Source organism: Notolepis coatsorum (genome assembly GCF_963971535.1).
Source record: "Notolepis coatsorum genome assembly, chromosome: 12".
Classification (NCBI taxonomy): Eukaryota; Metazoa; Chordata; class Actinopteri; order Aulopiformes; family Paralepididae; genus Notolepis; species Notolepis coatsorum.
The window spans coordinates 107448681-107592859 of record NC_140176.1 but is presented as its reverse complement, the minus strand read 5'-3'; the positions used below and the strand labels follow the sequence as shown (position 1 = coordinate 107592859).

Below are 144179 nucleotides of genomic sequence, written 5' to 3'. Positions count from 1 at the left end.
TAATTTAATGCCTCGTTCCAATACCCTCTTATATTTAAAATAAAAAAATCGGGCGACGTCACAAACCAATGCATTGCGCAGCCGAGCAATAGTATCCATCTGCAGGACCACAGCACCGACACATTCAGGTCCGCGACACTTTGCGGACCCACACTCTCCAGACCCTCGCTCCCATTGGCTGATTTGGGTCACGTGACCGTCCCACCCAATGGCTGAATTGGAGTGGGACGGTCACGTGACCCAAATCAGCCAATGGGAGCGAGGGTCTGGAGAGTTTTGGTCCGCAAAGTGTCACGGTCCTGAGAGTGTCGGTGCTGTGGTCCTGCAGCAGGATGCATCTCCAGCCGAGGCTGCTGAGCAGCTCACTCGAGTCGCGCTGCCTGTCACCATCGGCGTATTTAGACCACTATCAGTAGGGCACGTGCCCTACTGATGATCATCTGTGCCCCAGTGATAAAAAAAAAATAAATAAATTTAACAAATGTTTTTTATTTTCCCTTTTTTAACATGATCAAATGATCATTTAACATGATCAAATAATTATTATAATATTTTTTACTTCGCTTTGAAATATTATAGTGAAATATTTTACACTGCATTTATCTTGTTGAAATCCTCCAACAGGCTCTTTTTTGTAAGTTGACTGGTTTGCACCAGGGGCGGAGCTAGGGGGTGGCTACCTGGGCTCAAGCCCCGGATGTATTCTGAAAAGCCCTGAATCTATTTAAAAAAAAATAAAAAAAAATAATTTTTTTTTTTTTTTCTTTTTTTTTACAATTCATCATTGTTACATGAAAATATGTTTGCACCAGATTTAGCAGAAGCTAATTTCCATCTGTGGTCTATCCAGCTGCTAACTGTATTTGAGTGAGTTAAGTCTTGGTGTTATGGTAGACTCAGACCTAAGCTTTTTAATCACAATCAACAAGTTGACAAAAACTTAATTCTTCCACCTTAGAAACATAGCTAAAGTACGGCCATTTATAAATCAAAAGGACGCTGAAAACCAGATCCATGCCTTTATCTCAAGCCAACTCGACTACTGTAATGCACTCCTTACCGGCCTCCCGAAAAAATACGATGATAACTATTTTATTGCAATGCACTATTGCATTATTTTATTCTATTTGACTAACTATTTTATTGCACTGCACTATTTTACTTTGTATCAGTGAATCATAGACGCCTGGCCATAAGAGCATTCGGAGCATCTCTGCTCTCCCACTATTGAACTTGGGGGAGCAAAGGTATGATCTTGCTCCACCACTTTTTGATTATATGAAAAATATGATATATCCCCCCCCAATATATAAATCTAACCATAACTACGTTATGGTTAACTGAGTTTTATAGTGAAAAGAGCAGCTTTATTGGTCAAGATTGAAGGCTCTATATTGCAGGAAATTGCACGTACAGGTTCATTAAATTAAAAAAAAATCTGTCGTGGGCCGGCACCCACCCCGGCCCAAAAAAAAAAAAAAAAAAAAAAAAAAAAAAAGGGGGGGGGCCCATCTGGGCTAAGCCCCGGATCTCCTACAATCCTAAATCCGCCCCTGGTTTGCACACCAATAATACAGTGCAATAGTAGAATAGATAGTAAAATTATGCAATAGAATGGCCAGAGTAAAATAGTGCTACAGTACAATCAACAGCGGGGTGTATTAGAAGGCTATGGTGAAGAGGTACGTTTTTAGCTTATTTCTGAAAATATTAAGAGATCTAGCTTCCCTAATGTCCATAGGTAGTGTGTTCCATAACTTTGGTGCATAGTTAGCAAAGGCTGCATCCCTGATTTTCTTTAGACTGTGGCTTGGAACCTTCAATAGACCAGTAGTAGATGATCGCAATGTTTATACTTTGTATATAAGGAGGAGGACCTTGAAATCAATTCTAAATGTTACCAGAAGCCAGTGTAGGTTACTTACTTGTAACTTCGGGTTTGATCCAAGGAGTAAGTTGCCCCATATTGCTCTGTAACATTTCTCTTTTTGTTATAGGACCGACTAGTAGGATTTCAGTTTTGCCCTCATTTAATTTTAGGAAGTTGTTCGTCATCCATTTGTTTATTGCTAAGAGACAGGCGGAAATGGAGTTTATAGCTGTGTGATCATTTGGTTCAGCGGAGATGTACAATTGTGTGTCATCTGCATAACTATGGAAACATACATTGTGCTTTCTAATGATGTCTCCTCAATGTTCAATGTTCAATGCAATGTTCAATGCAAGTAAAGCACTTTAAACTTTAAGTATGACTAAATGCTTTCTTGACTATATATATAGTAACTGTTCCAAAATGCATAGATTTCTATGTATTTTAGGGGTTTGGGTGGCTAGCTCTTTTTAATAAATGTCAGATTGTTTTATTTATTTCATAGATTTCTATGCATTTCAGGAGTTTGGGGGGCTGGCTCCCCAAAATAATTAAATAACATAACCCTAACCTAACCCTAAAACCGAAATAAAGTTAAAAAAAAAATAGTTACAAAATCCACCCATTTTCGCCCACAAACCGGCCAAAACCGGCCAAATTTTTTGCCCTACTGAAGTGCTGGGTCTAGATACGCCCCTGCCTGTCACCTGTCCGAGCCGGTGTTCTGCGAAATTCTACTACTCTGCTGAGAACTGCTGCCGTAGCGTGAATCGCCTATATGTTTGGACAGCTGGGTGACGTCACCCTATAGTTCACTCCGAATTCCAACAGGTGTACCGACATTTTATCATCTACAAATACATTCGGCTGCAAAGCCAATTACATGCAAATATTTACATGCATATACAGTTCAAAAGGTGCAATGAAAAACATATGTTTAAGATATTGTTTAAGATATATCAACAACAAGACTCAACAAGACGTTCGTCAGCAAGGTGGCATGATATTGTAGTGTGAACGATTGTGGGTCATGCGCATGCGTGCGCCATGCGTGCCAGCAGCCAGCAGGTAGTAGAATTTCGCAGAACACCGTTTCAGATGATCCCCAAAAGGTAGAATGCAGGATCTGCCACTGACAGGAGCTTCACCATCACACATGGAGGAGAGGGGGACGTCACATATAGTTGTTCAGCAAGTCTGGCCTGACTATTATTGAGAACTGAATCAATCAGAGGGTCGGTTTGTTATAATAACAGAATACACGGGGAGTATCACCGGGACACTGTCCAGAGGGAAGGGGGCAATAGAATCCGGAGGCTAATATCCCCAAAACCGGAGGTGAGTTTAATAAGATTAATAACAAAATGAGCTATATATAGCCTACCGTCTGCGTCGAATATGATATATAGGCATTTAAATAATAAATACATTTATTTAATTTTAATTAGCAATAAAAAAAAATTTAAATACTTCCCCCCCCCCCCCCCCCCCCTACGTGTCCCGCATTGTCCCGCAAAAGCAGTGCTGCTGTCCTGCGACTGAACCATTTTGACCTGGTCACCCTAATCATGAATGCATGAAAGGGGGGGGGGGGGGGGGGGGGGGGGCGTTTCTGATTAATTGATTGTCAATAACGGCATTCGGTAGTACAACAACATACGCTGATCAGGGCGATGGCTATGAAAACAAGGCACAATCAAGCTGAAATTTACGTTAACTTGCTCTTACCTGTGGCCGGTGGGATTCCAAAAAGAATATTCCAATTATTTGATTGCCATCTGGTAGTTTCTTTATTAGTTGTCATACATAAATACAGAATACTTTGCATGAAATGCTTCTTTCTGTTTTGCTCCTGAGAGTGTGCTAGATAATAACAAGATAGTATAAAATAAGTATAATATAAGTATAAAATAGAAAGCATGTAAACAAGTGTAAACAACAAACATTTTCAACATACCTATATACAGTATGTACAGTATATACAGTGCAGGTACAGTACAGTGTATAAATGGTGAGGTATAGCTTAGCTTGTGATGCCACCTTGTGGTGGTGAGGTGCAATGAGGTGCAATAAGGAATGAGATTGATGTGCAAATTTCCTTACCAATAAATATAAATATAAAGTGTGTTAGTGTCTAAAGTGGTAAAGTGGGTGCTACAGTGTGTTGTTTATTAGATGATGGTCGATTAGATGATTAGATGGTAGATCGTATGTCCATTTGGCCCACGACATAACCCACCACAGCATAATGAATCGGGGATCCTGAAAACTATTCAATGTGATCGAGTGAAGCCCTAGGTTCAGGTTACTAGAAAATTCCGCCTGGACCAATATAATCGACGCACAGCCCAATACACAGAGTTTCAAAGGATGTGCAATACCGGCCGCATCCTACCAGGCGGCAGTATTGGACTTTTGCGATCTCAGACTCATTCCCTATGGTAACACCAAGGTCCCTGGATGAATAATGAATAAGAATATTGAAAAAAAGGAAAAACGATCAAATAACGTATATACGTGGTTGGCGTTCAAAGGATGGCGCCCAATAACGTATATAATCGTTGTTGGCAGAGAAAGAGTTAACCGTCTGTAGTGTGGTAGTGAAAGGTTAACCGTCTGTAGTGTGGTAGTGAAAGGGTTAACCTTCTGCCGTGTGGTAGTGAAAGGGTTAACCTTATGTATTGTCGCAGTGAAAGGGTTAACCCTTTGGTAGTGTGGTAGTGAAAGGGTTAAGTTTATGTATTGTGACAGATCTCCTCCCTCCTCCTTTGGATATGTGCAGGATGGGAGATACGTCCGTCACGGAAGGAGTATAGAGTCAATTAGGTCGCTGATTAGTAATAGAACACACCTGCACATCATTAGTCCAGACACATCTCACATGCACACACCCAGTCCCACACACTACATTAACACTAGGTTAGAGAGGAGTAAGTTGAGCGGAGTAGGAGTTGGAGTTGTGGTATATAGAGAGAGAGATTGTTATTCAGAAAAACTGAGCGCCCTCCAACCTAACAAGGACACTGGCCATGACAACATCCCCTCCAAATTCCTCAGAGACTCAGCAGCCGCCATCACCCCAGTCATCACACACATAATAAACCTCTCCATAAAACAGGGACACGTCCCCAAGGACTTCAAAATAGCGAGAGTGACCACTCTGCACAAAAAGGGCAGCAAATTAGACCCAGGCAACTACCGCCCTGTTTCTATTCTTACCTACATCTCGAATCATGGAAAAAAATTTCTACGAACAGGTCGAAAAGTACCTAGCGGAAAAAAATCTAATCTACGAATTCCAATCTGGCTTCAGAACATCCCACTCCACTGACACATGCCTTCTCTATTTGAACGACCACATCAAACAGGAGTTGGACGCGGGCAAATACTGCGGCATGGTCATGCTGGACCTACAAAAGGCCTCGACACTGTCAATCACTAGATTCTGATTGACAAGCTAAAAGCTATTGGTTTTGATAGTTTATCAGTGAGCTGGATGCAATCCTACCTTGAGGGGAGAGAACAGATGGTGGAGGTAAACGGTACTCTATCCCCCCACCTCACAGTGAGCTGTGGTGTTCCACAAGGAAGCATACTAGGACCGCTAATGTTCCTAATTTATGCAAATGCCATGTCGTCAGCTTGTGACTGCAACTTGTTCTTGTTCGCGGACGCCTCAGCCATGCTGGTCTCTGACAAGAACAAGTTACAGGTTGAAAAAACCCTCAGCTCAGAACTTTGCAGAATCTGCACCTGGCTTGCTGATAACAAACTATCATTACACCTGGGTAAAACAGAGTCCATTCTCTTCGGATCAAATAACAAACAAGACCGACGGCTTCTCAGGCGGCGGTTACACCTTTCGTTTCATTTTCGTTTCATTGTCATATGCGTTTCGCCACGACGTGGCAGCCTCGAGTCACACTTTCGTTTTTGTCACCTGAGCACACTGATGTAGTACACTGCCAAAGCAGTAGGTGGCAGTAGGTGGCAAACATGAAGGCAATTTCAACCAATCAGAACTTGAATGTGCCAATACACTTCCTGGAAGCTCCAGCAAAGAAAATGTCAACAAGGCAGGCGCCTATGCCGCGCCACCATCTTGCCTATTTACTCAATGCAGCAATTATTTTTCAGCAAAGCCTAATAAAAGTGCAATAAACAAAACGGATACATTCACTGTGTGTTCTGCCTGTCATTTGTTGATGAAACAAAACTAACATCAACACAAGTGACCACCAAGAGCGGATAGTTTAGTCAAAAAAAAAAAAGAAGATCGGTAGCATTGTTAGCTGCATGCTAACGTCAATGGAGTATGCCATTATAACAGTATAGCATTGTGGCTAGAAGCTAACGTTAGCTCACGCTAGTTAGCCAGCACCAAACTGATGATATCGGGAGCTATCAGTAGTTAGATAACATTAGAGACAACGCTGTGTGTATTAAACAAAGGTGAATAGATGAGTGGGCCATTTTGTTTAATGCTTGTTAAGTTGAAAGAGGAGCTCTGAGCTAACAGGGTCTGAATCCTGATAGCTAATGTTAGCCAGCTGCTCATGCAATCGGTAATGCTAGCAGAATGAATGGATGTAAACTTTATTTAACATATTGCATAATGGGTACAATACAATACGGCTCAATACAAACAATTGTTAAGGGAATGCAGACTGTTGTAGCTTGGACTGGGGTCCTTATAACAATAAATTGACAACACATGGTAGCTGCAGCTATTTGGGACATAGCTCCGTGTCCCAAACACACACACACACACTGTTGTCACCGGAAGGGCACGCAGATGATATCTACTGCGCATGGGCGTTTTCGCAACAACGGATCTGTGCAGTATCCGCCAAAAAACGCCAAAAAAAGCATTTCTGTGTAATAGGGACATCAAACGTATTCAAAAACGTATAAAAACTAGCACAAAAACACTGTGTCTAACCCCTGCCTCAGTTACAGTGAGTGACAATATTGTCACAAGGAAAGATGAAATTACATACCTAGGGTCCATCCTAGAGGAAAATCTTTCCTGTGACAAAAGGTAATAAAAAAAGTCAACCAACGAACTAGATTCTTGTACCGGATCTCCTCTCTGGTAACCAAGAATACCCTGAAGACTCTGGCAGGAGCACTCATTCAAGGGTACTACGACTATGCTTGCACCTCATGGTACCAAAGCACCTCAAAGGCGCTAAAAACAAGATTACAAACATCACAAAACAAACTGGTCAGACTACTACTTGACCTTACTCCTAGAACCCACATCACCCCTGCCCACTTTGACAACCTAGGATGGCTTAGAGTAGACGACAGAGTACAGCAACTTGCAATGGGCCTGGTCTACAAGATACACTACACGACCAAGGTACCCATGTACATGTCAAAATACTTCCCAAAGGTCAGTGAATACCACGACCACAACAAATCATGTTAAACCCAGATTTGGCTCAAACAAGGGACTAAACACGTTTCGCAATTATGCCACATCAATGTGGAACGCCCTACCCAAAGCTGTAAAGGAATGTGAATCCCTACCCACTTTCAAAACCGCTCCTACGGAAGGCTGCAATTCGAAACTGGCCACCGTAAATGTCCAAACCCCCCACCCCCTCATAATACACCCCCTCCTAATAGACAGTCTCCTCCCCCCTGTATGTATATATATATATATATATATATTTTTTTTTTTCTTCTTTTTTTTTTTACCTTTATTTTACCAGGTAGTCACTTGAGATCAAAGATCTCTTTTTCGAGCATATATATATTATATATATATTTATATTCTCTCCCCACCGTATGTATATTTCTCTCCCACCCTCCCACCCGCTCCTAATGTACAGTCTCCTCACCTATCTATCCCCAGGCCATCAGGATGCTTAAATGTGGACTCAATGTAACATAATTCATCCATTTTACATTCATTGAACACAACATGCACACACTCACTTTAAACACTTTTAAACAATACTGTCGTGGTTTTCTATTTCCTCTTCCTGTGAGGGACGGTCAATCACTGGCCTCTGTGGTTAACCCTTTCACTGCCACACGACAGCCGGTTAACCCTTTCACTGTGACAATACAGAAGGTTGGTAGGGCAGGTTGTGGGCTTTGGAACTGTCATTTGTTTTATATATAAACTCTGTTATTAGGAGGTGTGTCAGGAGTGGAGGTAGGTGAGTTCCAATGGGTGAAGGCAATCACAGAGACGGAGAGTGTTTACTCTTGAACAGGTTCGACTTTAATAGTAAGAACACAAGAGTAATTTCTGTCATATACGGAAGTATATAAGAGATGCAGGGGTAGTTCTAAGGCATGCGCATTGATCTGGAGTTATATATATTGTTACACGGAACGTGAAGGAGTCTGTCTGTTACTACATACTGAAGTTGTCAATAAACGAGCTTGCACCAAGTCATAGCCTCCAGACGATCATTCTACATGGTGTCAGAAGCAAAGTAGACAAAAGATGGCAAAATTTCAACCGCCGGCGAGTTTTCCTTTCGACAAACCAGGAGAATGGCCCGAATGGAAGCAGCGTTTTGTGAGATTCAGAACGGCTACCAAGTTGGATAAGGAAGAGGGTGCCGTGCAGGTTAGCAGTCTGATATACGCTATGGGAAACGAGTCGGAGAATATATTCCGTTCGTTTGAATTTGAAGAAGTAGCACATCAAAATGACTTTGGAAGAGTGCTAGTGAAGTTCGATGACTACTTTGTACCGCGACGGAACGTCATACACGAACGGGCATGTTTCCATCAACGGGTACAGAGAGCAGGAGCAAAAGCAGATACTTTTATTAGGGCTTTGTATGAACTGGCTGTGCATTGTGATTTCGGCGCAAGCAAGGATGAGAACATCCGTGACAGAATCGTCGTTGGAGTCCTCGACAAAGAAGTCTCCCGTAAGTTGCAGATGACGAGAGATCTGACACTCGCGCTGACCATAGAGACTGTCAGGCAGTCTGAAGAGGTTGCCGCGCAGATCAGCATGCAAGGAGAGACAGCCGGAGGCGGGGCGATACACGAGGTGACTCACAACAAGCGCTACAAAGGAAATGGCCGCCAGGGTAAGCCACAAGGGGGCGACAGAGGACAATGTAGACAATGTGGGAGAGCGTGGCACAGTAGAGATGAGAACTGTCCAGCTAAAAAGTCCACATGTAATACCTGCGACAAAGTAGGGCACTGGAGTAAAGTGTGTAGAAATAGGAAAGCAGTACGTGAGGTCAGAGAACAAAAAGAAGTGCAGCAACAACAGCAGGACTCTGGGTCAGAAGATGGGTACTACATGGGGGAAGTGAGTAAAGCAGGTGGGTCGCCAAAGAGGTGGGCCGTCAAGGTGTTGATGGGCTCCACACCGGTCGAGTTTAAAATCGACACAGGGGCGGATGTGAGCATCATTCGTGAGGAGACCTACCACTCACTCATGCCAAACAGACCGCTGGAGCCTGCGGAAATACCACTGGACAGCCCAGGTGGCGAGCTGCATTGCATAGGACAGATCCAGAGCACTGTGACCTACAAGGGTAAGACACACCCACTCACAGCTTATGTCATCCGGGGGCCTACAGTAAACAACCTACTCAGCAGGCCAATGTCAGTGAAAATGAATTTAGTGAGAAGAGTGGAGGAAACGGTGAGCAGCAGCGGGAAAAATGAACATTTGCAGGCATACGGGGAGCATGGGACATTACAAACTGAACCAGTAAGAATACTGCTGAAAGATGGCGCCCAGCCGTACGCTGTATACACAGCGCGACGTGTACCTCTCCCTATGCTGCAGAAGGTCAAGGAGGAGCTCCAAAGGATGGAGAGGAATGGCATCATTGAGAAGGTGACACAGCCTACCGATTGGTGTGCACCCATGGTGCCGGTCCTGAAGAGCACAGGCAAAGCCCGCATCTGTGTGGATCTTAAGAGGCTGAACGAGGCTGTTAAAAGAGAACAGTACACCCTGCCCACTACCGACGAGATCACAGGAAAGCTAAGCGGGGCCACAGTCTTCACGTCACTCGATGCCGCCAGTGGATTCTTCCAAATCCCGTTGCACCCAGACAGCTGTAAGCTCACCACCTTCATCACGCCGTTTGGCAGGTTCAACTTCAAGCGACTGCCATTCGGGATCACAAGCGCGCCGGAAATCTTCCAGAGGAAGATGATGGAGACCCTGGACAGGTTAGAGGGCGTCGAGATCTTCATGGACGACATTCTCGTCTATGGGGCCACAGAAAAAGAGCATGACAGTCGCCTGGAGAAGGTGATGCAGCGCATAGAGACGGCTGGCCTGAAGCTGAATAGAGAAAAGTGCTCCATCAAGCAAAGTCAGCTACGGTTTCTCGGGCACATCATCGACCAGTCCGGGATCCGGCCTGACCCAGCAAAAGTGGAGGCTATCCGGCAGCTGGCACCGCCAACAGATGTGCAGGAGCTGAGAAGGGTGCTGGGAATGGTGAATTATCTCGGCAGGTACGTCCCAGACCTCTCAACAGTAGGACAACCGCTGTATGAGCTCCTGAAGCACAAGAATGCATGGACATGGAACCATGCCCAGCAAACAGCTTTTCAGAGGATCAAAGAGCTGTTGACCACAGCACCAGTACTCGCCTTCTACGACGTGAGCAAGCCCACCGCTGTGTCTGCCGACGCAAGCAGTTACGGGTTAGGGGGCGTGCTACTTCAACTTCATGGCGAGCAGTGGAAACCTGTGGCGTACTGCTCAAGACGCCTCACCGAAGCAGAAACGCGCTACGCCCAGATTGAAAAAGAAGGTCTGGCGGGCGTGTGGGCGTGCGAGAGGTTCGACCGGTACCTCAGTGGACTGGGCCAGTTCAAGCTAATAACTGACCACAAGCCCCTTGTACCTCTCATTAATACTTGCAGCCTGGACAATGTGCCTCTCCGATGCCAGCGACTCCTCATGAGGCTCATGAGGTTCAACGCAGTGGCAGAGTATGCTCCTGGAAAGACTCTGGTTGTCGCAGATACTCTGTCACGCAGCCCAATGGCCAACACAGATGCAGACTTGGACACACAGCGTGAGGTGGCATGCTATGTGGCTAGTGTAATGGAGGGGATCCCAGCGTCCACAAGCAAGATGGACGAGATCAGAGCGGCCACAGCAGCTGACGCCGAACTGTTGTCAGTCGCCAGACTCATAAAAAAGGGATGGCCTGAACACCTGGCCGAGGTGCCTATCGAGGCGAGACCCTATGGCCCAGTGAAATCAGAGCTGTCAGAGCTAAATGGACTTGTCCTAAGAGGGAACAGGATTGTCATGCCGAGACAGATGAGAGTAGAGATCCTTCAGAGAATCCATGAAGGGCACCAGGGCCTAGTGAAATGTAGGGAGAGAGCGAGTTCCTCAGTATGGTGGCCTGGTCTCTCCACAGAGTTAAGCCAGCTCGTGGCGTCGTGCCAGGTGTGCTGTGAACTGAAAAGAACTCAACAAAAAGAGCCTCTCCTCTCCACGCCACTCCCAGAGCGACCCTGGAAGAGGATCGCCATGGACCTCTGTGAGTACAAGCACAACAACTACCTAGTAATATCAGATTATTACTCTAGGTTCATCGAGATACTCCACCTGTCTTCCACAACCAGTACACAAGTCATTCAGAGGCTGAAGGCCGTGTTCGCGAGATTCGGAATTCCTGAGGAAGCAGTGAGCGACAATGGACCCCAGTTTGCAAGTATGGAGTTCAAGGAGCTGGCTAGGCAACTGGACTTCAAACACTACACGTCCAGCCCTCATCACCCGCAAGGCAACGGGCACGCAGAGAGAGCCGTGCAGACGGCAAAGAAAATCCTCAAGCAAGATGACCCAGCTATGGCTCTACTGAGTTACAGGTCTACTCCGTGCTCCTCCACAGGCTACAGCCCAGCGGAGCTCTTGATGGGGAGGAAACTCAGAACCACCCTCCCCACTCTTGAGAAAAACCTCACCCCAAAAGGAAAAAGCTAAACAGGCCTTCTACTTCAACCGCCGTCATGGGGCCAGGGCCCTACCCGCCCTGCGACCAGGAGACGTTGTACTCTCCAAGCTGGACCATGACAAGAAGTGGTCCTTGCCAGCAGTGATCTCCAGCGAGAGCAGCACCCCAAGATCCTTCGTCATCCAGACACAGCAAGGAACAGAGCTGCGGCGTAACCGCCGCCACCTCCAACCAGTCCCTGCGATGCAGCCAACCCCAGCAACGCCTGGTGAGTGCGCAGGGACAGACTCCCACTCTGACAGACACACCTTGTTAGAGACTGTTCCTGCCAGTCAGAGTGTGGCTACAGCTACACCTACAACCCCGTTGTCTGGTCAAACGGTGACCCGATCGGGACGACTGAGTAAGCCAGTCAAGAGACTTGACCTGTAGATCGGTCGGGTAAAATGGACTGTGCAGAGTTTTGGGTACAATGTTAAAAAAAAAAGGAATGTTGTATTGGATGTTGAAATGTTGGTTGGTGATTTAATAATAATAATAACACTTGAAAGCTTAAACAGTTCATTGTTTTAGACAGAGACCAGAATGTGTGATGATGTCTCAGATTTAAGTTAAAAAGGTATGTTCAGCCTATAGTACTTTTCATTTGGAATGTTCCTGTGATGTTAGAGATAACATGCTGAAAAGGGGAGATGTCATATACGGAAGTATATAAGAGATGCAGGGGTAGTTCTAAGGCATGCGCATTGATCTGGAGTTATATATATTGTTACACGGAACGTGAAGGAGTCTGTCTGTTACTACATACTGAAGTTGTCAATAAACGAGCTTGCACCAAGTCATAGCCTCCAGACGATCATTCTACAATTTCTAAAAGAGATAAATGCTAAATAGCACAGGCAGGAAATAAGGTAAATAGGAGCTTATTGGAGGTCCAGAGTTGAACCGTCCGCGTTTTCCCCGAACGCAATTAGTGAAGACCTGACAATGAACAAGCAGAAGACAGGTAGGTTACATAGACACCAAATCCCAACATTCCACACACACCCCCGTGACAGCCAATCAGGAACCACCCCTAAGTGACAGCACTAATTGACAGGGAAAGGACAGGTGACAAGCCCAGTGACATATGCCAGGAATGTGGGTGGTCACCGACCTCAGTCGGTGTCCAGAACGTAACAGTACCCTCCCCCGACGAACGGCACCAGACGTTCACCTAGGGGCCTCGGGATTCAGCCGCCAGAAATCAACGATCAGGCTGGGATCTAAAATATCCCTTTGAGGCACCCAAGAACGCTCTTCTATCCCGTACCCCTCCCAATCCACCAAGAACTGAAACCCCCTACCCCTCCGCCTACAACCCAGTATCCTCCGCACCGTGTAAATGGGTTGACCGCCAATAAACCGGGGCGGAGGAACCACAGGCAGTGGCGGGGCCAAGGGCGATGAGAGGAATGGCTTCAACAGGGACACATGAAACGTCGGATGAACCCTCATAGAGCTCGGAAGTCGTAGCTTGTAAGCCACTGGATTAACCCGATGAATCACTTTAAATGGTCCTATAAAGCGAGGAGCCAGCTTCTTGGATTCCACCCGGAGAGGGAGATCCCGGGTGGAAAGCCAAACCCGCTGCCCTGGACGGTAAACTGGAGCCGGACGATGCTTACGGTTAGCTTGCCGTTGGGTACTAACCGAAACCTTCTGTAGCGCCTTCCGAACCCGTTTCCACATCCTGCGACAGCGAGCCACATGTGCCTTCGCCGAGGGCACCTCCGCCTCCTGCTCCTGATCCTGCTCGGGAAACAGAGGAGGTTGAAAACCATACTGGCACTGAAAGGGAGACATACCGGTAGAAGAGGAGAGAAGGGTATTATGCGCGTACTCAGCCCAAGCCAACCTCCTACTCCAGTCCGGCAACGTAACATCTCAAGACCCCCTCCAAATCCTGGTTGACCCGCTCCGTCTGCCCGTTCGACTGCGGATGGAACCCAGACGACAGACTGACAGAGGCGCCGAGGCCGGCGGCAAACGCCTTCCAGAACCTGGAGGCGAACTGAGGACCCCGGTCCGACACGATATCCACTGGCAGCCCGTGGACCCGAAAGACATGCTGTATAACTAAATCAGCAGTCTCCCGGGCCGATGGAAGCTTGGGGAGAGGGACAAAGTGAGCCGCCTTAGAGAACCGATCCACCACCACCAAAATGGTGGTGAACCCGTCCGAAAGGGGAAGACCAGAAATAAAGTCCAGAGATATGTGTGACCAGGGTAGTTTAGGAATAGGAAGTGGTCGGAGGAGACCCGCCGGTGCCCGTCGAGAGGTCTTACTACGTGCGCACACCGGACAGGCTGCCACAAAGGAACGCGTATCCCCCTCCACTGTCGGCCACCAGAACCTCCTACGGATAAATTCCAGGGTCCTGGTTGCCCCTGGGTGGCTGGTGAGGGATGACGCATGTGCCCACTGTAGCAAGCGTGAGCGCGCCGCCTTGGGAACATACGACCGTCCCGGAGGACCCCCACCCGGATCGGGCTCCCGCGTTAGCGCCGACCTTACCACCCTCTCTATGCCCCAAGACACGGGTGCCAAAATCAAGGCCGGTGGAATAATGGGATGGGGATGCTCCTCCCGACCAGGAAGATCAAACTGGCGCGACAAAGCATCAGGTTTGATATTCTTGGAGCCGGGTCTATAGGAGATGGTAAATCGAAATCGTGTGAAGAACAACGTCCACCTGGCCTGGCGAGCGTTAAGGCGTTTAGCCCTTTGGATGTAAGCCAAGTTCTTATGATCAGTCCAAACAATGAAAGGATGTGTCGCCCCCTCTAACCAATGTCTCCACTCCTCCAGTGCCAATTTGATCGCCAATAACTCCCGATTACCCACGTCGTAATTACGCTCGGCTGGTGACAGACGGCGAGAGAAAAAAGCACACGGGTGCACTTTCCCATCCTTTAAGCATCTCTGAGAGAGCACCCCCCCACCGCGATGTCAGAGGCATCCACCTCCACAATGAACGGAACCTCTGCGTCATGGCGGATCAATACAGGAGCGGATGTAAATCGACGTTTAAGATCGCAGAAGGCCGACTCTGCCCTAGGCGACCATTCAAAGCCAGGGAGAGAGGACTTAGTGAGAGCTGTTAATGGATTGGCTAAGGCGCTAAAGTTGCGAATAAAGCGCCTGTAAAAATTTGCAAAGCCCAAAAACCGTTGTAACCCCTTGAGCGACGAAGGCCGTGGCCAGTCCAAAACTGCACTCACCTTGGCTGGATCCATGCGCAGATCGCCCTTTGTCAACACAAAGCCCAGGAAGGACACGGTGTCAGTGTGAAACACACACTTCTCAGCCTTAACGAATAGTTGATGCTTGAGGAGACGGTCTAGCACCTCCCGAACGTGCAGTTGGTGTTGCACCATATCGCGAGAAAAAATCAGAATATCATCTAAGTAAACAAACACCGACACCCCAATCAAGTCTCGCAGCACGTCGTTAACTAGGGCTTGGAAGACTGCCGGAGCATTAGCCAAACCAAAGGGCATGACCAAATACTCATAGTGCCCATTGGGTGTGTTAAATGCAATCTTCCACTCGTCTCCTTCTCTAATCCTGACCAGATTGTATGCATTACGTAAGTCAAGTTTAGAAAAGACCTGTGCCCCCTGTAAGCACTCAAAGGCCGTGTCCATGAGAGGTAAAGGATATCGGTTCTTGATGGAAACGTCATTCAATCCCCTATAATCAATGCACGGACGCTGATCCCCATCTTTCTTATCAACAAAGAAGAAGCCAGCGCCGGCAGGGGAAGTGGACGGGCGTATGTGCCCCGCAAGCAATGCCTCCTCTATGTAGGTGTTCATGGCCAAGGTTTCGGGGCGTGAGAGAGAGAACATTCGCCCGCGAGGCGGGGAGGTACCGGGTAGAAGATTAATGGGACAGTCGTATGATCTATGAGGCGGAAGTGCTTTAGCACGCGTTTTGCTAAAAACGTCCGCCAGGTCCCAATAGATCTCAGGCACCCCTATCAAATCGGGATTAGAGGGTAGATCAGAATCTGCCACGCTCCCCACTATCCTGGAGAAAGAGGGAGGAGACAAAAGGGAAGAGGGGGGGAAGACAACACTGTAAAAAGTAACCAGCATTTCACAACATTTAACAGTATTATCTTACAGTAACATATTGTAATTAAGGCCTCCTGTAATATCCCAACAAATACATGTAAAAAAGACAGTATCTTTTGATTTCACATTATATTATTCTTATTTCACAATAAAATACCGCAATCAAAATCCTCTGTAATATCACATCAGATGTTGTAATCTCACAATAGCATACCAACATATCACATTATATTATTCTTATTTCACAATAAGATACCGCAATCAAAATCCTCTGTAATATCACATCAGATGTTGTAATCTCACAGTAGCATATGAATATTTCACATAATTTATTTATTATTTCACAATAAAATATTGCAATCAAAATCCTCTGTAATATCACATCAGATGTTGTAATCTCACAGTAGCATATCAACATATCACATTATATTATTCTTATTTCACAATAAGATATTGCAATTTTATACAAAACAAGATGAAAGTGTTTCTCTGTAATATCACATCAGATGTTGTAATCTCACAATAGCATATCAATTTATCACATTATATTATTCTTATTTCACAATCAAATATTGTAATTTTACACAAAACAAGACGAAAGTCTTTCTCTGTAATATCACATCAGATGTTGTAATCTCACAATAGCATACCAACATATCACATTATATTATTCTTATTTCACAATAAGATACCGCAATCAAAATCCTCTGTAATATCACATCAGATGTTGTAATCTCACAGTAGCATATGAATATTTCACATAATTTATTTATTATTTCACAATAAAATATTGCAATCAAAATCCTCTGTAATATCACATCAGATGTTGTAATCTCACAGTAGCATATCAACATATCACATTATATTATTCTTATTTCACAATCAAATATTGTAATTTTATACAAAACAAGACGAAAGTCTTTCTCTGTAATATCACATCAGATGTTGTAATCTCACAATAGCATATCAACATATCACATTATATTATTCTTATTTCACAATAAGATACCGCAATCAAAATCCTCTGTAATATCACATCAGATGTTGTAATCTCACAGTAGCATATGAATATTTCACGTAATTTATTTATTATTTCACAATAAAATATTGCAATCAAAATCCACTGTAATATCACATCAGATGTTGTAATCTCACAGTAGCATATCAACATATCACATTATATTATTCTTATTTCACAATAAGATATTGCAATTTTATACAAAACAAGACGAAAGTGTTTCTCTGTAATATCACATCAGATGTTGTAATCTCACAATAGCATATCAATTTATCACATTATATTATTCTTATTTCACAATCAAATATTGTAATTTTATACAAAACAAGACGAAAGTCTTTCTCTGTAATATCACATCAGATGTTGTAATCTCACAATAGCATATCAACATATCACATTATATTATTCTTATTTCACAATAAGATACCGCAATCAAAATCCTCTGTAATATCACATCAGATGTTGTAATCTCACAGTAGCATATGAATATTTCACGTAATTTATTTATTATTTCACAATAAAATATTGCAATCAAAATCCACTGTAATATCACATCAGATGTTGTAATCTCACAGTAGCATATCAACATATCACATTATATTATTCTTATTTCACAATCAAATATTGTAATTTTATACAAAACAAGACGAAAGTCTTTCTCTGTAATATCACATCAGATGTTGTAATCTCACAATAGCATATCAACATATCACATTATATTATTCTTATTTCACAATAAGATACCGCAATCAAAATCCTCTGTAATATCACATCAGATGTTGTAATCTCACAGTAGCATATGAATATTTCACGTAATTTATTTATTATTTCACAATAAAATATTGCAATCAAAATCCACTGTAATATCACGTCAGATGTTGTAATCTCACAGTAGCATATCAACATATCACATTATATTATTCTTATTTCACAATAAGATATTGCAATTTTATACAAAACAAGACGAAAGTGTTTCTCTGTAATATCACATCAGATGTTGTAATCTCACAATAGCATATCAATTTATCACATTATATTATTCTTATTTCACAATCAAATATTGTAATTTTATACAAAACAAGACGAAAGTCTTTCTCTGTAATATCACATCAGATGTTGTAATCTCACAATAGCATATCAACATATCACATTATATTATTCTTATTTCACAATAAGATACCGCAATCAAAATCCTCTGTAATATCACATCAGATGTTGTAATCTCACAGTAGCATATGAATATTTCACGTAATTTATTTATTATTTCACAATAAAATATTGCAATCAAAATCCACTGTAATATCACATCAGATGTTGTAATCTCACAGTAGCATATCAACATATCACATTATATTATTCTTATTTCACAATCAAATATTGTAATTTTATACAAAACAAGACGAAAGTCTTTCTCTGTAATATCACATCAGATGTTGTAATCTCACAATAGCATATCAACATATCACATTATATTATTCTTATTTCACAATAAGATACCGCAATCAAAATCCTCTGTAATATCACATCAGATGTTGTAATCTCACAGTAGCATATGAATATTTCACGTAATTTATTTATTATTTCACAATAAAATATTGCAATCAAAATCCACTGTAATATCACATCAGATGTTGTAATCTCACAGTAGCATATCAACATATCACATTATATTATTCTTATTTCACAATAAAATATTGTAATTTTATACAAAACAAGACGAAAGTCTTTCTCTGTAATATCACATCAGATGTTGTAATCTCACAATAGCATATCAACATATCACATTATATTATTCTTATTTCACAATAAGATACCGCAATCAAAATCCTCTGTAATATCACATCAGATGTTGTAATCTCACAGTAGCATATGAATATTTCACATAATTTATTTATTATTTCACAATAAAATATTGCAATCAAAATCCTCTGTAATATCACATCACATTTTGTAATCTCACAGTAGCATATGAATATTTCACATAATTTATTTATTATTTCACAATAATATAATGTAATTTTATTAAAAAAAACAAGACAAAAGTCTTTCTCTGTCATATCACATCAGATGTTGTAATCTCACAATAGCATATCAACATATCACATTATATTATTCTTATTTCACAATAAGGTGTTATATATGGTTGCTAGGGTGTTTCTAGGTGGTTGCTAGGGTGTTATAAGTGGTTGCTAGGGTGTTTCTAGGTGGTTGCTAGGGTGTTATAAGTGGTTGCTAGGGTGTTTCTAGGTGGTTGCTAGGGTGTTATATATGGTTGCTAGGTTGTTTCTAGGTGGTTGCTAGGGTGTTATAAGTGGTTGCTAGGGTGTTTCTATGGTTGCTAGGTTGTTATAAGTGGTTGCTAGGGTGTTTCTAGGTGGTTGCTAGGGTGTTATAGCTGGTTGCTAGGGTGTTTCTAGGTGGTTGCTAGGGTGTTATAAGTGGTTGCTAGGGTGTTTCTAGGTGGTTGCTAGGGTGTTTCTAGGTGGTTGCTAGGGTGTTATGGGTGGTTGCTAGAGTGTTTCTAGGTGGTTGCTAGGGTGTTATAAGTGGTTGCTAGGGTGTTTCTAGGTGGTTGCTAGGGTGTTATAAGTGGTTGCTAGGGTGTTTCTAGGTGGTTGCTAGGGTGTTATATATGGTTGCTAGGGTGTTTCTAGGTGGTTGCTAGGGTGTTATAAGTGGTTGCTAGGGTGTTTCTAGGTGGTTGCTAGGGTGTTATAAGTGGTTGCTAGGGTGTCTAGGTGGTTGCTAGGGTGTTATATATGGTTGCTAGGTTGTTTCTAGGTGGTTGCTAGGGTGTTATATGTGGTTGCTAGGGTGTTTCTAGGTGGTTGCTAGGGTGTTATAAGTGGTTGCTAGGGTGTTTCTAGGTGGTTGCTAGGGTGTTATATGTGGTTGCTAGGGTGTTTCTAGGTGGTTGCTAGGGTGAAAAGCATGGTGAAGAGGTCGTGACCCGGGTGGGCGGGGTCTGCCATGATATTCCTCGCCCTCCTCAAGGCCCTGGAGGAATGTAGGGACTCGAGGGAGGGAAGGGGGCAGCCGATCACACTCTCCGCTGATCGTATCACCCGCTGCAGCCTTGTCCCTGACCGTGGCTGCAGGGAACCAGGTGATGATGGAGAGGGTGAGGATGGACTGGATGATGGCAGTGTAGAACTGGACCATCATAGTCCTCTGCAGCCTAAACTTCCCTAACAGGGGAGCCTATATCATTGGGACAGGTCTCTGCTCATCAGCAAGGAAAGGTACTGCTTTGGGGAGAAAGTATATCATCTATCACTACTGCCACCAGGTGTGGGAGGGTGCGTGTAGTATTAGGAGAAGTGTGGGTGTGTGGGGAATTACTGCGAGTCGCCCTGGAGGGCAAGAAGGACCAGCTCACTACCCCTAGGTTAGTAAATCCTATAGGCCCCATCCACCACTCTGCTAAAGCTCCACTCTACTCCTGCACTAAAGTCAGGGATTCAGTTGGACTCAGATCTGCATGCTAGCTGCGTTCCCCCTACCTGGTGAAAGTTCATAGGGATAATCCACCCTGCTACACAAACATCTCAAAACAAACTGGTCAGACTACATGCTTGACCTTACTCCTAGAACCCACCTCACCCCTGCCCACTTTGACAACCTAGGATGGCTTAGAGACGACAGAGTACAGCAACATGCAATGGGCCTGGTACCCAGATTCGGCTCAATCAGGGACTAAACATGTTTCGCAATTATGCCACATCAATGTGGAACGCCCTACCCAAAGCTGTAAAGGAATGTGAATCACTACCCACTTTCAAAACCACTCTCAAAGAACACCTATACGGGAGACTGCAATTCGAAACTGGCCCCTGTAAATGTCCTAACCCAACCCCCTCCAATGTACAGTAAATTACCAAACATGGTTTTGTCAATATTCCAATGTGCTTGTATACAGTTGTACAGTGTCCACCCACCCCTCCTATACCCAACCTACCCAACCCCCCCACCCCACCCACCCAACCACCTCCAATGTACAGCCCCCCCCACCCCACCCCACCTAATGTACGGTTTCATAAATGTATAGATGTAGCAGTACTGTCTGTATGTCATGTATGTGTGTGTGTGTGTGTGTGTGTAAATGAATGAACCGAAATATGTAGTTTGCTGATAGATACACAAAATGGGTTTATTTATGTTGATTTAATTTGGTTGTGTTGATGTTTCCATTTTTGCAAAATGCATATTCTGTTTGTTTTACACAATAAGTCTATTGGTGTGTTGTGTGTGTGTAGGGGCAGGTGTAGAAGATTTTTTCTTCTTCCTGTTCCTTTCGGCCATGGTATTTGGTGAATTATATGTACTGTTGGACTGTGGTAATTCCATGTACGAATAAATAAATGATGATGACGATGTATGTCCTGATGAATTGAAAATGGGGGACCCTGATGTAAACAAGACAAAAGTCTTTCTCTGGTCTGCATCCCCTTAACAATTGTGTGTATTGAGCTGTACTGTATTGTACCCATTCTGCAATCTGTTAATAAAGTTTTCAATCAATCAATCAATCAATCAGTACCCGTTCTGCACCTGCGTATTGGGGGCCACTATATAATGCATGATTAGGAGACATGTTGAGACTTGTCTAGGCTGCCTGCACACACACCAGCTTCCTGGGCGGGCGCCTCCCAGAATGCACTACACCTGTACCTCGCCTCCCAGAATACCTGCAACCTTCCTCCATTGTTGTATCAGCGTGTGCTGTGTCTCTGCATCGTTAATCGACAATAAAACGTGAGTATATAGTGCATGATAAAGTCGATGGTGGATATTATTCTGTATCTATGATTTCGATTGCAAACGCCAGCGGAGTAGTGCTGTGTTCGTTTTTTACATGGTTATGCGTTTTTACACGTTATGCGTGCCTGCTGCTAATGTTAGCTGTTAGCTATGTCTGACCTCTGTTGGGTAATGCAACGTTGCCTACCAAACAACGGGACCACTGTGTTTTTTTTTTATATTGCTCCTGGCTGTTCAAACTAATTTTACCGTGTGAAAGAGAGGAAAGTTGGTTCATTTCCACAAACTACCAGTGAAAAAGTGTTGTTCTGAACTGGAGCTATAGTATAGCCAGCCATTTAGCTACCTGGCTACCTATATAGCTTCAGTTCAGCTAACTAGCTACATGCAGCATTTAGCCAGTGATGGGCAAGCTACTTGGAAAATGTAGTAAGCTACACTAGTTACACTCGATTAAATATAGCTCAACTACAATGGAAGCTATCCCCAGATAAATGTAGCAAGCTACACTACAAAAATAGCACACTACTTTTTTTTTTTTTTTTACTTTACTTTATGATCAGGTTTCCACCAAACAAATACAGTATAGGCAGGCAAAAGAAAGTTCAGTTTGTTTATGAAACAAGCCCTCGGTCTGGCTTTTTGTGTCATCATTTTAACATGAACTTGTATTATGTACAAAATGTTAATAAAGTATGAGGAAATAACTGTGGAAACGTAATAAATAAAAGGCCAAATCAATCAAATAAACACTAAAATATATACTCTCTCTATTGGAATGGAAACTTTTCAGCACAGGATAAACTGCCCACTTTATCAACCAAAACTTCTTCAATATCAGAATTTTAACTAATAATAACTGTCTTACTGAATTTTACTATTATGCTACCATGTCTATACTACCACCAACTATGCTGTCTATACTACAGTATGTACTCGGAGTATAACACTCAAGCTGCTAGACAAACAATACTAATTTATAGACTATTTGTTTCCTGTGCAGTACACCTGAGATTAATCACCTCATCCAGTACTGTTTGACATGAATTTATGCGTCGTTCCCTGTGTTTTTTTTCTTTCCTCTTGCCTCCCTCCCTTGTCCTAGGGCCTGCCAACTGATTGCCTGCCTGAATCTTTCCGGCCGACAAGGCGTACAGGACAGTAATCTGCACTGACGTCTCCCCAGATCCATGCACGGATTGCTTCCTGGTTGTATAGGTAGGCCTATATGCAACACAGATCGTAGTTTATAGACTATATTTGTTTCCTGTGCAGTACACCTGAGATTAATCACCTCATCCAGTACTGTTTGACATGAATTTATGCGTCGTTCCCTGTGTTTTTTTTCTTTCCTCTTGCCTCCCTCCCTTGTTCTAGGGCCTGCCTACTGATTGCCTATGCCTGAATCTTTCCGGCCGACAAGGCGTACAGGACAGTAATCTGCACTGACGTCTCCCCAGATCCATGCACGGATTGCTTCCTGGTTGTATAGGTAGGCCTATATGCAACACAGATCGTAGTTTATAGACTATTTGTTTCCTGTGCAGTACACCTGAGATTAGCCTATAGTATACGTTCATAATCTGCATGCAAACTGTAATCTCTCCTTTCTCTGGTTTCCTTTTTTCTAGGTCATCAGAGAGGTCTTTAACATACAGTATCCTGTTCAGTGGCATCTTGTTCAGTGAGGCAGCCAGGCTAACCAGTGTTCAGTGTGAGGCAGATGTAATGATTGGGTAGGTAACTATAGCACGCACAACAATGTTCCACTGTAAATATATTCGATGTCAGCATGTGTCTGAGAGTGTGCATACCTTTGTCCAGCACGTGCAGCTCCACAGTAACGCCCCCAATTATCGTTATCAGTGCGGGATACCTGACTGCTCACAGAGGTTCAGAAAACACGCAGCACTGAGATCTCATATATATAGGCTGCATAGGTGCTACCTGCAAGCTGGTCAGCCGCCTAGACCTAGATCAGCTCTACCACCTGACACATCCTTGAAATGTGTGCTTGAGGCTTGTGCATTTAAGTGTGACACTTTAGCCTCTCTTATCAAGCATTTGAAGACACACATAAAGGGAGGAATGGAATCGCCATGTCCATTTAGAGGTTGTGATTGCAGGTTCACAAACGTAATGACTTTTGCTTCACATATTTCCAGGAAACACAAGGATTCAGTTTTAGATGACTTGGTACTAGACAAGTCTACAGAGTCATTGCCAGAACCCAGTCAGACGTATTCAGAAGCTGCTGGTGAACATGATGAACCAGAAGTGCCATTAGCTGTGGACGAAACCCTTTTTTTACATAACCTTACACTTTTCTATTTGAAATTGCAATCTAAGCTACTCTTACCGGCAAGCACCATACAAACCATTATTGAGGACTTTCAAATTGCTCATGAACTTGGCCTGTCTCATACACTTAACGTTCTGAGTGAGAAATTGAAGAAACTTGGAATCCCTCAGGCCACTATAAGCAGCATGGTTGATGAAGTGAACAGAGATGATCTACTCACACTTTTTAACAAGGGAAGACTCAGTACAGATACAAAGAGGAAGTCTGCTTTTAAAGAGTGTTTCAACCATGTTCATCCCGTGCCTTTGCTCTTGGGCAATGATGAAAATGACAAAGAATGCTTTGCTCAGTATGTACCTATACATGAGACATTGGTGACACTGTTCAAAAACGAGTCTCTACGAGAACAGTATAACATGACACGTTTGCAGCAATCTACTGATGCTGTCTATCAGGATGTCAAGGATGGAGAAGGATTTCAAAGTAATCCAATGTTGAAAGCTGACCCTTCCTCACTTGGTTTGATACTGTACCAAGATGCCTTCGAGGTTGTTAATCCACTGGGCTCAGGGAAGAAAAAGCACAAGGTCTTAGCTGTTTACCTAACCCTGACTGACATCTTGCCTCACAATAGATCTTCTATAGATCAAATGCAACTTGTTCTCTTATGTAGGGAGCAGGACTTTAAGTATTTTGGGCTAAAAAAGGTTTTTGCACATCTGATTGAGGACCTCAAAATCCTGGAGGAGAGAGGTGTAGTCATATCTGATGGCACTGTACTAAAGGGCTCTTTGGTTGCCATTGCAGGAGACAACTTAGGATCCCATTCTATTGGGGGATTTTTAGAAAACTTCAGTCGATCTAAATATTTTTGTCGCTACTGTCAGGTACAGAGAGAGGATTTTGTGAAGAATCCAGTGTTGTGTGGTGCCACAAGAACGGTCCAATCATACACAAGTAATTTGCAAGACCTGGAAACTAGTACCACAGACTCTGTATGCGGTATCAAGTTTGACTCTCCTTTCAACCAGCTTTCTCATTTCCATGTTTGCCAGCCTGGCCTCCCACCATGTCTAGGCCATGATTTATTTGAGGGAGTCATGGCTTATGACCTTCCTTTATATATTCGCCATTTAGTCCAGGAGAATCATTTTACTTACCTGCAGTTAAATCGGTGCAAAAACAAGTTCCGATATGAAGGGAACGATGGTAGGGACAAACCAGCAGACCTCTCTCCCAGCAGTGACAAACTAAGTGGGCATGCAGTTCAAAACTGGTGTTTCCTTAGATTACTCCCTCTCTTGGTGGGTGGCAGGATTAAAGATCCCTGTGACAATGAGGTGTGGCAGCTCATTTTGCAGCTGAGAGAGATGGTTGAGCTTATCTGTGCACCTGTCATTACAGAAGGCCAGGTAGCATATCTGAAAGTCATCACAGAGGAGTACATATGCAACAGGAAAAGGCTCTTCCCCAATGCCCCCCTGAGGCCAAAGCATCACTATATTGGCCATTATCCAGATCTAATCATCCACTTTGGCCCACTTATTCGCCTGTGGACTCTGCGGTTTGAAAGCAAACACACTTTTTTCAAACAGTGTGCCAGAAAATTGCACAATTTCAAAAATCTGTGCAAAACACTAGCAGAGAGACACCAACTCCTCCAGGCCTACCTGAGTGCGGGAAACTTGTTTCCTCCTGTTATACAGGTAGAGAAGGGGACTGCCTTTTATTTGGATGATTACAACAACAAGATCAGGGCATCTGTAGCCAGTTGTCAATTTGAGTCTCAGTCTGCAGTGGCTTGTAACAATGTTACAGTCAAAGGCACAGACTACAGAAAGGGGATGTTCATCTTGTTTGGGAACAGTGATGAAGGACTTCACATGGGGAAGATTATGCTGGTCATTGTTGCCCAAAACTCTGTCCACTTTGTCTCAGAGAAACACATTTGTGTGAAGTTGATTGACATGGGTGTGTACTGTGACTTAGGAGTGGCCCAAGAGGATTACGTGTGCATTAAGCACAAAGATGTACTGGACTACTATCCTCTTCCAGCATACAACGTGCACGATCAGATGCTTATTGCGCTCCACCATTCTTTTCCAGGAGCAGTTTAAACAGGAAAGGGAGGATATGACAGACGTGAGGACAGACGTAAGTGGAGCAGGATATCAAGTAACCTTAAGATAGTTGATTTTGTATTGTTGATTGTATAGCGAGCACATGTTGGCAGTTAACTGCATATAGTGCACTGCAAACAGACAAGTAGGGAATATGCACAAACTGATTCATGATTGACCCTAATCAATGAGACTAGGTAATGGAAGCTATAAAGGAAGCAGTTTGGTCATATTTACCGGGCCTCCCTGATGACTTACTGACCACCCTACTTGAGGATCTTGGAGTGGAGAGTGTCAAAGATCTGGCCTTAATGGAGAGGGTGGATCTGGTCCGACACCTCAAACCAATCCAGTGTCGGAAGCTGATGGATGGTCTTAAGAAAGGTAAATTCATATTTAGACTTGCGTGACACTTGGAACTATGCCCTTGGAACATTGGCATAACTGTTTTTGTCCCTTCTAGGGTTAGTAACCCTTAATATGGAGGTGCTCCCTCCCCATCCAATTGCTTCAAGTTCCCCAACACATCCAATTGCTTCAAGTTCCCCAACAACGAGCTCTGTGAACACTCTGTCCTCTCCGAACACCTCTATGCAATCATTCACGCACTCTCTGTTGTGCAGCCCCCCAAGCACTTCAAACTCTTCACAGCCTGGCAGCGCATGGCATGTAGACTTTTGTGTCAACTGGAACCGGATGTCAACAGCCATTCAACGTGCAGTGGAAAAAGAACAGAGACCAAAGCCAGATGAGAGAAGGGCCTTTGTGAACGCTTTGGTGGATCAGATGATGGAGCACGAGCACAACCCAACCAGAACCACGTGCCTCAGTATCGTCCGAACAATTGTCAGGAGCCATCCTGACACCTTTGCTGACATTAGCAGGCGAGGTGAAATAGTTGGAGACGGATGCCACTCTCTTCTCCAACAAGTAAAAACAAGAGTGGAGTATAAAAGCAGGAACAACACTCTGGCTAGACGCCGCAGAGGCAGAGAGGAAAGACGGCCCACTGGCGTGGCAGGAGAGTCCAGGCTGACGAGAGGTCCTGTTGACCAATACGGGTAGGGGTGGCAAAACAAACGGCGCCAGTGTCCTCTCCATTCACGCTCGCAGCAATTAGGGGTTAAAGTGGCACTGCCAATGCTAGACTAACTTAGGTTATTTGGATTGAATGTTTAAATTATGTGTAGATTTTTTTTTAATATAATTTCTAGGGCTGTCCATGACTAAGGATTTGGATAGTCGACTATGATTGGCCAAAATGTGCAGTTAGTCGACAAAAATAAAATAAAAAGTAGAATATATATATTTATATATCGTTTTTTTTTATCATTCCATTTGGGCTGTGGGGGGTGCTTAATGTCTGAAGGCTTCTTGTCCTCTGCAAAAGCATGCAATTGGTCCACTGATGGATACATCTTGATATTTGTCTAGTCTAGTGTGTTCATTAGATGGGTGAAATCCTCTTTCAGTGCTTCTGTGCCTGTTTTCGTAGGCAGTTAGCCTCTGGTATGCATGCCATTAGCGTTAGAGGCCTTTTTTCTTTTGGAAAGAATGATAAAAAAATATATATATTATAATTTTTTTTTTTTTATGTATTCCACTAAGAGGTTGCCTATGATTCCTTCCTATCCCTAGGTGTGTGAGGTGGGGCCCAGCAAGCTTACCGGACGGGGAGACAGAGGAAACCATGGCGGCTTTGAAAAGGGATCTGCGGAACATCTACTCAGGCATGCAATCTACTTTACTTTTGGTGAATTGACACCATGAATAAATATCCCACATTAAGCAAAAAGGCCACCTTAATATTCAGAATGAGTAATACAATTAAAGGTTTGCCACTCAATTTCCCAGATGTGGCAACATCAAATCTAATTGTTGTTACTTGGTTTGTATGTCTGTACACAGAGGAAGGGATGGGTGGGACAGCGAGAGCAGAACTTCTGATGGAGAGGACCTACGTCATCCTGCGGCGTTACTTGAATAAAATGCCTGCACCAACGATGGTGGCGGTCAAAGAAGAATGGCCTTTTCTCTTCTCTCAGACGGGGCTTTTCTCCCACTTTGGCCTCCTGACAGACACCGATGTCCTTCAAAAGATCAAAGATGCCCTGTGTCATCGAGGACGGACCATCCTGCAGTTCTGCCAGAAACTGGACAACACGAAGATCAGGGATGTTCTGGCCAGATATCATCCAGAGGTTTCGGAGATCAGTGCCTGCATCGTCCTGCTCCTTATGGTGTACTTCAAGGAGCCTACAGAGAAACTACTGCTCGAAGTTGATGTACGTTTATTTAAATATTTAAATATTTAAAATGCGAGTGATTACATTAGGGGCGACTGAAGCTCAGTTGGTAGAGATGGTCGTTCATCGACCGTAGGGTTGGTGGTTCGAATCCTGGCTCTGACTGTCCGCATGTCGGAAGTGTCCTTGAGCAAGACACTTAACCCCCAAGTTGCTCCAAATGGGCCGAGCTGATGTGTGGTGAGCTGTAGTGCGTGGATTAGCTTATCTTCATCCTTTCATAATGTTAAATCTGCTATTGTGTGTTACTTTGTTGCAGACCTGTGCCACTGTTGCTGATGTGAATACTGCAGCACTCCCAAGCACCCCCTGTTTGATAATTCAAGGTAATAATGTTCAGGGATGAGCTTGTGTTCCTTTGCATCGAGGGGGAAAATCTGACAGAAGGCAGTTTGTGATACGGCACACATATGACGCTTATAAATAATATCCTGAGCTGGCATGTCTCATGTTCAACTTTGTCAGTGCTGTAAAGTTGAAACCTTTTTAAATCTTAGACAAACAAAACACTTTGCTTTCATGAAATATTGTAAGCCGTCATTTGAGGCTTTATAAAAGCAGCACAATGAACACAAATCTGTCAGTGCGACCTCATCTTAAATAAGAGACAGCATTGCTTGTTGTAAGAGAGGCAGAGTTGATTTGGCAAAAATATATATATATATATGCATTTTTCTTTTTCTTTTTAATAATCGAATTTTATTTTCATATTCGAATCCCATGCCCATCGAACAAAGCTTTGAAGTATTTAAGACAGCCTTAGTTCTGTGTCATGTCCTTGCAGGAATGTATACCTATCCACAACAACGCATGACGGGGTATCTGTTCATTTCAGGTGACGCAATGCAGCCTTCTGGATGGATGCTATCCATCGAGGGAGAAGTTGTGATGGGCCCACACCCATTATTTTTGCATGGGGTAGCTGCTTTATTCACCAGCTACTATGTCTTCAACCTGGAGTATCCTTCCGTTGGATCATCCACACTTGAGTTCATCCAAAGGTATTTTAACACTCTGAACACATGATCAATGTCATCAGTAAGACTTATCATGCAAAGACTATCGGGCTATTAAGTCCATGCCTTTCTACAGAGGCCATAAAGTAGATTAAATGCTTTGAGTATGAAGCCTGGAACCAACTATGTGAATTGGGACCACACCATCACTTGATGTTGCTGCTATCTTGTTAAGAAATTGACATAATGGTTTAATTCACATTATAGTATGGCTTCAAAATTCGGATGAGTAAACATTATGTTAGAGGTACCATGAAAAAACACAGGTGAGCACCTTGATAAATGCTGAGTCTATTTAAAACTGAAACGTATCTTTGCTTATTAACAGGTTCTTCTTGGGCATCAACCCGGAGAAAGGCTCCAGGGCAAAGAAGCGAAGCGCCATCAACCCTCAAGTGACCACCCTTTTTCGTAAGCTCATAGACTTTGAATGGTCTGCATCTGCATAGACAATCGTCCTTCTCCTGTCGTCCCCTGACGTGAACACCCTTCTTCGTAAGTAAGCTCATAAACTTTGGTCTGCAAAGACAATTGTCCTTCTCCTGTCGTCCCCTGACGTGAACACCCTTCTTCGGAAGCTCATAGACTTTGAATGGTTTGCAAAGACAATTGTCCTTCTCCTGTCGTCCCCTGACGTGAACACCCTTCTTCGGAAGCTCATAGACTTTGAATGGTCTGCATCTGTATAGACAATCGTCCTTCTCCTGTCGTCCCCTGACGTGAACACCCTTCTTCGGAATCTCATAGACTTTGAATGGTTTGCAAAGACAATTGTCATGCTCCTGTCGTCCCTGCGCCTCTTTTGTTATTTTGAGTGCCTCTTTTGTTCTTTTGAGTGAGTGCATAAAGTGTATTCATTAGTTCCATTTTCGGGTAAGACCTGGAAGTACTAGTTTCATGGCGACAGTGGCTCGGGAGGTAGAGCAGTCGTCTGGCAATCCGGAGATTCCCGCTCCTCCCCGGGCAGCGTGTCGATGTGTCCTTGAGCAAGACACTTAACCCCTACATGCTCCCGTCGGTGTGTGAATGGGTAAAATGTGCACAAATTGTAAAAAAAAAAAAAAAACAGCCATTTACCATTTTACTTACGAATATTATTACTTTGTCTTAGTTTTGCCGTTTTGAGCAGTGTTGACCAGCAGTTTATAAAATAATATTTAAAATGTTTATTAGCAACGCCGAGCTTTCAAACCATTGCGTTTCTCTGTACGAAACTCTCGTGCAACTGTGTACCTTTGAATTTTCTCTGTGATACTTGTACAACGAGCGTTTCGCAGAGGACCAGTTCTTCAGAGTTAATATGGGATTTTCCTATGGGTCAAATGTGCACAAATTGTAAAAAAGAAAACAGCATTTACCATTTCAAGAATAAGAATATAATTCTTTGTAATATAATTCTTTGTAATAATTCTGTCTTTTGACAATAAAATCCCATAATTAACTCTGAAGAACTGGCGAAACGCTCGTCATACAAGGTGCATCAGTCAGCTAAAGCCGTTTTGAGCAGTGTTGACCAGAAGTTTATAAAATAATATTTAAAATGTTTATTAGCAATGCCGAGCTTTCAAACCATTGCGTTTCTCTGTCTGAAACCCTCATGCAACTGTGAGTACCTTTGAATTTTCTCTGCGATACTTGTACAACGAGCGGGATTTTCCTATGGGTAAAATGTGCACAAATTGTAAAAAAGAAAACAGCCATTTACCATTTCAAGAATAAGAATATAATTCTTTGTAATAATTCTGTCTTTTGACAATAAAATCCCATAATTAACTCTGAAGAACTGGCGAAACGCTCGTCATACAAGGTGCATCAGTCAGCTAAAGCCGTTTTGAGCAGTGTTGACCAGAAGTTTATAAAATAATATTTAAAATGTTTATTAGCAATGCCGAGCTTTCAAACCATTGCGTTTCTCTGTCTGAAACCCTCATGCAACTGTGAGTACCTTTGAATTTTCTCTGCAATACTTGTACAACGAGCGGGATTTTCCTATGGGTAAAATGTGCACAAATTGTAAAAAAGAAAACAGCCATTTAACATTTCAAGAATACGAATATAATTCTTTGTAATATAATTCTGTCTTTTGACAATAAAATCCCATAATTAACTCTGAAGAACTGGCGAAACGCTCGATGTGCAAGGCGCATCAGTCAGCTAAAGCCGTTTTGAGCAGTGTTGACCAGCAGTTTATAAAATAATATTTAAAATGTTTATTAGCAACGCCGAGCTTTCAAACCATTGCGTTTCTCTGTCCGAAACTCTTGTGCAACTGAGTACCTTTGAATTTTCTCTGCGATACTTGTACAACGAGCAGGATTTTCCTATGGGTAAAATGTGCACAAATTGTAAAAAAGAAAACAGCCATTTACCATTTCAAGAATAAGAATATAATTCTTTGTATATAATTATTTGTAATAATTCTGTCTTTTGACAATAAATGCCGGCTTACCTCGTGTAATTATTTGTAATAATTCTGTCTTTTGACAATAAATGCTGGCTTACCTCATTTGTGCGTTTGGACTGTTGTTTTTAATGTACAATAGCCTACGTGCATTTTTGAAGTCCAGCGCAGTATACTTCCTGGCAGAAGCTCACACTTTGGTTTTCTGTCATGATTAATCACGTCATCCAATAGTATTTGACAGGAAACTATTGTATGAGCTTCCTCCAGAAGTATACTGGAGCTGGGGACTATACAGTTATGCATACCATTGTAAATTGACTGTTATTTTGCCAAATTATATAATATAATAATTATTATTATTCAATTATTTTGTTGGCAAGTCTGAAAAGTAATGCAAAAGACTTGCCAACAAAATAATTGAAAAATTATAATTATTATATTATATAATTTGGCAAAATAACAGTCAATTTACAATGATAGACATGCATAACTCTATAGTCCCCAGCTCCAGTATACTTCTGGAGGAAGCTCATACAATAGTTTCATGTCAAGATACAATAGGATGACGTGATTAAACACGACAGGAAACCAAAGTGTGACCTTCAGGAAGTGTACTGGAGCTGGACTACAAAAATACATGTAGGCTATTGTAAATACACAATACATTGTTGTAATATATATACAACAAAATAATGTGATATTACAGTAATTTCTTACAATTTGATGTTGTGAAGTCACAATACATTGTTGTAATATATATACAACAACATAATGTGATATTACAGTAATTTCTTACAATTTGATGTTGTGAAGTCACAATACATTGTTGTAATATATATACAACAAAATAATGTGATATTACAGTAATTTCTTACAATTTGATGTTGTGAAGTCACAATACATTGCTGTAATATATATACAACAAAATAATGTGATATTACAGTAAATGTCTTACAATTTGATGTTGTGAAGTCACAATATATTGTTGTAATATATATACAACAGAATAATGTGATATCACAGTAATTTCTTACTGTTAGAAGTTGTGAAATTACAACAATGTATTGTACTACCATTACTGTGAAATTACAACACATTGCTGTGAAGCCATTCACAGTAAATTATTGTGAATCTTACTGTAAAAGTCATGCAAAATATTGCCAGTAATTTATTGTAATATCACAGTAATTTCTTACAGTATGAAGTTGTGAAATTACAACAATGTATTGTACTACCATTACTGTGAAATTACAACACATTGCTGTGAAGCCATTCACAGTAAATTATTGTGAATCTTACTGTAAAAGTCATGCAAAATATTGCCAGTAATTTATTGTAATATCACAGTAATTTCTTACAGTATGAAGTTGTGAAATTACAACAATGTATTGTACTACCATTACTGTGAAATTACAACACATTGCTGTGAAGCCATTCACAGTAAATTATTGTGAATCTTACTGTAAAAGTCATGCAAAATATTGCCAGTAATTTATTGTAATATCACAGTAATTTCTTACAGTATGAAGTTGTGAAATTACAACAATGTATTGTACTACCATTACTGTGAAATTACAACACATTGCTGTGAAGCCATTCACAGTAAATTATTGTGAATCTTACTGTAAAAGTTATGCAAAATATTGGCAGTAATTTATTGTAACTTTAGGGTGAACAATTTTACAGTGAAGGGTTTGGGCAAACTCCCGCTGACGATCGACTTGACGTCGGCCGCCGTTGAGAGTTCGCCCGTGCTCCAATTAATAATATGAACACGTGACGACAACCAGGGATGACCCAACACCATGACAGAATAGGGGGAAAAGATGACAAAAAATTGAACCCATTCCCACTCCCCACCCGCCACCCGGATGTGTAATGGAACCGTGCACTGGGTGACGCTCCCACTGCCCAGGGGCCGACCGTCCAGGGCGTAAACCGGTAAGGGAACCCCTAAATCCTCCACTGGGGTTCCCCACTCCTTCACCAATCCCACGTGAATAAAATTGCCCACCGCCCCTGAGTCAATGAGAGCCTTAGTTCCCCTAATGTCACCCCCACAGTTGATCGCCACCTCAACAAATGTACGTGAATCAGTGGGCTTGGCAGGAATGAGCCCACCTGCTGGCGCTTTCTCGAAGCCTGACGGTGCACCTTCTATTCCCGACTGGCGCCGAGCTGATACAGCCTGGACCCGACAGCTGCCGAAGCGGTGACCGGTGCGACCGCACCGGAAACAGCGTCGCTCTTTGATGAAGTCCGAGAGCGACAGCACTCCAAGCTGCATGGATTCATCACCCAGTGGCCCACTCGTATAATGCATGGAAGTATCAACACCAGGAGAAGAAGGAAAACATACCTGGGTGTTGTTGACACGCTCCTTCTCCCTCTCCTGGTGCCGATTGTCCATCTTGATGGCGGTGTTGATCAGCACTTCCAGCTGCTCGGGGATCTCACGCACGGAGAGCGCATCTCGCATCCGCGCTGAGAGTCCCCTGACGAACAGAACCACGCAGACGTTCTCCGACCAAGCTGTCTCCCGAGCCAAGATCCGAAAATTGATAGCGTAAGCTGCGACCGTAAGCTGCGACCGAGGCCCTGCCGGCAGTCGAGAAGACGACCGCCAGCCTCGAAGATCGAGAGTACCCGGTAAGTATCGAATACTCTTCTCAACTCCCGGGTAAAGGCGTCCAGACTGTCGCAGATTATCGCTCCCGCCTCTAATTCCGCCGTAGCCCAGGAGAGAGCTTGACCGGTGAGTAGCGTGATAATATACGCTACCTGTGCTATCTCCGATGGAAATGATCGTGGTTGCAGCCGGAAAACGAGTAGACACTGGGTGATGAATTCCCGACATCCATCCGGTGATCCATCATAGCGAGCAGGCGCCTGCAGTCGTGGCTCGTGGGACCGTTCCTGGACCCCGAACACCCCCCGACTCTCCTCTGCGTGGACCGCTGCTTCTCCCGTCGCCGACTGAACTCCAGCCACTCCTTCTTGGGCTTGTCGGGCTGTGGCCAACGCCGACTGCGCCACCGCTTGGGATGAGCCGACGATCCTGTTGGGTCGGACTAACTCGGCGCTGACCAGCTGTTGATGTTCTTCCATCCGCTCCTGGGCCGCCCTCTGCACCTGGAGCATCTCCATGATTGCCTCCATGGAACTCTGATGGTCAGGTCTTCTGTCAGGAGTGGAGGTAGGTGAGTTCCAATGGGTGAAGGCAATCACAGAGACGGAGAGTGTTTACTCTTGAACAGGTTCGACTTTAATAGTAAGAACACAAGAGTAATTTCTAAGAGAGATAAATGCTAAATAGCACAGGCAGGAAATAAGGTAAATAGGAGCTTATTGGAGGTCCAGAGTTGAACCGTCCGCGTTTTCCCCGAACGCAATTAGTGAAGACCTGACAATGAACAAGCAGAAGACAGGTAGGTTACATAGACACCAAATACCAACATTCCACACACACCCCCGTGACAGCCAATCAGGAACCACCCCTAAGTGACAGCACTAATTGACAGGGAAAGGACAGGTGACAAGCCCAGTGACATATGCCAGGAATGTGGGTGGTCACCGACCTCAGTCGGTGTCCAGAACGTAACAGAGGTGCCTTTGTGGCTTATTTAGATTTTTCCACAATACCTCTTTATTGAGCGTTGTCCTGTTTTTTGGACTTGATTTATTTTCTTAAATACTCACTTTGAGGCTTCCACCTGTAAAGGTTGTTTTTTGTTGTTTATTTTCCCCCTTCTCCTTAATGTCTGCTTAACCAGTTTAGTGGTCGTTGTTATACAAATAACTTAAAGAGTCCCTATTATTTGCTAGTGGCCCAAACACCCGCAGCCCTCACAATTACACAGCACTTTATCTATTTATTCTTACACATTTGCACTACCTCTTCTATCCATTTTTGCATATTGTACGTATTACTTTTGTATATATTGTATATGTTGTATAGCAGGGGTGGCCAACCCGCGGCTCGCGATCCGCATGTGGCCCTTTGCCCGTCAATGTGTGGCTCTTCCATCCATAAAAAAATATATAATAATTATAATCTTTTTTTTATGTCACTCATTCCATAAGGACGTAGAATAAACATTTACAGATTTAAATGACCATTTGCATGTTCTTGGTATCTGAATCTAGGGACATCTATGGATCTCAGGGAATGTATTCCCAGTGTCAGAAATAGTGTGTCTGTTACTAGGCTTGAGTAAATTGTAATGAACCAAATGAGAATATCAATTATATATATAAAAAAAAAAAAATCTGACTGTGAATAACACCATGCTAAAATTGACCAGACATGAAAAATCTAAGCAAATGAATAAAGGGAAGATAATTAAACAGAATGTTTTGTAGATACAGTACTGAATTCTGCCATATTTTTTATAATGTACATTTCTCCAACATTTTTTATCATATTGCAACACTGTTTTTTGCTAGATGTTCACAGAAAGGTAGAGAAACTAACTGTTCTGTTTTATGGCAATAAAGTTCAGGTTTGTGGGAGATAATCCCAAAAAATAAGAGAAATAAAAAAGTTAATCCAGAAGTCAGATGATTGACAGGGGCTGGCGTGAGCTGGGTAGGGTCGAAATTCGAAATTCGAAAGCCCTGGGTCTCTTCCTTCAAAAGACTACACTCACTTTTGGATGTGCCACTTCCTCCTGTCAATATGCGCCAAGTTTCCGACTCAATGCCCTGAGATTTCTATAATCTTATATTTCACTAATAACAGTTAAAAAATCATTGGTAAACAAACGTAAAGCTGAAAATATACACTTTTACTGTATATCTCGGGCTTAAGAGGTTAACCCTGTGAGGCCCAAATAAAAAATACATTAGCAACTTCAGAGGCCAGAGGGTGAGACCTATAAACACATGAAGGGTGCCGTGACTGAAAAAAAGGTTGAGAAACGCTGGTATATGGTGTGGCTCTTTGTGGTACCACAGTAATTTTTGTGGCTCTTAGTCTCTGACTGGTTGGCCACCCCTGTTGTATAGTGTTTGGTCTTTTACTGTGTACTGTATGAGGCACAATCTCAGGAGGCTCATACAGAATCAAGCATTTCACTGTAATGTGACAAATAAAACAAAACTTGAACTTGAATTTGCAGTCATTAACCTTGCCCAAGACTTTAAGCGCCATTGTCGATCCACCTAAGTGGCTTTCCAATGAATAGCCTAAATAATTTATGGAGATTTTTGGTATCAAATAAGTCCCATAGGAGCTGCAAGTGGTATTTCTTTGTTAAAATAAGTATTAAATAGCTCTACATTCTGACAGCCATCACAGATCTATAGTGTTTGGTCAGTAACATGGTCTCCCCTCCACTGCAGTAAACACAAAACACAGTTCCTGGTATCCTGTTCCCACTTCATCCACTCAGGTGAGAGCACCCTAGATATTTGACTTGTTTCAAGCTCATTATTTGCTTAAAACTAGTATTTCCGTTTTTGCAGTGTGGACTAAGTTCTCTCTCCTCTCAGATTATTTCATAGTTTCATAGTTTCCTCATTCATTCATTCATTCATTCATTCATTCATTCATTCATTCATTCATTCATTCATTCATTCCTTGTAGTCGCCCAGGGAGTCTCTGGTTTAACCACGAAAACTACGATTCCCACAATGCCTGGTGTCCTGCGACCTGCTGACGTCACCGATCAGGAAGTAGCGTGTTACGCGTCCAAAGGACAAAACATAAACAGACCGTGCTCGTCTTCTTTGATGTATCTCACCTAAAGTATAATTAAGGTAAGCATGTTGTTGTGCACATGATCTATTCCGTTACACATGTTGTCTTTGCGTTGATGTGTCTGTCACTGGTCGTCATCTTGCTTAGCCTACTCCTGCCTCTGTAGCTCAAATGAACTATAGCCCAGATAACGTAACGTTAAGTTACATACTCCCAATGTAATGTAACGTTAGTAGCCTACATTGTTTTGTGAAAGATCGAACATTCTCAAAATGTCCTGGTCATCCTTATTATAGTAGCTAGGTAAGTTAAGTCAGAGGTAGGTACGTTACAGTTGGTAAACATTGCAAACTTTGTCTATATAATCTTTATTTGACTTTGTTTAGAAGCCAACACAAGATGCAGACAACAAGTATTACAGAAATCAATCAATATGCTGCCTTGTGAAAATGTGTAGGTTCATTGGCCAACAAAAAACTCACCTTTGTCGACATTACAAGTTTTCATTACATGAATGTATTTACATTACCTTTATAATATAACTGTGATAGGGCACACAGACCCTCACCTGCACCTTTTGATGACACTGTCTGCTTGCTCATAATATACATATTATGCTTGATTGATTGTACATTTTATTAACAGATTGCAGAATGGGTACAATACAGGGCTCAATACACACACATATTCAGAGTTAGTTATTTGTATAATCGTATTGCCTATGTAGACTGTCTTCTGCTACTACCCTGCCCATACCTGTACCCCCCCCCCCCCATGCTGCTATGACATCCGCATTTTCACCATCATTAATTATTATTCAACTGTTTAAACAGTCATTCAGAACTGCACTGTTGCATTATTTTACTCTGTCTATTCTATATACTAGCTATTTTATTACACTGCACTCACTATTGCACTATTTTACTCTGTCTGGTGTCTACTCTATTTTGCTCTTTTAATACGTAAACAAAGAGGCCTATTGGGATGGTGGATCTATTTTGTCTATTTGGATTACTTTTATGTCAGCACTTTATGCGTTGTTCTTGATCTGACCATCTTTTACTGCTGTGAAGCACTTTGAGCTGCAATTCTTGTATGAAAGGTGCTATACTAATAATGTTTATCATTATTATTATCTTATCTTATTTGTGGCTTCTCTACAAACTTTAATTTAATAATTTATTATTATTATAAAAAAAAAAAAAGTATTGAAAAAACAACAAACGTTTCCTCCACAGGTCTGTCTGTCCCTCTGTCTTCCTGTCGGTCTTCCCTCTGTCCCCTCATCATGGCACTGGCGGGCGTGAGAGTCATCGAGCTGGCGGGCCTGGCGCCGGCCCCCTTCTGCGGCATGATCCTGGCGGACTTCGGCGCCAAGGTGATCCGCGTGGACCGGACCCGGGTTGCCATGGCGATGGACACGCAGGCCCGGGGCAAGCGCTCGGTGGCGCTCAACCTCAAGACCCCCGAGGGCGTCGCCGTGCTCAGGAAGCTCTGCGTCCAATCGGACGTCGTGCTGGAGCCCTACCGCAAAGGTCAGAGGTCGACGATTTCTTACCCGATAGTCTTCTCCGTTGAAAATATATGTATAACACAGAGTCTAAACTATGCTGGTGTTTTAGGGCGCCCTCGATGCCAAAAAAACAATCTTTTATCAAAGCCTTGGTGTCACTTTTGATAGTGATTTTAAATTTGACAGACAAATTGGGTCTGTGGTTAAAGGCTCCTATTTTCAGTTGAGGCTCCTGACCAAAGTGAAGCCCTACCTCTCTCCCAATGACCTGGAGAGGGTCATCCATGCGTTCATATCGTCCAGGCTGGACTACTGTAATGCCCTGTATGTGGGTCTAGACCAGCTCTCCCTGCGACGCCTGCAGCTATAGTGCAGAACGCTGCTGCACGCCTCTCGACCGGCACAAATAAGCGTGAACACATCAAATCATAGCTGGCTTCCCTGCACTGGCTCCCCGTTCGTTTCAGGATTGATTTTTAAATTGCAATGTTTGTGTTTAAGGCATTAAATGGTCTGGCCCCTCGGTATCTAGCTGAACTTCTCCATGTTGGCCCCCCAGCTAGAGCACTGAGGTCATCAAACAAACTACTTTTAGATGTCCCGAGGTCTAGGCTCAAAACAAAAGGTGACAGAGCTCGCCGGTTTGTCCGAGGTAAGCGACAGTTGTGATTGGAGGATCAAGAAAAGAGGGCAGGGTTTGAGATAGGTCATGAACAGTCTTCCACTACAAATTATGTCTGCTCAGACCCTAGAGAGTTTTAAAGCTCAGCTGAAGACTCACCTGTTTTTATTGGTGTATTGAGGCTTAGTAAAGCCACACATCCCCGGTCGTGTCGTGTTTGTTTTTAATGTATTGTAGCTTTTGATTTTTTGTATACTGTATTTTTGTATTTTTAGTATTTCTGTTTTTATATTGTTGTTAAAGCACTTTGGTGCAACCTCGGTTGGTTTTAAATGTGCTATATAAATACAGTTGACCTTGAGTATAATGAAGCCAGGGGAGAACAAACACAATGATATAATAATAACCTTGTTTCTAGGCAACAGGGATCTTGCCATGTGCGTGCGAGTTTCTAGAAAGTGCTATTAGCCCTCAAGGTCTTTGGTTATTTATCCAGTTTGGGAAAATCCATAGAAATGGCAAATAGTAGAGAAGCGATCCGAACACGGTTTATATTGGTTTATATTGGTTTATTGCTCCAGCAGTGTTCCCCTTAGGATTCTTTCCAGGGGGGGTGGTAGGCCCCCCGAAACTACTAGTGTTGTCGCGGGGCGTGCGTGTCACGGATACGTGGTGTCAACAGTGTCGTCATAGACAGTGTCGTAAGGCGGTTGGTGGCATCGGAAAATAAGATTTTTTTTTTAGCTCTTCCAGACATTTAAATTAAATCTATTGTTTTCAATACAAATACACCTCCTGTTCACTGTAAAGTGCCACATTTTTATGTATTGAGCTTTAAACTTTAAGTTCCATTTTTTGGAACTCACAACCTAAAATCCCTCCCTATCCCAAACCGTTCCTACAACAATTTTTTTTTATGTTGCGTGATCACGTAATATACATTTATTATGTATTATGTTTTGTATGTTTAAATATCAACATTATCTGTCCATCCTCAGTAAATACTATCAAACTCCTCTGACCTCATCTGGTCTTTCCAAAGACCAGAGATCGGACGCAAACACACACACACACAGAAAGGGAGAATGCCCCCCTTCCTCAGTCCCCACTAATGGACCTCTGCTGTTTTGTCTATGCCTCTCTGATCAGGGTTAGCTTAGTTAGCGTAAGCAGCTAACGTTAGTTTAGGTATTTAACGCGACGTGGGTAGGGCTGTCCCCGACTAAGGATTTGGATGGTCGACTATGATTGGCCAAAATTTGCCGTTAGTCGACTATTGGTCGACAAAAAAAAATTGTATAATATTTAAAAAAAACAAAAATTTAAATATATATATATTTTTTATCATTCCATTTGGGCTGTGGGGGGTGCTTAATGTCTGAAGGAGTCGAATGAAGGCTTCTTGTCCTCTGCAAAAGCATGCAATTGGTCCACTGATGGATACATCTTTTTTTTTATCCACTTTTTCTCCCATTTTCTATTTTCTCCCATCCCAATTCAACCCTCCCCTGTCTCGCACGCTGTTTCTTGCCTCCCACAAGCCGGCTGCAATGTGGACGAAGCCATACATAGCACGAGTCCCCTCCGATACTCGAGGTAGCAGCCGTCGCATCTTTTCACCTGCGCAGCGCGATCTTTCAGCGTCAGGGGTCTGCGCTTTGGAGGGGCGCCGCCCCCATCGCTTCTTGATTCTACTGCGCAGGCGCACCAACCGACCTGTAGGAGTCGCTGTCCACAACGTCCGATCCCCACCCCTCAGTTTTCCCTCCCCTTAATACTGCCAATTGTATTAGTACGGACGACCAGCCAAACTGAAAACAATGTGGAGAGCTGGGCTCGAACCCAGCGACTCCAGCATTGGTGGTGAGTGCCTTGCCCACTGCACCACCTAGCCGCCCCTGATGGATACATCTTGATATTTGTCTAGTCTAGTGTATTCATTAGATGGGTGAAATCCTCTTTCAGTGCCTCTGTGCCTGTTTTCGTAGGCAGTTAGCTTCTGGTATGCATGCCATTAGCGTTAGCCACGCTTCTAGGCCTCTTTTCTTTTGGAAAGAATGATAAAAAAAATTTAAATAAATGTTTTTATTAAAGAAAATATATATATATATTTATATTCGACTAAGAGGTTGGCTGGTCGACTACGGCTCCTTTTTTCTGTTGTAACTTCATCTTTCAATATTTTTCAATATCTTATTTAACATTACTGCAGCATAATCCCTAAAGAAAACCTTGTTGCCAGATTCCTGAATGTGTTTAGATACTCAGTTTTACTCTACAAGAACAACCTACATACTTATCTATATACTTGTAATGAGGCTACCTTTCGCTGAGAGACATCCTCAAACTATTGTAGTTTTAAAACTAAAATATCTCCACAGGATTTTGACACGTAACAAACACATCCTTAACTGTGGAGGCTGTAAATAATATCTGTGCCGGGCATTGCCATTTCCAATCCAGATAACTTGACCCCTACTGTATATGTAGGTCTTGAATAAATTAGATTATGAATAATATAAATGATATCGTTTTGAACTGTTTCCCTTCCTTTAGTAAAAGAGCATTGGAACTTACGTATAGTATATATAGTATAGTAAACACATTGCGATAAGGAACCCACACGGGCTAATGGTTGCCAGGATTTCTATTGAGGTGCAAAATACCATGTCTGCTATCAGCTATGTTTAAAGCCCTGCAGACACAGTGCAAGTCAAGGACGATGGCAGGCTTATCGAGGTGTGATATATGTGTTTTATGATGATGTGGGAGGAAAGAGAGTCCCCAGAGGGATCATTTGTACGGACAAACTGTTATCAGCTGTGCTGTAAATCCCTAGAGATCATCCCTATTGTACACCCTGAGAGATTTATATACACGCTGCTTGCCATTTCCTTCCATGACTTGCATGTAAAACGAGTTATGGGAGTGAGGGAATTGCCAACTCTCGACAATAGCTCTAGTAATAATTAGACAATGGTGTCGATTGGAGAAGCTGATCGATTGGACGATACTTGATTGTAGCTGTTTAGGAGGGGGTACCCCTACATGGCAGTGAGATTCATTGTTCTTGTACTCTCGTATTATTGTTATAGTATATGCTATTGTCAAGAAGGAAGTACATTATTTTCAATCGTGGCTTTAATTCGTATAGCCGAGAAGCAGTCTCCTAGCAGCTTCATTAATCCCGACCCACCTCAGCCACAGCATAACTGAGACCGGCTACGGAAACAAATCATAAATAGACTACTGTAAATAAAATAGCCTAGGATAGGCTATACAGGGGTTCCCAACCTTTATTCCCCAGAGCCCCACGATTCCTTGAAGACATAGGAATATGATACGATATAAAGGTATACTGGTCAGTCAGCGAGGAGATAGCCCACAGCGGATAGCCATTAAATGCCATTTGAGAATATAGGCTAAACACTTTGGTCGCCAGGTTTATATTCTTAATATACCATCCTCCGCCAGCTCTATTTGTCTATGGGGATGTTTACCTTCTTTGCAGGGCTATAACTTTTTAAATTGTATTGCTAAATTGACATTACTATGGCCCATTCAACGTCCTATATCTATTGTTCAGGGTGTAGCAACGTTATACTTTTTCATTCACATATTCATACTAAAATAAGGTCTAAAGTATAAGTATGTTTTTATCGTTTTCTGCAGCTTTCTCCAGAACGTGATTTATAGCCCCAAATGCATTATATTGATGATGAAATACAGTTTGATAGGAATCTGCGCGAGATAAAAAATTTCAAATGGACGTGCTTCTAGAAGTTACTACTGATCATCTGATGTTGACCGGATGGGGGGAGGGTTGTTTATAATTCCGTGGACAACGTTAGATGATTCATCTAGTGTGGGTGATATGATCATTAGAGCAGTTAGTATCGAACACGTTAAAAAATAACACTGAATCTTACCGTAGCTTCCTCATAGCGTTGGGCGATGAGCGTGGAACAGAAATATTCCTATTATGGGATGTAGAAATATGTGATCCATTTCCAGGTTGTATAATAGTATATACGTCCAAATCATGTTGTTTATCGAGTTATTGGTAACGGATTGCTATCCGTTGTGTCTAGCTCGAGTCCTGGGACTATTACCGAGTGATCGGACCGAATTGAAATGAGCACCAGCTTCCATTTCCTGTTTCCGCTCTGGGCGATCCGCCGATCGGTCACCAGATGGCGCTCTTGAACCGTTGGAGAGTTGAGAGGGGCTCAACAGTAGATCTCAAGTCTCCGGGGGAGAAATATGATTTCGATCACAGATTTTTGAAATATTGATATCAAAGACGTGGTACGGCGTCTTTGGCAGAATGAGCATGGCGGGGAAAGACGTCCTACGGCGTTTTTGACGATTAAAGTGTTAAGGCAAAACGACGGCCTATAGCCTATACATATTATTTAATGTTTTCATAAGCGTAAAGATACAAGGACAACAGTTATATTAGCGATCAAGTTAGTTTACTGTATGCAGGTGCGGGGCTCCGTGTGACATGTCTGTGCCATGCTGCGTTATGCGCAAATTACTGTTGCATAATGTAGGCTATGCATATATAATTTATATAGGCTATACCTAATGCCGACATCAAAATAGATTGTATGCCTCTACAAATCATATTAAACCATGCAGGTAGACAATTTACGGAGAACTTTAATCCCTGGGTAATCGAACTTTAAAAGAACAAAGCGAAAAAGGGCATTCATATGGTCCAGCATGGTTATTATTAATGACACCAACGCCAAACAGTGGTTAACGGTCTTTATTAGTGTTTGCGCTGCCCAGGCAGCAATGGTCTTTAGGAAGTTAATAGATATCATATCCGACTGTTTCCGACATCACCGTGTACATGTCTGTCAGCCTGTCGCGTATTTCTCCCACGCGTTCGCTCGGTTTAGTCCACTTTTCCACATTTCATGGGGGTGTTTCATTACCGTATATGGTTAATTACGGGCGGTTCTATATGCAAATACTTAAAATCGTACACGAGCGTGGAGCGTAGATCAAGTGATATTTATCAACACAGAGTACTTGCAGGTGTGCGTGGGACACGTCTACGCACGTGTGATAAATTCCGATTTTTCTGTACGTACACAGATTCTAAATTCTGTGCTTAAGAATGAAAATGGAACACTTTCTAAGAATTGTTGATAAATGAGGGCCCCAGGCTCTGCTGTGAGCGTCTCCAGGATGAACTGGAATAGAAATATGACATAAATAAAACAATATGCAATATGGAAGGGAGGACCAGTGCCGAGGTGGATGAGATCTGTGGTGTCAGGGAAATTGATTTCAAGGGGAGATATGGACGTCTCAGGTGGTTTGGACATGTGAGAATATCGGAGGAGATGATTGTGGACGGGCGCAGGCCGAGAGGGAGACCGAAGCAGATGTGGAGGGGATGTGTGGAAAATGATATGAGGGATCTGGAGATACATGAAGACATGGCACAAAACCGTGCCCAGTGCCGTGGAGTCATCGCCCCGTCCAACCTCACTGTAGTGGGGAAAAAAGGACGTAAAGCGAAGAAGATGATGATTATGCCCTAAATATAGTGCCACTAAGTGGTGCAGTTAAAATGCAACTAACGATTATTTTGGTAGTCGACTAATCTGTCGATTCTTTTTTCGATTAGTCGACTAATCTAACGATTATTTCCGTCCGGGCTCTTAGCAGACTTCTTAGCTTAACACTTTGACTGCCGGGAGCCGTCTTTAGACGTCTTTGCTGGCCATGCTAAAGTTGCCGGGGGACGCTGTACGTCGTCTTTATATCAATATTTAAAAAATCTGCGATCGGATTCATAATGTCCCTCCGCTGGCCTGAGATCCACCAGCAGGACCCACTGAGCTCTCTGGCGGTTCAGGAGCGCCATCTGGTGGCCGATCGGCGCAAGCGCTTAACAGGAAGCGCATTAGAGGTTTTGCTAGACGTCCGTATTGCTTCCGGCCACTCGGTACATGTCCCGTGACTCTAGCTCGTCACTCTACATAGCGATCGATTGCCAATAACTCGATAAACAACATGATTTGGACGTATATACCATTATACAAGCTGGAGATGGACCGGGTAATAATATATCCCATAATGATAAAATTTCTACTCGACGATGATCGCCCAACGGCGCGCGGAGACTGGGGTGAGTTTCAGCGTGTAACGTTACCGTCTTCGATAATAACTGATATTATCAACATTTGACCCACATTAGATGATATAATCATCCAGGCCAGGTAGTTGATGTCGTGTCCAGCAGCGGTAGCGTAGGAGCCGCTCTGCCCGTAGCCAGTGAGCCGGGCGTAGATCAGACGCGGGTTCTCCCTCAGCAGCTGCCCACGGAATTATAAACGCCCCCTCGCCCATCCGGTCAACATCAGATGACGTGTAGTAACTTCTAGAAGTACGTCTAGTTGGAATTTTTTATATCGCGCTGATTGCCATCAAACTGTATTTCATCATCAATATAATGCATTTGGGGCTATATATCACGTTCTGGAGAAAGCTGCAGAAAGAGATGAAAACATACTTATACATTAGATTAGACCATACTTTACTATGAATATGTGAATGAAAAAGTTTAACGTTGCTACACAATGAACAATACATATAGGACTTTGAATGGGCCCTAATAATGGCAATGTAGCAATAGAATTTAAAAAGTTATAGCCCTGCAAAGAAGGGGACTTTCTCCATAGACAAATAGCGCTGGCAATCTATGGTATATCATTAATTTAACCTTAGGCAACCAAAGTGTTAACATAACAGACCGACAGTAAGTTTGGGGGAACTAATGGGATAACTGGGGTTGCAATGAAATTGAAATGAAATTGAATGAAATAAAATAATAATAATAATAATAATAATAATAATAATAATAATAATAATAATAATAATAATAATAATAATAATAATAATAATAATAATAATAATAATAATAATAATAATAATAATAATAATAATAATAAATAATATATACTTCTTAGCTTAACATCCCAGGGAACTAATGGGATAACTGGGGATGTTGTTTGGTCCTGACAAGAGTCTCAAAGTCAGGGGTGATGGTAGACAAAGCAACTCTGAGGTCATGCTCAATGTCCAACCTGTTCCTCTGCTTTGTCTTCAGCTGGACCAGAGCTGAGAAGCCACTTTCACAAAGATAGTTAGTGCAAAAAAAATATATAAAAGAAATAAATAAAAAATACGCATCGACGCAAAAATTCGCCGTTGGCGAGTTTTTATGATCGACGTCGTCGACTAAACGTTGCAGCCCTAGTTGTGAGTAGGTTGCTTTTTATTTATTTATTTATTATTATTTATTTAGATTATACATTTATAATTGTAATGTGAGACAATTCAAACTGAATGATAAGGAAATGATGTTCACAAGGTACAGGGATGAGGAAGGGATTTGACATTCACGGGTGTTTACACTTTTATTTGATTTCTTTCATGTTTTACATGTATAGTTTTTGTTTTGCATATATATATATATATATATATATTTGTTTTGTAAAGTTTTAAATTAGTACATTCATTTGAGTAGTGGAAAAGGGGTAGGATTAAATATGTGTACTTCTTCCTACTCCTTTTCGAACATGTAAATTCAGTTATGTTTTGCTTTGAGATCAATGATTTGTTTTGATTTCATATTGTTTGTATTTATTTACGAAATAAAGATTAAAAAATAATTAAATAACGTGTGCCGTGTCCCAGGTGTGATGGAGAAGCTGGGCCTCGGTCCAGAGGAGCTGCTGAGGGAGAACCCGCGTCTGATCTACGCCCGGCTCACTGGCTACGGGCAGAGCGGCTCCTACGCTACCGCTGCTGGACACGACATCAACTACCTGGCCTTGTCTGGTAAGAACATCACACGCAACCCTACGGCCATCTTATTACACGTTTCTATTGAACCCCTTCACTAACACACTAACATTTCACTACCACACTACAGACGGTTAACAGTCTGCAGTGTGGTAGTGGAGGGGTTAACCTTCTGTAGTGTGGTAGTGAAGGGGTTAACCTTCTGTAGTGTGGTTGTGAAGGGGTTTACCTTCTGTAGTGTGGTTGTGAATGGGTTAACCTTCTGTAGTGTTATTGTGAAAGGGTTAACCTTATGTAGTGTGGTTGTGAATGGGTTAACCTTCTGTAGTGTTATTGTGAAAGGGTTTACCTTCTGTAGTGGTTGTGAATGGGTTAACCTTCTGTAGTGTTATTGTGAAAGGGTTAACCTTCTGCAGTGTGGTAGTGAAAGGTTAACCGTCTGTAGTGTGGTAGTGAAAGGGTTAACCGTCTGTAGTGTGGTTGTGAATGGGTTAACCTTATGTAGTGTTATTGTGAAAGGGTTAACCTTCTGCAGTGTGGTTGTGAAAGGGTTAACCTTCTGCAGTGTGGTAGTGAAAGGTTAACCGTCTGCAGTGTGGTTGTGAAAGGGTTAACCTTCTGCAGTGTGGTAGTGAAAGGTTAACCTTCTGTAGTGTGGTAGTGAAGGGGTTAACCTTCTGTAGGAGGTCGGGGGTCAGGGACTACAGCCCCCTCAGCATCGACGGGGCACCGGTTGAGAGAGTGAACAGTTTTAAGTACCTCGGAGCCCACATATCCAAGGACTTGACATGGACCACACACATTGACAGTGTTGTGAAGAAGGCACGACAACGCCTCTACTTCCTCAGGCGCCTAAGGAAGTTCCAAGTCAGTCAGAAGATCCTTAAGAACTTCTACTCATGTACAATAGAGAGCATCCTGACTGGCAATATCACCTCCTGGTTTGGGAATAGCACTGCACAAGACCGTAGCAGACTACAGAGAGTGGCCATCAGGATGCTCAACGAACAATAACACTATACAACAACCATCAAATGCACACAGCACACACATCCACACGCACACACTCACTTTAAACAAACAACTCACTGCAGCACCCACTTTAACCACTTTAGTACACCTAAGCACACTTTATATTTATTGGCAAAGAATTTGCACTACAACCCATACCTCATTACACCTTACTGTAAATTGTACCTAAATTGTACCTCATCCCATTTCTGCTTTGCACTATATAGTATATTGTATAGTATATTGTATGGTAACTCAGTTACTTATACTCTGCATTGTACATATGTACATATTGAACACTTGTGTCTACGTACATGACTTCTATTTTATACTGCTATACTTATTTTATTTTATACTTATATTTTTTGTCTAGCACGGTCTCTGGAGCATAACAGAAAGAAGCATTTTGTATAAAAGTATTCTGTACTTCTGTATGACAACTAATAAAGAAACTTGAACTTGAAACTTGTAGTGTGGTTGTGAAAGGGTTAACCTTCTGTAGTGTGGTAGTGAAAGGGTTAACCTTATGTAGTGTGGTTGTGAAAGGGGTAAGCCTTCTGTAGTGTGGTTGTGGAAGGTTAACCTTCTGTAGTGTGGTAGTGAAAGGTTAACCATCTGTAGTGTGCTAGTGAAGGGGTTAACCTTCTGTAGTGTGGTTGTGAAAGGGTTAACCTTATGTAGTGTGGTTGTGAAAGGGTTAACCTTCTGTAGTGTGGTAGTGAAATGGTTAACCTTCTGTAGTGTGGTAGTGAACGGGTTAACCTTCTGTAGTGTGGTTGTGAAAGGGTTAACATTCTGTAGTGTGGTAGTGAAAGGGTTAACCTTCTGTAGTGTGGTTGTGAAAGGGTTAACCTTATGTAGTGTGGTTGTGAAAGGGTTAACCTTCTGTAGTGTGGTAGTGAAATGGTTAACCTTCTGTAGTGTGGTTGTGAAAGGGTTAACCTTCTGTAGTGTGGTAGTGAAAGGGTTAACCTTATGTAGTGTGGTTGTGAAAGGGGTAAGCCTTCTGTAGTGTGGTTGTGGAAGGTTAACCTTCTGTAGTGTGGTAGTGAAAGGTTAACCATCTGTAGTGTGCTAGTGAAGGGGTTAACCTTCTGTAGTGTGGTTGTGAAAGGGTTAACCTTATGTAGTGTGGTTGTGAAAGGGTTAACCTTCTGTAGTGTGGTAGTGAAATGGTTAACCTTCTGTAGTGTGGTAGTGAACGGGTTAACCTTCTGTAGTGTGGTTGTGAAAGGGTTAACCTTCTGTAGTGTGGTAGTGAAAGGGTTAACCTTCTGTAGTGTGGTTGTGAAAGGGTTAACCTTATGTAGTGTGGTTGTGAAAGGGTTAACCTTCTGTAGTGTGGTAGTGAAATGGTTAACCTTCTGTAGTGTGGTTGTGAAAGGGTTAACCTTATGTAGTGTGGTTGTGAAAGGGTTAACCTTCTGTAGTGTGGTAGTGAAAGGGTTAACCTTATGTAGTGTGGTTGTGAAAGGGTTAACCTTCTGTAGTGTGGTAGTGAAAGGGTTAACCTTCTGTAGTGTGGTTGTGAAAGGGTTAACCTTCTGTAGTGTGGTTGTGAAAGGGTTAACCTTCTGTAGTTTGGTAGTGAAAGGGTTAACCTTCTGTAGTGTGGTAGTGAAAGGGTTAACCTTCTGTAGTGTGGTAGTGAAAGGGTTAACCTTCTGTAGTGTGGTTGTGAAAGGGTTAACCTTCTGTAGTGTGTTGTGAAAGGGTTAACCTTCTGTAGTGTGGTAGTGAAAGGGTTAACCTTCTGTAGTGTGGTTAACACCGGAGCGTGGATGGGAGTGGGTCTGAGGCGGCCAGAAGATGGGGCCTTGAGGGTGTGTAGTTACATACAATTGACCGGAGGTTAGGTTATAATTAAAAAACAACCAATGTGTTTGTTAAACCAATTTAACAAACAGGGTTTTTGTAGTGATAAAGAAATACGCAAAAAATTTAATCTCACCAAGTCCACATGGCTTTTTCACAAACAGTTAGAGCTATGTTTGAAGTCTCACGGTGTTCCATTAGACAGACCAATTGAACACCACAGATACCACAAATTCTTCTACGCAAGAGAGACATCGAGAGGTTTTGTTTCAGAATTTTATCATCAATTACTAACGTCCTCGTATGAAACCCTCCAACTTGACTCTGTCTGGAGGAGGGATATACCAGACCTGGAAAATGACTTTGATTGGCAAGGAGCCTGGGCAAATGTCCGACTTACATCAAGGAACCCGGATCATCAACAAATCAATCTTAACTATATTCACAGGACATACTTGACTCCTATAAGACTGTGCCGAATGGGGCTTAAACAAGATTCCAAATGCACCCAATGTGCAAATGGGGACGAAGGGACATTTATGCACATGTATTGGGACTGCTCACCAGTTAAGGCATTCTGGAAAGATGTGACCCAACAAATATCAAAACTCGTATCTTGGAATATACCTGTACACCCCTCGGTATTATTATTGAATGATGTTTTTGAGTTTGCAGTGAATCCACAGCTAAAGAGATTGGTTTTATCGGGTATCACAGTAGCCAAAAAGCTGATCGCATCACGCTGGTTTCAACCGGAAAAAATGTGCCGTAAAGTTTGGTTTCTTACATATCTCGATGTAATTTACCATGAAATATCTACAGCAAGAATTCTGGGTCTCAATGAATCCAAAATGTCAATGTGGTTAGAAGTGGTGGAGAGAATAAAAGCTAGCTTATAATGGTAGTGTCTGGTTAGGTGCGAGGGATAATGGAGGTACTATCCAAGGTGGGGTCCGGGAGGGGGGGGTTCGAGCTGGAGCATATGTGTGTAGGTTTTTTAGATAACAGGTATTAGGGGTATATCTTATATAAGACAACTAACTAAAATGTGATCTCATTGGATGTGCCCTGACAATTAATGCTTGTATATCTTATCGTGTGTTGTCATGTTTGTTTATATGTTTGTTTAAAAAAAAAAAAAAAGAAAAAAAAAAAAAAACATGGACAGTAATACAGTACCTTCCCTCAACAGATCAATATAACAGATTCGTCTGGACTAATCCTCTGAGCTCCTCTCCAGTCAAGCTTTTGCTGCTGCAGGTTTTAAATCTGAAAGATTGCCAAATCCTCCGCCATCGATGTGTGACATTGTCATGTTGCCTCTAGTCTAGAGCCTTCTTTATCTCCTTCACCTGGACTGAATAGCAGACAACGGGCATTCATAAATCCTTTGCAAAAACAACGATAAATGTGCTTTTCTGAGACAGGATGTATTCTTACTGGTCTCAGTTTGCTCTCCTGTGTAATGTATCACAATCCAAAACGTTTTACCTGCTTTATTTACATTTATTCATTTAGCTGAATACTTTTATCCAAAGTGACTTACAAGTTCTGTACGACAAGTCAGCAGGAAGGGTACAACTCTTACTGAAACGTGGGTGCTGCGGTGTTTAGTGCATAGTAGTAAAGCCATAATAGTATAGTAGGAAGAGTGCATGATAGTATAAGACAGTAAGAAGGTTAGTTTTATTTATTTATTATTATATATTTTTTAAAGGTTAGTGCTTTATGACCCCTCTCTTCCGGTCTTTGAGTAGCACATTTATGGTTGTTTCTGCAAAGCGTTTATGATTGCCCAGTAGGGCTGCAGCACCATTCTTGCTCAAATGTGAATCACGATTTTTCTCTCCAAGAGTTGAGATCACTATTTTCTCACATGATTCTTATTTTAAAGTAAAGTAAAAAGTAAAAAAAAAAATACAAATAAAAATAAATAATTTAAAGTTAAATTATTATATTTTTTTTAATCGTCATAATTTAGAAAATAGATCCCATAGGTCTATGAATTGAGATCGCGATTTTTTTCCGATTAATCGTGCAGCCCTATTGCCCAGTGTCTGCTATTGTAGCCCAGTGAGAGTCTGCAGGGAAAACTGTAGCTCAATGCTGGAGCGATCAGTGAAACTATGGTCTCTATGTATCAGGTACACAGACCACGGATAGTGAAACTATGGTCTCTATGGATCAGGTACACAGACCACGGATAGTGAAACTATGGTCTCTATGTATCAGGTACACAGACCACGGATAGGTTCGAAGGTCGCTGGCTCCTGTCTACCATGGAGCACTGAGATTTATCACACATTTTAAAGTCGTTACTCACCACTGTACTTTGTATTCTCGGGTGGGACGGTCTGCCCTGTCCACCTGCAGAATCAACCATTGGCATATCCTTATTTATAAGGCTGTCCTTGGACTGAGTGGGCATGAGTTATGGTCTTCGTTCCCAGGGCTTATCTTTACTAACTGTCCCTCGGGTCCGTACTGAACTGGGAAAAAGGGCGTTCAGGTATGCAGCTCCCTCCACCTGGAATCAGCTACAAAACCACCTGGACCTGCCTGAGCTGCTCTCACTGGTTGCTTTTAAAACACGTCTAATGGAACGTCTATGGAATCCAGCACATCTGGCTGCAGATGTTTTGAATGACTATGAATGGTTCCGTGAATTGTCCTTGTTTTTGTTTTTATTGCTATATGTTGAAATAGTTTTCGTCTGTAAATGTGAAATTGTAACTGTGCTGCTCCCTATCTTGGCCAGGACGCTCTTGTAAAAGAGATTTTTAATCTCAATGAGACTTTTTCTGGTTAAATTTTTTTTTTTATCTAATAGCCCTGTTAAATACATATTCTCTGTTGTACAGTCTTGACTAGTTAATAATATAGTTAACTAGTATACAAGGGGCGTAATTTTGTTTTCAATGGTGGAGGGGACACATTTGGGGGCGTGGTCAAACGTATACTTTTAAAGGTCGCGAAGGGGGGGGGGGGGGAGTGAAGGGGGGGCCCCCCCACCTTCGTAGATAAAAAAATTTAATCAGTTGTGCAATAGTCAATTTTGGTGAGTTGTTTCTATACAATTTAATTAACTTATGACGAGTCATAACGCTGTGCGAGTCTCGGAACGTGCGTACTGCGTTGTGTGTGAGTGTGAGAGAGAGAGGGTCAAGTAGACAACATACTGTATGTATAAAACAACAGCCTAGAGGCTTTTAAATACAACAAGGTCATAGACAGATATTTCACAGACACCAAGCAATGCTGTTGCATTTCATGGCAATCACACAGACTTTGAGGGGAGGGGTGCTATGTATTTGAGCACACCTGACGACATGGGCTGTTGTTATGCAAATACAGGTGGCCAGGTCGGTACTTGGCGCGTGCACACAAAGATGTGACTCGGCCCTCGCCGGGTGCTCACCTGGCTACTTGTCTTTGCATGACAATGGCTCAGGTCGTCGGAGGCTTGAGCTCAGAGATGGGACAAGCAGCCGTGTTCCGCGTGGTCATATAGTGCCGCTTCACGTCACCGTTTATTATCGTGTAACATTGTTTTGGACGGTAAAAAGGTGCAGGGGACAATAACTGCCTTCTGAAAACATGTCCCCCGTGCCCCCCCCCCCATAATTACGCCCCTGCTAGTATACAGTTTCTCAGACACTAGGGCGACAGCTAGATGCTCTAAACATGCTGCCTGTACACTAGAGTACTAATAGGCCTAGTACAAATGATGTAATAGGATGAAACATATAATATTTAAGTAAGTGTGATGCAGGCCCAGCAGAGACCCACATGTATGCAGACAAGCACTGGACAGGTTTTTTTTATACAATATTGCACCTTTAAGCAATCGGGACATGACGATGCTCTTCCCGCCTTACTATCAAAAATAATTATCCTCACTCGCTATTTCATTTAAAACCTTTTATCTAAACTCGGGAAGGCAACGATTAGGTTTCCCTCATTTACAGTCACGTCGAGTGGAGTGTACATTCATATCAGATCATCAACTCCCCAGCTCGTACACAATGTAACCTTGTAATTACCAGCACTTTACCAGCCCAAGCTGTTTCCAGGAGAAACTAAAAGGGTCGTCGCTGAGATCGAATACGTGATCGTTTTCTAAAGAGTGAATGAATGAATAAATTAACATTACATTTATATAGCACTTTTCTAGACACTCAAAGCGCTCCCCACAATGTAGGGTGGAAATTGCCTCCTTCACCACCACTGGTAGCATCTAACCTTGGGCTATGCAGGCTCAATGACTGCCAGTGCCATACACTGGCACCAGGCACACATCACACTACAGAAGGGCTAAAAGGCTCAGGAGACAGGGATTGATATCAGTCAATTAAGGGGAACGGATGATTAGGTGGCCTTGATGTCAGAGACCTGATTGTGAAGAGTATGTGAGGGTAGCAGCTCTGTGTGTTCTGTGTGTAACACATGTGATCTGAAGAGTCTATGTGAGGGTAGCAGCTGGTGTTCTGTGTGTCATACATGTGATCTGAAGAGTCTATGTGAGGGTAACAGCTGGTGTTCTCTGTGTAACACATGTGATCTGAAGAGTATGTGAGGGTAGCAGCTCTGTGTGTTCTGTGTGTAACACATGTGATCTGAAGAGTCTATGTGAGGGTAGCAGCTCTGTGTGTTCTGTGTGTAACACATGTGATCTGAAGAGTCTATGTGAGGGTAGCAGCTCTGTGTGTTCTGTGTGTAACACATGTGATCTGAAGAGTATGTGAGGGTAGCAGCTCTGTGTGTTCTGTGTGTAACACATGTGATCTGAAGAGTCTATGTGAGGGTAGCAGCTCTGTGTGTTCTGTGTGTAACACATGTGATCTGAAGAGTCTATGTGAGGCTAGCAGCTGTGTGTAACACATGTGATCTGAAGAGTCTATGTGATGCTAGCAGCTGTGTGTAACACATGTGATCTGAAGAGTATGTGATGCTAGCAGCTGTGTGTAACACATGTGATCTGAAGAGTCTATGTGAGGCTAGCAGCTGGTGTTCTGTGTGTAATACATGTGATCTGAAGAGTCTATGTGATCTGAAGAGTCTATGTGAGGCTAGCAGCTGGTGTTCTGTGTGTAACATGTGATCTGAACTAGAGTCTATGTGAGGGTAGCAGCTGGTGTTCTGTGTGTAATACATGTGATCTGAAGAGTCTATGTGATCTGAAGAGTCTATGTGATCTGAAGAGTCTATGTGAGGCTAGCAGCTGGTGTTCTGTGTGTAACATGTGATCTGAACTAGAGTCTATGTGAGGGTAGCAGCTAGGGCTGGGCGATATGGAAAAAAATCATATCGCGATAACGATATGATAATGTTATCATATTTCTCGATATCGATAATTATCGAATTTGTTATAAGTATAAAAAAAAAATATATATATTTTTTTAAAACAACAGATGTATGTTTATTTTGCAGCAATTCTTTGTCGTTGCCACCATCTTTAGTGTTACATCCCCTCACACTCCAGTTCTCAGGCTGCAGCTGGTTTAAAAGCTAAAGTAAACAAGCTTCTCTGCTGGCTGTGGCTCCAGAGGAGTTGAACAGTTCTGGCTCTGCTAGTTTATTTTCGATCTTTTGGCGCTTTTTTGGTGGACAAACCACCGCACATGTGCACTGTGACTCGTGACTGGAGTCTAGTTCTGCTAGCACACATAGCCTACTGTGTACAGATGGTTTCAAACTGTATTTTAAATTAGAAAGCAAACAAAATAAATGGACAATAAATCTCAATTTGGTCAGTATTGTCATTTGGACAAGCAAAGCCATTACTTTAAGTTGCAGGCAAGAAAGACAAGTCTGTCCACTGTCTCTGGTTTTAAAACTGCCCTGTTGCAGGTAAAAAAAAAAAAAAAAAAAAAAAAAAAAACGATTTTTCGATTTTTATTTTATTTCGATATTCGATATCGATTATTAAAATATATCGCGATATTTATCGTTATCGTTATATCGCCCAGCCCTACAACATACTTCGTTTTTTTTCTTTCATTGCCCAACCCAGTCCAACCCAGCATCTTTCACTGCCCAGTTCAGCCCAACCCAGATTTTTCGATTATTATTAAAATATATTGCGATATTTATCGTTATCGTTATATCGCCCAGCCCTAGTAGCAGCTGGTGTTCTGTGTGTAATACATGTGATCTGAAGAGTCTATGTGAGGCTAGCAGCTGGTGTTCTGTGTGTAGCACATGTGATCTGAAGAGTCTATGTGAGGCTAGCAGCTGGTGTTCTGTGTGTAACACATGTGATCTGAAGAGTCTATGTGAGGCTAGCAGCTGGTGTTTGTTCTGTGTGTCATACATGTGATCTGAAGAGTCTATGTGATCTGAAGAGTCTATGTGAGGCTAGCAGCTGGTGTTCTGTGTGTAACATGTGATCTGAACTAGAGTCTATGTGAGGCTAGCAGCTCTGTGTAACACATGTGATCTGAAGAGTCTATGTGAGGCTAGCAGCTGGTGTTCTGTGTGTAACACATGTGATCTGAAGAGTCTATGTGAGGCTAGCAGCTGGTGTTCTGTGTGTAATACATGTGATCTGAAGAGTCTATGTGAGGCTAGCAGCTGGTGTTCTGTGTGTCATACATGTGATCTGAAGAGTCTATGTGAGGCTAGCAGCTGGTGTTCTGTGTGTCATACATGTGATCTGAAGAGTCTATGTGAGGCTAGCAGCTGGTGTTCTGTGTGTCATACATGTGATCTGAAGAGTATATGTGAGGCTAGCAGCTCTGTGTAACACATGTGATCTGAAGAGTCTATGTGAGGCTAGCAGCTCTGTGTAACACATGTGATCTGAAGAGTATGTGAGGGTAGCAGCTGGTGTTCTGTGTAATACATGTGAGGGATCATCTATAGTGTAACTTTCCAGAACTGTTCAGTGGATGGATTTGTTACATTAACAATGTTCTGTAAAAGTTACCTGAATTCACTTTAGAACTCAACTGTCTAGCAACCCTCTTCCCTTTGTACAAAAGAAGATATGACATGGTCTACCAATGATCATATTTATATTTTCTGTCTGCATTCTGTGGTAAATACATGTTTGATGTGTGTCTGTGAGAATGGCATGCCTACTGAACAACCCTATCTGAAGTTCTCTATTACTTAAATAGAGTGGTGTCCCCTCTCTCTGATGTAGAACCAATCTGGCGTATACATGATTCATGTAAATACATCGCTGTATATTGATTTCCCAAAGGGAATTAATAAAGGAACACTTTACTTGACTAATCATAATCATCTGGATGTTGATTAAGTCAAAAGAGGCAATCTAAAGTCCAAATCCTTAGCGACACAATAATGATTTGATCCATTCATGTGGGAGTTCATCATTTGGCATCACAGTATGCTGCATACCAAACATTTACACACACACTGTATAGGGAGGTTAGGAAACACTTTTTCCCACAGAGCAGTATACTTTGTAAGTGGTAGTAGTGGTGGTGGTGATAGTAGTAGTAGTAGTAGTAGTAGTGGTGGTGGTGGTTGTTGTGGTAGTAGTAGTAGTAGTAGTGGTGGTGATAGTACTAGTAGTAGTAGTGGTGGTGATAGTAGTAGTAGTGGTGGTGATAGTAGTAGTAGTAGTAGTAGTGGTGGGGGTGGTGGTGGTGGTGGTGGAAGAAGTAGTGGTGGTAGTGGTGGTGGTGGTGGTGGTGGTAGAAGAAGGGGTGGTGGTGGTGGTGGAAGAAGTAGTGGTGGTGGTGGTGGTGGTGGTGGTAGAAGAAGGGGTGGTGGTGGTGGTGGAAGAAGTAGTGGTGGTGGTGGTGGTGGTGGTAGAAGAAGGGGTGGTGGTGGTGGTGGTAGAAGAAGGGGTGGTGGTGGAAGAAGTGGTGGTAGTGGTGGTGGTGGTGGTGGTAGTGATGGTGGTAGTAGTAGTAATGGTAGTAGTGGTGGTGGTAGTGGTGGTGATGGTGGTGGTAGTACTGGTGGTGGTCGTGGTGTTGGTGGTGGTGGTGGTGGTAGTAGTAGTGGTGGTGGTGGTGGTGCAGGGGAGGAAACTAACTTTTTGGCTTACCAGCCAACTGGCGAGTAGCTGATTATTTTTTTACCAGCCAAACAGATTTTTTACCAGCCAAAAAAAATATCGCTAATTGTGATAAGATAAGATAAGATATTCCTTTATTGATCCCCTTGGGGAAATTCAGGCATCATAGCAGCATGGGGGGGAGGGGGGGGGGTACAGGTAGTAAAAAACAACACAGGCAGTGTAAACAATTAGGTCAATTTGGTCAATATAATTTACTATCTAACTAGCTGAAGAAAATATTCACATTATTCACAGTGTCACATAAGGTGCAGTATGCATAAGGTAGTGTTATAATTTACTATCTACTGAGTATACATTAATCACAGTATCACAGTATCCACTGAAATATACATTATTCACAGTATCACAGTATCCACATAAGGTGCAGTAAGCCTAAGGTAGTGTAGGTTGTCCTCCTTGGGTTCCTATAAGTCCCAGGTCTTATAGTTACTTCTTTGTATGTCTTCGTCTAAATTGATTTTCAATCATAGTAATAATCACACCGGTCTCTACTCTTTAAAATATTTATTAGCATAAAACATTAATAACAGTGTCTTCACAATATTAGCATAAAACATATTAACATGAAAGAGGGATCTATTCTGGACTGGGTTGGGCTGAACTGGGCAGTGAAAGATGCTGGGTTGGACTGGGTTGGGCAGTGAAAGAAAAAAAACGAAGTATGTTGTAGGGCTGGGCGATATAACGATAACGATAAATATCGCGATATATTTTAATAATCGATATCGAATATCGAAATAAAAAAAAATCGAAAAATCGTTTTTTATTTTTTTTTTACCTGCAACAGGGCAGTTTTAAAACCAGAGACAGTGGACAGACTTGTCTTTCTTGCCTGCAACTTAAAGTAATGGCTTTGCTTGTCCAAATGACAATACTGACCAAATTCAGATTTCTTTTTCTCTTGTCCATTTATTTTGTTTGCTTTCTAATTTAAAATACAGTTTGAAACCGTCTGTACACAGTAGGCTATGTGTGCTAGCAGAGCTAGACTCCAGTCACAAGTCACGGTGCACATGTGTGGTGGTTTGTCCACCAAAAAAGCGCCAAAAGATCGAAAATAAACTAGCAGAGCCAGAACTGTTCAACTCCTCTGGAGCCACAGCCAGCAGAGAAGCCGGTTTACTTTAGCTTTTAAACCAGCTGCAGCCTGAGAACTGGAGTGTGAGGGGATGTAACACTAAAGATGGCGGCAATGACAAAGAAACTGCAAAATAAACATACATCTGTTGTTAAAAAAAAAAAAAAAAAAATAAAAAAATCTTTTTTTTTAATTTTTTTTTTTACTTATAACAATTCGATAATTATCGATATCGAGAAATAAAATAAAATTATCATATCGTTATCGCGATATGATTTTTTTCCATATCGCCCAGCCCTAGTATGTTGTGAAGTGTATAGATAGATGTGAAATGTATAGATGTAGCAGTACTGTCTATTTGTATGTCGTGTATGTCATATGTTATGATGAATTGAAAATGGGGGACCCTGATGTAAACAAGACGGAAGTCTTTCTCTGGTCTGCATCCCCTTAACAATTGTGTGTATTGAGCCGTACTGTATTGTACCCATCAATCAATCAAGTTAACTTTGAACCTCGGTTGTCAAGCCGCGTCAATGTTGTGTATGCATCTGGGTGGGTAGGCATGACAATGGTGTTCACTGTGCCTTTAAGACGGCACGGTGGGCTGGACGACAGGGCTGTGAAATACCGTCAGTGTTGTGGTATCGTCAGTTCGGTTGGTGTGTTGTTGTGCACTGGTTGAGCATGCAATAAAACATATAACCTTACGTCGTAATCCGGTGCATTTTTGGAAACATTATAGTCATAACAGATACACCTAGCTAACATGGGGCTGGCTTCTTTGAGCACACACACAGGGCTAACATTAGCTAGCAAGCAGCTATATAGCTAAAACGCTAACTAGAAGCTAACTACTGTATACAGTTCCAATAGACTAACATACACCTCTGTGATTTAAATGTGTCCTTGCCTTTGACTCGAGGGTTGTACTAGGGTTGGATGCAGTTCCCCGTTGGTCAGTCGGTCTGTTTTCCATCTTCTGCTGTGTTTAACGTTACCTGTTTGCGAGGGCTCCCTTGACTGATGGCTAGTACCGCGGGACTTTTATTCAACATTCTATATGTCTGCGGGTTGGCCAGTACGGCGGGAACTTTTATTAAACATTATATATGTCTGCGGGTTGGCCAGTACTGCGGGAACTTTTATTAAACATTCTATATGTCCGCGGGTCTTGTGCAGTGCTCTCGTGGCATTGTCAACTAAAGCGAGCACTCAGAAGACGCGCACCGTTTGCCAGTGACCATGATTGCAGAATGTTTTTGTTTTGTTTTGTTTACTAGTCGCCAGACTGGCGAGTGGTCTTCATGAATCACTCGCCAAACCTAAAAAATACTCTCATTTGGCGAGTAAAGTGGCCTAATTTCCTCCCCTGCGGTGGTGGTGGTGGTAGTAGTGGTGGTGGTGTTGGTAGTGGTGGTGGTTGTAGTGGTGGTGGTAGTGGTGTTGGTAGTAGTGGTAGTAGTGGTGGTGGTGGTAGTAGTGATGGTGGTGGTGGTGGTAGTGGTGTTGGTGGTGGTGGTAGTGGTGTTGGTAGTGATGGTGGTGGTGGTGGTGGTGGTGGTGGTGATGGTGTGGTGGTAGTAGTAGTAGTAGTAGTAGTAGTAGTAGTAGTAGTAGTGGTGGTGGTGGTGGTAGTAGTAGTGATGGTGGTGGTAGTAGTGGTGTTGGTAGTGATGGTGGTGGTAGTGGTGGTGATGGTGGTGGTAGTGGTGGTGGTGGTGGTGTTGGTAGTGGTGGTGATGGTGTGGTGGTAGTAGTAGTAGTAGTAGTAGTAGTAGTAGTAGTGGTGGTGGTGGTGGTAGTAGTAGTGATGGTGGTGGTAGTAGTGGTGTTGGTAGTGATGGTGGTGGTAGTGGTGGTGGTGGTGGTGGTGGTAGTAGTAGTAGTGGTGTTGGTAGTGATGGTGGTGGTAGTAGTAGTGATGGTAGTGGTGGTGGTGGTGGTAGTAGTGGTGGTGGTGATGGTGGTGGTGGTGGTAGTAGTAGTAGTGGTGTTGGTAGTGATGGTGGTGGTAGTAGTAGTGATGGTAGTGGTGGTGGTGGTGGTAGTAGTGGTGGTGGTGATGGTGGTGGTAGTGATGGTGGTGGTGGTGGTAGTAGTAGTAGTGGTGTTGGTAGTGATGGTGGTGGTGGTGGTAGTAGTAGTAGTGGTGTTGGTAGTGGTGGTGTTGGTAGTGGTGGTGGTGGTGGTGGTAGTAGTAGTAGTGGTGTTGGTAGTGGTGGTGTTGGTAGTGATGGTGGTGGTGGTGGTAGTAGTAGTAGTGGTGTTGGTAGTGGTGGTGTTGGTAGTGATGGTGGTGGTGGTAGTAGTAGTAGTGGTGTTGGTAGTGGTGGTGTTGGTAGTAGTGGTGGTGGTGGTAGTAGTAGTAGTGGTGTTGGTAGTGATGGTGGTGGTGGTGGTAGTAGTAGTAGTGGTGTTGGTAGTGGTGGTGTTGGTAGTGATGGTGGTGGTGGTAGTATTGGTGGTGTTGGTAGTAGTGGTGGTGGTGGTGGTGGTGATGGTAGTGGTGGTGGTGCTGGTGGTGGTAGTGGTAGTGGTGGTAGTGGTGGTGGTGGTAGTGATGGTAGTAGTGGTGGTGGTGGTGGTGGTGATGGTAGTGGTGGTGGTGGTGGTGGTGGTGGTGGTGGTAGTGGTGGTAGTGGTGGTGGTGGTAGTAGTAGTGGTGTTGGTAGTGGTGGTGGTAGTAGTAGTAGTGGTGTTGGTAGTGATGGTGGTGGTGGTAGTATTGGTGGTGTTGGTAGTAGTGGTGGTGGTGGTGGTGGTAGTAGTAGTGGTGGTGGTAGTGATGGTGGTAGTAGTGATGGTGGTGGTGGTGGTGGTAGTAGTAGTGGTGTTGGTAGTGGTGGTGGTAGTAGTAGTAGTAGTGGTGTTGGAGGTGGTGGTGGTAGTGATGGTGGTAGTGATGGTGGTAGTAGTAGTGATGGTGGTGGTGATGGTGGTAGTGGTGTTGGTGGTGGTGGTGGTAGTATTGGTGGTGTTGGTAGTGATGGTGGTAGTAGTAGTGATGGTGGTGGTAGTAGTAGTGGTGTTGGTAGTGGTGGTGGTAGTAGTAGTAGTGGTGATGGTGGTGGTGATAATGACGAGGATGTATATATTTGCCCAGTTATGACCTTGATTCTCACTCTTCTCAGTTTCAAATTCCCAAGATGAAGCACTTCCAGTAGACATCAGTATTAGCTGTGAAACATGTGCATTTGAAATGTTCAGGGGCCTGCTAGACTCTTGTATTCTGTTACCTAAAACTAGTGATGCACGATATATCGGCCGCCGATATAATATCGGCCGATATGGCCGTTTTTTTACACATCAGTATCGGTCCGATATCAAGATAGGGCCGATATTAAAAAAAAAAAAATCTTTTTACATGTTTTGGCCTTAAATAATTTCAAAATATCAGTCATTTCTGAAAATAAGTTACAAAAGTAAAAAAATTATGCGTTTGGAAAATAGCTCTTTATTTGATTATCATAAAAAAGTGTTTTCTATACAGAGATATCGACATCGGTAAATATCGGTATCGGCCAGAACAGCAATATTAATATCGGTTATCGGTATCAGCCACAATTTTCACATCGGTGCATCACTACCTAAAACATAATGAAATAATATGATGTGGCAGCTCTGTGTTCTTGTTAAATAGACCCGTGGGAAGCTTTTCATCATAATGGAAGCTCTCTAACTGCACTCCGTAAGTAGATGTCTCACTTCGAGAACACACTCCATGTAGCTTTGCTGTAAGAGGCTGGTTTTTAAAGGAGAAACGCACAAACGTGTAATACTGAGGGAATGGCTGGTTACGCATTGCGAAAGAGAAAGGGGGAATTTAACAAGATCACCTCTGCCCCGGCTATTGAAGCTGTTTAAATCGCTATACTCTTTTCTGCAGAGCTTCAAGACGGGATGGGACTTGTAACGGCTTCTTGTTGGTAAACCAGGTAGTGTCTTCATCAACAAGCACATCCAAAGAAATCCCAAACGAGATCCAGGGTACAATGAATTCAATTATAGGTTTATTTGAAGAATCTGAAGAATTTAAAGTAAACATCAAAATAAAGATTCCAATACTCATATAATAACAGAATTCTCACACTGATGTGGTTTAAGGCGTTTTCACACCTAGCTCGTTTGGAGCTGTTGTTCCGGTACCTGGAGCGTTTACCCCCTATTTCGGTTCATTTGGGCATATGTGAACACTAGGGGTGGGAATCACCAGTTTCATCATGATACGATACGATATCGATTCTTTGGACAACGATACGATATTTGCCGATATCACAAAGTCTCTCACGATACAATACGATACGATTAGATTCAGGTGCCTGCGATCGATATGAGATGATATCATATGCCCATTTAACACAATCAGTAACATTTAGATCAACAAAAAAAAGGTAATGAAAATATCATTTGACATTTGTATTTTTGAGCTCTTCCAGACATTTAAAGGAAAATCAATCTATTGTTTTTAATACAAATAGACCTCCTGTTCACTGTAAAGTGCCACGTTTTTATATATTGAGCTTTAAACTTTAAGCTACATTTTTTGGAACTCAAAACTCACAACCTCCCTCTCCCAAACCGTTCCTACAACAATTTGTTGATGTTGCATGATCATGTATAGGCCTACATTTATTATGTATTATATTGTTTATGTTTAAATAACATTTAAACATCAAACTCCTCTGACCTCATCTGGTCTTTCCAAAGACGCGCGCACACACACACACACAGAAAGGGAGAATGCTATGCTGTAACATCTACACACACGGAGCTACTGCTGTTGTTCTTGGGCGGATATGAGACTCGCCACAGGATTTTCAAAATAAGAGTATCGATATGAATCGATCTTATTACATCGCATCGATCCGATTCGATTGTTGATAATTACATCGATGTATCGATCTGGATCGATGTATCGTCCCACCCCTAGTGAACACAGGAATTGCATTCTGTTGCGGAACAAAACAAGCGGGCCGAGACCGCCTAGAGAGGGTGGTCTCGGTGCACTTCCAACCGAACCCGAAGCGGCTCGTACGCTGTGAGAATGCAATCGCCTTAACAAACCGACACAACTCACTTGCCGTACTGTATACGCGCTGCATGATGACGCTTTCGCATTGAATTGTGGGCGGGATCAGTTTGTAGTCTTTAGGCAGCTAGATCGGTAAAGTTAACGCGCTATAGACCACTACACTTCCGCGTTACATTGAAATCGGGGAGGAGATAGCGGGGGGAGCAAATTAATGAATGTGGATGAGAGCCGTGATGTAAGTGGTTGCAGATACGGCTGTGGGGGTGCTAGAGACATGATCGAATAGACTTGTATGCGCCTGAATCTCCTGAACACGGCGCGAGACATTCCTAATCGATCAGAACTAAATCGGCAGCGAAAAAGCCCGTTTTTAAGCACCTATTTATTCCCCATGCACATGCGCAGATTGCCCACGGATTGTGACGCAACGCACACCCGCCCTGGACTGTTCCATCACAGGGGGGAGCTTCGGTGGCCAGTGTGAGTGGCTACAGACCACTGCACTTAAATATAAACATTAGTCTACCTGGAGACTCAATGAGGTAATTGTAGATGTCGCCATAAGACGCGTCTGGTCATTTAGTGGGATAATTTTTTCATTATCCTGTTCGGCTGAAAGGACACTGGTCACCGAAGCTCCCCCCGATTGCACGCACTTCTACTCTGCGAACTACTAGGACGGCGTGGTACCCCGTCCACCCACCACTGCATCCCTGATAGTCCCTGTGTCTCCCTGAATCGGAACAAAGCAAACGAACTACAGGTGTGCAAAAACATGTCTAACCGGGCCGCTTCACCCAACATCTTGACCACGCCCAGGCCTTCTCTTCCTGCTCATTAAGCCCCACCCCCCTCAATGTGCAGCACTACCAAACTAGGTGGGGAGGTAGATGACTACAGAGGTAAAAAAAAAATGTAAATAAATAATAAATAAACCAAGAACTAGGGCTGACCCCGATTAGTCGAATAGTCGACTAATCGATCGAAATGAGCCGTAGTCGACTGCCAACCTCTTAGTCGAATGCAAAAAAATAAAGAAAACACTGACGGCACTGAAAGAGGATTTCACCCGTCTAATGAACACACTAGACAAATATCAAGATGTATCCATCAGTGGACCAATTGCATGCTTTCGCAGAGGACAAGAAGCCTTCAGTCGACTCCTTCAGACATTAAGCACCCCCACAGCCCAAATGGAATGATATATATTCTTTTGCATTCAGGGGGGGTAGTCTAATATCGTCACATTTTTGCCAATTTGGGGCAATCAAAGTGGACTATCCAAATCCCCTGGTAGGGACAGCCCTACCAGGGGACAGCCCTGCCAGGAACACAACAGAATGGCTCCAACAGAACTTAACTGACATTATACTGTAAATTACTGAACTCTGCATCTCAAAGAGAGGAGCTGCTTAAGGAGCTACGCCGTGCAGGTCTCTCTCTCTCTCTCTCTCTCTCTCTCTCTCTCTCTCTCCCTCTCTCCCTCTCTCTCTCTCTCTCTCTCTCTCTCTCTCTCTCTCTCTCTCTCTCTCTCTCTCTCTCCTCTCTCCCTCTCTCTCTCTCTCTCTCTCTCTCTCTCTCTCTCTCTCTCTCTCTCTCTCTCTCTCTCTCTCTCTCTCTCTCTCTCTCTCTCTCTCTCTCTGCGTCCGGGGCCGTGGCTAGAAGGTTCAATGTAGCGTCACTTCATCATTATTCATGCCGTGAGAGAACAAGAACGGTGAAATATGTCTATTCGTCTTCTCCATGTTCAGGATCAAAGGGAATAAAGAACAAAGTGATTCGCTGCACCTTGAGCGATTGTACCGTTTTTTCTTCTTCTTCTTATTCTACCATCGGAGTCTATGAACCGTATGGGAGAAAGTTATGAAAATTGGCAGACTGACTCGGGACAGTCCACTGACCCCTGTCGCCAAGTCCCATGTGCCCAGCTCCAACACTCTAGCGCCACCAATGTGTCAAAGTTGGCGGTGCATTCAGAACAAGCTCCCACTCAACTTGAAATCTGCAAGCACTCTCTACGGACCTTTAAGGCCATGCTCAAAACCCACCTTTTCGCCATAAACAATCCATGAGCTCGTTTTGTATTGTAGTATGACTGGTGTATTATGTCTGTCCGTTCTCTTTCTGCTTGGTTGGCCTGCATGTATTTTTTTCTGTTTTCGTATTGTTCCTGTCTTCTTGTTTCTCTTTCTCTCCCGGGATGCGCCCCGGGCCGATGTAACTATTGGTTGAGGGGCGCAATATAAATAAATGTATCAAGGTACCGTTGGAATCCTTGGAAGAATAAATATGAACGTGGAGGAATGTGTGTCTTGCCTGCTAACGTGGGATTTGAGCCTTGGTACTCTGGTTTCTAACCCTGGGGGAAAAGTTATTCACATTTATAAATGCTAATTCAACTGTCTGAGATCAAAGGGAACTGGGTTTAGCAGGGATGTGTGCTTGATGTCTTTTCACTCTGTTGTTTGGCCCAGTTGGGATGGAACCCTGGAGAGTTTGACCCACTTGCTTTGGTTTGTTTTAATCAAACTGGGGTCTTCTGCACCAAACAACCGCACCGTGGCCCATCTGCTCCACGGTGGTCTCTGTCCTGCTCCACGCTGGTCTCTACCTGCTCCACGCTGGTCTCTGTCCTGCTCCACGCTGGTCTCTACCTGCTCCACGCTGGTCTCTACCTGCTCCACGCTGGTCTCTACCTGCTCCACGCTGGTCTCTACCTGCTCCACGCTGGTCTCTACCTGCTCCACCCTGGTCTCTGTCCTGCTCCACGCTGGTCTCTACCTGCTCCACACTGGTCTCTGTCCTGCTCCACGCTGGTCTCTACCTGCTCCACACTGGTCTCTATCTGCTCCACCCTGGTCTCTACCTGCTCCACACTGGTCTCTACCTGCTCCACACTGGTCTCTATCTGCTCCACCCTGGTCTCTACCTGCTCCACGCTGGTCTCTACCTGCTCCACACTGGTCTCTGTCCTGCTCCACGCTGGTCTCTACCTGCTCCACGCTGGTCTCTACCTGCTCCACACTGGTCTCTACCTGCTCCACGCTGGTCTCTACCTGCTCCACACTGGTCTCTACCTGCTCCACGCTGGTCTCTACCTGCTCCACGCTGGTCTCTGTCCTGCTCCACGCTGGTCTCTGTCCTGCTCCACACTGGTCTCTATCTGCTCCACGCTGGTCTCTGTCCTGCTCCACACTGGTCTCTGTCCTGCTCCACGCTGGTCTCTACCTGCTCCACGCTGGTCTCTACCTGCTCCACGCTGGTCTCTACCTGCTCCACGCTGGTCTCTACCTGCTCCACACTGGTCTCTACCTGCTCCACGCTGGTCTCTACCTGCTCCACGCTGGTCTCTACCTGCTCCACGCTGGTCTCTACCTGCTCCACGCTGGTCTCTACCTGCTCCACGCTGGTCTCTACCTGCTCCACGCTGGTCTCTGTCCTGCTCCACGCTGGTCTCTACCTGCTCCACGCTGGTCTCTGTCCTGCTCCACGCTGGTCTCTACCTGCTCCACGCTGGTCTCTACCTGCTCCACGCTGGTCTCTACCTGCTCCACGCTGGTCTCTACCTGCTCCACACTGGTCTCTACCTGCTCCACGCTGGTCTCTACCTGCTCCACGCTGGTCTCTACCTGCTCCACGCTGGTCTCTACCTGCTCCACGCTGGTCTCTACCTGCTCCACGCTGGTCTCTGTCCTGCTCCACGCTGGTCTCTACCTGCTCCACGCTGGTCTCTACCTGCTCCACGCTGGTCTCTACCTGCTCCACGCTGGTCTCTACCTGCTCCACACTGGTCTCTGTCCTGCTCCACGCTGGTCTCTACCTGCTCCACGCTGGTCTCTACCTGCTCCACGCTGGTCTCTACCTGCTCCACGCTGGTCTCTACCTGCTCCACGCTGGTCTCTACCTGCTCCATGCTGGTCTCTACCTGCTCCACGCTGGTCTCTACCTGCTCCACGCTGGTCTCTACCTGCTCCACGCTGGTCTCTACCTGCTCCACGCTGGTCTCTACCTGCTCCACGCTGGTCTCTGTCCTGCTCCACGCTGGTCTCTACCTGCTCCACGCTGGTCTCTACCTGCTCCACGCTGGTCTCTACCTGCTCCACGCTGGTCTCTACCTGCTCCACGCTGGTCTCTGTCCTGCTCCACGCTGGTCTCTACCTGCTCCACGCTGGTCTCTACCTGCTCCACGCTGGTCTCTACCTGCTCCACGCTGGTCTCTACCTGCTCCACACTGGTCTCTGTCCTGCTCCACGCTGGTCTCTACCTGCTCCACGCTGGTCTCTGTCCTGCTCCACGCTGGTCTCTACCTGCTCCACACTGGTCTCTGTCCTGCTCCACGCTGGTCTCTACCTGCTCCACGCTGGTCTCTACCTGCTCCACACTGGTCTCTACCTGCTCCACCCTGGTCTCTACCTGCTCCACACTGGTCTCTACCTGCTCCACGCTGGTCTCTACCTGCTCCACACTGGTCTCTACCTGCTCCACACTGGTCTCTACCTGCTCCACACTGGTCTCTACCTGCTCCACGCTGGTCTCTACCTGCTCCACGCTGGTCTCTACCTGCTCCACGCTGGTCTCTACCTGCTCCACGCTGGTCTCTGTCCTGCTCCACGCTGGTCTCTACCTGCTCCACGCTGGTCTCTACCTGCTCCACGCTGGTCTCTACCTGCTCCACGCTGGTCTCTACCTGCTCCACGCTGGTCTCTACCTGCTCCACCCTGGTCTCTACCTGCTCCACACTGGTCTCTACCTGCTCCACACTGGTCTCTACCTGCTCCATGCTGGTCTCTACCTGCTCCACGCTGGTCTCTGTCCTGCTCCACGCTGGTCTCTACCTGCTCCACGCTGGTCTCTACCTGCTCCACACTGGTCTCTACCTGCTCCACGCTGGTCTCTACCTGCTCCACGCTGGTCTCTACCTGCTCCACGCTGGTCTCTACCTGCTCCACGCTGGTCTCTACCTGCTCCACGCTGGTCTCTACCTGCTCCACGCTGGTCTCTACCTGCTCCACGCTGGTCTCTACCTGCTCCACACTGGTCTCTACCTGCTCCACGCTGGTCTCTACCTGCTCCACGCTGGTCTCTACCTGCTCCACGCTGGTCTCTACCTGCTCCACGCTGGTCTCTACCTGCTCCACGCTGGTCTCTACCTGCTCCACGCTGGTCTCTACCTGCTCCACGCTGGTCTCTACCTGCTCCACGCTGGTCTCTACCTGCTCCACGCTGGTCTCTACCTGCTCCACGCTGGTCTCTACCTGCTCCACCCTGGTCTCTACCTGCTCCACGCTGGTCTCTACCTGCTACACACTGGTCTCTACCTGCTCCACGCTGGTCTCTACCTGCTCCACGCTGGTCTCTGTCCTGCTCCACGCTGGTCTCTGTCCTGCTGCTCCACGCTGGTCTCTACCTGCTCCACGCTGGTCTCTACCTGCTCCACGCTGGTCTCTACCTGCTCCACGCTGGTCTCTACCTGCTCCACGCTGGTCTCTACCTGCTCCACGCTGGTCTCTGTCCTGCTCCACGCTGGTCTCTACCTGCTCCACGCTGGTCTCTACCTGCTCCACGCTGGTCTCTACCTGCTCCACACTGGTCTCTACCTGCTCCACACTGGTCTCTACCTGCTCCATGCTGGTCTCTACCTGCTCCACGCTGGTCTCTGTCCTGCTCCACGCTGGTCTCTACCTGCTCCACGCTGGTCTCTACCTGCTCCACACTGGTCTCTACCTGCTCCACGCTGGTCTCTACCTGCTCCACGCTGGTCTCTACCTGCTCCACGCTGGTCTCTACCTGCTCCACGCTGGTCTCTACCTGCTCCACGCTGGTCTCTACCTGCTCCACGCTGGTCTCTACCTGCTCCACGCTGGTCTCTACCTGCTCCACGCTGGTCTCTACCTGCTCCACGCTGGTCTCTGTCCTGCTCCACGCTGGTCTCTACCTGCTCCACGCTGGTCTCTACCTGCTCCACGCTGGTCTCTACCTGCTCCACGCTGGTCTCTACCTGCTCCACGCTGGTCTCTACCTGCTCCACGCTGGTCTCTACCTGCTCCACGCTGGTCTCTACCTGCTCCACGCTGGTCTCTACCTGCTCCACACTGGTCTCTACCTGCTCCACGCTGGTCTCTACCTGCTCCACGCTGGTCTCTACCTGCTCCACGCTGGTCTCTACCTGCTCCACGCTGGTCTCTGTCCTGCTCCACGCTGGTCTCTACCTGCTCCACGCTGGTCTCTACCTCCTCCACGCTGGTCTCTACCTGCTCCACCCTGGTCTCTACCTGCTCCACGCTGGTCTCTACCTGCTCCACGCTGGTCTCTACCTGCTCCACGCTGGTCTCTACCTGCTCCACGCTGGTCTCTACCTGCTCCACGCTGGTCTCTACCTGCTCCACGCTGGTCTCTACCTGCTCCACGCTGGTCTCTACCTGCTCCACGCTGGTCTCTACCTGCTCCACCCTGGTCTCTACCTGCTCCACGCTGGTCTCTGTCCTGCTCCACGCTGGTCTCTACCTGCTCCACGCTGGTCTCTACCTGCTCCACGCTGGTCTCTACCTGCTCCACGCTGGTCTCTGTCCTGCTGCTCCACGCTGGTCTCTACCTGCTCCACGCTGGTCTCTACCTGCTCCACGCTGGTCTCTACCTGCTCCACGCTGGTCTCTACCTGCTCCACACTGGTCTCTACCTGCTCCACGCTGGTCTCTACCTGCTCCACGCTGGTCTCTACCTGCTCCACGCTGGTCTCTACCTGCTCCACACTGGTCTCTACCTGCTCCACGCTGGTCTCTACCTGCTCCACGCTGGTCTCTACCTGCTCCACGCTGGTCTCTACCTGCTCCACGCTGGTCTCTGTCCTGCTCCACGCTGGTCTCTACCTGCTCCACGCTGGTCTCTACCTGCTCCACGCTGGTCTCTACCTGCTCCACGCTGGTCTCTGTCCTGCTCCACGCTGGTCTCTACCTGCTCCACGCTGGTCTCTACCTGCTCCACGCTGGTCTCTACCTGCTCCACACTGGTCTCTGTCCTGCTCCACGCTGGTCTCTACCTGCTCCACGCTGGTCTCTACCTGCTCCACGCTGGTCTCTACCTGCTCCACGCTGGTCTCTACCTGCTCCACGCTGGTCTCTACCTGCTCCACGCTGGTCTCTACCTGCTCCACGCTGGTCTCTACCTGCTCCACGCTGGTCTCTACCTGCTCCACGCTGGTCTCTGTCCTGCTCCACGCTGGTCTCTACCTGCTCCATGCTGGTCTCTACCTGCTCCACGCTGGTCTCTACCTGCTCCACCCTGGTCTCTACCTGCTCCACACTGGTCTCTACCTGCTCCACACTGGTCTCTGTCCTGCTCCACGCTGGTCTCTACCTGCTCCACGCTGGTCTCTACCTGCTCCACGCTGGTCTCTACCTGCTCCACACTGGTCTCTACCTGCTCCACGCTGGTCTCTGTCCTGCTCCACGCTGGTCTCTACCTGCTCCACGCTGGTCTCTACCTGCTCCACGCTGGTCTCTGTCCTGCTCCACGCTGGTCTCTACCTGCTCCACGCTGGTCTCTGTCCTGCTCCACGCTGGTCTCTACCTGCTCCACGCTGGTCTCTACCTGCTCCACGCTGGTCTCTACCTGCTCCACGCTGGTCTCTACCTGCTCCACGCTGGTCTCTACCTGCTCCACACTGGTCTCTACCTGCTCCACGCTGGTCTCTACCTGCTCCACACTGGTCTCTACCTGCTCCACCCTGGTCTCTACCTGCTCCACGCTGGTCTCTACCTGCTCCACGCTGGTCTCTACCTGCTCCACGCTGGTCTCTACCTGCTCCACGCTGGTCTCTGTCCTGCTCCACACTGGTCTCTACCTGCTCCACGCTGGTCTCTACCTGCTCCACGCTGGTCTCTGTCCTGCTCCACACTGGTCTCTACCTGCTCCACGCTGGTCTCTACCTGCTCCACGCTGGTCTCTACCTGCTCCACCCTGGTCTCTACCTTCTCCACGCTGGTCTCTACCTGCTCCACGCTGGTCTCTACCTGCTCCACGCTGGTCTCTACCTGCTCCACCCTGGTCTCTACCTTCTCCACGCTGGTCTCTACCTGCTCCACACTGGTCTCTGTCCTGCTCCACAGTGGTCTCTGTCCTGCTCCACACTGGTCTCTACCTGCTCCACGCTGGTCTCTACCTGCTCCACGCTGGTCTCTACCTGCTCCACACTGGTCTCTGTCCTGCTCCACACTGGTCTCTACCTGCTCCACACTGGTCTCTACCTGCTCCACGCTGGTCTCTACCTGCTCCACGCTGGTCTCTACCTGCTCCACGCTGGTCTCTACCTGCTCCACGCTGGTCTCTACCTGCTCCACACTGGTCTCTACCTGCTCCACGCTGGTCTCTACCTGCTCCACACTGGTCTCTACCTGCTCCACGCTGGTCTCTACCTGCTCCACGCTGGTCTCTACCTGCTCCACACTGGTCTCTACCTGCTCCACGCTGGTCTCTACCTGCTCCACCCTGGTCTCTACCTGCTCCACGCTGGTCTCTGTCCTGCTCCACGCTGGTCTCTACCTGCTCCACGCTGGTCTCTACCTGCTCCACGGTGGTCTCTACCTGCTCCACGCTGGTCTCTACCTGCTCCACGCTGGTCTCTACCTGCTCCACCCTGGTCTCTACCTGCTCCACCCTGGTCTCTACCTGCTCCACGCTGGTCTCTGTCCTGCTCCACGCTGGTCTCTACCTGCTCCACGCTGGTCTCTACCTGCTCCACGCTGGTCTCTACCTGCTCCACGCTGGTCTCTGTCCTGCTCCACGCTGGTCTCTACCTGCTCCACACTGGTCTCTACCTGCTCCACGCTGGTCTCTACCTGCTCCACGCTGGTCTCTACCTGCTCCACGCTGGTCTCTACCTGCTCCACGCTGGTCTCTACCTGCTCTACGCTGGTCTCTGTCCTGCTCCACGCTGGTCTCTACCTGCTCCACGCTGGTCTCTACCTGCTCCACGCTGGTCTCTACCTGCTACACACTGGTCTCTACCTGCTCCACACTGGTCTCTACCTGCTCCACGCTGGTCTCTACCTGCTCTACGCTGGTCTCTGTCCTGCTCCACGCTGGTCTCTACCTGCTCCACGCTGGTCTCTACCTGCTCCACGCTGGTCTCTACCTGCTACACACTGGTCTCTACCTGCTCCACACTGGTCTCTACCTGCTCCACGCTGGTCTCTACCTGCTCCACACTGGTCTCTACCTGCTCCACCCTGGTCTCTACCTGCTCCACGCTGGTCTCTACCTGCTCCACGCTGGTCTCTACCTGCTCCACGCTGGTCTCTACCTGCTCCACACTGGTCTCTACCTGCTCCACACTGGTCTCTACCTGCTCCACCCTGGTCTCTGTCCTGCTCCACGCTGGTCTCTACCTGCTCCACGCTGGTCTCTACCTGCTCCACGCTGGTCTCTACCTGCTCCACACTGGTCTCTACCTGCTCCACGCTGGTCTCTACCTGCTCCACGCTGGTCTCTACCTGCTCCACGCTGGTCTCTACCTGCTCCACGCTGGTCTCTGTCCTGCTCCACGCTGGTCTCTACCTGCTCCACGCTGGTCTCTACCTGCTCCACGCTGGTCTCTACCTGCTCCACGCTGGTCTCTACCTGCTCCACGCTGGTCTCTACCTGCTCCACGCTGGTCTCTGTCCTGCTCCACGCTGGTCTCTACCTGCTCCACGCTGGTCTCTACCTGCTCCACGCTGGTCTCTACCTGCTCCACGCTGGTCTCTGAGCTGCTCCACGCTGGTCTCTACCTGCTCCACGCTGGTCTCTACCTGCTCCACGCTGGTCTCTACCTGCTCCACGCTGGTCTCTACCTGCTCCACGCTGGTCTCTACCTGCTCCACGCTGGTCTCTACCTGCTCCACGCTGGTCTCTACCTGCTCCACGCTGGTCTCTACCTGCTCCACCCTGGTCTCTACCTGCTCCACGCTGGTCTCTACCTGCTCCACGCTGGTCTCTACCTGCTCCACGCTGGTCTCTACCTGCTCCACACTGGTCTCTACCTGCTCCACGCTGGTCTCTACCTGCTCCACGCTGGTCTCTGACCTTTCGACTAATCGGTCGAAAGGAGCCGTAGTCGACTGGCCAACCTCTTAGTCGAATATAATAATAAAAAAATATATATATATATTTATTTTTTTAATCATTCTTTCCAAAAGAAAAGAGGCATAGAAGCGTGGCTAACGCTAATGGCGCACATACCAGCGAGGCTAACTGCCTAAGAAAACAGGCACAGAGGCACTGAAAGAGGATTTCACCCATCTAATGAACACACTAGACTAGACAAATATCTAGATGTATCCATCAGTGGACCAATTGCATGCTTTTGCAGAGGACAAGAAGCCTTCAGTCGACTCCTTCAGACATTAAGCACCCCCCACAGCCCAAATGGAATGATACAAATATTATACTTTTTTCTTTTTTTTTAAGTCGACCAATAGTCGACTAACGGCACATTTTGGCCAATCCTAGTCGACCATCCAAATCCTTAGTCGGGGACAGCCCTAGTAAAGGGTTAACCTTCTGTCGTGTGGCAGTGAAAGGGTTAACTGCTTTGAGTAAGTTTGAAGTAGCCAGATGTAGTGTCATCATACTAAACAAATACCTTGCATGTATACGGTATGTATAAGGTGACCGTTAGGGTTGGGTACCGGTACCTTTCTTTGGTACTTAACTCTCTCTGTAATAACATTTAACATAATTTCAATTTCAACATAGTTATTTACTTATAAATAAATAAATATAAAACTTTACTTAACACACCACACAAAATAAGTCGCATGACCATGTATTATGTTTTTAAATGTTTATATATCAACATTATCTGGCCATCATCAGTACATAATCAAACTCTCAAAGTCCCAAGAGACGGGACAGTAACAGGGTTTGCACAAGGTCCTTGAAGTGCTTAAAGTGCTTGATTCTTGAAGAAAAAAAGGCAAGGCCTGGAATTCCTTGAAAACAGTCCATTTTTTAACAAGGTGCTTAAAAAGTCATTGGAATTCAAATCAACCACTCTCATTGAAAGTTTTGTTCATCCATGATAACTGAATGAAGAAATTGCATTTTTGTATCTAAAGTGTAACTAATTGTCGGAAATTGGTTTTAAGCCATACATATTGGATCAGATGGTTTTCCAATACATTTTGTATCCTTTTTAAATGAAAAATAGTGCTTGGAAAAGTACTTGAAAGTCCTTGAATTTCATTTAGCAATATCTGTGGGAACCCTGCAGTAATATATAGATTTTCCATTTTATTTGTGGAAAAGGCTCCCTCTTGTCTAGTAATATTATACTAAACATGTATGTAAAATGGTCGGTACCGTTAAAAGTACAGAGTTCGGTATCCAACCCTAGTGACAGTAGACTGTAACACAAGATGATAATACTACAAAATGAAATTGGACAATGTAAATAGTGTTATTTATATATTTTCTTTTACTGGCGGTTTAATAAAATATGTTTTTTATTTAATTAAAGAGCATGAGGCTTGTTTAGAGGTCAATAAAATGTACTCCCCCTCACTACTTTTAAGGACTCTATCGCAGAGTTGTTTACAAACACACACCTGCAACTGTCAGCCAGTCTACATTTGACTATTCTGCTTCATGTATTACATACCTTGTAATTTTATGTGGTTTGATGTGTGTTTTAATTATTTATTATTATCATCTGTCTCGTTTCTATTACAAAATGTTGTCCCCTTTCCCTGGTACCGTGCGACGGGTCCTTCTGTCCTCTCACCGGGCCGTCGTGGTAAACAAGAATTTGTTCTCAATTCCCCTGCCTGGTTAAATAAAGGTTGAAGGTCAAGGTCAACTTTATCTATATAGCACGTTTAAAACCAACCGAAGTTGCACCAAAGTGCTTTAACAACAATATAAAAACAGAAATACTAAAAATCCAAAATACAGTATACACAAAATCAAAAGCTACAATACATTAAAAACAAACACGACACGACCGGGGATGTGTGGCTTCACTAAGCCTCAATACACCAATAAAAACAGGTGCGTCTTCAGCTGAGCTTTAAAACTCTCCAGGGTCTGAGCAGACCTGGTCTGCAGTGGAAGACTGTTCCACAATTTAGGGGCTCTGTCACCTTTTGTCTTTAGCCTAGACCGTGGGACATCTAAAAGTAGTTTGTTTGATGACCTCAGTGCTCTAGTTTGAAGGGAAAATAAAATAAATGAAAAAGTAAAAGTCTCTCTCTCTCTCCCTCTCTTGTGTTATTTATTCCAGGTCTGTTATCCAAGCTGGGTCGCAGTGGGGACAAGCCCTACGCTCCTCTGAACCTGGTGGCGGACTTCGCCGGCGGGGGTCTGACCTGCGCTCTCGGGGTGGTCCTGGCGCTTCTGGAGAGGACCACGTCAGGGAAGGGACAGGTCATCGACACCAGCATGGTGAGCACGGAGTCTGTAGACCTTTAGCCCCAAAACCTCAGGGGACGTTCACCTTGTGGGTCCAGGCAACAAGGACGCTGCCAGTGTGTGATGGATCGCGGTTTATGTGGGTTTTATTTTAGGTTATTCTAGTGTGCTGCTTCTTCTTCTTCTTCTTCTTCTTCTGTGTTTAAATGGCAAATCTTAACCATCATCGCCACCTACTGTTCATTTACTCAATCTTCATTTTAGATCCTTGTCCTCAGACCAGTGTTTTTAAGAAACTTGAAGATCAGCTTGTTAACTTCATTTCCTGTGTTTCTTGCGAATATTGACTTGAAATCCATGTCCTTAATGTTATGTTGTTCCAATGCATTTTTCAGAAGGAGTCTTTGTCTGGTATATTCCGGACAGCTAAAGAATACATGATGGATTGTCTCCGATTGTTGGCAACCATCACAGTTGCCAGTTGGATGTTTCCCAATCAGATGCAGTGACGAGTTTAATGCAGAGTGACCCAACTTTATCCTGCTAAGAATGTTCTGTTCTCTTCTATTACTCCCCCAAGTGTTTATTCTAAGGTGCTTTGGATGTATTTTTTTGTTTTCTCTGGTGAGCCGTCAATCACCAGACACCAGTTAATTGCCATGCGGCATGGCAGGTGTGTGGGCTTGATTGCCACCTGATTGGTGTCAGGTGTGCAGTGCCTTTAAGTAGGTTTGGTTGACTGTGTTTGGATGCTTGTTTTCCATTTCATGTTTTACCCTCAATAGTAGAGGAGTGTCCCAAGTTCATATCTAGGGTTTTCTCTGTCTCTACTAGTGCTGTTGGTTTTCTTGTTGTTTTCAACTGCTAGGCAGTGGTGGTTACTTTGTGTTTTTCCTCAGTTATTTTATACTGGTGTTTTGTGTTTCCTACAGTTTTAATTTTTATTTATTTTATTCTTGTGTTTTCCCCACCCTCTCGCATCACTCAGCGATTCCAGTGGTTACCCCTCTGCGGTAACTTTAAGATTCCCCTTTTTATGTGTGTCTGCGTGTGTGTCCTACACCCCCCCGCCCCCCCAATCCTGACAGCCAGCCGGCTTAGTTTGTCCTTCAGACCCCATGTGACCTTGTGACAGGGGATGTATCGCATGCATTATTCATACATCATTTGTTTTGGGAATATCCACAAGACGCAGGCTTGTTTGTTTGATCCTCCCTACCGGCAGGGCGAATCTGGGCGAGAAAGTGAATAAATAACATATTCATTCAGGTTAGAGAAGCTGGTTTGTGACCAGAAGGTTGCCGGTTCGATCCCCCGGACCGGCAGGAACAATCTGGGCTGGGGAAGTGAATTACACATGAACACATTTATCTAGGGCTAGAGATGTTTATAATAACTTGCATGTATCAAATTAGTCAAATGAGTCCTTAATGCTAGTAAGACTAAATCAATGCTGTTTTCTAGAGCTAGAGATATTGTTTATGACCAAGTACATATATCTTCTGTAAATGGCTCTTGGTATTCGACAGTATCAGACTGTGGTTGTACTGGGCAGCTCCTAGTGGTCAACTGTGGTTGTACTGGGCAGCTGCTAGTGGTCAACAGTGGTTGTACTGGGCAGCTGCTAGTGGTCAACAGTGTCAGACTGTGGTTGTACTGGGCAGCTCCTAGTGGTCAACAGTGTCAGACTGTGGTTGTACTGGGCAGCTCCTAGTGGTCAACATTGTCAGACTGTGGTTGTACTGGGCAGCTCCTAGTGGTCAACAGTGTCAGACTGGTTGTACTGGGCAGCTCCTAGTGGTCAACAGTGTCAGACTGTGGTTGTACTGGGCAGCTCCTAGTGGTCAACAGTGTCAGACTGTGGTTGTACTGGGCAGCTCTTAGTGGTCAACAGTGTCATACTATGGTTGTACTGGGCAGCTCCTAGTGGTCAACAGTGTCAGACTGGTTGTACTGGGCAGCTCCTAGTGGTCAACAGTATCAGACTGTGGTTGTACTGGACAGCTCCTAGTGGTCAACAGTATCAGACTGTGGTTGTACTGGGCAGCTCCTAGTGGCCAACAGTGTCAGACTGTGGTTGTACTGGGCAGCTCCTAGTGGTCAACAGTATCAGACTGTGGTTGTACTGGGCAGCTCCTAGTGGTCAACAGTGTCAGACTGGTTGTACTGGGAAGCTCCTAGTGGTCAACAGTGCCAGACTGGTTGTACTGGGTGTGAATGCATGTAACTGTGTTAAGTGTGAAGCAGGGTGTCACTGAAGAAGAGCATTCGTGCCCAGATAATTTACAGGTGAGAGTGTAGTGTGTAGAGCAGTGGTCACAAAGCCGTCGATCACGATCGACTGGTCGATCTTTGAGACTTTCCCTGTAGATCTTTCCCTGAGAGTCCACATTACAGTTCTACTTTTGTTTTGATGTGAAAAGTGATGCTGCACTTAGCACTGACTGAGAAAGTACACATTACAGTTCTACTTTTGTTTTGATGTGAAAGTGATGCTGCACTTAGCACTGACTGCACTTAGCACTGACTGAGAAAGTACACATTACAGTTCTACTTTTGTTTTGATGTGAAAAGTGATGCTGCACTTAGCACTGACTGAGAAAGTACATATTACAGTTCTACTTTATAAAATGCTAATTGTAAATATGTTTGTCAATGTTAATAATACGAGAAAGTCCACATTACAGTTTACAGCATTACAGCACATTACAGTGCACTTAGCACTGACTGAGAAAGTACATATTACAGTTCTACTTTGATGTTTTAATGTTGGACCAAAGCATTGCATGTAATTAGAATACAGGCAAATAAAAGTAATTTAGTTTAAAGTACAATCTTGGCTGTCTTTTTCTCTCAACGCTTCAATAGGTAGATCTTGCCTTCACAAAAAAAAAAAAGTGATCTTGGGCTTAAAAAGGTTGGTGACCACTGGTGTAGAGTATTTATTTCAGTTGCATTTGAGTCAGATGATCTTCTACAAGGTGTGTAGGGGAAATTGACTGTTCTCTTTCAAATATTTGTATTTCTTTCACATGTGACAAGACACACAACACAATACAATAAGAATAATAATAACATAAAAAAAAAACTGGTCATTGACACCATATATATATATGTAGACCTTTAGCCCCAAAACCCAGGGGGACGTTCACCTTGTGGTTCCAGGCAACAAGAACGCTGCCAGCCTGCTGAGTTTGTCCTTCAGACCCCATGTGACCTTGTGACAGAGGATGTGTCACATGCATTATTCATACATCGTTTGTTTTGGGAACATCCACTGTGGCCTAAAGGTTAGAGATGCAGGCTTGTTGTGACCAGAAGGTTTATTATCCTCCAGACCGGCAGGAAGAATCTGGGCGAGAAAGTGAAAGTGAATGAATAACGTATGCCTCCATCGTATGATCTCCTTTGCAATATATACAAGGCTTTTGAAAAGCAGTTGATGTGCTAGAGTCCTGTCTTTGGCCTTGACTAGCGTGTGGGGTAGCAGTGATCACAGAATCTTTAGGCAAGGAAGTCACTGTGGTGGCAAAACCGCTCCCTCTTCTGGCCCGATTGGGCTTTTGTTTTGTGTCTGCACTGCAGGCTTTGTTCTGGAGCCACCTTTACCGTTTGTGGTTAGGTCGCTTATTGCTTATTCCCAGAGGAAGAGTGCTGCAGAGTGCTTCTGCGTTTTCCCTGATTGGCTGCGACACGCGGAGCGGAGCGGCAGAGCTTCCGGCATTGTGTAGCCGTAATCCCAGATGTTTTTCATTCGACGCTTAGCTCAACTGGCAGCGCTGCGGTCCTGCGGTCCGTTGGTGACAAGTTCGAATCCCTTCAATTTTCTTCTTTTTTTTTTTTTTTTAAACGTGCATTCTTTCGCCGGTTAAGTTTAGGCATGTTAACTTAAGGTTAAGGTTAGGCATTGTTTCGGAGTTGGTTAAGGTTAGAAGGGTTAAGTTTAGGCGCTGTTAAGGAGCTGGTTAATGTTAGAGTTTGTCTTAGAGAATGGCAATATTCTTTCGGAGTTGGTTATGGTTAAGGTTAAGGTTAGGCATGGTTAAGGTTAAGGTTAAGGTTAGGCATTGTTTCGGAGTTGGTTAAGGTTAGAAGGGTTAAGTTTAGGCGCTGTTAAGGAGCTGGTTAAGGTTAGAGTTTGTCTTAGAGAATGGCAATGGACAGCCTATTTCCATGCTGCAGCGCGAGGCAATAGACAGCCTATTTCCGCGCTGCAGCTCTCTCGTGCTGCCGTGGTCACATGGGCGTCATGGCCAATCAGAGAAAACGCGGATGCACGCGACGCACTCTCCCGCTGGGAATAAGCTACACGCGGTTAGGTCAATGATGTCGCCAAAAATGGGTTCCAATGCAATCCTAGCCTGCTTCTCCACAAACTCCACACACAGTTGACCTCCATTTGTCACGGAGCTTGAATGGCAATTTAGAAACAGTGATTCTGAGGTTGGATGCATTATCCAGCTCATCCAAATGCTGGACGTCCTGCATTGTGTTGCAGCAGCCTCTTAGGAATAGTGCATAGGCTCGCAATGCTTCCCCATCCTCTGCTCTTATGGGATTCCAGTTCAGTGCTTTATTCACATGGTGGTATAAAGGTGGTAACCTTCATCTCATTACCAAAGTTTATTCCAGTTGTTCCTTGGCCTGTTTATAGCCTTTTGCAGGATCCATATTTAAACAGCTGCGAACCAGTTATTTTGGTTGGCCAGTTGTAAACTGCTCTAGGTAATGGAGCCTGGCTTGATTATTGGCCATTTTTGCTTCAATGCCGTGTTCAAAAGCTTTAATAAATGACCTGTATTGGAGTGGGTCACCATTAAAAAGTGGTATTTCTTTTGGTGGAAGAAGGGACTGCTGTAACTGTTTCACCATGATTTCCGTTATGTCTTGTTGTTTTCTCATAACACTGACCGGAGATTGATAATTTGTATTCAGGAATGAATTAGTATTTTGTCCCGTTTGCTGAGACAGTTACGCTGTACGCACATTAGTCAGGTGGGCATGACTTTGCTGCTGAGACAGTAGCCCCGTGTGCGCATTGGTTGAGCGGGTTCAAGGGTTTGGAGCTATTGGGTCGTACACTGTAGGCGTGTACGCTGCGAACGTCAGGTCGCGTTGTATAGGGGTGGGAATCACCAACACATATTATCATGATACTTAAGTCTGCTATATATTGCGATGTATTACCTTTTTTCAACTGCAAAGTAAAACTTCAACATGTCAACGTATAATAAAATAAAGTTTTCTGTCTGTTCATCTCACTTCAATCATTTTTATTGCAGAACATGGTATTTTCTCAAGCAGACGGATGTCAACACTGTAATCTGTGTTGCATGCACCTGACAAACTGAACTGTTTGTACTACAGTCATATTCCAACTTAACTGAATGCACGCGTGCGCGTGGACTACTGTACTATTACAGGTATTGAAATGAACAATGCAACTTCCTTATAAAAAAATTATATATATATATTTTTTTTTATAAATAATAAAATATCGATACTTGGCGTCCTTGTATCGATACAGTATCGCCACGCAAAGTATCGCGGTACTATACTGTAACGATATCTCCCCCCACCACTAGCGTTGTTTTCTCCTCCTTGCTGAAGACGTGATGCTGCCCCTCCACCAGCACTTGAATTCTTGCTTCAGCCGCTGCCAGTTCACTTTCCAGTTCCTGTCTCTCTCGCCTTGAGCTTGGCTTCTTCCATATCAACTTCATGCTTTTGGCTCAGAAGAACTGCAGCTTTAACTTTCAGCTGTCGCTTTCCTCAGAGCACTGGATGTGGTTGAGCTGGTTGAGCGATTTGAACTTGAGCCATTCTGAGACGCACGGTCCCCTGGCCCGACATCACATCCTCCTCATTCACATCCTCCTTTATTGTCGATTTGACTGTAAGCGCAACCTCTTCATCCACACCGTCACCATTGAGTGCCTGTTCATCCTCCTCATCAAGTGTCTGCTTAGACACCGCTTTCCCAATGACATCGACCGGTGTCTGAGTTTCTGACTCATCTTCATCATTCGACCACTTATCCGCGCTATTTAGAAATAGTTTGAAGCGCAGTAGTTTAGGCTCATACCAGTCAAGATGATCTGCCTCTTGTTCATCATAAGACACAAATTATTGCACAGACACATGTAATTCCATAAATTCCGCCAACTAGGTTACATGTCTTCAAACCATCTTCAACATTTTCCTTATTTTCATCATCATGGACATTATCCATTAATGCTTTAATTTCATTACTCTTCCTTGTTAGCGCACATAGTTTGCCATGGCGAGAGGCAATCAGTCTGAAAAGCTCTCTCTCAGTTTCAGCTGCGTGTTCATCCTGGATTGGATCAGTCCGACTCGCATCCTTTTCTCCGACATTTCGAGAAAATAATAATAATAATGATCTTAATGATAATGATTTGACTTATGATTCACGCTGATAGTGTTTGAGTGCACACAATTTCTCTGTGAGATTAAAAACGCACGGAGTAGTCTACTCACCGCTGGCTGCGTTGGCAGTGGACTTGTGCGTAATCCTCACGTCCAGTTCATTCATAAATCAATTACGACGTGCGTCAGTAAGTCCATCAAAGTGTTCAACTTTATGTATTGGCTTTTGATCTCCCAAACGCCAGGAACCGAGATCAGATCGGGGTAAAACTTTTCAGACGCACTTTCCAGCAAACAATCCAGTTGAGTCGTAGATAAAAATCAAATGTTGTTTATAGTGATCCCATCGAATTCCAAGCATTAGGATTCACAATTCCAAACGAAAAACAAATGAACAAATCTACAAAACAAACCTTTACTACGAGTTAGGGCTGTCTTAAATATTTTTTTTTTCAAATTTTTTGTTTTATTTTTATTTTTACTTCGGTGTGTGTGTGTGTGTGTGTGTGTGTGTGTGTGTGCATGGGGCCATTGGGTGGGGCCGGGGGACAAATACACTGGAGGAAAGTAACCCAGCTCAGCACTGCCCAAATTATATCATCACTATTGCCTGTTTGAAGGATATCATCCTCAAACACATATACACCACCTACACGCCTATTCTCAGTCCTTGCCCCACAATGGTGGAATGAACTACCCACCCCAGTTAGGACAGCCGAATCCCATGCAATCTTTCGCCGTCGACTAAAGACGCACTTCTTCAACCATTATCTGAAATAAAATTAAAAAAAATTTATAAAAAAAATCTAACCCTAACTAACCTTACTGTCATGCACTTGTCCTAATAAACTAACCTACACTGTAACACGCAACACTTTGATGAATATTGTTACTCAACTGATAGAGTTGGATCCTTCCTGATGACCTGTCGTACAGAACTTGTAAGTCGCTTTGGATAAAAGCGTCAGCTAAATGACTAAATGTAAATGTGAATGTAAATGCCTTGTAGAATTCCACACATAAGAAAGAAAGATACTGGGATGAATAAACAAAATAGGAAATAAAATGTAGAAATGCATGCAATACATAAATAAATATGAATCTCCATATATGAAATAGAACATTTAGATAAGGTGCTACTGAGATGTTTTGGTGAGTTCTTTGTTTTTTTGTGGAAGTAGCCCTTCTTAAAAATGCATGAACATTCACTGATAATTGGTCTGTAGTGGAGTCTACAAGGTCTACATTGCCGGACCATGTAGAATCCGGACCTTGTAGACTGACATAATTCTGTGCATAGTTTAGTCTACACAGGCCATATTTCAAATAATCAAAATCTTACTTCATTCATCTTAAACATTCTTGATTTGGGGGATTGGTAGTTCCCATGAAATCTGAAGTTGTTCAAACGACAACAGCGATCCACCTTGAATTAAATCACACTGTGTTGGCTGCGTCACAGTCACGAAAGGGGCTACTTAATTAATTAATCCAATCCACTTTATTTATAGAGCACATTTAAAAACAACAAAGTTTACCAAAGTGTATGAAAGGGGCTATTGTGTGTCTGCCAGTCTTATGGACCAGTTCTCTGTTCAGATGCAATCGTGTGCTCTTTACTGTCTGCCACACACACACACACACACACACACACACTGTTTATGGCAGTCCATCTCGAGCGAAGGTGATGAACTTTGTGCTTTCAAAAATGGCTTTGTCCCTGGCTGTCTACTTGGCATTTATATAACAGCTTTTATCCAAAGTGGTTTACAATTTGTTCCTCACATTTGACCCTTTCCACTCACACATTCACACACCGACGGCAGAGGCGCCCATGCAAGGTGCCGACCTGCACATAAGGAGCAGTTAGGGGTTGACACGCTGCCCGGGAGGAGCGGGAATCGAACCGGCAACCTCCCGGATTAGCAGACTGTTTTTACCTCCCAAGCCACAATGAAGCTCGATCCTAGAACCATATATCTTGCCTAGGTATGGGTACAGAATCCGGTACTTTTAAGGGTACCGACCGAATCACGTTAGATCCACCGGTGCCACATTTCGGTACTGTAAATAAAAAAATAAAAAAATCCGATGATGTCAAAGTTTTGTTTCCCGCTAAACGAAACCTATGAAGTGTGCCGCACGTTCACACGCACAATACACGCTTACCTAGGATTTGACTTGATTCAACAACAAAGCAGTCGGGGCAATGGCAAGCCGAAAACGGTGTGGTTACACTTTACAAATTATATATATATTAGGGCTGTCCCCGACTAAGGATTTGGATAGTCGACTTTGATTGGCCGAAAAATAGCCGATAGTCGACTACCGTACTTTTCGCACTATAAGCCGCACCTGACTATAAGCCACAGCAGCTAAATTGAATGATGTGTACATATATAAGCCGCACTGGACTATAAGCCGCAGGTGTTTTAATGTTTAATTACCATATGTAAGGGTTCGTGCACAGAGGGGATTGTCGGGAAAGAGATGGCTGTTTGAGGAAGCTCCCATTTATTAACATTTTTGTTTAAACAGGAACGATAGCCAGTTAGCCAGCACCGGGTACAGTAGGTAGCAACGTTAGCTCTCATAACGATAGCCAGTTAGCCAGCGCCGGGTACAGTAGGTAGTAGGGGTGTAACGGTACGCGGATACGTACTGTACCGCCTCAATGTGGTCCTCCGGTACAGTATGCGCTGTGCACCGAACGATTGCAACGGTATGGAACCTTTTTTTGCAGAACTTAAATCCCCCCGGCCCTAATATAACGTGCACAACTAACCGGATGTTGTTTGTTCATCCCACGCAGCGCGCAGCTACACTGAACGAGAGCTGTAATTCAGCATTGCCGGCATTGTTCAACTTTATTGCAAACTTGATCACGCATTTGAAACGGCATCACCCTAATGTGAATATCACTGGTACACCGAAGAAGCAAACCCAGCTCCCCGTGGCATTCAAGCAGCATCTCGCTATTAATTCAGACCGGGCCAAAGCAATAACAAACGCCATATGTGTTTTTATAGCAGCAGATCTGCGACCATACTCCGTTGTCGAGAACACAGGGTTTAAGCACATGTTAAAAGTAATAGAGCCCCGCTACCTAGTTCCCTCTCGTCCGTATTTCAGCCAGCAAGTCATACCAGCTCTGTATAAACTAGCCCCTTTCGTGACTGTAGCAAGCCCTGCCCCTGTATTCAAGCAGGGCTTGCTCCTGAAAGGGGCTCTGTATAAACAAGCACACGCTACAGTTGTCCAAGGCATCTGCTATATAATAATCTTCAGATTTACATTAAGTGGTATTAGTAGGTTACAGCAGTAAGCATTAGTTTGCTCAGTAAATTATGGCCAATTCGTTTTATATTGTTTAATACAGTTAAATAAATAAATAAATGAAAAGCAATATTTTTTTACTGTACCGAAAATAATACCGAACCGTGACTTCAAAACCGAGGTACGTACCGAACCGTCGATTTTGTGTACTGCTACACCCCTAGTAGGTAGCAACGTTAGCTCTCATAACGATAGCCAGTTAGCAGCGGCAGGTACAGTAGGTAGCAACGTTAGCTCTCATAACGATAGCCAGTTAGCAGCGCCAGGTACAGTAGGTAGCAACATTAGCTCTCATAACGATAGCCAGTTAGCAGCGCCGGGTACAGTAGGTAGCAACGTTAGCTCTCATAACGATAGCCAGTTAGAAGCGCCAGGAACAGTAGGTAGCAACGTTAGCTCTCATAACTATAGCCAGTTAGCAGCGCCGGGTACAGTAGGTAGCAACGTTAGCTCTCATAACAATAGCCAGTTAGCAGCGCCGGGTACAGTAGGTAGCAACGTTAGCTCTCATAACTATAGCCAGTTAGCAGCGCCGGGTACAGTAGGTAGCAACATTAGCTCTCATAACAATAGCCAGTTAGCAGCGCCGGGTACAGTAGGTAGCAACGTTAGCTCTCATAACGATAGTTAGTTAGCCAGCGCTAGCCAGCACTAGCCAGCACCTGCGAAATCGAGTGCCAAACTGATGATATCAGACGTTGATATCAGGAGCTATCAGCAGCTAGATAACATTAGACAACGCCTCATGTATAAATAAACTAAAGTGAATAGTTCGTTGACTGGGTCATTTTGTTTAATGCTTCAGTTATGTTGAAAGAGGAGCCCTGAGCTGCTCATACACTAGACTCTTGCCGTAATGGTTTGTTGACATGGTTATGTGAGGGGGAGGAGGAGGGGCAAGGCATGCACTGCTGCAGCAGATTTAGGAGTCTGATCTGACGGTCACAGAGCTGAGGGAGCGCGCCCAGTTAGCTGTAAAAATCCATAGATTAGCCACACCGTTATATAAGCCACAGGGTCGAAAAATGGGGGGAAAAGCTGCAGCTTATAGTCCGAAAAGTACGGTATTTATGCAACTATGACATTTTTTTTTTTTCTTTTAAACAAAAGTATAATTATTATATATATTTTTGTATCATTCCATTTGGGCTGTGGGGGGTGCTTAATGTCTGAAGGAGTCAACTGAAGGCTTCTTGTCCTCTGCAAAAGCATGCAATTGGTCCACTGATGGATACATGATATTTGTCTAGTCTAGTGTGTTCATTAGATGGGTGAAATCCTCTTTCAGTGCCTCTGTGCCTGTTTTCTTAGGCAGTTAACCTCTGGTATGCGTGCCATTAGCGTTAGCCACGCTTCTAGGCCTCTTTTCTTTTGGAAAGAATGATACATTTCCTTTTAAATAAACTATAATAATTTTTTATTTTTTTTGGCATTCGACTAAGAGGGTGGCAGTCGACTACGGCTCCTTTCGATCGATTAGTCGACTATTCGACTAATAGGGGTCAGCCCTAATATATATTAACAAATTGTTCTAAATAAATAATGATAATAAATAATTTGAAGTTTGGACACATGAGGTAGGTAGATTACATTTTTAGAGACTAAAGTACAGAAAAAAGGTACCGTTGGGTACCGGTATCTGTTCAAATGTGAATGGTACCCAACCCTACTCACCATTGACATCTTGTGGCGAACCCTCTCTATATTCACCCTGAAGTCTTCTCTTGATTGTTGACTTCGTTTTCTGTGTCGTCTTCCGGGTCTTTTGGTGTTGCCGGGCTCACCAGTGCGTTCTTTCTTTTTAAGAATGCACCAAACAGTTGATTTGGCCACACCTAATGTTTTTGCTGATTTGATTTAGATTTCTTCTAATTTCATCTAATTTCTTATCCTTTCATCACATTCCATCACATTTCATCTAATTTCATCTAATTTCATCACATTTTCCTCTCTTCATGGGTCACCAGTGACTCAGGAGGTAAAGTGGTCATCTGGTAATAACATTTAAGCCTGATCGGTCCGGTTTCACATCATAAATAGATCAATACAGTCCGTATTAGTTAATGTTGCGTTTCTTTTTCAAATGTAGCCAAGAGTAAAGACCATAACCCTATCAAAACAGCAGTCAAAGTGTATATTTTCAGCACTGTTTGTTTACCAATGATTCTACGTGTTATTAGCTAAATATGAGTTTATACAAACCTGAACGTTAATTGCCATAAAATACAACATATATTGTTTCTTTACCTTTCTGTGAAAAAAAAAATGCGTCACAATCTGGTGAAAAATGGCAGAGCTATGGACAATTTGGACATTATACAAAAGTAACTGTACTTACAGTAGATTTCACTCCTGTCAGGGGTGCCTGGTGGTACAGTAATACATCCAGATTGAATTGGCCCAATCCATAGATGTGTGACTTGGCCATAATAAGGTCATTTATAGGCCTGATATTCTATATTCTATATTCATATTTCAAATTGTGTCCGGATTGGCAAAATTCAGTATCTACAAAAGACCCTGTAAATCATCTGCCTTTATTCATTTGCTAAAATCTCTAGTACGTACACTTGATCTCAAGAAGGTGCTGAATTAGCTCAATGGCAATTTTTCACGTCTGGTCAATGTTATCATGGCGTTATTCACCATCAAAGATGAAAAAAAGTATAATGATAATTTATATTCTCCTTTTGGTTCATTACAATTTACTCAAGCCTAGTAACTAACAGACACAATATCTCTGACACTCCATAGATGTCCCTAGATACCAATAACATGCAAATGGACCTTGTAGAAGTGGAGCAATCTTCCATTTACACTTAGGTGAATTTTCTGAAAATATGGCTAGGGCTTAACACTTTCAGTGCCAACGACGAGATTTCTCGTTAGTTCATTCCTACCGTTGAGTGCCAGCCGACGAGAGATCTAGTTTTTAATCGTTATTTTTTTTATTAACGATTTCCATTCATTTTTCATAATAATAATAATAATTTAGGACCTGCTCAGAGGTCATCAATCGGCACGCATGCGATGCATGCATGCGATTCGTCTCTGTGATTAACCCATCCCATCGTCCTTCCCCCCCAAGGGCAGCCGGGAGCAGACAGGCGTCAACGTGAGCCGCGCCAGGGGACCAATCCAAGTGCTCCTGTCCGTCTTCGTCAAGGACGCCACAGCGTTAGCGATCTTGTTGTTGTGCATGTTTTTCCATTGGGTTTATCTTATCGGGGGGGAAACCCTTGCGAGCACGGGGAGAACATGCAAACTCCACACAGAAAGGCCTGGGAGATACCCCACCTGGGTAACTAGCATCATGGAAACCTGGTCCCCAAGCGGGAATCGAACCCTGGACCTTCTTGCTGTGAGGCGACAGTGTTTGACCACTACACCACCGTGCCGCACTATCAATCTGACCACATCAATCTAGCCTCACGTTACCAGTGGGGATCTGTCTGAGCTCGAACTGGGAAAATACCGCCCCCTATCGTCTCTCCGGATGGTACTGCACCCCATTGGATTGGATTGAATGAAACGCATGGAGAAAAAAAAGTCCTGCTTCCACATTTTACTTGTCAGGCATGTAATCCGAGCTTACTGCAGTCATTGCCCACCATCAGAACAGCGGAGAATATGCGTTTCCAGTACCCAGCGTTGGATCAATAAACGCGATCGATATTTGGAATGGCGATCAGGAATTGGAATAATCTTTTTGGAGAACATCTGATCTGAGGTAAGGAATCTATTTTACCAGTCTTGGGATAATCAGAGCTATTTTCACCTATATATCGGCGTGTGCCACATGTGTGCATGTGTGTGTGTGCGATCAGGAAATAATAGAATCGATTTTTCAGCCCGCTTCTATAGCGTACATAAGTACATATACTATCGATAATCTAGCGTTTATTTGAAAACGATTCATAAATAGGCCAAAAAATTACAACGTGTTTTGTGTATTCCAGTGTATTCCACTAAAGGGCGATTATCACAGATTTTATTTTATTTTCTGAAACTTTCAAAAAACTAGCGTTTTTCTAAAATGGTATAAAACGGAAATTAACCGATTAAAAAAAACAATCCGGTTCGACAATGTTGACTGCAAACAAGTCATTGATAAACGATCATATTAGACACATAGCCATAATTTAAGATATAGTTTATGCATTCGCAAATATGAGAGCTCTGTCATTGAATAGAGCGGTGGCACGCAACAGGGTTCCTAGGCACCGCATGGCTGGCACGGAAAGTGTTAAGAGGTAGGACATTTTTTTAATTACAACGTCACATGATTATCACAAGAGTGGCATGAAGTTGGTGAGAAGTAAACGACTCATTAAAAACTGACTAGAATTATGGCTTGCAGCTCTTTATAAGGCTGTGAGTCCCCCCCCCAGTGTGTGTGTGTGTGTGTGTGCGTGCGCATGTGTGTGTGTGTGTGCGTGCATGCGTGCGTCACAATGGAATGCCACCTAGGAGTCCACCTGTCGTCCCCATGGCAACAGACTGTGGTGTCTCTCAAGGTCGCTGCAATCTCGAACAAAAACATCTGTATCTTCCTACGGTAATGACGTGGACCAGCCATACCATTATGTCTACGTGTGGATTTTGCATTAACTGTTATTTCTAACTAATTAGATTCGATTAGACGAAGGAAATTATAGTTGACTCCCTCCTCTTTTCATAAACGGCCAGCAGGTGGAGAGAGAAGACCGTTTTAAATTCCTCTGCACCATCATTATGTGAACATTTAAAGTGGGAAGTTAACACCAGCCACATAATCGGCACGGCCCACCAGAGGCTCCACCCCCTGCGCCAACTTAAACAGTGTGGTGTGTCCAGGGAGGCGATGCTCAGCTTCTACAGACAGAGCCACTGTGGAGAGCGTCCTTACCTCCTCAGTGACAGTGTGGTACGGAAACACCACCGTCCATGATAGGGGACAGCTAGAGAGAACTGTACGGAAACACCACCGTCCATGATAGGGGACAGCTAGAGAGAACTGTACGCACAGCGTCAAAGATCATCGGCTGTGATCTTCCTTCTGTGGCCTCCATATATGCCACACACACAGGGGCGGACCTAGCACATTTGGCACCCTAGGCGAGCTTCACCACTGCCCCCCCCCCCCCCCCCCCCCCCCCCAAATCAAAACATCTTAACACATTCCCGCCCGACAACGTATATATCCGTGTTTTGAATCCATGCTTAAAGGACCAACCACGGATATCTCTGTGGCATGGTTGTTTTGGCTTTTATTCTATTTTAATAACCTATTCAAGGTCGCCGAGCTGCACTGCAGATTTACCCTACTCTTTGAATTCGAAAAAGTGCATTATTGGCCAGATCCTCTTAGGGGCGCTGTATCGATAATGTTGTGGCAGAAGTTGTCTTTTTTTTTCTGGATTTCCAATGTAGTTTTCTATTCACCTGAAGCGATCCCTATAGCCTGTTGCACGGAGTATGTTTTGGATCGTGGATTTCACTATGCAGTAAGGGAATATATCATCAGCCAATGGACATATCGATCTACCAGATGGCGATCGATAACTGGGAAATGGTCTGGGGGATCCAACTCGCTCATGGTAAGATCTTTTTCACGTAAATTACATGCTGATCAGGGCTTGTTATGATACTCAACCAGCCGATCAGCGTATGTGGCTACTGAGACGAACACGGTTATTGGTAATCAATAATCAGAAACGACATCCCCCGCCCCCCCCTTTCATGCATTCATGCTTGAGGATCGTACCGATCATATGCAGTTTTAACTGTAGCTTCTGTTTAACCAAAATGCCATTGGATATAACGTTAGTAGCTATTAGCCCTTTATCCAGCCTTCCAGGAAATATACTAGACCAAATCCCGTATAAGGCTTATATTCAAGACGCTATAAAATGAGAACGTATTGATGAATTTTTTTTTCTTTAAGCCATTTTGAAGGGACGGTTTATGGTCTCAATTGACAATGATAATGGACAGATAGCAATACTATAAAGTATAGATTTAGCTCTACAAACAGCCCCACGGACTGTGCAAGTCTGTTTACATATGCTGGCCGTCTACAGTGATTTTAGATGCATCCAAATGGCCGCCAATGTGTTAACAGTTATACAGTAAAGTACTGCACCTTTATTTTTTTACAGGCAAGAACAAGAGCTAAGAATAAATGTAAAGAATTAAAACAAATAAACAACTTAGCTAACACACAATAATAATAATAATAATAATAATAATAATAATAATAATAATAATAATAATAATAATAATAATAATAATAATAATAATAATAATAATAACAATAATAATAACAATAACAAACAATAAAAGTGTGCAAATTTGCTTTCAAAGAAAATTAAGAAGAAATGTAAAGTGCACACTAAAGAATTAAAACAAACAACTTGGCTAACAATCAATAATAATAATAACAATAACAAACAATAAAATAATGTGCAAATTTGCTTTAAAATAAAAGTATGTATTGTAAAATATGTTACACATATATAATCAAAATATAATATGCTAAATAAACAAACAAATAAATAAAGATTACAAATTCACTTTGTCTATTCACTAGAACTATTTACATTCCACTCCCTATCATCACACTTCAAGGTTAGCCTGTAGCTCCTACTGGTTTCCATTTACAGTGCAATCCTTCTGGCCGTCCTCGCTGCAAAGTCATCAATCACATCATCATATGAAATCTGACCACCAACCTCATGGTTAATACTCATTACAGCCAGACCACTGAGGCGTTCTTGAGCCATGGTTGACCTCAGGTATGTTTTCAAGAGTTTTAATTTGGAAAAACTCTCGGCTGAAGCTACTGTTACTGGTAGAGTTGCACTGATCCGCAGAGCAATACACAAGTTGGGATATATTTCTGTGAGCTGCTTTGTGTGTATGAATTTCAACAACTCAAGAGTTGTCATGCTCTTTGATGGCAAGTCAGGTACATTTTCCAACTCCTGGGCCAGCTCCTTCCCATCCAAATCAGATTGCCCTCCATGGTTTAAGGTGTGTACAAGTGCCTCTGCTTGCTTCATCAGCTCTTGGTGTGGCAGGTCTTGGAAGTTGTACAAAATTGCATACCTTTCACCTTGAATGAATGAATGAATGCACATTTTGATATTTATAAAAAAATTCTAATAATTATTATTTAGAATATTTCTTTTTTAATAAAAACATTTAATACAAAAAAACCCTGACCAAGTTCGAATCCCAAAAACAGGCTTCGGGGACAGCCCTAGAGGGAGGAAGTTCCAGAGGGGGGGGGGGGGCTCTGAAACCGACGGTGTGCAGGTTGGTGGTGGGGACGGAGAGGAGACCGAGGACCACAGCCGCTTTACAAGAAATTGTAAAGCGCTTTTGATAAAAGCTGTTATTATAAAAGGCACCATTTACCATTTCCACCCACCTCCCATCAGGGAGACACCGCAGACACTGGTGTCCCGACTACAGCCGTGGTTTGTCCACTTCTGCTGCTCCTCCTCGGCAGGGCTCGGTGACTCACGTTATCATTACTATAAACGGAGGGAGAGGTTAGCACACTGGGTCGTTCAGGTGTCAGGGCTAAACGCAACCTTGTCATTGCTCTGTTGCCGTTCCCTTGTCTTCGCCAACGACCTGCTTTTATATAATCGTCCACACCGAGTCCGACTTCAGAGCGGGCGAAAGCACACGGAGGAAGGGACATTTACATTGGAACAGTTGTGTAACTGAGGGGTTACAAAACCCTGACTGTATTAAAGATTGTGATAGATTAAACCACTGCTAGGTATGTACTTTAATTACTGGCCAGACAGTACATCTAATATATGGCAGACACTCATAATAACACGGCACTGACAAAGAAATATCATTTGAGGGTATTTATTATTATGCAGTAAATGTTACAGATATGAGAATTAGGGTCGCGCTTGTATGGCGAAGAATAGGCATAAAGTCAGTCAGTAGCATAAGTCAATGGGAATAGAATAATTCCTACGATGGGGTACTAGGCTAACGCCGCCTGGCGTAGAATGGCAATTATAGAGGGCAACGCTGGTACCGCTGGAGACAATGGGGTTCCTCCCAGAGTTGTAAGTTCTGGAGGAGAGAGGAATGTTCGGATACTCAGTCTGATCAATTGAAGAAGAAGGGGATTCACGTACAGAAGCCAGTCCTTGTAATCCAAAGCTCAGCATCAAAAGCAATAACTGTAATCCAATTGCACGATAGCAATGATAATAGCCAGCTAGCCTCGGTCCATGAGGCCAGCCCGAATGTAGATCCTCAAGGTGGTTAAATCCAAACGACAGTGGAGATTAACGATGCTCTTCTCCAGGTAGTACGTTCCACAATCAATATAATCCAACCAATACTGGTTCTGCAATCGCCGCCGTCGGTTCTCCTGTGCACATGTCCAGTAGGTTCTCCGACTAAGCCTCCTCGTGTGCTGGTACCAATGTATTTAGTCCACGCGCACTGGCTAAGGTCCACTAGCTAAACGAACGAACTGATTCTATGTACTGTAGGACTCCTTCACTTGCCTAGGCAGCATCTTGGATTAGCAGGGCGGCACAGATGGCGGCGTCACAGCCAGCGTGGGCAAAGCCAGAGCAGCCTTCATCATTCTGAGGAACATCTGGTCCTCCAAGGACATCGCCATGACAACCAAAGTGCGGCTCTTCTATTCAAATGTAAAATCCGTCCTTCTCTACGGCTCAGAGACTTGGAGAATGACGAAAAGAACATTGCAGAAGATACAGACCTTTATAAACAGCTGTCTGAAACGCATCTTTGGGATCCGGTGGCCAAACAAAATCAAGAATGAGGAACTATGGCTGAAAAGAAGACAGGAACCAGTGGAGAAGCAGATCATGAGACGAAAGTGGGGATGGATAGGGCACACTTTGAGGAAACCGGCTACCAGTACTACACGACATGCCCTGACTTGGAATCCCCAAGGGAAGCGGAAGAGAGGGCGGCCTAAGAACACATGGAGGCGGGACACTGAGGCGGAGCTCAAGAGACGAGGAACTAGCTGGGGGAGGCAGAAAGGAACTAGCTGTGGGGGGCAGAAAGGAACCAGCTGGGGGGCAGAAAGGAACCAGCTGGGGGAAGCAGAAAGGAACCAGCTGAGGGGCAGAAAAGATGGCGCCGCTACGTCCGGCCGCCTGTCTGTGCGCTCCGTCGAGACTGTGCTTACTTTTGTTAATATTTATAGTTTTAAGAGTTTTGTCTGTACCAACAGTAGGTGAATTTAATGTGTATGACCGTCAGTCACTTATAGACATCGGATTACGGGAAACTTACCGACTAGATTACTCCCTGGATCAGCTTTCTGAACCGCAGCAATGGCCTGTGGAGATCCTGAGGACAATGGGACCAGATTCCGACCCCAGGAACAAAGGAATCATCAGGCGGAGAGGGAAGAGAGCTGGGATCCGTAATAGACTGAGAACCAGACGACACCGAACGCCACTACCCAGTATATTGCTAGCCAATGTACAATCAATTGACAATAAACTGGACGACATCCGAGCAAGGATTCAATTCCAGAGAGACGTTAGAGACTGCAATGTTCTCTGCTTCATTGAAACGTGGCTGTCGCCAGGAATCCCAGATCACGCCATCCAACCGGCCGATCACTTCTTCATCCACCGCAAGGATAGAACAGCAGAGTCCGGCAAACAGCGTGGAGGAGGTATCGCCTTCATGTTGAACAACAATTAGAGCGATCCAGCCAACGTGAAGGAATTATCGAACCACTGCTGCCCCAACCTGGAATATATAACCATCAAGTGTCGACCTTTCTTCCTCCCAAGGGAGTTAACGGCGATCATCCTGGTCGGAGTATATATTCCACCGCAAGCCAGCAATAGTGCCGCGCTCTCGAAGCTCCACGACGAAGTAAATAGAATCCAAGCAGCGAACGTTAACGCTGCCATTGTAGTAGTGGGTGATTTCAATAGCGCCAATCTGAGAAAGGTTTTGCCTGACTTCTATCAGCATGTGACTTGTAACACCAGAGGCGGTTACATTTTAGACCACTGTTACACGCAATTCAAGGGTGGATACAAGGCTCATTCTGCTAGTGGCTTTGGTAAGTCTGATCACGCGGCCATCTTTCTTTCACCAAAATATAAACAAAGAATCAAGAGCACTCCTGTAGTCTCGCGAGAGGTGCAGAAATGGGATGTGGAATCAGAGGAGACGCTCCAAGCTGCGCTTGAGTGCACAGACTGGAGCGTGTTCCGCGACACAGATAACATTAATGTCTACACGGAGACAGTGCTGGACTTTGTTCGTACTTTGGTGGAAGAAACAATCCCCACTACCACAATTAGAGTTTACCCAAATCAAAAACCCTGGGTAGACAAATCTGTCCGTGAAGCTCTGAAAGCGCGCACCAAAGCATACAACGACGGCCTGGTGGCAGGCAACATGAATGACCACAAGGTGGCCCGATACAACGTAAGGAGGACAGTAACAGAGGCAAAACAGCGCTACAGGGATAAAATTGAACTCCAGTTTGAACAGGCTGACTCCAGAGCTATGTGGCAGGGGCTCAAAACGATGACAGACTACAAAGGCACCTCCCTCAAACTGAACAGTGACATCTCCTTAGCAAATGACCTCAATACCTTCTATGCGAGGTTTGATGCTGGTAATAACAACACCAGCCCACAAGCCACGGCAATGGGGGGGGGGGGTCTGCTGCTGATGGAGACTCAGTGTTCAGGGTAACAGAGCATGAGGTGAGGCGGACCTTTAAAAAAGTGAATATCAGGAAGGCAGCAGGACCGGACGGCATCCCCGGCCGCGTCCTAAAAGTCTGTGCTGACCAACTGGCCCCGGTATTCACTGACATATTTAACCTATCCTTAGAACAGGCTGTCATCCCCACCTGCCTGAAGAAGTCCACTATTATCCCTGTACCCAAAAAATCCAAGCCTGCTTGCCTCAACGACTACCGCCCTGTAGCTCTCACCTCCATAGCCATGAAGTGCTTTGAGAAGCTAGTAAAGGGCTACATCTGCTCCTCCCTCCCCATCAACATGGACCCCCTGCAATTTGCATACCGCCCCAACAGGTCCACGGAGGACGCCATAGCCCATGTGCTGCACACAGCAGCATCACACCTGGACAAGAGGAAGGGGAACTATGTGAGAATGCTAATCGACTACAGCTCGGCATTCAATACCATAGTCCCCTCCAAACTCATAGCCAAGCTCAGGGACCTGGGCTTGCACTATGACCTCTGCCAGTGGGTCTTGGACTTCCTGACGGGCAGACCCCAGGTGGTGAGAGCAGGCAACTGCACCTCCTCATCCATCACCCTCAACATAGGGGCCCCCCAGGGCTGTGTTCTGAGTCCCCTCCTCTACTCCCTGTACACACACGACTGTGTGGCTCAGCGGAGTAGCAACACAATCATCAAATTTGCTGACGACACAGTGGTGGTAAGCCTGATCTCTGCCAACGACGAGAGGGCCTACCTGGAAGAGGTCAAGGTCCTGGCGGGATGGTGCCAGGAAAACAGCCTCTCCCTGAACGTCAGCAAAACAAAGGAGATGATTGTGGACTTCAGGAGGTCGGGGGTCAAGGACTACAGCCCCCTCAGCATCGACGGGGCACCGTTTGAGAGAGTGAACAGCTTTAAGTACCTCGGAGCCTACATATCCGAGGACTTGACATGGACCACACACATTGACAGTGTTGTGAAGAAGGCACGACAACGCCTCTACTTCCTCAGGCGCCTAAGGAAGTTCCAAGTCAGTCAGAAGATCCTTAAGAACTTCTACTCATGTACAATAGAGAGCATCCTGACTGGCAACATCACCTCCTGGTTTGGGAATAGCACTGCACAAGACCGAAGCAGACTACAAAGAGTGACATGTTCAGCCGAACGCACAATTGGAGGGGGGCTCCCCACCCTCCAGAACATTTACAACAAGCGGTGCAGGGGCAAGGCTAAGAGAATCATTAAAGACTCCAGTCACCCGAACAACTGCCTCTTTGAACTGCTGCGGTCAGGCAAGCGATACCGGAGTCTCAAGGCGAGCACAGAAAGACTCAGAAGAAGCTTCTATCCCCAGGCCATCAGGCTGCTCAACGAACAATGAACACTACACAACAACCATCAAACGCACATAGCTCACACATCCACACGTACACACTCACTTTAAACAAACACACTGTAGCACCCACTCCCCACACTTTATAGCACACACTCACTTTAAACAAACACACTGTAGCACCCACTCCCCACACTTTATATTTATTGATAAAGGATTGCACTACAACTCGTACACCTTACTGTAAATTGTACCTAAATTGTACCTCATCCCATTTCTGCTTTGCACTATATAGTATTGTATATTAGTACACTGCATAGTATTGTATATTATATGGTAACTCAGTTACGTCTATTCTGCATCGAACATTGTACATATGTCTATACTGAACACTGTGACCTCATTTTCTACTTCTAATTTACATGCTATACTATGTTATTTGATACTATCTTGTCTAGCACAGTCTCTGGAGCGTAACAGTAAGAAGCATTTTGTATGAAATTATTCTGTACTTCTGTATGACAACTATTAAAGAAACTTGAACTTGAAACTTGAAAGGAACCAGCTGAGGGGCAGAAAGGAACCAGCTGAGGGGCAGAAAGGAACTAGCTGGGGGGAGGCAGAAAGGAACCAGCTGAGGGGCAGAAAGGAACCAGCTGGGGGGAGGCAGAAAGGAACCAGCTGAGGGGCAGAAAGGAACCAGCTGGGGGGAGGCAGAAAGGAACCAGCTGAGGGGCAGAAAGGAACCAGCTGGGGGGAGGCAGAAAGGAACCAGCTGAGGGGCAGAAAGGAACCAGCTGAGGGGAGGCAGAAAGGAACTAGCTGGGGGGGAGGCAGAAAGGAACTAGCTGAGGGGCAGAAAGGAACTAGCTGGGGGAGGTAGAAAGGAACTAGCTGAGGGGAGGCAGAAAGGAACTAGCTGAGGGGAGGCAGAAAGGAACTAGCTGAGGGGCAGAAAGGAACTAGCTGAGGGGCAGAAAGGAACCAGCTGAGGGGAGGCAGAAAGGAACTAGCTGGGGGGAGGCAGAAAAGAACTAGCTGAGGGGCAGAAAGGAACCAGCTGAGGGGAGGCAGAAAGGAACTAGCTGAGGGGCAGAAAGGAACTAGCTGAGGGGCAGAAAGGAACTAGCTGGGGGGAGGCAGAAAGGAACTAGCTGGGGGGAGGCAGAAAGGAACTAGCTGGGGGAGGTAGAAAGGAACTAGCTGGGGGGAGGCAGAAAGGAACTAGCTGGGGGGAGGCAGAAAGGAACTAGCTGGGGGGAGGCAGAAAAGAACTAGCTGGGGGGCAGAAAGGAACCAGCTGAGGGGAGGCAGAAAGGAACTAGCTGAGGGGCAGAAAGGAACTAGCTGGGGGGAGGCAGAAAGGAACTAGCTGGGGGGAGGCAGAAAGGAACTAGCTGGGGGGAGGCAGAAAGGAACTAGCTGGGGGAGGTAGAAAGGAACTAGCTGGGGGGAGGCAGAAAGGAACTAGCTGAGGGGCAGAAAGGAACCAGCTGAGGGGAGGCAGAAAGGAACTAGCTGAGGGGCAGAAAGGAACTAGCTGGGGGGAGGCAGAAAGGAACTAGCTGGGGGGAGGCAGAAAGGAACTAGCTGGGGGAGGTAGAAAGGAACTAGCTGGGGGGAGGCAGAAAGGAACTAGCTGAGGGGCAGAAAGGAACTAGCTGAGGGGCAGAAAGGAACTAGCTGGGGGAGGTAGAAAGGAACTAGCTGGGGGGAGGCAGAAAGGAACTAGCTGGGGGGAGGCAGAAAGGAACTAGCTGGGGGGAGACAGAAAGGAACTAGCTGAGGGGCAGAAAGGAACTAGCTGAGGGGCAGAAAGGAACTAGCTGGGGGAGGTAGAAAGGAACTAGCTGGGGGGAGGCAGAAAGGAACTAGCTGGGGGGAGGCAGAAAGGAACTAGCTGGGGGGAGGCAGAAAGGAACCAGCTGAGGGGAGGCAGAAAGGAACCAGCTGGGGGGCAGAAAGGAACTAGCTGAGGGGCAGAAAGGAACCAGCTGAGGGGAGGCAGAAAGGAACTAGCTGGGGGGAGGCAGAAAAGAACTAGCTGAGGGGCAGAAAGGAACCAGCTGAGGGGAGGCAGAAAGGAACTAGCTGGGGGGAGGCAGAAAGGAACTAGCTGAGGGGCAGAAAGGAACTAGCTGAGGGGAGGCAGAAAGGAACTAGCTGAGGGGCAGAAAGGAACTAGCTGGGGGGAGGCAGAAAGGAACTAGCTGAGGGGCAGAAAGGAACTAGCTGAGGGGCAGAAAGGAACTAGCTGGGGGGCAGAAAGGAACTAGCTGGGGGGAGGCAGAAAGGAACTAGCTGGGGGAGGTAGAAAGGAACTAGCTGGGGGGAGGCAGAAAGGAACTAGCTGAGGGGAGGCAGAAAGGAACTAGCTGGGGGAGGTAGAAAGGAACTAGCTGGGGGGCAGAAAGGAACTAGCTGGGGGGAGGCAGAAAGGAACTAGCTGGGGGGAGGCAGAAAGGAACTAGCTGGGGGGAGGCAGAAAGGAACTAGCTGAGGGGAGGCAGAAAGGAACTAGCTGAGGGGAGGCAGAAAGGAACTAGCTGAGGGGCAGAAAGGAACTAGCTGGGGGAGGTAGAAAGGAACTAGCTGAGGGGCAGAAAGGAACTAGCTGGGGGGAGGCAGAAAGGAACCAGCTGGGGGAGGTAGAAAGGAACTAGCTGAGGGGCAGAAAGGAACTAGCTGGGGGAGGTAGAAAGGAACTAGCTGAGGGGCAGAAAGGAACCAGCTGAGGGGAGGCAGAAAGGAACCAGCTGGGGGGCAGAAAGGAACTAGCTGAGGGGCAGAAAGGAACTAGCTGGGGGGAGGCAGAAAAGAACTAGCTGAGGGGCAGAAAGGAACCAGCTGAGGGGAGGCAGAAAGGAACTAGCTGGGGGGAGGCAGAAAGGAACTAGCTGAGGGGAGGCAGAAAGGAACTAGCTGAGGGGCAGAAAGGAACTAGCTGGGGGGAGGCAGAAAGGAACTAGCTGAGGGGCAGAAAGGAACTAGCTGAGGGGCAGAAAGGAACTAGCTGGGGGGCAGAAAGGAACCAGCTGAGGGGCAGAAAGGAACCAGCTGAGGGGCAGAAAGGAACTAGCTGAGGGGAGGCAGAAAGGAACTAGCTGAGGGGCAGAAAGGAACTAGCTGGGGGGAGGCAGAAAGGAACTAGCTGAGGGGCAGAAAGGAACTAGCTGAGGGGCAGAAAGGAAGTAGCTGGGGGAGGCAGAAAGGAACTAGCTGAGGGGCAGAAAGGAACCAGCTGGGGGGAGGCAGAAAGGAACCAGCTGAGGGGAGGCAGAAAGGAACCAGCTGAGGGGCAGAAAGGAACTAGCTGAGGGGCAGAAAGGAACTAGCTGAGGGGCAGAAAGGAACTAGCTGAGGGGCAGAAAGGAACTAGCTGGGGGGAGGCAGAAAGGAACTAGCTGAGGGGCAGAAAGGAACTAGCTGAGGGGCAGAAAGGAACTAGCTGAGGGGAGGCAGAAAGGAACTAGCTGAGGGGAGGCAGAAAGGAACTAGCTGAGGGGCAGAAAGGAACCAGCTGGGGGGAGGCAGAAAGGAACCAGCTGAGGGGAGGCAGAAAGGAACCAGCTGAGGGGAGGCAGAAAGGAACTAGCTGAGGGGCAGAAAGGAACCAGCTGGGGGGAGGCAGAAAGGAACCAGCTGAGGGGCAGAAAGGAACTAGCTGGGGGGAGGCAGAAAGGAACTAGCTGAGGGGCAGAAAGGAACCAGCTGAGGGGAGGCAGAAAGGAACTAGCTGAGGGGAGGCAGAAAGGAACTAGCTGAGGGGAGGCAGAAAGGAACTAGCTGAGGGGCAGAAAGGAACTAGCTGAGGGGAGGCAGAAAGGAACTAGCTGAGGGGAGGCAGAAAGGAACTAGCTGAGGGGAGGCAGAAAGGAACTAGCTGAGGGGAGGCAGAAAGGAACTAGCTGGGGGGAGGCAGAAAGGAACTAGCTGGGGGGCAGAAAGGAACTAGCTGGGGGGAGGCAGAAAGGAACCAGCTGAGGGGCAGAAAGGAACCAGCTGAGGGGCAGAAAGGAACTAGCTGAGGGGAGGCAGAAAGGAACCAGCTGAGGGGAGGCAGAAAGGAACCAGCTGGGGGGAGGCAGAAAGGAACCAGCTGGGGGGAGGCAGAAAGGAACCAGCTGGGGGGCAGAAAGGAAGTAGCTGAGGGGAGGCAGAAAGGAACTAGCTGAGGGGCAGAAAGGAACTAGCTGAGGGGCAGAAAGGAAGTAGCTGAGGGGAGGCAGAAAGGAAGTAGCTGGGGGGAGGCAGAAAGGAACCAGTTGAGGGGCAGAAAGGAACTAGCTGGGGGGAGGCAGAAAGGAACTAGCTGAGGGGAGGCAGAAAGGAACTAGCTGGGGGGAGGCAGAAAGGAACTAGCTGGGGGGAGGCAGAAAGGAACTAGCTGAGGGGCAGAAAGGAACTAGCTGAGGGGCAGAAAGGAACTAGCTGGGGGGAGGCAGAAAGGAACTAGCTGGGGGGCAGAAAGGAACTAGCTGGGGGGCAGAAAGGAACCAGCTGAGGGGAGGCAGAAAGGAACTAGCTGGGGGGAGGCAGAAAGGAACTAGCTGAGGGGAGGCAGAAAGGAACTAGCTGAGGGGCAGAAAGGAACTAGCTGAGGGGCAGAAAGGAACTAGCTGGGGGAGGTAGAAAGGAACTAGCTGGGGGGAGGCAGAAAGGAACCAGCTGGGGGGAGGCAGAAAGGAACCAGCTGGGGGGCAGAAAGGAACTAGCTGAGGGGCAGAAAGGAACTAGCTGGGGGGAGGCAGAAAAGAACTAGCTGAGGGGCAGAAAGGAACCAGCTGAGGGGAGGCAGAAAGGAACTAGCTGGGGGGAGGCAGAAAGGAACTAGCTGGGGGGAGGCAGAAAAGAACTAGCTGAGGGGAGGCAGAAAGGAACCAGCTGAGGGGCAGAAAGGAACTAGCTGGGGGGAGGCAGAAAGGAACTAGCTGAGGGGAGGCAGAAAGGAACCAGCTGAGGGGCAGAAAGGAACTAGCTGAGGGGCAGAAAGGAACTAGCTGGGGGGAGGCAGAAAGGAACTAGCTGAGGGGCAGAAAGGAACTAGCTGAGGGGCAGAAAGGAACTAGCTGGGGGGCAGAAAGGAACCAGCTGAGGGGCAGAAAGGAACCAGCTGAGGGGCAGAAAGGAACTAGCTGAGGGGAGGCAGAAAGGAACTAGCTGAGGGGCAGAAAGGAACTAGCTGGGGGGAGGCAGAAAGGAACTAGCTGAGGGGCAGAAAGGAACCAGCTGGGGGGAGGCAGAAAGGAACCAGCTGAGGGGAGGCAGAAAGGAACTAGCTGAGGGGCAGAAAGGAACCAGCTGGGGGGAGGCAGAAAGGAACCAGCTGAGGGGCAGAAAGGAACTAGCTGGGGGGAGGCAGAAAGGAACTAGCTGGGGGGAGACAGAAAGGAACCAGCTGAGGGGCAGAAAGGAACCAGCTGAGGGGCAGAAAGGAACTAGCTGAGGGGAGGCAGAAAGGAACCAGCTGAGGGGAGGCAGAAAGGAACCAGCTGGGGGGAGGCAGAAAGGAACCAGCTGGGGGGAGGCAGAAAGGAACCAGCTGGGGGGCAGAAAGGAACTAGCTGAGGGGCAGAAAGGAAGTAGCTGAGGGGAGGCAGAAAGGAACTAGCTGGGGGGAGGCAGAAAGGAACTAGCTGGGGGGAGACAGAAAGGAACCAGCTGAGGGGCAGAAAGGAACCAGCTGAGGGGCAGAAAGGAACTAGCTGAGGGGAGGCAGAAAGGAACCAGCTGAGGCGAGGCAGAAAGGAACCAGCTGGGGGGAGGCAGAAAGGAACCAGCTGGGGGGAGGCAGAAAGGAACCAGCTGGGGGGCAGAAAGGAACTAGCTGAGGGGCAGAAAGGAAGTAGCTGAGGGGAGGCAGAAAGGAAGTAGCTGGGGGGAGGCAGAAAGGAACTAGCTGAGGGGCAGAAAGGAAGTAGCTGAGGGGAGGCAGAAAGGAAGTAGCTGGGGGGAGGCAGAAAGGAACCAGTTGAGGGGCAGAAAGGAACTAGCTGGGGGGCAGAAAGGAACTAGCTGAGGGGAGGCAGAAAGGAACTAGCTGGGGGGAGGCAGAAAGGAACTAGCTGAGGGGCAGAAAGGAACTAGCTGAGGGGCAGAAAGGAACTAGCTGGGGGGAGGCAGAAAGGAACTAGCTGGGGGGCAGAAAGGAACTAGCTGGGGGGAGGCAGAAAGGAACTAGCTGGGGGGAGGCAGAAAGGAACTAGCTGGGGGGCAGAAAGGAACTAGCTGGGGGGAGGCAGAAAGGAACTAGCTGGGGGGAGGCAGAAAGGAACCAGCTGAGGGGAGGCAGAAAGGAACTAGCTGGGGGGAGGCAGAAAGGAACTAGCTGAGGGGCAGAAAGGAACTAGCTGGGGGGAGGCAGAAAGGAACTAGCTGTGGGGAGGCAGAAAGGAACTAGCTGGGGGGCAGAAAGGAACTAGCTGAGGGGAGGCAGAAAGGAACCAGCTGAGGGGCAGAAAGGAACTAGCTGAGGGGAGGCAGAAAGGAACTAGCTGGGGGGAGGCAGAAAGGAACTAGCTGGGGGGAGGCAGAAAGGAACCAGCTGAGGGGAGGCAGAAAGGAACCAGCTGGGGGGAGGCAGAAAGGAACTAGCTGGGGGGAGGCAGAAAGGAACTAGCTGGGGGGAGGCAGAAAGGAACTAGCTGGGGGGAGGCAGAAAGGAACTAGCTGGGGGGAGGCAGAAAGGAACCAGCTGAGGGGAGGCAGAAAGGAACCAGCTGGGGGGAGGCAGAAAGGAACTAGCTGGGGGGAGGCAGAAAGGAACCAGCTGAGGGGAGGCAGAAAGGAACCAGCTGGGGGGAGGCAGAAAGGAACTAGCTGGGGGGAGGCAGAAAGGAACTAGCTGGGGGGCAGAAAGGAACTAGCTGGGGGGAGGCAGAAAGGAACTAGCTGAGGGGCAGAAAGGAACTAGCTGAGGGGCAGAAAGGAACCAGCTGAGGGGCAGAAAGGAACCAGCTGAGGGGCAGAAAGGAACTAGCTGAGGGGCAGAAAGGAACTAGCTGGGGGGAGGCAGAAAGGAACTAGCTGGGGGGAGGCAGAAAGGAACTAGCTGAGGGGCAGAAAGGAACTAGCTGAGGGGAGGCAGAAAGGAAGTAGCTGGGGGGAGGCAGAAAAGAAGTAGCTGAGGGGCAGAAAGGAAGTAGCTGAGGGGAGGCAGAAAGGAAGTAGCTGGGGGGAGGCAGAAAGGAAGTAGCTGAGGGGCAGAAAGGAAGTAGCTGAGGGGAGGCAGAAAGGAACTAGCTGGGGGGAGGCAGAAAGGAAGTAGCTGGGGGGAGGCAGAAAGGAACTAGCTGGGGGGAGGCAGAAAGGAACTAGCTGGGGGGAGGCAGAAAGGAACCAGCTGAGGGGCAGAAAGGAACCAGCTGAGGGGCAGAAAGGAACTAGCTGGGGGGAGGCAGAAAGGAACTAGCTGAGGGGCAGAAAGGAACTAGCTGGGGGGCAGAAAGGAACCAGCTGAGGGGCAGAAAGGAACCAGCTGAGGGGAGGCAGAAAGGAACTAGCTGGGGGGAGGCAGAAAGGAACCAGCTGAGGGGAGGCAGAAAGGAACTAGCTGAGGGGAGGCAGAAAGGAACTAGCTGAGGGGCAGAAAGGAACTAGCTGAGGGGCAGAAAGGAACTAGCTGAGGGGCAGAAAGGAACTAGCTGGGGGGAGGCAGAAAGGAACCAGCTGAGGGGAGGCAGAAAGGAACTAGCTGGGGGGCAGAAAGGAACCAGCTGAGGGGCAGAAAGGAACTAGCTGGGGGGCAGAAAGGAACTAGCTGGGGGGAGGCAGAAAGGAACTAGCTGAGGGGCAGAAAGGAACTAGCTGGGGGGAGGCAGAAAGGAACTAGCTGAGGGGCAGAAAGGAACTAGCTGAGGGGCAGAAAGGAACTAGCTGGGGGGCAGAAAGGAACCAGCTGAGGGGCAGAAAGGAACCAGCTGAGGGGCAGAAAGGAACTAGCTGAGGGGAGGCAAAAGGAACTAGCTGGGGGGCAGAAAGGAACTAGCTGGGGGGCAGAAAGGAACCAGCTGAGGGGCAGAAAGGAACTAGCTGAGGGGAGGCAAAAGGAACTAGCTGGGGGGCAGAAAGGAACCAGCTGAGGGGCAGAAAGGAACTAGCTGGGGGGAGGCAGAAAGGAACCAGCTGAGGGGCAGAAAGGAACTAGCTGGGGGGCAGAAAGGAACCAGCTGAGGGGCAGAAAGGAACTAGCTGAGGGGAGGCAGAAAGGAACTAGCTGGGGGGCAGAAAGGAACCAGCTGAGGGGCAGAAAGGAACTAGCTGAGGGGAGGCAGAAAGGAACTAGCTGGGGGGAGGCAGAAAGGAACTAGCTGGGGGGCAGAAAGGAACCAGTTGAGGGGCAGAAAGGAACTAGCTGGGGGGAGGCAGAAAGGAACCAGCTGAGGGGAGGCAGAAAGGAACCAGCTGAGGGGCAGAAAGGAACTAGCTGGGGGGAGGCAGAAAGGAACTAGCTGAGGGGAGGCAGAAAGGAACCAGCTGAGGGGCAGAAAGGAACTAGCTGAGGGGCAGAAAGGAACCAGCTGAGGGGCAGAAAGGAACTAGCTGGGGGGAGGCAGAAAGGAACTAGCTGGGGGGAGGCAGAAAGGAACTAGCTGGGGGGAGGCAGAAAGGAACCAGCTGGGGGAGGTAGAAAGGAACCAGCTGAGGGGCAGAAAGGAACTAGCTGAGGGGCAGAAAGGAACTAGCTGGGGGGAGGCAGAAAGGAACTAGCTGGGGGGAGGCAGAAAGGAACTAGCTGGGGGGAGGCAGAAAGGAACTAGCTGGGGGAGGTAGAAAGGAACTAGCTGGGGGGAGGCAGAAAGGAACTAGCTGAGGGGCAGAAAGGAACCAGCTGAGGGGAGGCAGAAAGGAACTAGCTGAGGGGCAGAAAGGAACTAGCTGGGGGGAGGCAGAAAGGAACTAGCTGGGGGGAGGCAGAAAGGAACTAGCTGGGGGAGGTAGAAAGGAACTAGCTGGGGGGAGGCAGAAAGGAACTAGCTGAGGGGCAGAAAGGAACTAGCTGAGGGGCAGAAAGGAACTAGCTGGGGGAGGTAGAAAGGAACTAGCTGGGGGGAGGCAGAAAGGAACTAGCTGAGGGGAGGCAGAAAGGAACTAGCTGAGGGGCAGAAAGGAACTAGCTGAGGGGCAGAAAGGAACTAGCTGGGGGAGGTAGAAAGGAACTAGCTGGGGGGAGGCAGAAAGGAACTAGCTGGGGGGAGGCAGAAAGGAACTAGCTGAGGGGAGGCAGAAAGGAACTAGCTGAGGGGCAGAAAGGAACTAGCTGAGGGGCAGAAAGGAACTAGCTGGGGGAGGTAGAAAGGAACTAGCTGGGGGGAGGCAGAAAGGAACTAGCTGGGGGGAGGCAGAAAGGAACTAGCTGGGGGGAGGCAGAAAGGAACCAGCTGAGGGGAGGCAGAAAGGAACCAGCTGGGGGGCAGAAAGGAACTAGCTGAGGGGCAGAAAGGAACTAGCTGGGGGGAGGCAGAAAAGAACTAGCTGAGGGGCAGAAAGGAACCAGCTGAGGGGAGGCAGAAAGGAACTAGCTGGGGGGAGGCAGAAAGGAACTAGCTGAGGGGAGGCAGAAAGGAACTAGCTGAGGGGAGGCAGAAAGGAACTAGCTGAGGGGCAGAAAGGAACTAGCTGGGGGGCAGAAATGAACTAGCTGAGGGGAGGCAGAAAGGAACTAGCTGGGAGGAGGCAGAAAGGAACTAGCTGGGGGGAGGCAGAAAGGAACCAGCTGGGGGGAGGCAGAAAGGAACTAGCTGGGGGGAGGCAGAAAGGAACTAGCTGAGGGGCAGAAAGGAACCAGCTGGGGGGAGGCAGAAAGGAACTAGCTGGGGGGAGGCAGAAAGGAACTAGCTGGGGGGAGGCAGAAAGGAACTAGCTGGGGGGAGGCAGAAAGGAACCAGCTGGGGGGAGGCAGAAAGGAACCAGCTGGGGGGCAGAAAGCCCAAAGCCGTGTTGAATGGAGAAAAGTCGTAGATGGCCTAGGCTCCATTGGGACTCAGCGATGGGCCTAAGTAAGTACAGTGAAATGCTTGGTTCAGTATGTATATATACTTTATATACAGCACTATTGTACATGCTATCATACAGAGTTATATGGGTCGGCTATAGTATGAGGTAGATGGTTAAGATCATTATGATTACAGTGTAGGGGAGTTGTATTTAAATAGTTTTTTATAGTTTTTTTAAGGTTCAACAACAACATTATATACATACAAACATATAATCAGTGGTGTGTTGGTCATGGGACGGGTTGCATACCGTTCCACCAGGTCTGTGAGCAGGAGCGCGCACACGCACACAAGAATGCGCTGCACTCGACTTCATGCGCCAACTCGCCAAGTAGTACCCACCTGGCTACTTTGCATAAACTTGTGAATGAAATGTGTTACATTCCATTCCTAGAGGCAATTAGGCATCGTCTTTATCCTGTACGCACGCGAGGGAACATTTTATGCGCATGCACGGGAGCGAGCGTGCACGTGACCTCATTAAAACACAGTGCAACCAGGTATGAAATCACCAACGCACCACTGCATACAATACATGACTACATATAACCCCACAATACCTAAAATAAATGAAAAATACAGTCGACAAAAAGACGAAAAGAAAAATAATAATAATAAAAGAAAATTGCATCGTTCTCATACAGGTTGTCACTTGACATACAGTAGGGGAGTTGTAGACGATGACGGCAGTAGGTATGGTATGATGGGGGGCGGCTTTCATCGTGGGACAGAGTGCAGGGAGACGACAGCTGAGGGAAATAAGTCTGCTTGACATGGAATAGAGGTTCCTGTAGCGGTCCATGATTGCGATGGGAGGTGTCCTCGACACGCTGCGTGCCTTCCTCCCTCAGACACCGCTTGTGATGGATGTACCAGCCCGGCATGCGCTGGGCGTTTTTTGTCACCCCCCTCTGCAGTGCTCTCCGGGCCTCAGAGAGAGAGAGGTCCTCTGAGATGTGGACTCCCAGCCTTCTGAAGCTGGAGGTGCGCTCGACCTCCGACCCGTCGACATGGACGGGGTCATGCGCCCCAGCTATAGTCTTCCTGAAGCAAATGGAGACGAGACGGGGGATGAAAATAAGCAGTAAGATGGTGGTATTTCTCTATGTTTATAGGGCTCTGTCAGGAAATAATAATAATCTTTATTTGTATAGCACTTTTCATACAGAAATTGCAGTTCAAAGTGCTTCCTAGCAGTAAAAAGAAATACAGGCATAAGCTAACATGAAAAAGATAGAGAGGTAGCAAGGTAAGGTAAATAACAGTTTTTCACATTAGGATCGAACATCCCAATAGGCCGTTTACGGTTTCATTCAGTAATAAAAATTATAAAATCGAATATCGGAGTAAAAAAGTGCGGGTTGATTCAGTAAAAAAATAGGCAATACTGAAAATTATAAAATAGAATAGACAGTAGTCTCTCTCTCTCTCTCTCTCTCTCTCTCTCTCTCTCTCTCTCTCTCTCTCTCTCTCTCTCTCTCTCTAGTGTGTCTTCTCTCACCAAGGTCAGCCCTGAATGAGCAGTAAACTAGGAGGGATTCTTCGAAAGGCACATAATGGAATCGTATCAATATTTATGTTATATATTTATTATTAATTGATTCATCGATTTGAATCTACAAAGAAAGAAGGGGGGTAATGATAATGTATGCAATGCAAGTAACGGCAACCTCTTCTTGGACTTGGACTTCCTGACGGGCAGACCCCAGGTGGTAAGAGCCGGCAACTGCACCTCCTCATCCATCACGCTCAACATAGGGGCCCCCCAGGGCTGTGTTCTGAGCCCCCTCCTCTACTCCCTGTACACACATGACTGCGTAGCACAGCGGAACAACAACACCATCATCAAATTTGCTGATGACACAGTAGTGGTGGGCCTGATCTCTGCCAACGACGAAAGGGCCTACCTGGAAGAGGTAGAGAACCTGTCACAGTGGTGTCAGGAGAACTGCCTCTCCCTGAACGTCAGCAAAACAAAAGAGATGATTGTGGACTTCAGGAGGTCGGGGGTCAAGGACTACAGCCCCCTCAGCATCGACGGGGCACCGGTTGAGAGAGTGAACAGTTTCAAGTACCTCGGAGCCCACATATCCGAGGACTTGACATGGACCACACACATTGACAGTGTTGTGAAGAAGGCACGACAACGCCTCTACTTCCTCAGGCGCCTAAGGAAGTTCCAAGTCAGTCAGAAGATCCTTAGGAACTTCTACTCATGTACAATAGAGAGCATCCTGACCGGCAACATCACCTCCTGGTTTGGGAATAGCACTGCACAAGACCGTAGCAGACTACAAAGAGTGACACGTTCAGCCGAACGCACAATTGGAGGGGGGCTTCCCACCCTCCAGAACATTTACAACAAGCGGTGCAAGGGGAAGGCTAAGAGAATTATTAAGGACTCGAGCCACCCGAACAACTGCCTCTTTGAACTGCTGCGGTCAGGCAAGCGATACCGGAGTCTTAAGGCGAGCACAGAAAGACTCAGAAGAAGCTTCTATCCCCAGGCCATCAGGCTGCTAAACGAACAATAAACACTATGCAACAACCATCAAATGCACACAGCACACACACCCACACGCACACACTCACTCAAACAAACAACACACTGCAGCACCCACTCTCCACACTTTAGATCACACAAACACACTTTACACTTTATATTTATTGATAAAGGATTTGCACTACAACTCGTACACCTACTGTGAATTGTACCTAAATTGCACCTCGTCCCATTTCTGCCTTGCACTATATAGTATTGTATATTAGTACACTGCACAGTATTGTATATTGTATGGTAACTACGTCTATTCTGCATCGAACATTGTACATATGTCTAAACTGAACACTGTGACCTCATTTTTTTACTTCTAATTTTACTATGTTATTTTATTTCATACTTATCTTGTCTTGCACAGTCTCTGGAGCGTAACAGTAAGAAGCATTTTGTATAAAAGTATTCTGTACTTCTGTATGACAAATATTAAAGAAACTTGAACTTGAAACTCTTCGTCAGATCAGTCACTGTGATGCGATGGCTGAAATTGGATCAGTCTGCTTACAGGAGAAAGTAATGTGATTACAGTAATGCATTACCTGGTATTCCCTGCTGGAGCAGGAATGTCAATTTCAATATTGTAAATAAAATATCTTCTCAAATGTGACATTTTAACTAGCTGCTAACTAGCTAGCTAACTAACTAGCTTGTTGCCGGGGGCGACAGTGGGTTCAGGAAGTAGAGCGGTCTTCTGGAAGGTTCCTGGTTTGATTCCGGCTTCTCCCGGCAGTGTGCCGAAGTGCCCTTGAGCAAGACACTTAACCCCCTGAGGAGCAGGTTGGCACCTTCCACGGTCGCCTCCGCCGTCGGTGTGTGAACGTCTGAGCGAATGGATGAATGTGAAGCATAAGTTGTAAAGCGATTTGCATGAAAGCGCTATATGAATGCAATCCATTTAAAATCGCCATAAAAAAGGTGAAACATGTCATCGATACGCACCCAAAATATAAAAGAGTATAATATAAAGGATCCACCGAATTACATTCCGAGTTTAAAATGTCAATATGTTCCTAAGACCCTAAACAGGGCAACTCTGTTGCTTTTACTGGTGAGAATTCAGCAGTGACTCCTGGTGAAACCTGTTAGTTTGAGAACCTCTACGTTCAAGTTTGCTATATTCGTCATCTTCTTCTTCTTGGCCCATTAACTCCAAGCGGAGCACAGGCCATCGATGACTCTTCTCCATCCAGCACGGCTCTGGGCCGTCCTCTCCGCCTCTCTCTCCCCAGCTGGTCTCCTCAGCCCTGCCTCAGTGTCCAGTGTGTTCACCACGGCTGGCCGGTTTTATAGCTTACCTTCCCGCTCCGGGGATGGAAACCATTGGCTTCACTGCCGGGGGTTCCTACTATAGATCGTTCTGTTTCCAGCGGCGTCGGCTTACGTTCCAGAGACGTGGATCTGATTTTAGTGGTGGAAAGAAACTAAGTATTTGACTTAGTACCAAGTACTGTACTTAAGTAAAATGTTGAGCTACTTGTACTTTTTTTCTGACAAGTTATGTTTTTGTAGGTTTTTATTGATTTTTGCTACCGGGCAGTCCGGTAGAGAGAGAGAGAGGAGGAATGGGAGACAGACCGGGGAAGACATTCGGCAAAGATCACCGGGTCCGGGAGTCGAACCCAGGTCGGCCGTGTTGCACCGTAGTGCTGTATGCGGTGCGCCACTCGGACGCCCCCCTCCACTACATCTCAAAGGAAATATTGTACTTTTTACTCCACTACATTTATCTGAACCCGTCAGTTACTAGTTACTTTGAAGAAAAAGGTTTTGCATTGAAAACATTGTTAAAATTGAAAATTATGTACTTTCACAGCGGACATAATCAGAGCAGCATAACTGGACGACATACCTTTAACATGACCTATAGAGGTCAACGGATCGAGGATTGAATGCTCCCAAATGGAATGCACAAACGGCATGTACAGGGCTGTACGCTAAGCTTTTTCACTAGGGGCACACTTGCCCCTAAATAAGAAATTTAGGGGCAAAGAATATTTTTTAGGGGCACATTTTTAAATAACTATTTTACCATTATAGTAGGGCTGGGCGATATGGCCTCTAAATGATATCGCGATATTTTTTGGCCATATCACGATACACGATATATATCGCAATATTTTGACATTTCCTCTAAAGCACTTAAAAATGCTTGATTTAACCCTTTGATGCATACAGTCACGCCAATATGATGATTATAATAAGTCCCTGCAACATATGTTTGCATTATTAAACCATGAAGATGCTTTAAAAAATTATTTAATGAAAATGTACTAAGAGTAGTCTACTGACACACTAATAAAAAATTTATTTACATCTAAGACCATTTATATAAAAACTTTTGGGTGCCTTTTTTTTGCACAGTACTGTGTTTTCTATCCACTTTAGCCAAACACACACATATATATATATATATATATATATATATATATATATATATATATATATATATATATATATATATATATATATATATACACATATATATATATATACACACACACTACTGTGAGAAAATAATAATCACACACACAAAGGGATAATGGCTTAGCAGACTTAATGATTTTAGAATATTTCAGATAATGAAATTAAATGTTTATATCATCAACTATCCAGTTAGTATTTATACTGTCTGTAACGTTTGGCTACTTTAAATCATTGAATGTAGAGAGAGCTGTACTGTATTGTACCCATTCTGCAATCTGTTAATAAAGTTTTCAATCAATCAGAGAGAGAGAGAGAGAGAGAGAGAGAGAGAGAGAGAGAGAGAGAGAGAGAGAGCGAATGAGAGAGCCAGCCCCCCCCCGGGTTTTGTTCTAGGTTTGCGTTTGATCGTCTAAGCTGCCGTAGGTGATGACGTCACACTCGAATGTAAACAGGAAGCGTTTAACAGACGGAGATGGAAAGTGGATGATATACAGTAACAGAAACGAATAACCAATAAATATGAAGTTATGTTTAAACTAGTGCTGTCAGGCGATTAAAAAAATTAATCTAATTAATTACAGGATTTGTAATTAATTAATCTAATTAATCGCATTTTAATCGCATAACCATTTTATGCCTGATATTCTATATTATATAATCATATTTCAAATTGCATGTGTCCGGATGGCAGAATTCAGTACTGTATCTACAAAACCTTCTGTTTAATCATCTTTCATCTATTAATTTGCTTAGATTTTTCAGGTCTGGTCAATTTGAGCATGGTGTTATTCACAGTCAAAGATACAAAAAAATGTATTGGTATTCTCATTTGGTTCATTACAATTTACTCAAAATAAAATTTTCATTCAATCAATCACCGCGCAGATTGATTGATTGAATGAAAATGTTATTAACAGATTGCAGAATGGGTACAATACAGTACGGCACACAATTGTTAAGGGGATGCAGACCAGGGTGCAACTTGCACCGTGCAATCCATTCTTTGTGGATCTAGCCCACAGTATTTCTGACACTGGGAATACATTCCCTGAGATTCATAGATGTCCCTAGAATCAGATACCAAGAACATGCAAATGGACCATATTAAAAAATAAAAAAGTCTGTAAATGTGTATTCTACATTCTTATGGAATTAATGAGATACAAAAAAAATATTATTAAAAAAAAAAAAAAAAAAAATTGTAATTAATTTAGAGTTAATTTTCATAACACGATAATTTGCTGTGTAATTAATTAATCTAATTAACGCGATAAACTGACAGCCCTGGTTTAAACTTCTGTTGTCAAGCGTTGTCAATATAACCCACCCCCTTTCCTCCCGAATGGAACTAGTGTTGTGGAGTCCGCTTTGACTGGTGTCCAGGGTTAGCAGCAGCTAACGCTAGTTAGCTTAGCATAATCCTAATGGTACCGTGGATAGCAGCTAACGTTAGCCCATTGCTCGTGTCAATCAAATTGCATGTTATTAAAGGTCCGCGCTGGTCTGTCTAATGAAATTACAACCGCAACATTATGCCCTGGTTGTAGGCTAATGTTTTATCCAATTTGTATGGATTAATTTAGGAGTGAAATGCGAATGAAGGGTTGCACTACTCGCAAGCTTGCCCCCAGATGATATTTTCCACTCGCACCGGCCAGATTAGGGGGCAATTTGCGACGAGATGCTCGCAGTGTACAGCCCTGATGTAGAATGCATACTTTTACTTGACGAGCCTGGTGGCGTTCAGGCTTGACACGGACCAAAACACAAATCCAATGTCCACACAAGCACAATTTCAATAAATAAATGATATTTATTGAGCAACAGTACAAGTCCGATCGGCAATAGAGTAGTAAAATAACAGTCCAGGGTCAAAACACGTTCCAGGCTCTCGTAGAAAAAGGGAATGTTCAATACTCAGGGTTTGTCGTCCGGTCCAGGGTCAGTTTCACAAGGGGGTATCTCAGCCAGTCCAGGGTCCAGTACCACGAACACCTTCTCGCTTTCACCTCTCCTTCCAACTACCTCTCACCTCACAAACTCAGTATAACACTCTCTCTCCACGATCTCTGCTTCTTCCTCACCTCCACTCAACTCTCCTTTGTCTCTCCTAGGGTTTTATGCTATGTGTGTCTTGTGTGTTCACGTGGTGCACAGGTGTATTCCATCAGTCCTAATCAACTCCTCAATTATCTCTCCTCTGCCCGTGGCAGTAGTATCTCCCTTCCTCCACATAGCCATGTGACGAGGGATGATATCTGCCACAATACTTACTGCTTCTCTGTGTTGGGTATGGCTATAGAAGCCACCCCTGCTTCTCTGTGTTGGGTATGGCTATAGAAGCCACCCCTGCTTCTCTGTGTTGGGTATTGCTATAGAAGCCCAGGTACAATACCAACCTGGCTCCCCCCTCCTTCAGAAACCTCTCAGTGGTACCTCCTTACCGGTAACAGATGGGACAGAGCCTGCAGAATAATGAAAGACCCTCACCACCCCAACAACAGCCTGTTCAAGCTGCTGCGGTCAGGCAAACGCCTGCAAACACCAGCAACTAGGACAGAGAGACTTCGGCTCAGCTTCTTCCCCCAGGCCATCAGAGCCTTGAACACTGAACTCTCCACACACAAGCACAAATGCGCACACACACAACACACACACTGTACACGCTCACACACTAGCAGCCACTTTAACATGAGCACACACACACACTCATGCTGCACACACTCACACTTATGGTCACTTTACAAAAGGAAAGGTCACTTTAAGAATAGTATAGTATAACTTGAGATTGTATAATATAGCATTGTATAGCAGTCTACATAAAGACCCAGTGCCTCATCCGTAGCTAACAGTGTATTGCACTATCACAGGACCTAGCATGTCCTACCATGCTCTGTAAAAACGTATGTACATAATCCAATATGCCCTACTTTGATTACTTGTATTATTGCACAATGTCGTTCTATTGGATTCTTATTATTATTATTATTGTATTATGCACAATCGTTGCGGGCAAGACCCCCCGCATTTCATTGTATACTTGTATGCCGTGACAAATAAAACTCTTGACTTGACTTGACTTGACAGACTGTACCAAGAGAGGCAGGGGGCAGATAGGACGGACTGTACCAAGAGAGGCAGGGGGCAGATAGGACGGACTGTACCAAGAGAGGCAGGGGGCATATAGGACGGACTGTACCAAGAGAGGCAGGGGGCAGATAGGACGGACTGTACCAAGAGAGGCAGGGGGCAGATAGGACGGACTGTACCAAGAGAGGCAGGGGGCATATAGGACGGACTGTACCAAGAGAGGCAGGGGGCAGATAGGACGGACTGTACCAAGAGAGGCAGGGGGCATATAGGACGGACTGTACCAAGAGAGGCAGGGGGCAGATAGGACGGACTGTACCAAGAGAGGCAGGGGGGCAGATAGGACGGACTGTACCAAGAGAGGCAGGGGGCAGATAGGACGGACTGTACCAAGAGAGGCAGGGGGCATATAGGACGGACTGTACCAAGAGAGGCAGGGGGCAGATAGGACGGACTGTACCAAGAGAGGCAGGAGGCAGATAGGACGGACTGTACCAAGAGAGGCAGGGGGCAGATAGGACGGACTGTACCAAGAGAGGCAGGGGGCAGATAGGACGGACTGTACCAAGAGAGGCAGGGGGGGGGGGGCCTTAGTGGGCCAGACATGATTTGATTTGATTTGATTTGATTTAATTTGATTTGATTTGATTTAGGAAAATTACAAGTATCATACATAACATTGAAGTAGCATGACCCTGCACTCCAGAGGATTGCACTTAAAAGCATTACTTAAAAGTAAACACTTATTTCCAAAGTGGATCCTCGATGGAGAACATACATACATTTACATTTAGTCATTTAGCTGACGCTTTTATCCAAAGAGACTTACAAGTTCTGTACGACTCTATCAGCTGAGTAACAACAATGTTCATCAAAGTGTTGAGTGCTACAGTGTAGGTTAGTTTATTAGGACAAGTGCATGACAGTAAGGTTAGTTAGGGTTAGATTTTTATATATATATATATATATATATATATATATATAATATATATATTTTTTTTAGATAATGGTTGAAGAAGTGCGTCTTTAGTCGACGGCAAAAGATTGGACGGGTTTCGGCTGTCCTAACTGTAACAGTAAAAAAACACAATAAAAAAACACAATCCCAATAAAAACACAATAAAACAAGACATAAAATACATTTTGTACCCTGCACTACACTAAGAGAAGATGGGAAAAATGGGAGACTAGGGATGCTCGATATTGGCTTTTTTACCGATACCGATATATCGATATTGTCCAACGCTTAATTTCCGATACCGATATCAACCGATATCAACCGATACCGATATATGCAGGGTTTCCCCGTCCAAAAAACGGAATAATTTCAGGTAATTAACATTACATATGTCTTGTTGTGGAATTAACATAACATTATGCATACTTTTGACAATAAATAAAATCAGAATTTGTTCTTACTTGCTTGCCTGGGTAAATAAAGGTTATATAAATGTAAAAGAAAATATATATATATATATTTTTTTGAAAACCGATACTGATATTTTCCGATATCACATTTTAATGCCAATATCGGTAGGCCGATAATATCGGACATCCCTAGTAGTCTCAAACCTACACTTCTTCCCAAAGAAGCACCTTTACTTTTGTTTTAAAAAACGCTTTAGTCTGGCGGCCGGGTAGGCAAGCGGACTAAGCGTCTGTCTACCACCGCAGAGACAGTGGGATCGAATCCGGCTGCCGCGGTACCTCCGGCTTGGCCGGTCGTCCATACTGACACAATTGGCAGAGTCAGCGGGTGGAAAGCCGGTGGGGTGGGTCCTGGTCGTTGTAAACAGCTACCCCTACAGGTCGGTTGGGGGACTCCTGCACAGCGAGGGAGGGAACTGGGGAAGGTAGTGTGAGCCTCCCACACGTTACACTTCACCAATGAGAGTCCTCACTGCCAGGTGAAAAGAGGCTGCTGGCTGTCTCCTATGTATCGGAGGAAGCATCTGATAGACTTCCGGGCTCCCTAGACCGGCAAGTGGGGGGCAAATGCACGCAACGACCAGGAAGGGGAGGGGGGAATTGGCATAACGACTAAATTGGGATGGGAGAAAAATACAGAAAAATAGGAGGGGAAAAAGTAGATAAAAAGAAATTAACTTTAGTCTGACTTTGTCGTAATGGGGAGTTTAGGAGATGTGTAGGATTCAAGCGCAGGACAGTGGGGGGTGAGAGAGACGATGCACGAGTCGACGTTGCAAATAACAAGCTTTACTTGAACGTAGCAAACAAGGAACGTTACAAGGCAGGGCAATAAACAAAAGCGAACTTCAAACACGAAAACAAAACCTCAGCTAGGCTGGAAAACGGGGACTAGATTTACAGGAACGGACTCGCGAGGAAATACAGGATAAACATGGCAGGAACACGAAGGCAGGATAATACAGGGAGTTTCACAGGAGGTACACGAGGGAACACGACAGGATAATACCAGGGTGCGAATCATGGGGGAGCTGTGGGGGCCATGGCTCCCCTAGATGAGACATCAGCCACCCTGAAAACATGATTTGTGAATTTTTGGGGGGTCTCTAAAATACTGACAATAAATGCTATTTTTGCCATGCATTTCTCAGCATTTCTCATTTTTCTGAAATTTTCTGTATCGTCATCATCGTGTATAATAATAAAATTAGGCTATTTTGATGTATTATTAATGATTTGCGCACTAATTCACCGTAATAGACAATAGCATAAATCTATGGGGTTGTGGCACTGCAGATATACCCTACTCGTAATATGCGTGCAACATGCATGCTATTCTTGCGTTTACCATTCGGAGCGTGGCGGCGCTGCACTGCAGTCTGCAGGCACAAATCAACTTCACACGCCGTTTAAAAAAAAGAAAATACAGGTATCCAGGATAATGTCGAAAGTTAAATGAAATATCAAAGAAGGAAGCCTTCTAACTAGGGATGCTCGATATTGGCTTTTTTACCGATACCGATATTCCGATATTGTCCAACTCTTAATTTCCGATACCGATATCAACCGATACCGATATATGCAGGGTTTCCCCGTCCAAAAAACGGAATAATTTCAGGTAACTAATAATTTCACTGGATATATATATAACAAATATTGTTATTGTTTTTTTTTGTTTTTAAACCGATACCGATATTTTCCGATATCACATTTTACTGCCGATATCGGCCGATAATATCGGTCGGCCGATAATATCGGACATCCCTACTTCTAACCAATTTTGGTTTTACAAAGAAGGCGAAGCAGCCTGCTGACATGCAGATTTTGAGAATTGGGCAGATCTTGACCATCAGGTGGGTGGCGATAATGTTGCATTTTTTTGCCTACTATAATAATGTTAGACTCGATGTGTTTGGTCGTGGACTTGTTGTTCGGTATTGGTTCATCCGTGTGTTTATGTGTAAATAGGACTGTTGTGTGTGAATTTCAGTGTTGGATCAGAGGGGTTAATCTGAGCATGTGTATTTAGACACCTGTGTGGTGTGGACGTGTGGTTCTGTAATACTCATATCTATAGCCTATGGCCCCCCCAAAAGAAAAATAATGAGCTCCCCCGAAGACCATGGTACTGGATAATACTGAGAGCTTCACGAAAGGAACAATGCAGGCAGCACACAGGGAGAAAACAGAACTATGGCGCACGTATATATACAGGGACTAATTATGACAAGAAACAGCTGGGGGTAGACTGGGCTAGGACACATGAATATCAATACACACACAAGGAAATCAGGACTAAATAACAAGGGGCTCACTGGAACATAAACAACCCCAGACAGGGGAGGACATTAGACTAGGCAGGGCAAGATTACAGACAACATGAACATAGGTAGTACATTAGTGATTGCAACCCAAACCAGGTACAAATGCATGACCGGAGCCAGCAAAGTCATTAACCCCATTATTCCGCCAGGGGGCAGCAGAGCACTGTCTATGTTCAGAAAGTTCAAGAGAATAGAATAGAATAGAATAGAAATACTTTTATTATCCCGTGGGTAATTTGACACTGCAAATCGCTCAACATTTAGACATTTAGACAGGACAGGTCACGAATTAGAATAATAACACAAATCAATCAAGTTGCCTAGGATAAGAGTAGAGTAAAATAGAATAAAAATGAAATAAAATATACAGAAATAAATACAGTAAAAATATACTGAGCATGAGGGGGGAGGTACAGGTAGTAAAAAACAACACAGCAGTGTAAACAATTTGGTCAATATAATTTAACTATCTAACTAAATGAAATATATATTCACAGTGTCACATAAGGTGCAGTATGCTTCAGGTAGTGTATTCTCCTCCTTGGGTTCCTATTAATCCAAGGTCAATGTCTGGCAGCCATCACTGCCCCCTGTTTTGGAACCTGGAGGCCGCTAGTCGCGGCCTCCTGCCACTATTGAGCTGCCGCTCTGTGCTCAGTGATGCAGTGAGGCACAGTGATGCATTGTATAGTCTGATGGCTGTTGGAATGAAGGACTTCCTGTGCCGTTCAGTGCTGCATTTGGGTAGTGTGAGCCTAGCACTGAACATGCTCCTCCTGTCAGCCAAGTCTGTGTATAGTGGGTGGGTGGGGTTTTCCCTGATGGCCTGGAGCTTAGCAAGGCTCCTCCTCTCCGCCACCCTCGCTAGAGAGTCCAGCTCCACCCCAACCACGCTGCTGGCCTTCCTGACCAGCTTATCCAGCCTGTTTGTGTCCACTGCTCTCAGTCAGCTGCCCCAGCAGGCCACAGCATACAAGAAGGCGCCCGCCACCACCGACTCATAGAACATCCTCAACATCCTTGTACAGACATTGAAGGATCTCAGCCTTCTGAGGAAGTAGAGTCGGCTCTGGCCCTTCTTGTATAGTGCCTCTGCATGTTTTGACCCGTTCAGTTTGTTGTCGATGTGCACACCGAGGTATTTGTACACCTCCACCATGTCCACATCAACTCCCCTGATGGAAACGGGGGTCACAGGTGCACTCCTCCTCCTCCCCAGCTCCACAACCACTCCCTTGGTCTTTGCCACATTTAGCTGCAGGTGGTTTTTATCGCACCATGTGACGAAGTCCACTACCAGTTCCCGGTATTCCCTCTCGTCACCGTCCTTTATACATCCCACTATCGCAGAGTCATCAGAAAACTTCTGAAGGTGGCAGGACTCTGACCGATAGTGGAAGTCGTTGGTGTAGACAGTGAAGAGGAAGGGAGAGAGGACTGTCCCCTGCGGGGCCCCGGTGTTGCTGACCAGTCTGTCTGACACACAACTCCGTAGGCGCACGTACTGTGCTCTGCCCGTCAGATAGTCCACAACCCAGGACACCAGGGGGGCCTCTACTTGCATCGCCTCCAACTTCTCACCCAGTAGCCCAGGCCTTATGGTATCAAAAGCACTGGAGAAGTCAAAGAACATGATTCTCACAGTGCTCCCCGGCTTGTCTAGGTGAGTGTAGGCTCGGTTCAGCAGGTAGATGACAGCATCCTCTACCCCCAGTCGGGGCTGGTAGGCGAACTGGAGTGGGTCTAGGTGGGGTTTGGTCACCGGGCGGAGTTGCTCCAGGACTAACCTCTCCATGGTCTTCATTATGTGAGAGGTTAGAGCCACCGGCCTGTAGTCCTTGGACGTTCTGGGACGCGGGCACTTAGGGACAGGGACCACACAGGAGGTTTTCCACAGTGTCGAGACTCTCTGCAGCCTCAGGCTCATGTTGAATATGAGCTGGAGCACATCACACAGCTGAGAGGCACAGGTTTTTTTTTTGGACTCACCCCATCAGGACCTGCAGCCTTGCCTGCGTGTAACTTGCTCAGCTGTGTACTCACCTGGTCTGCAGAGAGCCATACTGTGGGGATCTCAGGTGTTGGGGGGAGGAGCGGGTCTTCAAGCCGCAGGGGGCAGACAGGCTGCACCAGAGATGAGGGGGCGTGGGCAGTTGGGGGGAGGGAGGGGGTTGCTCGAGTTGAAGGGCTGAGAGATGTGGGGGTGGGCAGGGCAACTGGAGTAGTGTCGGGGGGAGGGGGGCCAGACTGGCCGGGGGCGCTGTATCAAACCTATTGTAAAACAGGTTTAGCTCATTAGCCCGGTCCACATCTCCATCCACTCCCCTTCCCCCTGCCGGTTTAATGCCGGTTATGGTCTGCATTCCAGTCCACACTTGTTTGATGTTATTGTTTTCCAGCTGACCTTCCAACTTCCTCCTGTATTTGTCTTTGCTCTCTCTGAGGTTGATTCTCAGACGCCCCTGAACTCTTTTGACCTCCTCCCTGTTGCCTGCGTTGAAAGCCCTCTTCTTCTCGTTCAGTAGGGCTTTGATGTCCTTAGTGACCCATGGCTTGTTGTTAGGGTAGCAGGTAACAGTCCTAGATGGAACATTGGAGTCCACACAAAAGTTGATGTAGTCTGTGATGCACCCAAGAGTCCATAGGGAAGCTGAGGCAGATTGTGACAGACTTTGCTTGATGTGCATAGGCAGGCTGTTCCAGTGTAAAATAATGAGTTTCTGGCCGTCTTACTCTTTACACCAGGAACACAGCAGGACATAATGCTGGCTCTTCTTGTGTTGTACAGGTTCTGAGGAGATGGGAGTGAGGTGCTAATGATCCTATCAGCTGCATTCTCCAGAGTTGGACAAGAAAATAGATGCCAGCCAATCCGGCTGCAAGCTAGCCTATAGCTTAGCACAAATTAATGGAAGCAGATACAGACCCAGCTAGCCTATAGCTGTTGGCCAAAAACACCTTTCCCGGAGTCTTAAACTAGGCTAGTGGTCCGTATCCGCTTCCATTCATTTGTGCTAAGCTAGGCTAGCTTGCAGCCAGATAGGTTTCTACTAACGCACGGAGAGGAAATTGGTATCTATCTTCTTGTCTGACTCTGGAGAAGATAATGTTTGCGTGTTTCTTTGGGAAACACTTTTCCTCAAGCTGTAGTGTGTTTATTTTAAGTGATAAGACTACATTTCAACCCGATTGAAGAAAATTCACAACAAAATATTGGCCTTGAAGCGTTTTGTGTTCGGAGGCCACAGGAGGAGTTATCCGGTTTGGGGAAAGTGTTTTCACTACGGCTGTGTGTCCTTCATAACCTTCTGTAGTGTGGTAGTGAAAGGGTTAACCTTCTGTAGTGAAAGCGCTAACCCTTTGTAGCGTGGTAGTGAAAGGGTTAACCTTCTGTAGTGAAAGTGCTAACCCTTTGTAGCGTGGTAGTGAACAGCAGTAAACGGAACCCATTATATACTCATGTCCGGGAAAAGGCACAATACTCATGTTCTTTCTGTTGGCTATGTTGACAAGAGATGTAATTACACTGGCCTTATCCTTTAAGACTCTTTCTGCTGTCTTAAGCTGCTTTCTTAATGTATGTAAATGCCTGCTGCAACCATCTCCCAGCTGAGCATTTCCTTGGCCTTGCATGTTGCTTCTCGGTTACACTCCAGGAATCAACGAGACAGAGCTGCTTCAGATGAGGGTTTTTAAGTCGCTTCTGTTTCCTACTTCAAAATGGTGGAGCAACAAATCCATCACAGAATAACTGGAGGAGGGAGCGGAAGAAATCAAGATTATTTTTTTTTGGGAGAAAAGAAAAAACATTGTGTTCTATTCAGAAATGTGCATCTCAGGCCTTTGACCAGTCAAGACAGCACTTTCCCATAGAATCATAAACCCCACATCAACCACACAGTAAAACAGCCGTTTTCATCTGAAACACATTGCTCTCTCTCCCTCCCTCTCTCCCTCCCTCTCTCCCTCCCTCCCTCTGTCCATCCCTCTCTCCATCCCTCTCTCCATCCCTCTCTCCCTCTGTCCATCCCTCTCTCCATCCCTCTGTCCATCCCTCTCTCCCTCCCTCCCGCTCTCCATCCCTCTGTCCCTCCCTCTGTCCCTCTCTCCCTCCCTCTGTCCATCCCTCCCTCTCTCCCTCCCTCTGTCCATCCTGCTCTCTCTCCCTCTGTCCATCTCTCCCTCCCTCTGTCCATCCCTCTCTCCCTCCCTCTGTCCATCCCTCTCTCCCTCCCTCTCTCCCTCCCTCCCTCCCTCTGTCCATCTCTCCCTCCCTCTGTCCATCCCTCTCTCCCTCCCTCTCTCCCTCCCGCTGTCCATCCATCTCTCCCTCCCTCTGTCCTTCCTTCCCTCTCTCGCTCCCTCTCTCCATCCCTCCCTCTGTCCATCGCTCTGTCATTCCCTCTGTCCCTCCCTCTCTCCATCCCTCCCTCTGTCCATCCCTCTCTTTGTCCATCCCTCCCTTTCTCCATCCCTATCTCCCTCCCTCCCTCCCTCTGTCCATCCCTCTCTTTATGAACCACTCACTTCAAGATGATGTACTTCATTGATTGATTGAAAAACAGATTGCAGAATGGGTACAATACAGTACAGCTCTGTACATTGGAGGTGGTTGGGTGGGTGGGGTGGGGGTTGGGTAGGGGGGGTGGGGGTTGACTGTACATTGGAGGGGGTTGGGTTTGGACATTTACAGGGGCCAGTTTCATCATGGCATCCCCTCTGTAACACTGGACTATGTTTCATACATGGCTTGTCTTTTACCAGGGCTGACACCGAGTTCACAAGGGATGATGGTATAACAATACTAGTATTTATGCATGTATGTCGTTTTTTTTCCTTCAAATTTTTCAGAAGGAGAAGCGGTGTCAGATTCCTGGAGCTTGTTGTCTGCATACAGCAGCGTACCCAGCTTATCTTTTTATGTATTTATTTTTTACTTTTCCCACATCCCCCAATTTAGTCGTTATGCCAATTCCCCCCCTGGTCGTTGCGCTTCCCAACTGTAGGTCTGGGGAGGGTGTAGACTACCACATGTCTCCTCTGTCGGTCTGGGGAGGGTGTAGACTACCACATATCTCCTCTGTCGGTCTGGGGAGGGTGTAGACTACCACATATCTCCTCTGTCGGTCTGGGGAGGGTGTAGACTACCACATATCTCCTCTGTCGGTCTGGGGAGGGTGTAGACTACCACATGTCTCCTCTGTCGGTCTGGGGAGGGTGTAGACTACCACATGTCTCCTCTGTAGGTCTGGGGAGGGTGTAGACTACCACATGTCTCCTCTGTAGGTCTGGGGAGGGTGTAGACTACCACATGTCTCCTCTGATACATGTGGAGTCACCAGCCACTTCTTTTCACCCGACAGCTAGGAGTTTCACTGGGAGAGCGTAACGCACGCTGAAGTTCACGTTATTTCCCCCAGATCCCCCTCCCTGCTGAACAGGCACCTCGGCCGACCAGTAGGAGTCACTGTTGCAACGACCAGGGCTCATACCGGCTTTCCACCAGCAAACACTGCCAATTGTCTCCATAGGGACGACTGATCAAGCCGGAGGTACCACCGTGTCTACTACCCAGGTTTGGTTCTGTCCCCGGAGGTTCACCGATCAGACGGGTTGGCGTGGCACTCGAAATAGTTTGACATACTGGCTCAAGACCCCAAAAGGGACAAAATGGCGCGTGTCTGCTGGTTTTAATTTGTTTGGAAAGGGCACCACCTCAAATCAAGGAAGAAGACATGGATTTGCACTGAATAAATAGAACTACAAATAGAACTTACTTGCAAATGTCAAACTCTGGGCCTGGAGCCCAGATGTCTCAGAACCCTTCCAGGTGTCCCAGCAGCAGAGGGTCTCGTCTGCGCTGACATTCAGGTACTCTCCGCTTCGAGAGGGATCGACTATCAGCGGCACCTGCTCCGCTATAATTATTCCACACAGAGCTTCATGCTTGGCCCAGTGGGCTTCATTACACACCTCCACCTGGTGTGTATGTGTATTCATGATCTCCTGGCCAGTAGGTTATGTTGATTGACACTTGTAACTGGCCGTTAAAGCGATCCCGCTATTAATATGCAAATGTGCGGACGGTGTTGGAATGAAAATAGGCAGGAATTCTAACAGTGAGGGAATAGATCCTTGCATTACTATCTCAACCACCGCAGAACATCTATACGGTAGCTACTGTACACACGTTCGCTCGGTCCCCTGGAATGTTTGATGGACAGATGTGGCGGGTGTAGTTTTAATTGAGATATATCTCTCTCTCTCTCTTGCTCTCGCTCTCTCTCTCGTGTGCGCTCTCTCTCTCTCGCTCTTTCTCTCTCTCTATCTCTCTATCTTGCTCTCTCTCTCTATCTCGCTCTTTCTCTCTATCTCTCTATCTTGCTCTCTTTCTCTCTCTCTCTTGCTCTCTCTCTTTCTCTTGCTCTCTTTCTCTAGTTCCATGTAGTAGGGGCGCCTGAATACTTTTGACAACAAATGTTTGTTTCCGCGTCTCTGATTGGCCAGGTCATTTCTGGTCATGTGACATGTACGCCCACTCGTGGGACCGCAAGTGTCTACACTGGTTAAGCTTAGGCGCTCTTTCGAAGTTGGTTAAGGTTAGAGTTTGTCTTAGAGCATGGCGATAGAACGCCAGGTAGTTTGCAGGCTGTTAGACCCGGAAATAGGCGCAGAGCTTGCTGTCCCACGATTGGCGCACATGTCACATGACCTGGCCAATCAGAGCGCAAAACTCGCACGCAGAAACAAACTTTTGTTGTCGAAAGTATTCACGCAGTAGGGGCACTATAATGAAAGGCTGATTTTCCAAGTTGGGTCTGTACATGGGGGACCTCCAGTGTAAGCCAATCATTTGAGCGTGTCATATAGGGTCTAGTGTTCCAAACTAATAGTGATGTGAGATAAGGAGGTAATTTCCCGTTGATGGATACATAAATACCAGTGTTGATTTCGCCTATATGCCAGAAAAGACCAACCCACTTTCTCATATAAGATGCAGTGGTGTGTATCATATCTGTCACCAGTGATACATCTAAGAGCAGAATGATAAGCAGAATCTAGTGGTTTAAGAGTCGAAGCGGCAGCATTTCTATAAATCACATCTCCATAATCCAAGACCGATAGAAAGACCGCTTCAATAGCCCTCTTTCTACACATCATTGGGAAACTAGATCAATTCCTGTACAGGAAACCAATTTGTTGCCTCAATGTACTCGCAAGGTTGTTTATATGATATTTAAACAAAAATGTATCATCGAGCCAGATTCCAAGATATTTATATTCAGTTTACCATTTCTATATCAGACCCACTTCTAGTCGATATAAGTAAACTGTTTTGATCAATATTTCTGGCCCGGGAGAACACCATGAATTTAGTTTAGCTTGCATTCAATATTTATTGTGAAGCTTTTGCAAGATGCCACCTTTTGCTCTAGTTTCCAGGAGTTTTGGGAGAGGTGGAGGTAGAGAGAGGGAGAGTTTGAGTCTCTGAGACACTGCCTTCTCCTCAGCTGAGTACAGGAGGGCCCTGGAGGCTCTGGAGCAGAGCATACGGCAGGTGGAGGTTGAGCTGGTGGGGGATGAATCTACGGGAGAATCTGTCAGAGCTACGCAGGGACTTGGGGGTTTTCCTCCAGGACAGAGCACGGGGTGCGCTTGTGAGAGCTAGCTTCACCATGCTGAGAGAGATGGATGCTCCTAGCTCTTTTTTCTTTGGCCTGGAGAAAAAGGTGTGAGGAAAAACAAATGCACTGTCTGCGTTTACCCAATGGACACGTCACGTCTGTGATCGGGGAGATGCAGGAGGAGGCTGTGCGGTTTTATTCTGTGTTGTATGGTGCTGAACAATGTGACCCTGTGTGTACGGACACATTACTGAGGGATCTCCCTCGTCTCTCTCAGGAACAGAGGACTGAACTGGACACTCCTTTAACGTTTGAGGAGCTGTCGAAGGCAGTCTCCCAGATGACTCCTGGTCGTGCCCCACGGTAGATGGTCTGCCTGTGGACTTTTATAAAGGATTCTGGGACACTATCGGACAGGACTTGTTTTGTGTCTTCTATCGAGGTGGGGGAGCTGCCGTTGAGCTGCCAGCGGGCAGTTCTGGCAGTGTTTCCCCTACCATTGTACCATTGTCGTTTTGGGGGCCTACCACCCCCCACCCTGAAAAAAATAATCCTAGGGGAAACACGGTCTGTCTCTCCTGCCGAAGAAGGGGGACCTCAGTGAACTCAAGAACTGGAGACCTGTAGCGATTCTTTCGGCAGACTACAAGTTGGTTGCGAAGTGCCTGGCCAATAGGCTAAACAGGCACTGTGAGTCTGTGGTGCACCAGGACCAGTCATATGGTGTGCCTGGGCGTTCAATGGCAGACCATCTGTTTTTAATGAGGGGGACATGATGGACCTGTCAAGGCTACACAACACACACTGTGGGGTCATCTCACTTGATCAAGAGAAGGCTTTTGACAGGGTGGACCATGGGTATTTATATAATGTGCTTGCCGGGTTTAGGGAGAGGATCGCATATGGATCAAATATCCTCTACGGCTTTGAGAGGATGTCAGATAGCCTCGGGGTGTACTGTATGCGAGTGAGACCGCGGCTCATGAGAGGGGGCATCATAAAACATTCACATCTACTGTCACCAGAGAGAGGGGATTGGAAGACCCCCCCCCCCCCCCCCCAGGAGCCTGCTCTCTCAGACTGGACTGACATCGTTGAGACTGCTGGAAGGGTTTATCAGGGAAGTGCTGGGGGTTCTGCCGGACTCTGTCAGAGACTGCAGAGTGATGCCACAGGGGGGGGAGGTGCTGGAGTTCCCTGGGGGGGGGGGTATTGTCCTTTACCACCCACAGCTTGGGGCAGTTTAGCCTGGCATGTGGCTAGGCTCTGTATACTTCATCTTCAAACGTCATCAAACTCACCATCCCCAAAGCCTGCACGGTTTCTGGACGCAGCGCCTTCCGATTTGCTGCTGCATCCGACTGGAACACATTACAAAACACCCTTAAACTCACTGCGCTCACATCGCTCACTGCTTTTAAACTAAATCTGCAACAGATCTTAACCGACTGTTGCACCTGCTGACTGCCTCCCAATCGCACACATAGACCTCAGACTCTTCTTTCCCCCCCCCCCCCCCTCACCTACCTCCCTCCCTCCCTCTCCCCCTTTCTTCTCTCTCTCTCCCTCTGGTTCTCGCTCTCCCTCTCACTCCCTCTGGTTCTCACTCTTCCTTTCTCTTTTTCCCTCTCTCCCTTATTTATTGTTGTCCTTGTATACTATTGCTACTGTCATTTTGTATTTTATTTACTTGTATACATGTACAGTACATAACCTTGTTTTTGTTACAGCCTCCCACCCCTCCTTCCCACAAAAGGCCTTTGCTTTTTGGACACAGGCTGCTTTTGTATATAAGAATTTGTTCTTAATTGCTTAAAAAAAAACGTAATTGCTTGCCTGGATAAATAAAGGTTAAATAAAAGTATACAACCTGCATGAAGGTCAGGAACATCAGGTCCCTGCAGAGCGTCACTCAGCATCAGTGACAGGGGGTGCAGGGTGATGACAGGGGGTGCAGGGTGATGACAGGGGGTGCAGGGTGATGACAGGGGGTGCAGGGTGATGACAGGGGGTGCTGGGTGATGACAGGGGTGCAGGGTGATGACAGGGGGTGCTGGGTGATGACAGGGGTGCTGGGTGAGGGCAGGGGGTGCAGGGTGATGACAGGGGGTGCAGGGTGATGACAGGGGGTGCTGGGTGATGACAGGGGGTGCTGGGTGAGGGCAGGGGGTGCTGGGTGATGACAGGGGGTGCTGGGTGATGGCAGGGGGTGCTGGGTGATGACAGGGGGTGCTGGGTGAGGGCAGGGGGTGCTGGGTGATGACAGGGGGTGCTGGGTGAGGGCAGGGGGTGCTGGGTGATGACAGGGGGTGCTGGGTGAGGACAGGGGGTGCTGGGTGATGACAGGGGGTGCTGGGTGATGGCAGGGTGCTGGGTGATGACAGGGTGCTGAGTGATGACAGGGTGCAGGGTGATGGCAGGGTGCTGGGTGATGACAGGGTGCAGGGTGATGACAGGGGGTGCAGGGTGATGACAGGGGGTGCTGGGTGATGACAGGGGGTGCTGGGTGATGACAGGGGGTGCAGGGTGATGACAGGGTGCTGGGTGATGGCAGGGTGCTGGGTGATGACAGGGTGCAGGGTGATGACAGGGTGCAGGGTGATGACAGGGGGTGCTGGGTGATGACAGGGTGCTGGGTGATGGCAGGGTGCTGGGTGATGACAGGGTGCAGGGTGATGACAGGGTGCAGGGTGATGACAGGGGGTGCTGGGTGATGACAGGGGGTGCTGGGTGATGACAGGGGGTGCTGGGTGATGGCAGGGTGCTGGGTGATGACAGGGTGCTGGGTGATGACAGGGGGTGCTGGGTGATGACAGGGTGCTGGGTGATGACAGGGGGTGCTGGGTGATGGCAGGGTGCTGGGTGATGACAGGGTGCTGGGTGATGACAGGGGGTGCTGGGTGATGGCAGGGTGCTGGGTGATGACAGGGTGCTGGGTGATGACAGGGGGTGCTGGGTGATGGCAGGGGGTGCAGGGTGATGACAGGGGGTGCTGGGTGATGACAGGGGGTGCAGGGTGATGACAGGGGGTGCTGGGTGATGACAGGGGGTGCAGGGTGATGACAGGGGGTGCTGGGTGATGACAGGGGGTGCTGGGTGATGACAGGGGGTGCTGGGTGAGGGCAGGGGGTGCTGGGTGATGATGCAGGGTGATGACAGGGGGTGCTGGGTGATGATGCTGGGTGATGGCAGGGGTGCTGGGTGATGGCAGCACTGCCAGCTTCAGGTGGAGGGTATTTTATAAACAGCCACTGCCTAAGAAGTCAGGGGACCTACAGTGGAGGATAGCTCATGGGGCTTTGGCAACTAACTGTTTCCTGGCTCGGGTGGATCCGGGGGTGGGTGATGGGTGGATCCGGGGGTGGGTGATGGGTGATGGGTGCCCCTTTTGCAGAGTGTTTGAAAACGTTACCCATGTTTTCCTAAAATGCCGAAGAATCAACAATGTGTTGTGTTTCCTCAAGGGGTTGTGTGTGAAACTGGGGGAGTTTTCTGTGTGGGGAGTTTCATCCTTGGTCATATGTATTCAGTGTGTAATAAGGCTGTAAGTGTGCTACTGAATTTCATATGGTCAGGCTAAGTTAGCCATTTGGCTAACCCGCAGGAATAAGATCAGGGGCGTTGGTCCTACGGAATCAGTGGCAATGTTGAGGGGAATGATCTCTGCCTTAGGTTGGAGTTCATGTATTTTTCTCTGAGACATGATGTTGTTGCGTTCAAGAATCCTGGGGACTGGGGAATGCAATATGTACTGTGGGGGAGGAGGGGCTGAGCATATGCATTTGACTGTCAATTGTGCGCTGAAGGAAAATGTTGGGATATATTGGTGTGTGTGCAGGTGAGCGAGAGCGCGCGTGTGTGTGTGTGTGTGTGTGTGTGTGTGAGAAGGTTGGTTTTATGAAGATGCCGTGAGGTTTTTCTCTCTCTCTCTCCACCTCTGTTCTGCTGTCTCTCTCTCTCTCTTTTTCTCTTTCTCTCTCTCTATCTCAATTTCTCTCTCTCTCCATCTAACCTCTGTTCTGCTGTGTCTCTCTCTTTCTCTCTCTATCTCTCTATCTCTCTCTCCATCCAACCTCTGTTCTTCTGTCTCTCTCTGTTTTGCTCTCTCTCTCTCTCTCTCTCTCTCTCTAACCTCTGAACTTATATCTCTCTTTTCTCTCTCTCACTCTCTCTCTCTATCTCTCTCCTTCTCTCCATCTAACCTCTGTTCTTCTATGTCTATTTATCTATCTCTCTCTCCCCCTCTCTCTCTCTCTCTCTCTCTGCAAATGTACTCGCGCGGACGGTGTTGGAATGAAAATAGGCAGGAATTCTGAAAGTGAGGGTATAGATCCTTGCATTACTATCTGAACCACCGCAGAGTAGCAGTAGCTACTGTACACACGTTCGCTCGGCCCCCTGGAATGTTTGATGGACAGATGTGGCGGGTGTAGTTTTAATTTACATATCTCTTTCTCTCCTGGCTCGGGTGGATCCGGGGGTGGGTGATGGGTGGATCCGGGGGTGGGTGATGGTTGGATCCGGGGGTGGGTGATGGGTGGATCCGGGGGTGGGTGATGGGTGGATCCGGGGGTGGGTGGTGGGTGGATCCGGGGGTGGGTGATGGTTGGATCCGGGGGTGGGTGATGGGTGGATCCGGGGGTGGGTGATGGGTGGATCCGGGGGTGGGTGATGGGTGCCCCTTTTGCGGAGTGTCTGAGACCGTTACCCATGTTTTCCTACATTGCTCAAGGGGTTGTGTGTGAAACTGGGGGACATTTTCTGTGTGGGGAGTTTCATCCTTGGTCATATGTATTCAGTGTGTAATAAGGCTGTAAGTGTGCTACTGAATTTCATATATGTTCAGGCTAAGTTAGCCATTTGGCCATTTGGTTGATTCCCTGAAACCCCAAATACTCCCAAATCAAAGGTATATAACATGTATATATGTACCTTCACAAAATCATCAAGGGGGGGGGGGGGGGGGGGGGGGGGTCGTTTTAACTCAAAACTGTGATTGTGTTTGCCGAGCATGTTTTACGTCCGGTGAAACACAGAACTGTGATCGTTAGAAAAACACGTTTCAGGTTCGGTAAAATAGACATAGAATATACCTTACCTTAGCCAGAAGGTATTCCAAAAAGAATAATTCCAAGTGATCGCATCGCCATCGCGATTACCAGTGTATATGTCTATACACGTTTCGATGATAAAATACACTTAGGCAACGGAATTTCGAGGCATTCAATGTGAATCGCTGTTCAAGCAGGAGGAGGAGCCCCTACCAAAAAAAAAAAGAAAAAGGAAGACGTGTATCAACACCAAGACATTCCAGTTCAGACACAGACGATACTGCCACCTGGTGATAGTCAATTGGCATTGCAATTCAAACATATACAAACGACCCAGGGACAGCTAGAATGATCCGGATGATAATTTAGAACGGGGATCAGAGGAAAAAGATCAACGGATCAAAACCTGAGAAATCTTGTGTCTGGCACTCAACCGCTGGTGAGTTAACCCGGGATATGAACTTGACATGGACCACACACATTGACAGTGTAGTCAAGAAGGCACGGCAATGCCTCTACTTCCTTAGGCGCCTAAGGAAGTTCCAAGTGAGTCAGAAGATCCTTAAGAACTTCTACTCATGCACAATAGAGAGCATCCTGACTGGCAATATCACCTCCTGGTTTGGGAATAGCACAGCACAAGACCGTAGCAGACTACAGAGAGTGACACGTTCAGCCGAACGCACAATTGGAGGTGGGCTTCCCACTCTCCAAGACATTTACAACAAGTGTTGCAGGGGTAAGGCTAAGATAATAATCAAAGACTCTAGTCACCCAAACAACTGCCTCTTTGAACTGCTGCGGTCAGGCAAGCGATACCGGAGTCTCATGGCAAGCACAGAGAGACTCAGAAGGAGCTTCTATCCCCAGGCCATCAGAATGCTAAATGACAATAACACTATGTAACAAACCATCAAATACACTCACAGCACACACATCCACATGTACACTTTAAATAAACAACTCACTGTAGCACCCACTTTACCCACTTTAGACACTTTAACACACTTTATATTTATTGGTAAAGAGATTTGCACTACAACTCATACCTCATTGCACCTTACCGTAAGTTGTACCTCATCCCATTTCTGCATTGTACTGTATATTGTATTGTATTGTATATTGAACACTTTAGTTTACACTTGTTTACGTACTTTTGACTTTCTATTTCATACTTATCTATTTTTATCTAGCACACTCTCAGGAGCAAAACAGAAAAAAGCATTTCATATAAAAGTATTCTGTATTTTTGTATGACAACTAATAAAGAAACTTGAAACTTGCACGCCTATGTTTCTCTGAGACATAATAATAATAATAATAATAATAATAATAATAATAATAATAATAATAATAATAATAATAATAATAATAATAATAATAATAATAATAATAATAATAATGTATTTTATTTAAAGACGCCTTTCATAGCACCCAAGGTCGCCGTACAGGGTTAAAAACAAATACAATTACACACTGTAAAAACACAATATTACAGAGTTACATAGGGGAGCAGTTATAATAAACTTAAAATGAAAGTGAATATGCCAGAATGAACAGATGTGTTTTGAGACGGGAAACAAAGGTGGGTTAGGTTAGGTTTACTTTATTTGATCAAGGGGGGACAGCGTACATTAATAAAACATTTTACAAATGTAAATGCACCCAATTGTGGGGAGGTTGTTGCGTTCAAGAATGCCTGGGGACTGGGGGTTGCAATATGTACTGTGGGGGAGGAGGGGCTGATATATTGGTGTGTGTGTGTGTGAGTGTGTGAGTGTGTGAGTGTGTGAGTGTGTGAGTGTGTGAGTGAGTGAGTGAGTGAGTGAGTGAAGGTTGGTTTTATGAAGATGCCATGAGTTTTTTTTTTGTCTACTGGCCATTTTCTTAGTTGAGATGTTTTAATGCCTGGGGACTGGATAATGCAATATGTACTGTGGGGGAGGGGGGGCTGAGCATATGCATTTGACTGTCGACTGTGTCTATGTGCACTGAAGGAAAATGTTGGGATATATTTGTGTGGGTGTGTGCAGGTGTGTGTGTGTGCAGGTGTGTGTGTGTGCAGGTGTGTGCAGGTGAGTGTGTGTGTGTGCAGGTGAGTGTGTGTGTGTGTGCAGGTGAGCGTGTGTGTGTGTGTGAAGGTTGTTTTTATGAAGATGTCGTGAGTTTTTTTTGTCTACTGGCCATTTTCTTAGTTGAGATGTTTTAATAAATAATATCAAAAGTCAAAGTCTCGCTCTCCATCTAACCTCTGTTCTTCTGTCTATCTCTCTTTTTTTCTCTCTCTCCCTCCATCTAACCCCTGTTCTCTCTCTCTCTCTCTCCCCGTCTAACCTCTGTTCTTCTATGTCTCTCTCTCTTTCTCTCTCTCTCTCCCCGTCTAACCTCTGTTATTCTATGTCTCTCTCTCTCTATCTCTCTCTCTCTCTCTCTCTCTCCCCGTCTAACCTCTGTTCTTCTATGTCTATCTCTCCCTCTCCATCTAACCCCTGTTATCTCTCTCTCTTCCTCTCTCTCTCTCTCTCTCTCTCTCTCTCTCTCTCTCTCTCTCTCTCTCTCTCTCTCTCTCTCTCTCTCTCTCTCTCTCTCTCTCTCTCCCCCTCTCCCCATCTAACCTCTGTTCTTCTATGTCTCTCTCTCTCTCTCTCTCTCTCTCTCTCTCTCTCTCTCTCCCTCTCCCCGTCTAACCTCGTCCTCTCTCTCTCTCTCTTCCTCTCTCTCTCTCTCTCTCTCTCTCTCTCTCTCTCTCTCTCTCTCTCTCTCTCTCTCTCTCTCTCCCCTCTCTCTCTCTCTCTCTCTCTCTCTCTCTCTCTCTCTCTCTCTCTCTCTCTCTCTCTCTCTCTCTCTCTAGGTGGAGGGAGCAGCCTATGTGGGCTCCTTCGTGTGGAAGTCGCGCAGCGTGGGTCTGTGGGACGCCGGTCGTGGGGAGAACCTGTTGGACAGCGGGGCTCCGTTCTACGACACGTACCGCACCTCAGACGGACTGCACATGGCCGTGGGGGCCATAGAGCCGCAGTTCTACAAACTGCTGATCCAGGGTCAGTCGGGCTGAGCCCAAACATTCGAACGTTCGGACCTTCGTTCGTTATACGTTGGCATTCGAATTCTAAATCAACATTAGATTTTTTTTTATTATCTATTCATTCTGTTTAAACCAATGGGGTTTAAAAGGAAAGTTGATTTAATAAAAAAAAATTAAAACTCATTTAATCAGATTAATCACTTTATTCAAATTGAGGATTTAGTTTGAGGATATTTATAAAAACTTTAAAAAAAAACGGTATTAACACGGCAATGTATGAATGAAAAAATATAACGTTCCCACATCCGGAACGATAGATACCCGATGTTGAATGGGCCATAGTAATGTTGATATAGCTATAATATAAAAAAAATTATAGCCCTGCAAAGAATGTAAACATCTCCATAGGGTTACAGCTAGGGCTGGGCGATATGACCAAAAACGCTATCGCGATAAAATTATAAAATTATTTTCATATAATTCGATATCGATAATTATCGTCGATATAATGTCTGTCAAGTTTAATTAACTTCTAATATGCTGCTGCGAATGTCTCAAGTCGAGTTGATGTCGTCATCAGTCCGCGCACGTTAACAGTTAGCCGACAAGCAGAGTATCTCATGACAATAAATATGACACTAAAATACTCTCTTCCGCCACAATATATTGACGTGGCCTCAGAATTCAAAACACACACATACTCGGCACGTAAATATATAAAACAGTGCCGTGCCAAGCTAGTTATCCTAGCCAGCCTGTTGCTTCTAAGCGGTGTATTCCACGACAATGTGCTAAATATGACACTAAAATACTCTCTTCCGCCACAATATATTGAAACGACGTCCACTGTATACCCCACACTACTAAACGTGGCCTCAGAATTCAAAACACACACATACTCTGCATGTAAATATAAACAACGCCGTGCAAGCTAATTACCTAGCAAGCCTTGTTGTTGAGTGAGTCCTAGTACCTCTGGGTCTCCTTCCGGATCTCGTTCGCTCTCGGCCATCTCCTTCACTGATTGGTTGTTAGCTGTTGTGCGTATGCACGTCACGTCATCACGTAACGTTGGTTGTTGTTAGTGAGTGTGCTGAGCCGAGGCTGAACGGAGCCAAGCTTGGAAATCGATATATCGAAACTTTGCGACCACGTTTCATGTTTATTTCGAGGAAATAATTTATCGCGATAGTTATCGTTATCGTTTTATCGCCCAGCCCTAGTTACAGCACTGGCAGACTGGGCATAAGGATGGGTACAATGCATGGCGGACAATGTGTTAATCTGTCCCACTCCCAAGGCTGAATAAACACACACACACACACACACACACACACACACACACACACTCGCACACCCACAGGGAGAGAGAGAGTTGCTGTGCAGAATCAATTACTCTGAAGAGTTCTGTCACAGCGTGAGAGTCCTTCCCTGGTATCTAGTAATGTATAGAAAGAAAGTAATATTATCTAACCCAGTGGAAAGTAATGTACATTTTCTGCTTCCTCTCTGAAGAAAATCAATGAAAGCCTTCTTCACGGCCCTGAGCTCTTATCACTTTCTTTGTTTTTCTACTTCTACCATTTTCAGCCATCATTTACCCACGTCTTTCTTGTCGTTTTAGCGAGATAACGAGGTGACTGTTCAGTCTATGTCCACATCGTCCAATTAACCTCTTAAGCCCGACAGGTCCGGTACCGGACCCAAGCCACAAATCAATCGCCAGACTGTATGACATAATGTTGCGTTTTTTTTCCAAATGTAGCCAAGAGTCAATCAAATAACTTGTGGAATAACCTTTTTTATTTCTCTTATTTTTCTGGGATTATCTACCACAAAACGGAACGTTATTGGCATAAATTAGAACGCAGTTAGTTTATCTACCTTCTGTGAACGTTTAGCAAAAATCCATGTTGCATTCCCTTTCAAAATGGCGGATCAGTTTCCATAATAGAAAAGTAACTGTATTTACAGTAGATTTCATTCACGGTGATACTAAATCCAGATTGAACTCTGCCATTGGAAAGGGGAGATTTGGCCCGATCCATAGATGTGCAACTTGACTATAATAAGGTCATTTATAGGCTTGCTATTCTATATTATATAATACTATTTCAAATTGCATGTGTCCGGATGGCAGAATTCCATACTGTATCTACAAAACCTTCTGTTTAATCATCTTCCCTTCATTAACTCATTCAGCGCCAATCACGGAAAAAGTCGGGTTAACTCGCCATCGCTTGAGCGCCAATCACGAGAAAAGTCGAGTTTTAATCGTTATTTCTTTTATTCGCTATATCCATACATTTTTCATCCATCCAGCCTGAGGTTATCATTGGGAATGGGTCTGAGCTCGCAAAAGGCCAATACCGCCGCCTAACGCCTTGCGGCCGGTATTGCACATCATTGGAATCCCTCTGGCTGGGGCTGTGCATCGATCTAAGAAGTCCGGTCCAGGTTTTCCTTCTCGGGCAAGAGTAACGTTATAACACACGGATTGGGGGACACTGGAGCAGCGTGGAGTCATGTGTTTTGGTTGAGAAACGTTGGATCAATAAACGCGATCAATATTTGGAATGGCGATCAGGAATTGGATAAATTTTTTTGCAGTACATCAGATGTGAGGTAAAGACTCTATGTTACCAATCTTGGGTTAATCCGATGTTTCTTTCGTAACGATCACAAGTGTCTGTGTGTGTGTGCGTGCTGTTGGCGCCGACCAAAGCACGGAAGGGCGACTTTTCAGCCCCTGCTTCCGTGCGCGCATGATGAAACGTATAATACCGATAATCGAGCGTTTATTTCAGAACGATTCATAAATCAAGCGACAAGCAACAAAAACGATTTCTACGGAAATGCATTGAAGCTGGAGTTTATTGGGATTCGACAGGATCACTCTAAAACTATACTCATATTCACCACGGTATAAAACGGAAATGTATGCATGAAAAAAGTATCTGTTTCTTGCATGTTGACCGGAAGAAACTCACTGACAATCGACGTGTTTATTAGATCCATAGCTATAATATTTATTATAGTTGCAAAGAAAAACCATAATTTATATTCTCCTTTGTTTCATCACAATTTACTCAAGCCTAGTAACAGACACAATATTTATGACACTAGGAACTAGGGGTGTAACGGTACACAAAAAACACGGTTCGTACGTACCTAAGTCCCGGTTCGGTACGGGTTTTCGGTACAGTGGGGGAAAGTTTGGCTTTCCATGTTCCACTCAGGGGTGATGTAGTGTGCAGTAACTAATTGTACGTGTAGGGCTGTCAACGAATATGCTATATTGAAATTAATAATCGACTTGTAAAAAAAGAAATACAAGTGGGCGGTCGTTAGTGGTTAACATACCGTTGTATTCATTCGGTACACAGCCGTTCGGTACGCCTATATTCGAATACCAACCGTTTTGTGCGTTTTGCGAATCTGATTGGCCACTGACGTTTCTGGTCATGTGACATGTGCACCAATCGTGTGACGGCAAGTTCTTTCGACGGTTAAGCTTAGGCACTCTTTCGAAGTTGGTTAAGGTTAGAGTTTGTCTTAGAGCATGGCGATAGAACGCCAGCCCTGATTCCAAACTCTAACCTTACCAACTTCGAAAGAGTCGCCTAAGCTTAACCAGTGATAAACTAGGCGTTAGGTAGTTTGCAGGCTGTTCGACGCGGAAATGGGCAAAGACACAGCTCGTCACGCGATTGGGCGCACATGTCACATGACCAGAAACGTCAGTGGCCAATCAGATTCGCAAAACGCACAAAACGGTTGGTATTCGAATAGACGCGTTCGTTACGGTACGGTAAACACTGAAACGGTTCGGTACGGATACGTGTACCTTTACACCCCTACTGGGAATACGTTCCCTGAAATCCATAGATGTCCCTAGATACCAAGTTTAGTTTAGTTTAGTTTACTCAGTTTATTTGATCAGAGACAGTGCATATCAATCAACAGTTTATATACATTTATAAATTAATACAAATTAAAACTGTAAATATGCCAACATTAGCAGGGTTGCTAGTTTTCAGTTGTAGTCCCGGGGCCAGATGTTTAAGCCAAAAAAGAAACAGAAAAATAGAAGGATATTAAAGCTAATGTAAAAACAGAACATTGCATTGCAAGAACATGCAAATGGTCCTTGTAGAAGTGGATAAATCTTGCATTTACTTAGCTATGTATTTTTTGCCGGATTTTCAGAAAATAGGGCTTAACCGGTTCATCTGTCCCACTCCCAAGGCTGTATAAACACACGCACACACTCGCACACGCACAGGGAGAGAGAGTTGCTGTGCAGAATCAATTACTCTGAAGAGTAATTGACTCTGAAGAGAGTATGCTACTCTCTCGTCAAAGTGTCCTTCCCTAATATCTAGTAATGTATAGAAAGTAATGTACATTTTTGCCCCGAGCTCTCACTGGAAATTCTTGTCACTTTCTTGTCACTAGCGAGATAACGAAGTGACTATTCAGTCTATGTCCACATCTTCCAATTTTAAGGAAGCGTGGCCTTGTGACGCTGCAGCCTTCATGCGGTTCTTGAAGCGGCGTCTAAACCTTGATAGGAGAGTGACCCCCCCCCCAAGCAATTACTTTGAATTGATCGTACGGTTTCAAAGTATGTAGTACGTACTTTTTACATAAAGAAAAGCAGTAGTCAGCCAAGGGGGCATAAGGTTCCTTGATGGCGTACGCGCACAAGCTGTAAGGTAATTAATCAGAATCAGAACCAGAAAGGTCTTTATTGCCAATTAGTTTTACACACACAAGGAATTTGATTTGGTCATTTTTGCTGCGACATTAACGGACGGACGATTTAAGGTAGAGTCAAATAAAAGGTAGAATAAAATAAAATGGAATATAAACTAATTTAAAAATAGAAGTAGAATAGAATTATAAAATAAATGGACCAGGGCTGTACAATTGTGCAGTATAATACACTAATCGAATATAGTACATTAATTATAGTGTAATGTTGCATTAGGGTATTTTTTTTGCATTTTGTACTGTATATTGTACGGTATATTGTATATTTTGTATAGTGTTTGGCCTTTATTCTTTTTAACTTGTCTACTGTATGAAGCACAATCACAGGAGGCTCATACAGAACCAAGCATTTCACTGTAATGCACTTTATATACGTGACAAATAAAACAAAACTTGAAACTTGAACCATAATTAGAATAAGACACAGTGGGATGGATAGGGAAAATCAATTAGAATGTTTCCCTCCCAACACCTCTGTCATGTCCCTCCTCCAGGGCTGGAGCTGGACCCCGGAGACCTGCCCGCTCAGATGAGCCTCCCCGAGTGGCCGGAGCTCCGACGCGTGTTCACCGAGCGCTTCGCGTCCAGAACCCAGGCGGAGTGGGCGAGCGTGTTCGACGGCACGGACGCCTGCGTGACGCCTGTGCTGTCCTTCGACCAGGTGAGCTCTCACCCCCACAACCGGGAGAGGGGCTCCTTCGTCACGGACCCCCAGGGGGAGGAGAGCCCGCGGCCCGCTCCGGTCCTCTCCCGGACCCCCGCCCGGCCCTGCCTGGCCCGCGACCCGGCCATCGGGGAGCACACCCGGCCCGTCCTGGAGGAGTACGGCTTCGGCGCGGCGGAGATCGACCGCATGCTGGCGGCGGGAGTCGCGGAGTGTAACGCGTCGGCGAAGGCTAAGCTGTAGTTGTAGTCGGCTCAGGAAGGTAGAGAGCTGAAGTCGTCTGGTAATCCGGAGGGTTCCCGGTTCGATTCCCGCTCCTCCCGGGCAGCGTGTCGAAGTGTCCTTGAGCAAGACACTTAATTAACCCCTAACTGCTCCCGATGAGCAGGCCGGCACCTTGCATGGTCGCCTCCACCGTCGGTGTGTGAACGTGTGAGTGAACGGGTGAAATGTGAGGAACAAATTGTAAAGCGCTTTGGATCAAAGCTGCTATATAAATGCACCCCCCCGTCGTGGGGGGCCCTTGTGTCTGCCAATGTTGATTTAACCCTTTCACTACCACGCTGCCAAAGGGTTAACCCTTTCACTGTGACAATACAGAAGGTTAACCCTTTCAATGCCACGCGACAAAGGTGTGGTGTTCAGATCCGTGGGACCCCATTTCTTTATGTTATATAATGCATTATCTTTTTTTTTCTTTTTTTTTTATCTTTTTTTCCCCCTCCATTTTCCTCCGATTTTCTCCCATCCCAATGTTAGTCGTATGCCAATTCCCAATCCCTTCCTGGTCGCTGCGCTTTACCCCCCACAGTCAGATCATCTGGGAGAGTGGAGGCTATCACATGCTTCCTCCGACACACGTCCAGCCAATCACCGCTTCTTTTCACCTGGCAGCGCGGATTCTCATTGAGAGGGCGTAGCGACGAGCGTGTGGAAGGATCACACTATCCCACTCAGGTCCTATCCGCGCTTAGCAGGCGCCCCGACCGAACTGTAGGAGTCGCTGTTTACAACGACCCGGACCCACCCCGCCAGCTTCTCATACCCTCTAATACAGCCAATTGTATTAGTGTGAACGGCCAGCCAAGCTGGTGACAACCCCGGAGCTGTGAGCTGGACTCGAACAGGCGAATCCAGCTCACAGCTCCGGGGTTGGTGACGAACGCAATCTCCGCTCGGCCACCTAACCGCAATGCATTATCTTTTCAACATGAGACTCATTGTGGCCTTGGCTCATTTTCTACATGTAAAAGAACACATTTTCTAAACATTTATATCACACGCGTGTGGTGTTCGGCGTCCCGAGGGGTAATATGAAAATGTTGAGATTGTCGGTGAAAACAAGCAAACGTGGTAAAAATTAAACCGTCTACCTTCACTGTCTGCCTCCATTGTCTGCCACTTGTTTCATTTAGTTTAATTTTTCAAGATAATGTCTTGATTATAATGGATTATCACAGAAAATGTATAGCACTTGTATTGATAAATGCAAATGTTTTTGATTGCTTGCAATTGAGATAAAGTTAACATATGTTATGTATTGTTATTACATGAATTGTTGGCTTTATTGTTTTTAAATCCCAATACTGCTGTGGGTCCAGCAGACCTGTGGACGTTGGGTGAGTAACAAAAACACAAACACCACACGAGGGTTAACCCTTTCACTGCCGCACTACAACGCTGTTAACCCTTTCACTGTGACAATGCACAGAAGGTTAACCCCTTCACTGCCACACGACAGCAGGTTAACTAGTGTGATAGTAAAGGGTTAACCTTCTGTCGTGTGGCAGTGAAAGGGTTAAGGGACAGCTCATTTAGACAGATGGGACCTCGATGCTACAGCTCAGTTCAGCTCAGTTCAGTTCAGCTCAGTTCAGTTCAGTTCAGCTCAGTTCAGTTCAGCTCAGTTCAGCTCAGTTCAGCTCAGTTCAGCTCAGTTCAGCTCAGTTCAGTTCAGTTCAGCTCAGTTCAGCTCAGCTCAGTTCAGTTCAGCTCAGCTCAGTTCAGCTCAGTTCAGTTCAGCTCAGTTCAGCTCAGTTCAGTTCAGCTCAGTTCAGTTCAGTTCAGCTCAGTTCAGTTCAGCTCGGTTCAGCTCAGTTCAGCTCTGTTCAGTTCAGTTCCGCTCAGTTCAGCTCAGTTCAGCTCAGTTCAGCTCAGTTCAGCTCAGTTCAGTTCAGCTCAGTTCAGCTCAGTTCAGCTCAGTTCAGCTCAGTTCAGTTCAGTTCAGCTCAGTTCAGCTCAGTTCAGCTCAGTTCAGTTCAGCTCAGTTCAGTTCAGCTCAGCTCAGTTCAGCTCAGTTCAGTTCAGCTCAGCTCAGTTCAGCTCAGTTCAGCTCAGCTCAGTTCAGCTCAGTTCAGCTCAGCTCAGTTCAGCTCAGTTCAGCTCAGTTCAGCTCAGTTCAGTTCAGCTCAGTTCAATTCAGCTCGGTTCAGCTCAGTTCAGCTCTGTTCAGTTCAGTTCCGCTCAGTTCAGCTCAGTTCAGTTCAGCTCAGCTCAGTTCAGCTCAGCTCAGCTCAGTTCAGCTCAGTTCAGCTCAGCTCAGTTC

At 45.6% G+C, this 144179-nt stretch overlaps 2 protein-coding genes across 2 annotated transcripts; both read left to right on the top strand.

Annotated features, from left to right (window-relative positions):
* Nucleotides 1-28046: 28046 nt before the first annotated feature.
* On the top strand, nt 28047-29956 carry LOC311237661 (uncharacterized protein). The gene is made up of 4 exons (XM_084325629.1): nt 28047-28407; nt 28688-28754; nt 29264-29429; nt 29773-29956. The coding sequence occupies exons 1-4, from the start codon at nt 28069-28071 to the stop codon at nt 29891-29893; spliced, it is 693 nt and encodes a 230-aa protein (XP_084181755.1). The 5' UTR covers nt 28047-28068; the 3' UTR covers nt 29894-29956.
* Nucleotides 29957-38817: 8861 nt separating this feature from the next.
* Nucleotides 38818-142632, top strand: amacr (alpha-methylacyl-CoA racemase). Its single transcript, XM_084325694.1, has 5 exons — nt 38818-39084; nt 47407-47550; nt 76766-76926; nt 136024-136210; nt 141465-142632. The coding sequence occupies exons 1-5, from the start codon at nt 38838-38840 to the stop codon at nt 141875-141877; spliced, it is 1152 nt and encodes a 383-aa protein (XP_084181820.1). The 5' UTR covers nt 38818-38837; the 3' UTR covers nt 141878-142632.
* The last annotated feature ends 1547 nt before the right edge of the window (nt 142633-144179 follow it).

Excerpts from the sequence above, each read along its gene's own strand:
- amacr (XM_084325694.1), top strand. The coding sequence starts at position 38,838 with ATGGCACTGGCGGGCGTGAGAGTCATCGAGCTGGCGGGCCTGGCGCCG. Across the intron at positions 39,085-47,406 it reads GCTGGAGCCCTACCGCAAAG|GTGTGATGGAGAAGCTGGGC; the intron begins GTCAGAGGTCGA and ends GCCGTGTCCCAG. Across the intron at positions 47,551-76,765 it reads CAACTACCTGGCCTTGTCTG|GTCTGTTATCCAAGCTGGGT; the intron begins GTAAGAACATCA and ends TATTTATTCCAG.
- LOC311237661 (XM_084325629.1), top strand. The coding sequence starts at position 28,069 with ATGGAGAGGACCTACGTCATCCTGCGGCGTTACTTGAATAAAATGCCT. Across the intron at positions 28,755-29,263 it reads CCCCTGTTTGATAATTCAAG|GTGACGCAATGCAGCCTTCT; the intron begins GTAATAATGTTC and ends TGTTCATTTCAG. Across the intron at positions 29,430-29,772 it reads ACACTTGAGTTCATCCAAAG|GTTCTTCTTGGGCATCAACC; the intron begins GTATTTTAACAC and ends GCTTATTAACAG.